General features: G+C 43.4%; 1 protein-coding gene across 2 annotated transcripts; it reads right to left on the bottom strand.

Annotated features, from left to right (window-relative positions):
- Positions 1–31,551: 31,551 nt before the first annotated feature.
- pik3r1 (phosphoinositide-3-kinase regulatory subunit 1) lies at positions 31,552–102,428 on the bottom strand. 2 transcript variants are annotated; one of them, XM_033018576.1, is made up of 16 exons: positions 102,249–102,428; positions 98,938–99,620; positions 63,493–63,585; positions 62,543–62,617; positions 60,415–60,546; positions 59,063–59,264; positions 58,779–58,873; positions 43,826–43,928; positions 41,663–41,761; positions 41,387–41,567; positions 40,531–40,656; positions 40,199–40,341; positions 37,546–37,722; positions 36,664–36,738; positions 36,399–36,569; positions 31,552–34,766 (listed from the first exon to the last, which is right to left on the bottom strand). In XM_033018576.1, the coding sequence occupies exons 2-16, from the start codon at positions 99,275–99,277 to the stop codon at positions 34,577–34,579; spliced, it is 2,202 nt and encodes a 733-aa protein (XP_032874467.1). In that variant the 5' UTR covers positions 99,278–99,620; positions 102,249–102,428; the 3' UTR covers positions 31,552–34,576. The 2 variants fall into 2 exon arrangements, with proteins under 2 accessions (XP_032874467.1, XP_032874468.1); XM_033018577.1 differs by lacking the exons at positions 98,938–99,620; positions 102,249–102,428 and adding an exon at positions 72,676–72,826 and having other exon boundaries at positions 34,255–34,766.
- Positions 102,429–144,179: the final 41,751 nt, after the last annotated feature.

The following is a 144,179-nucleotide window of genomic DNA, read 5'->3' as shown; positions in this document are numbered from 1 at the left end:
GGAAGTATAAATGTGATAAGCTTCAAATTTCCTTCGAATTTCTGAGAAACAATCTTCTCAAATACCAGGAAGCAGTAAAGCCTGCGAGAACACAATACTTTTCCGACCTTATTTCCAAAAACGCTCATAATTCCAAGGTCCTATTTAGTACTATTACCTCTGTCATATGTCCCGCCCCCAGTACCAGCTTAGCTGGGTCCCCTGCCAAGTGCGAAGAATTCTCTACATTTTTCACCAGCAAAGTTGAGAACATTAGAACGAATATTTCCCCTCCCACCCGTGACCTAGCTGTCTCATTGGTCTGTTCTTCTAAATTAGACTGTTTCCAACCCGTTACTCTACCCTCCCATGTAAAGCTGGTCTCCACTATGAAACCTGCTACCCGCCCCCTTGACGCTGTCCCCACTGCCCTTCTGAAGGATGTCATTGCAATAGCCGGTCCCAGCATCCTCTCTATCATCAACAGTTCTCTGGCCACTGGCACTGTTCCAACCCGTTTCAAGCACGCGGTGGTCCAGCCCCTCCTGAAAAAGACGAACCTAGACCCCACCTTGCCTAGTAACTACAGACCTATTTCCAAACTGCCTTTCCTCTCAAAAGTCCTTGAAATGGTCATTCTAGACCAACCAGGTAGATATTTTGAGTCCATCTTCAGTGTAAACCAACATCTGCTGTTCCTTCCTACATACTATACAATACGATACGATACGATACAATAATACTTTATTCATCCCCGGAGGGAATTTGTTCTGCAAACAGTCACAACAGACAACAAGGTATGCAAAAAAAAAATGTAAAAGTGAAAAAAAAGAAATAGACAAGCGACTGTGGGCTGGCTGACATGTGCACAGATCCTTCACTGGAACGAACAAACAAACAAACAAACAGACACAGGATTCTAAACTAGATTGCTCCCCCCTCTCCCCCACACAGTAGGAATGTTACAATACTTACCTTCAGCGGCGCTGCAATTCTGCCACTGGCCGTGTGTGCGGTTTTGCCACATTTGAGGGGGGGGGGGGCTAAAACCCATTATATTTGGTTGGAGTGCAAGCTTTTGTTGAAGAATCGTTCCGACGGGCGTTCTGTGCATTTTTATTTTTTAATCGCCCGACTCGTTCAGCGCTGGAGTCATTTTAAAATCAGCTTCTAAAGCCGTCAACACCGACAACGGGGACAGATTTCATGTAGGTGACAGGTAAAAAAGCTGTTTATTTTTATGTATAAAAGTGGTCCTTAAGATGCCTTTAGTTCGCATTTTAAGTTGCGAAACGGTGATTTAGTCCCCATACCGACCGGCAGTGTTTTTCATGCAGATATGGGGATCTAAATCACTGCAAAACCGCAACGTTCCAAATGGTAGCGTTCCAGAAAAACCCACAGGCAAGTTGATTTAAATGGCCCATAATTTACAGGTATTAAACATTAAATTCCTTCCATTTGGCCTATAAATCCATGACAGTGAGATTAAAAATTATGTTATATTGTGAATTCTTGTGTGAATGTTATTTGGACACAGGCTATTTAAAAATGTTAATCTATTCTTAAGAAATTGATAGATGTTTAGATCTAGTAATTGAATTTTGTAATTAGCTACAATTAGGTAACTAACTAATTATATAATTTAATTTCAAGTCATCTTGGTAAGATTGTTTCATATTTGTTTCAGAATGCTTCAATCTATAATAACTGAAAATTTCTTGTAGTTCTCTTAATTTTTAAGAAAGTTATGGTCATTTGACTGTCCTCAATCACAGCTTTTGTGTTAAGTCAATGGAAAAGCAATAGGGAACAAGATGCTAATTTCCAAGTATGGAAATGGCCATAACCTTTTTAATACTGAAGAAATGAAAGTGAATTAGGTGACAAATTAAACTTCTTTTTATGCTTTGTCTGATGGGATAAATTACAGACTTGATTTTTAAAATCTCAAAATTAAAAATTTGTAATATCGCTACAATACAATAGTCTCCCTTTGTTCTCCCATCGTCCTTCATGGCGGTACCCTATTGTCTTATCCTCCCTAGGCCGGCGTGGCTCCCCCGGGACATATAACACAGTATAGCACAGGAACAGGCCCTTTGACCCACAATCAGCCATGATCACATTGAATGGCGGTGCTGGCTTGAAGGGCCGAATGGCCTTCTCCTGCACCTATTGTCTTTTGATGTCTGCACCGAGCATGATGCCAAGACCAACTCTCATCTGCCTGCACATAATCACTCCATCGCAGCATAACTATTTTTCTTTGTGGTTTAAAAAGAGTCCCTCTGTTCCATTTAACCCATTGAGATATGCGTTGAATTGGCGAGGACTATTGAGTTCACACCTCCATTCCATTGATAGAACATGGAAGATGGAACAGTACAGTAGGGGCGGTCACGGTGGCGCAGCGGTAGAGTTGCTGCCTTGCAGCGAATGCAGCGCCGGAGACCCAGGTTCGATCCCGACCACGGGTGCATGACTGTACGGAGTTTGTACGTTCTCCCCGTGTCCTGCGTGGGTTTTCTCCGAGATCTTTGGTTTCCTCCCACACTCCAAAGACGTGCAGGTTTGTAGGTTAATTGGCTTGGTGTAAATGTAAAAATTGTCCCTAGTGTGTGTAGGATAGTGTTAATGTGCGGGGATCGCTGGTCAGCGTGGACCCGGTGGGCCGAAGGGCCTGTTTCCGCGCTGTGTCTCTAAACTAAACTAAAAAAAAGCATGCAAACAGGCCCTTCAGCCCACAATGTCCATGCCGAAGATGTGACCAAGATAGACTAAATCCCATCTTCCTGTACATGATCTATATCCCCCCATTCCCTGCTTGCACATGTAAAGCTTCTTAAGCACCATTATCGTATCTGTCTCCACCTCCACTGCTCTGTGCATAAAGAATTTGCCCCATACACTTGTCTCCTTTAAACTCAGCCCCTCTTACCTTAAAGCAATTCCCTCTAGTCTTTGACATTTCCACCCTGGGGAAAAAGGTTCTGACTGTCTACCCTATCTGTGCCTCTCATAATTTTACATACTTCTATCAGGCCTCCTCTCAACCTCTGACCTTCCAGAGAAAACAATCCAGTCTGAAGAAAGGTCTCGACCCGAAACATCAACTATTCCTTCTCCCCAGAGATGCTGCCTGCCCCACTGAGTTACTCCAGCATTTTGTGTCTATCTTCGGTGTAAACCAACATCTGCCGTACTTTCCTACACAGTCCAGGACTGGTCAATTCCTTCTATTAGTATCGATTACATGAGGGAGGACAATTGATTCCATACTTTGACTCCATTGATGTCAATACAAAGCAGAAATACTATTGACAAAAATATCAAACATTAATGTTCCCGCCCTCGTGGGACTAAAATGTTATGGAACGAGCTGCCAGAGAGGGTTGTTGAGGCAGGTACATTTAAGAAACATTTAGACAGGTACTTGGATAGGACAGGTTCAGAGGGATGTGGTTCAAATGCAGGCAGGTGGGACATGTAGATGGAACATGTTGGTCGGTGTGGGCAAGTTGGGCCGAAAGGCAACTTTCGTCGCGGAGTGGGCGAGCACTCGCCGGGGGTTGCCGGAGGGGAGCGCTCCGTACGCTGGCCCGCGGCAGCCTGAAGCCGCGGTCTGCGGAGCTCCAGCTGGCGCGGCGTCCGGAGCCTGGGATCCCTCGTTGGGGACCCCGGAGGAGAAGAGCTCCGACCGCCGGCCCGTGGCCAACTTCTGACCAGGGGCGCGACGTGACTTACCATCCGGAGCGGGGTCCCTCGCCTGGGACCTCTGGAGAGGAGCTCCGACCGCTGGCCCTGCGGTCTGCGGTGCTTCTGGCTGCGGTGCGGCGGGGACTTTAGATCTTCGACCGCCGGCCTGTAGCCTACACCATCTTGAAGGCACCGATTCAGGATTTACCTGGACTTACCTTGTCTGCACATCTGGACACCCGCAGCGGCGACTGCGGAGGGTTGAGGTCCCGACCACGGGGGAAAATGGAGGAGGACTGGCCAAATGTTGTACCTTCCACCACAGTGATGAATGCTGTGGTGGATGTTTGTGGTAAATTTTTATTGTGTACTGTGTGTTCTTTTTTTATTGTACCGTTGCTGGCAAATTCATTTCACTTGCACTTTATGTGCATGTGACGAATAATACTTGACTTGACTTGACTTGACTTGAAGGGTCTGTTTCCACGCTGTTTGTCTCAATGACCCTGTGACTCTAACCATGACCTCCCATCCAAACTGAACACAGCGTTGTTTAGTTAAGTTTAGTGATACAGCGCGGAAACAGGCCCTTCGGCCCATTGAGTCCGTGCCGACCAGTGAACCCCATACACTAGCACTGCTCTCCACCCACTAGGTACGTTACAATTTTTACCAAAGCCAATTAACCTACAAACCTGTAAGTCTTTGGAGTGTGGGAGGAAACCGGAGCACCCGAGGAAATCCCATGCAGGTCACGGGGAGAACGTACAAACTCCGTACAGACAGCGCCCATAGTCAGGATCGAACCCGGGTCTCTGGCGCTGTAAGGCAGCAACTCTACCGCTGCGCCCGTTATTGACGTTGGTTATTTGTTTCGGATAAATGTTACAATCAAGTCCGGGAATTCTAGGTTTGAATTGCATTGTTACTGGTTGCAACACTTTGAGAGGAATATTCAATCCACTCTGTCCCTATGTTGCTTGCCAACTATTATCCATTAACCAGCTATTGTGAAATGTCTAATCAAATAATGTCCATTTGCACCGCTTACCTGCGCTCGGCACATGTCATTCCCCAATAACATTAGAGCTGACATCATTGTATTGTGGGACAAAGTGTGGGGAATTTCTCAAGACCTTTGTAACAAGGGCAGTGGTTGTTTGGAAAGCCATTCTGTACAATGCCCTCATAGTCTCCGCCACCTTATCTTTATTATATGTCTGCCCTGTAATCTCTACGTGGTTTCCGAAGGCGTGAGAGGTTATCATTTCAAACAAAAATGTGGAGCAGAACTTGTATTCAGCTCTGAAACAGGCAGGAGTGCAGATTGATGATGGACCCTGCCATACACTGCCCAATACACAGGTTTGTGTAGGAACGAACTGCACATGCTGGTTTAAACCGTAGATAGACACAAAATGCTGGAGAAACTCAGCAGGACAGGCGGCATAAGCTCATAAGTGATAGGAGTAGAATTAGGCCATTCTGCCCATCAAGTCTACTCTGCCATTCAATCATGGCTGATCTACCTTTCCCTCCTAACCCCATTCTCCTGCCTTCTTCCCATAACCTTTGACACCTGAACTAATCAACACTCTGCCTTGAAAATATCCACTAATTTGGCCTCCACAGCCTTCTGTGGCAAAGAATTCCACAGATTCACCACACTCTGACTAAAGAAATTTCTCCTCATCTCCTTCCTAATAAAACGTCCTTTAATTCTGAGGCTACGACCTCTAGTCCTAGACTCTCCCGCTAGTGGAAACATCCTCTCCACATCCACCCTGTCCAGGCCTTTCACTGTTCTGTCTGTTTCAATGAGGTTCCCCCCTCATTCTTCTAAACTCCAGCGAGTACAGGCTCAGTTTCGACAAACGCTTATCATAGGTTAACCTACTCATTCCTGGGATCATTCTTGTAAACCTCCTCTGGACCCTCTCCAGAGCCAGCACATCCTTCCTCAGATATGGTGCCCAAAATTGCTCACAATATTCCAAATGCGGCCTGACCAGCGCCTTATAGAGCCTCAACATTACATCCCTGTTTTTGTATTCAAGCCCTCTTGAAATAAATACTAGCATTGAGTTTGCTTTCTTTACTACCGATTCGACTTGCAGATTAACTTTTTGGGAATCCTGCACCAGCACTCCCAAGTCCCCTCGTCCAAATCATTAATATACAACGTGAAGAGCAGCGACCCCAACACCGACCCTTGGGTGAGTGGGCAGATGCATGGCAGATGCAGTATAATGTGTATAAATGTGAGGTTATCCACTTTGGTAGCAAAAACAGGAAGGAAGATTATTATCTAAATGGTGTCAGATTAGGAAAAGGTGAAGTACAATGAGCCCTGGGTGTCCTTGTACATCAGTCACTGAAAGTAAGCATACAGGTACAGCAGGCAGTGAAGAAAGCTAATGGCATGTTGGCCTTCATAACAAGATGAGTTGAATATAGGAGCATAGAGGTCCTTCTGCAGTTGTACAGGGCCCTGGTGAGACCACACCTGGAGTATTGTATGCAGTTTTGGTCTCCTAATTTGAGGAAGGACATTCTTGCAATTGAGGGAGTGCAGCGTAGGTTCACAAGGTTAATTCCCGGGATGGTGGTGTTGTCATATGATGAAAGAATGGAGCGACTGGGCTTGTATTCACTGGAATTTAGAAGCATGAGAGGGGATCTTAGGGAAACATATAAAATTATTATGGGATTGGACACGCTAGATGCAGGAAACATGTTCCCGATGTTGAGGGAGTCCAGAACCAGCGGCCACAGTTTAAGAATAAGGGATAGGCCATTTAGAACTGAGATGAGGAAAAACTTTTTCACACAGAGAGTTGTGAATTTGTGGAATTCTCTGCCTCAGAAGGCAGTGGAGGCCAATTCACTGGATGCATTCAAAGGTTTGATAGAGATCTTAGGGTTAGAGGAATCAAGGGGATATGGGGAGAAGGCTGGAACGGGGTACTGATTGGGGATGATCAGCCATGATCACATTGAATGGTGGTGCTGGCTTGAAGGGCCGAATGGCCTACTCCTGCACCTATTGTCTATTGTCTATAATGGACTCTAAAATCTTACCAACCACCGATGTCAGACTAACCACCCTATAGTTCCCACTATTCTGCTTTGCTCCCTTCTTGTGCAGCGGGGTAATATTGGCAACTTTCCAATCATCTGGGACCTCTGGAGAGAAGGAATGGGTGACGTTTCGGGTCAAGACCCTTCTCCACAGGTTTTTCACACAGAAGGTGGTGGGTGTATGGAACGAGCAGCCGGAGGAGGTAGTTGAGGCAGGGACTAACGCAATGTTGGAGAAACAGTTAGACAATTACATGGATAGGACAGGTTTAGAGGGATATGGGCCAAACGCAGGCAGGTGGGACTAGTGTAGCTGGGGCATGTTGGTCGGTGTGGGCAAGGTGGGACGAGGGGCCTGTTTCCACGCTGTATCGCTCTATGACTCTTCTTCAGACATTGAACTTATTTAATGCAAGGTCATTTAACCGTTTGGTCTTGTGATTAGATCGAGCACTGGAAACCCCCAGCAAGAAGTCCATCGTGATGGGAAAATCTCCGGCCATTTATTATCCTGGTAGATTATCTCCTCATCGGTTACAGGATGTAACAAAGATTGCAATCTTTTGTGGATTGTTTAGAAATTGCACGCTGCTAAGTAATCGGAGAAGGAAGGTGCATGCTTCATGGATGGAGGGAGAGGCTGACAGATTTGGCTTAGGCACCATTACCTTTGTGGTTTGCCATCTCCTTCTCAACTATTCCTCCTCAAGACTTGTCCCTCACTTTTGATGACATCATAATTTCCTGCTTTCCTCTATGTATACAACGATGGTGCGGCACGGTGGCGCAGCGGTAGAGTTGCTGCCTCACAGCGCCAGAGACCCGGGTTCGATCCTGACTACGGGTGCCGTCTGGATGGAGTTTGTACCTTCTCCCTATGACCGCATGGGTTTTCTCCAGGTGCTCCGGCTTCCTCCCACACTCCAAAGACGTACAGGTTTGTAGGCTAATTGGCTTCTGTAAAGTGTAAATTGTCCCTCGTGTGTGTAGGATGGTGTTAGTGTAAGGGGTGATCGCTGGGGGGCACGGACTCGGTGGGCTGAAGGGCCTGTTTCTGCCTTGTAACTCTAAAGTCTAAAGTGGTCAAAAAGGCTTTTGGCACATTGGCGTTCATCTGTCAGAGTATTGAGTATAGAGGTTGGGAGGTCATGTTACAGTTGTATAAGACGTTGGTGAGGCCGCATTGAGAGCATTGTGTTCAGTTCTGGGCACCATGTTATAGGAAAGATATTGTCAAGCTTGAAAGGGTTCAGAGAAGATTTACAAGGATGTTGCCAGGACTAGAGTGTGTGAGCTACAGGGAGAGTTTGAGTAGGCTGGGTCTCTATTCCTTGGAGCCTACGAGAATGAAGGGTGATCTTATAGAGGTATATAAGATCATGAGAGGAATAGATCGGGTAGATGCACAGAATCTCTTGCCCAGAGTAGGGGAATCGAGGACCAGAGGATATAGGTTCAAGTTGAAGGGGAAAAGATTTAATAGGAAACTGAGGGGTAACTTTTTCTCACAAAGGGTGGTGGGTGTGTGGAACGAGTTGCCGGAGGAGGTAGTTGAGGCTGGGACTATCATAACGTTTAAGAAACAGTTGGACAGGTACATGGATAGAATAATTTTGGAGGGATATGGACCAAGCGCAGGTAGGTTGGACATGTTAGCCAGTGTGGGCAAGTTGTGCTGAAGGGCCTGTTTCCACACTGTATCACTCTATGACTCAAAGAGGAGATATCTGCTGTTACTGAGGCACATTGCCCATTTATCTGCTGCAATTTCTGCTTGACAACGATGCATAATAATTGTATTACCAGATCACAGACTATCAACAGTTATATCAAGGAAATCAATTCTCAGCCCAGTTGTGGGAGATAATTTACACTGTAAGGCCTTTCCTTGAGAGAAGCACGACAGATAGACACAAAATGCTGGAGTAACTCAGCGGGACAGGCAGCATCTCTGGAGAGAAGGAATGGGTAACGTTTCGGGTCGAGACCCTTCTTCAGACTGGAGTAGGCATTAATAGACTTGGCATTGATGTCACCAATAATCTGTCATGAACCAACCACATTAATGGCTAGGAAGACACACCTACGCCTCTACTACCTCCGCAGACTGAGCAATTCGGCATTCTTAAGGGCCTGTGCCATTTAGGTGATTTTCTAGGCGATTACAGGCGACTAGGCTGTCGCCACATGGTCGCCGGGGTGATGCCTGTACGGTCGTGAGTCGCCCAAAGAGTCGTGGCGTTTTTCTGGTTGCCGTTGGATTTTGCGTCAGTCGGCAACTGTTGGCTAGACAACCATGAGCGTAGCTTGACTTCTCCTGACGTGGGTGCTGTCGCTAGGTGACGTAGGTTGTCGCCGGGTGCTGACTTCGGTGAATTCCATTGGCGACTACCTCCGTCAACCGGCGACAGGTACCGCCGACTGAATTGTCTTACCTTGTCATTGCTTGTCGCGGGTGGAAGTCGGTCGTCGTAGGTGTGGTCGTAGGTGGACGTCCTAATGGGTCGCCGGTTGTCGGTAGCTTGATGTCGACTAGGTGGTAGGTTGTTGTAAACATTGTCGTGGACATTGTCGCAGGGGGTGGGTCCAGTTGCCGGTTTTTCGGGCGACCTGCTACGACTGTGACAGTCGCCGGCAGTCGTCGAAAAAAACGCCTAAGTGGGACAGGCCCAATAGACAATAGGTGCAGGAGTAGGCCATTCAGCCCTTCGAGCCAACACCGCCATTCAATGTGATCATGGCTGATCATCCCCAATCAGTACCCCATTCCTGCCTTCTCCCCATATCCCCTGACTCCACTATTTTTAAGAGCCCTATCTTGCTCTCCGGCCTCCACCACCCTCTGAGGCAGAGAATTCCACAGACTCACAACTCTCTGTGAGAAAAAGTGTTTCCTCATCTCTGTTCTAAATGGCTTACCCCTTATTCTTAAACTGTGGCCCCTGGTTCTGGACTCCCCCAACATCGGGAACATGTTTCCTGCCTCTAGCGCGTCCAAACCCTTAATAATCTTTTACGTTTCAATAAGATACCCTCTCATCCTTTACAAACATACAAACCTCTACAGGTGGACCATAGAAGGCATACTTTCGGGTTGTGCCACAGCTTGGTTTGAGAGTAGCACTGCCCAAGACTGATAGAAATTGTTATAGATGTGTTGTAGATGTGTTGTAGATGTAGCCCAGTCCATCACACAGACCAGACTCCCCACCATTGACTCCGTCCACACTTCATGTTGCCTTGGAAAAGCAGCCAACATAACCAAAGACTTGTTCCACTCCCGTCATTCCTTCTTCTCCCTGCTCCCATCCGGCAGAAGATACAGAAGCTTGAATGCGCGCATCACCAGACTCAGGAACAGCTTCTTCCCCTCTGTTAATGGTCCTTTCGTTAAGCTAGGGTACTGTCCTCTACCCCATTGTGGACATTGGACTTTGTCTCTGGAACTGATGCGCTACAATGCTGAGAACGATATTCTGCCCTCTGTATCTTCCCCTTTGTTCTACCTGTTGTACTTGACTTTGAACTGATTGTATCTATCTATCTATCTATGTAGGATACATCAGATCTGTTCAGATAGCATGTGAAACAACACTTTTCATTGTACCTCAGTACTTGTGAGAATAGTAAACATAAACCAAACTGTGTTAGACAATAGACAATAGGTGCAGGAGTAGGCCATTCAGCCCTTTGAGACAGTTTTGGCCTGGGACCCTTAGTTAGGGCTAGGGTGAGATGTCATTTCGTGTTGGGCCCCTTCATCAGACTGATTGCAGTAAAGGGGGAGAAAGCTGGAGTGGTGTGGGCAAGTGATAGGTGGATACAGGTGAACGGGGGGGGGGGCGGGTGTATTTGACTGGACAATGGGTAGAGATAAAAAGTAGACAAAACGGTGTAAGATAAGGAGAGAAGAGGAGCAAAATGAAGTTAGAGTTGCTGCCTCACAGCGCCAGAGACCCAGGTTCGATCCTGACCACGGGTGCTGTCTGTACGGAGTTTGTTCGTTCTCCCTGTGATCTGCGTGGGTTTTCTCCGGATGCTCCAGGTTTCCTCCCACACTTCCAAGATGTACAGGTTTGTAGGTTAATTGGCTTTGGTAAAATTGCAAAATTGTCCTTAGTGTGAACGCTGGTCAGCATGGGCTCGGTGGGCTGAAGGGCCTTATTCCGTGCTGTATCTCTAAAATCTACAAGTGAAGTTAGGGGAAGGGATAGAGGTGGAAGATAAGGGGTGGGAGGGAGTACGGGGGGAAACGGAATAGGGGGGAAAAGGGAAAAAGGGAGATGAAGGCAAAAGAGGAAGGGTGGGAAGGGGAAAGAAGGAGGAAAGGGAAAGGGGACGGGGAGGAAGGGGAGAGGGGTCGGGGAGAAAGGGGAAAGAGGAAAGGGGATGCGGGATTGTGAGTGCTAATTTCAATGTCCAGATCGGGAACAGGAAAATTAACTTCCAAAGGCAGATCATGGAAAAATATATTGGAAAATCAACTTGAATTCCCACACCTGCACATGGGGAATAAATGCTAATCTGCCCTCAGGTTATCCCATTTTAAGAGAAAGCAACTAGCAATATGATCGTCTGAAGAAGGGCCTCGACCCGAAACGTCACCTATTTCCTTCGCTCCATAGATGCTGCCTCACCCGCTGAGTTTCTCCAGCATTTTTGTCTACCTAGTATTAGGATTCAATTGTTTCCCAGTGGGAACCTGGCAACTTTCAACAAGGGTATAAAGGCTCGTAAAATCCGATTCAAATCCATCAGAAATAATCTGCTTGAATTGAAATTGAATTGAAAGATACAGTGTGGAGATAGGCCATTCTGCCCACCAAGTCCCTGCTGACCCATTTACACCAGTTCTATGTTATCCCACTCCCTACACACACAGAAGCCAATTAATCTACAAACCCGCACGTCTTTGAAGTGCCAGAGGAAACCGGAGCACCTGGAGGAAACCCTACGTGGTCACAGGGAGAACATGCAAACTCCACACAGACAGAGGATGGTGGGTATATGGAATTCATACAGAGAGTGGTGGGTGTATCTAACGAGTAGCCAGAGGAGGTAGTTGAGGTGGGTAGTATCGCAACATTTAAGAACCATTAAGACTGGTACATGGATAGGACAGGTTTAGATGGATATGGGTCAAACGCAGGCAGGTGGGACTAGTGTAGATGGGACATGTTGGTCGGTGTGGGCAAGTTGGGTCGAAGGGCCTGTTTCCACACTGTATCACTCTATGACTGTAGAGATGTTGGCCCGACTCACTGAATTACTCCAGCGCGTTGTGTCTTTCTTTTTGTTAATCAGCATCTGCAGTTCCTGCAGTCTCTATTTCTTTTAGGTGGCATGACTCTATGACCAGAGAGCAGACCTGAACTACGATCAGACTATCGTTGATCGGACTTCACTGGCTTTGCGTTGCACCTTATTCCCTTATCATGGATCTGTACACAGAGAACAAAAACAAAACGCCATTTTACGACATTTCTATTTTTCCTGCACGGACAAGAAATTGTAAATGTTCTACATTAGTTAGCGTCGGCGTGTGGGATCTGGTGTCGGTTCTGAAGGTCACACATTGTGGCATATCTGGTACGTTACTGAATTGGATTTGTGACCTCCTTCCCTGGAAATAAACAGTGAGAAGCGATAAATTGATATTTGCTTTCTTATCTTGACACCCACACAAAATTGCATTGGGTTCCACTTGGTTCCTTCATTTTATCAACATCCTGGTTGTTGTCACCAGTGGCGATGGTTTTTTTTTTTTCTAATGACATGTCCTCCGCGCACTCCTTCAATCCCTCCGGTGAAAGATAAAGACAAACCCGATCTCAGCTGGAAGCTATAAATAGAATCAGAATGACAAATTGTCTACTATCTTCAGTTTCGTGAGAGGGCGAGTCAATAATTTAGTCAATAATGTTGGCTTGTGAAGTTTCCCATCCAAGTCCCTCTGATTATTAGCATTCTCTTTAAAAGGCTTGGTAATCAAATCGGAGTTACGTCATGGCATGCCAGAGGCAAGCTCAGCTGGAAGATGGTGGTGAAAGGATTGGTAAAAACAATGGCAAATCGCATCACAGTTGGTAATTTTGAAATATTAAAAATGAATGATAAACTTTCATCAGAACTGCCAAAAAATTCCATCCCATGAACACGCTCTGCCAGGGGTGGTGGTGGTGGAGGCAGAGGCGTTTGAGTTTGGTTGATTGTCACGTGTACTGAGGTACAGTGAAAAGCTTTTGTTGCGTGCTATCCAGTCAGCGGAAAGACAACACACGATTACAATCGAGCCGTTCACAGTGAACAGATACATGATAAGGGAACAACATTTAGTGCAGGACAAAGCCAGTAAAGGCCGATCAAAGATAGTCCGAGGGTCACCAATGAGGTAGATAGTAGTTCAGCACTGCTCTCTGGTTGTGGTAGGATGGTTCAGTTGCCTGATAACAGCTGAGAAGAAACTGTCCCTGAATCTGGAGGTGTGCGTTTTCACACTTCTATACCTTTTTAGAAACATAGAAACATAGAAAATAGGTGCAGGAGTAGGCCATTCGGCCCTTCGAGCCTGCACCGCCATTCAATATGATCATGGCTGATCATCCAACTTAGTATCCTTTACCTGCCTTCTCTCCATTTAGCCCGATGGGAGAGGGGAGAAGAGTGAGTGGCCAGGGTGAGACTGCTCCCCGTTTATGCTGCTGGCCTTGCCGAGGCAGCGTGAAGTGTAGATGGAGCCAATGGAAGTTTGTGTGATGGTCTGGGCTGCGTCCACAATGCGCTGCTATTGGATGGAGCTGTGGTGATGCATTCTGGTAAAATGCTTTCTGTCGAGGTTGGTGAGAGTTGATAGGGACACAGTGGCATTTAAGTGGCTGTTATATAGGCACATGGATACGCAGGGAATGCTGGAATATGGAGCATGTGCAGTAAGAGGGAATTAGTTTATCTTGAGATTATGTTCGACGCAGACATTGTGGGCCAAAGTGCCTGTCACCATGTTGTACGTTTCTCAGTCTGAGGAAAGGACTCTGTCTGTAACTTTACATGTGGCACAGCGGTAGAGTTTCTGCCTTACAGCGCCAGAGACCCGAGTTCGATACTGACTACTGGTGCCGTCTGTACGGACTTTGTACGTTCTACCTGTGACCACATGGGTCTTCTCCGGGTGCTCCGGTTTCCTCCTACACCTCAAAGACGTGCAGGTTTGCAGGTTAATTGGCTTCGGTAAAATTGTAAATTGTCCCTAGTGTGTAGGATAGTGTGCATACGAGGTGATCACTGGTCAGTGCCGACTCGGTAGGCCGATGGGCCTATTTCCATATTGAATCTCTACAGTAAAGTCTAAGATCACCTATCCACCTGACCCGCTGAGTTACTCTTGCACTCTGTGAAACGTCACCTATCCATGTTCTCCAGAGATGCTGCCTGACCCGCTGAGTTACTCCAGCACTCTGTGAAACGTCACCTATCCATGTTCTCCAGAGATGCTGCCTGACCCGCTGAGTTACTCCAGCACTCAGCAGGCAGTGAAGAAAGCGAATGGTATGTTAGCTTTCATAGCAAAAGGATTTGAGTATAGGAGCAGGGAGGTTCTACTGCAGTTGTACAGGGTCTTGGTGAGACCACACCTGGAGTATTGTGTACAGTTTTGGTCTCCAAATCTGAGGAAGGACATTATTGCCATAGAGGGAGTGCAGAGAAGGTTCACCAGACTGATTCCTGGGATGTCAGGACTTTCATATGAAGAAAGACTGGATAGACTCAGCTTATACTCGCTAGAATTTAGGAGATTGAGGGGGGATCTTATAGAAACTTACAAAATTCTTAAGGGGTTGGACAGGCTAGATGCAGGAAGATTGTTCCCGATGTTGGGGAAGTCCAGGACAAGGGGTCACAGCTTAAGGATAAGGGGGAAATCCTTTAAGACCGAGATGAGAAGAACATTTTTCACACAGAGAGTGGTGAGTCTCTGGAACTCTCTGCCACAGAGGGTAGTTGAGGCCAGTTCATTGGCTATATTTAAGAGGGAGTTGGATGTGGCCCCTGTGGCTAGGGGGATCAGGGGGTACGGAGAGAAGGCAGGTACGGGATACTGAGTTGGATGATCAGCCACGATCATATTGAATGGCGGTGCAGGCTCGAAGGACCGAATGGGCTACTCCTGCACCTATTTTCTATGTATCTATGTATCTATGTATCCTTTTGTGCAAACCAGCATCTGCAGTTCCTTGTTTCTACATTTTGTATTGCTCTATGTTCTATGAAGCTGTTGGTGTCTAGATTGGCAGCTGCTGTGTGTTACAATGCCTCCATATAATGTGAACCACCAGAAAATAAACAAAACATCCAGGTTATTGCAAATTAAAATCTGTGGTTTTTACCTGTGGAGTCAAACATTCAAAAAGGGAATATAACAAAAAATATTCGATGTTTTAGCAGTTTATGTCAAGGAGTCTGTCTCATATCATGAATGCAACGTAATAGCAGGTATCGCTGCATCTTATTGTGCCACCACCATGTGTGACATATTTTCACGTTGGCTCAGCGGTAGAGTTGCTGCCTCACAGCCTCAGAGACCCAGGTTCGATCCTGGGTTCAGACTCTGAAGAAGAGACCCAACGCTAAACGCCACCCATCCTTTTCTCTCCAGAGATGCTGCCTGACCCGCTGAGTTACTCCAGCACTTTGTGTCTATCTTTGATATAAGCCAGCATTTGCACTTCTTTGTATCTACAGGTTTGCAGGTGAATTGGCTTCTGTAAATAGTCCCGTGCGTGGAGGATAGATCTAGCGTACGGGTGATTGTCGGTCGATTGGCTTCTGTAAAATGTTCCAGTTGAGTGTGATAGAATTAGTGTGCGATTGATCGTTGGTCAGCATGGTTTCGATGGGCCGAGGGGCCTGTTTCCAGGCAGTATATCAATAGACAACAGACAATAGACAATAGGTGCAGGAGGAGGCCATTCGGCCCTTTGAGCCAGCACCACCATTCAATGTGATCATGGCTGATCATCCACAATCAGTACCCCTTTCCTGCCTTCTCTCCATATCCCCTGACTCCGCTATCTTTAAGAGCTCTATCTAGCTCTCTCTTGAAAGCATCCAGAGAACCGGCCTCCACTGCCCTCTGAGGCACAGAATTTCACAGACTCATAACTCTCTGTGTGAAAAAGTGTTTCCTCATCTCCGTTCTAAATGGCTTGCCCCTTATTCTTAAACTGTGGAAGGTACACAAAAATGCTGGAGAAACTCAGCGGGTGCAGCAGCATCTATGGAGCGAAGATAATAGGCAACGTTTCAGCCCAAAACCTTTCTTCAGAACCCCTTAAACAGTGGACCCTGGTTCTGGACTCCCTCAACATCAGGAACATGTTTCCTGCCTCTAGTACCTCTGAAACTAAACTAGTGCAAAATGTCCATTTGAAATGCCACATTAGCAACGCCTCAGGCATCAAGTCACACCTCCTTTGTAAAACTGCCAGGTGATGTTGTTAGCTAAAACACAAGGTCCATGCAGGTCGGATGCCAGAGTTACAGGCTATTTTCAACCTCAGAAAATATCTGGCCCGTACGAAGCTTTTGAAAAAGGAGGGTGGCATGACAGGGTTACAAAAATGTTATGTGAAATAATGTGCGTGCAACGCACAGCACGAGCGCGAAGCCCCTCGTGGTCGGGGTCCAGGGCCCGCTTAATTACATTAAATTTATATTAAAACTATGATGCAAAAAGAAAGTCATAAACTAAGGAATTCATATTTTTCAGTCTTGTTATCAAGAAAGCAATTCCAATTGTTTGATATTATTCATATAGAGGAGAAAATAATAGCTCAAAAATCTACCTTAATTTTGTAATCTCACAAAAGATAATCCCCCTTTCCCTCTCCCCCTTCCTCTTTTCTTCCCTCCTCTTCCCCTCTCTCTCTCTCTCTCCCCCTTCCCTCCCTCTCTCCCCCCCCTCTCACATTCAAACAAAGAGTAGGGATTAACGGGACCCTTCCATAATGGCAGGCAGTGACTAGTGGGGCACCACAAGGCTCGGTGCTGGGGCCGCAGCTATTTACAATATACATCAATGATTTGGATGAAGGGATTCAGAGTAACATTAGCAAATTTGCAGATGACACAAAGCTGGCTGGCAGTGTGAACCGTGAGGAGGATGCTATGAGAATGCAGGGTGACTTGGACAGGTTGGGTGAGTGGGCAGATGCATGGCAGATGAAGTTTAATGTGGATAAATGTGAGGTTATCCACTTTGGTAGCAAAAACAGGAAGGCAGATTACTATCTAAATGGCGTCAAGTTGGGAAAAGGGAAAGTACAACGGGATCTGGGGATCCTTGTTCATCAGTCTATGAAAGTAAGCATGCAGGTAGAGCAGGCAGTGAAGAAAGCGAATGGCATGTTGGCCTTCATAACAAGAGGAATTGAGTATAGGAGCAAAGCGGTCCTTCTGCAGTTGTACAGAGCCCTAGTGAGACCACACCTGGAGTACTGTGCCAGTTTTGGTCCCCTAATTTGAGGAAGGACATTCTTGCTATTGAGGGAGTGCAGCGTAGGTTTACAAGGTTAATTCCCAGGATGGCAGGACTGTCATATGCTGAGAGAATGGAGCGGCTGGGCTTGTACACTCTGGATTTTAGAAGATTGAGAGGGGATCTTATTGAAACATATAAGATTGTTAAGGGCTTGGACACGCTAGAGGCAGGAAACATGTTCCCGATGTTGGGGGAGTCCAGAACCAGGGGCCACAGTTTAAGAATAAGGGGTAAGCCATTTAGAACGGAGACGAGGAAACACTTTTTCTCACAGAGAGTTGTGAGTCTGTGGAATTCTCTGCCTCAGAGGGCGGTGGAGGCTGGTTCTCTGGATACTTTCAAGAGAGAGCTAGAAAGGGCTCTTAAAGATAGCGGAGTCAGGGGATATGGGGAGAAGGCAGGAACGGGGTACTGATTGGGGATGATCAGCCATGTTCACAATGAATGGCAGTGCTGGCTCGAAGGGCCGAATGCCCTACTCCTGCACCTATTGTCTATTGTGTAGGAAGGAACTGCAGATGCTGGTTTAAACCAAAGATAGACACAAAAAGCCGGAGTAACTTGGCGGGATCTCTGGAGAGAAGGAATGGGTGACGTTTCAGGTTGAGATCCTTCTTCAGACAAGAAACCTCAGATAAACTAGGTGTCTATCTGAAGTTAGAACTTACTTTGTATGGCTCAACTAATATCCCGCTAACCCTGCTGATGAAATTGGAAGCCAGAATAATGAACTGTTTCTTCTTTCTCACTCAAGTAGATTGAAAGCAGGGTGATAACATATCTGATGGAAAAAACAGTCACAGTAAATGATAAGCTGGTAAAAAAAAAAGTGCTGGAGTAACTCAGCGGGTCAGGCAGCATCTCTGGAGAACATGGATAGGTGGCGTTTTGAGTCAGGACCCTTCTTCAGTCCAACGTGAACCATCACCTATTGAATTGAATGAAATACTTTATTGTCACCTGTGACAAGTCACAGTGAAATTCTTTGCTTAAGAGTAGCAACGTAAAGGGTGTTTACAAAGTATCCCACGCCAACTCCCCCCCCCCCCCCCCTCACGCCTGTCCCCCCACGCCGGGTCCATGTTTGTTCTCCTCCCCCCTCACGGCGGTCCTCCTTTGTTCCTGGCCGTGCGTTCTCTGGCTCTGTTCGAGGCGAGCCCCTGCTGCGGGTTCCGTGGGCCCGGGCTCTGCCTCCTGACGCCTGCACGTTTAGGTCGATATTTAATCCTGATCTTATACCTCACCTCTTCTTTCTTGCACTAACTTCATATCTACTCAAAGTAGATTTCCCTTCTACATTCGACTAGATTTCACTTATTTCCTGAATCCCGACAGTGACTGAGCCTTGACGGTCATCTTGGGTTGAAATATCCAACGATTCAATGTTCTCTGGGGAAGAAATTTCATTCAATCTCTATCCTTGAAATCAAACTCCTCGTATGTTGCAAAACATACTTGGCTAATAATGTATCATTATGTTTATCATCCTGAATGGGCAATACCTTAGTTTGAGTGGGGAGGAACTACAGATGCTGGTTTTTACCGAGAATAGACACAAAATGCTGGAGTAACGAGCCTGTCCCACTTTCACAAACTAATTCACGACCTTTTTTGCTCGTGGACATTTTTCATCGTGCTAGAAAAAACGCCCCGACCTACTTGATGCCACGAGTACCTACGACTAGCATCACGTCCTGCTACGACCTACCTACGATCTTGTGACGACCATGCTGCGAGTACGAGTCAAGGGCAAACTCGGCAGAGGTCGTGGAAGTGGGACAGGCCCTTAACTCAATGGGTTGAGCTACCACCCCTTGTAATAATCAGCATCAATGTTCTCTATATCCCTTTTGCTGCTCTAACTTTAAAGTCCGTTTCATTGCTGACTCTTTCTAGTTCGGATAGAAGTTGACACCCTAGAGCATTGACACTGTCCCTCTCTCCAGCAATGCTACCTGACCAACAATTCCTGCTTTTCTCCTAACTCTAATTATCTGCCGAAGATAGACACAGAATGCTGGAGTAACTCAGCGGGGTCAGGCATCGTCTCTGGAGAAAACTAAACCTAAACCTACATGATCTTGGTGAGACCACACCTGGAGTATTGCGTACAGTTTTGGTCTCCACATCAGAGGAAGGACATTATTGCCATAGAGAAAAGTACAGAGAAAGTTCACCAGACTGATTCCTGGGATGTCAGGACTTTCATGTGAAGAAACACTCGCTAGAATTTAGGAGATTGAGGGGGGGATCTTATAGAAACCTACAAAATTCTTAAGGGGTTGGACAGGCTAGATGCAGGAAGATTGTTCCCGATGTTGGGGAAGTCCAGGACAAGGGGTCACAGCTTAAGGATAAAGGGGAAATCCTTTAGGACCGAGATGAGAAAAACATTTTTTTACACAGAGAGTGGTGAATCTCTGGAACTCTCTGCCACAGAAGGTAGTTGAGACCAGATCATTGGCTATATTTAAGAGGGTGCTAGATGTGGCCCTTGTGGCTAAGGGGATCAGGGGGTATGGAGAGAAGGCAGGTACGGGATACTGAGTTGGATGATCAGCCATGATCATATTGAATGGCGGTGCAGGCTCGAAGGGCCGAATGGCCTACTCCTGCACCTATTTTCTATGTTTCTATGTTTCTATGATCTCCCAGTTGCTAAACACTTTAACTCCCCCTCCCATTCCCACACTGACCTTTCTGTCCTGGGCCTCCTCCACTGTCAGAGTGAGGCCCAGCGCAAATTGGTGGAACAACACCTCATATTTCGCTTGGGCAGTTTACACCCCAGCGGTATGAACATTGACTTTTCTAACATCAAGTAGCCCTTGCTTTCCCTCTCTCTCCATCCCTCTCCCTTCCCAGTTCTCCGACCAGTCTGACTGTCCTCCTGATTAAATTTTACATTGTATGCTTCCTTGTCACCTTCCCCGAGCTAACAATGATCTATACATTTTCCGTGATCTTCATCCCCTTTGATCTCCTGTTTTCACACCTTACCCTTCCATATCTGTCATTTCCCCTCTCCCCTGAATCTCAATCTGGTGAAGGGTCTCGACCCAAAACGTCACCCATTCCTTCTATCCAGAGATGCTGCCTGTCCCGCTGAGTTACTCCAGCATTGTGTGTCTAGTCTTTCAGTCAGTACATTTTTGGACTAAATAACAGTTGAAAGTGGCCATGGGGAACATGTCTGTACAAAACAATGACATAACAAGTGAAACAAAGTCATCCTTTGAAATGAAATGCCCTGTGAAATGTAGTTCTCATTGGCAAACCATTTAAGCCCCTGTCCCACTGTAAGAGTTCTCCCGAGTTTTCCCCTGATTCGAACTCGGAGAATGTCCGTAGCGGGTCCGTAGGAGTTAGTGGATGTCTCGTTGCGGTTCGTACGAGTAAAAAGTAACAATTTTTTTCATCACGAGTATTTTTATTTACTCGTGGACATTTTTCACAGTTGAAAAAACGTCACGTATTTACCGGATTTCCCGAGTACCTACCGTTAGCATTACGAGCCGCTACGTGATGTCCACAAACTACTACGAACCCGCTACGGACATTCTCCGAGTTCAAATCAGGGGAAAACTCGGGAGAACTCTTGAATTATCTCGTACAGTGGGACAGGCCCTTTAGAGTCAGACAGCAAAGAAACATCTTGTCCACAGATGCCCCATCTGACCATGTTCCCCTCTCAACCTCAGATAGATGGACACAAAGTGCTGGAGTTACTCAGCGAATCAGGCAGCATCTCTGGAGAAAATGGGTTCTGACCTATCCTTTGTCTCCAGAGATGTTACCTGACCTGTTGAGTTACTCCAGCACTTTGTATCCATTATCGGTACATACCAGAATCAACAGTTTCTTTCTACACATTCTACACATTCCCTTTAAACCTCTCTCATCCATGTACCTGTCCAATTGTCTTTGTAAATGTTGTCCTTGTATCTGCCTCAACTACCTAGCACGGTGGCACAGCGGTAGAGTTGCTGACTCACAGCGCCAGAGACCCGGGTTCGATCCCGACTACGGGTGCTGACTGTTCAGAGTTTGTACGTACTCCCCGTGACCTGCGAGGGTTTTCTCCGGGTGCTCCGGTTTCTTCCCACACTCCAAAGACGTGCGGGTTTGGAGGTGAATTATCTTTGGTATAATTGTAAATTGTCCTTAGTGTGTGTAGGATAGTGTTAGTGTGCGGTGATCGCAGGTCGGTGTGGACTCGCTGGGCCGAAGGGTCTTTTCCGTGCTGCATCTCTAAACCTCTGGCAGGATACAGGTTTGATACATCCACCTGATACCCGATACCCCTCTGGTTCCTTTTAAATCTTTCCCCTTAAACCTATGTCCTCTGGTTCTCGATTCCCCTACCTAGGGAAAAGGACTCTGAGCATTCACCCTGTCTATTTCCCTTTCATGACACAGAAATGGATTTCAGTCCAAAACGACCTGACATTTTGGAAGGCTATTTGGAACTAGGAATTACAAGTCAGTCGCGAATGACAACAAATACATTGCCTCATTGAAAGATCAGTCTCAACAAAGTAACTCCGATATCTTTTTTCACCACAAACTGCCTGACAGATCGGTTTGTGGTTTAATCAATCAGCAAATCCAATTAAATTCATTAAACACACAGAATCCGCTATTTGATCTTGTGCACAAAATTGTGATTGATTGTGAATGCTGAGTGACGTTGAGTTTTGCTACATGGTTTTGACCAAGCCCAAATATGACTGCACTTTCGAAAGAGATGGGTGACGTTTAGCGTTCCAAAAGCGGAATTCAAAGTAGGTGAGAATGCAACATATAGCTACGTTAAATACAATGTCAGGGTGGCACAGCGGTAGAGTTGCTGCCTTACAGAGCCAGACACCTGGGTTCGATCTCGACTACGGGTGCTGTCTGTACGGAGTTTATACTTTCTCCCTGTGACCGCGTGGCTTTTCTCCGGGTGCTCCGGTTTCCACCCACACTCCAAAGACGTACAGGTTTGTAGGTTCATTGGCTTCTGAAGATTGTAAACTGACCGTAGTGTGCAGGATAGTGCTAGTGATTGCTGGTCGGCATGGACTCGGTGGGCCGAAGGGCCTGTTTCCATGCTGTATCTCTAAAGTCGGCCATCTATTGCAACTCTGTAGATTCAAAATGCTTTGAGTGTCAGAAGTGGCATATAACCTGAGCAAGTTAAAAGCCAGGGTAGTCAAAGGAATTAGTGTAAGTCAGCAGGACAAGCAGCATCTCTGGATAGAAGATGATAATAGATGACGTTTTGGGTTGCAACCCTTCTCCAGACTGAATGTCACCCATTTCTTCTCTCCAGAGATGCTGCCCGTCCCGCTGAGTTACTCCAGCATTTTGTGTCTATCTTCGGTGTAAACCAGCTTCTGCAGTTCCTTCCTACACAAAGGTGCTTTCATTACTCAACTGCAACGCGGGTCCACAGGGATGCTTAAGTCAACACCTTTGCAGTGGCTCCCTGTCCTCTCCCATATCACCCTTCCCAGCATACGCAGAAGGGAGAGGATGTTGAAAGATTGGTGCACCATCGAGGCTAACCCTGACCTTCCCATCCACGCTGACTTGAACAACCTGCCTGAAGTCTGCGCCTGAAGTCCCGCAAACCCTTCTGGTCTTCCATTAAATCCCTGGAAGACTTTGACTCCAAGACTGAGTGGCGCGGAGCCTGGAAAGATGCCAACACCAACAATGGAGAGGTCATCGCAGACCCTACAGTGAAACCACCGGGTTTTGACCTCCGTCGCAGGCAATGGCTAACCCTGAACAGAATCCACACCATCCATGCAAGAACAGCCCATCACTTGCACTAGTGGGGGATGACAGACAGCCCTGCTTGTAACTGCGGACATCCAGACCAGACCAGACCACCCCACACATTGCGAATGACTGCCCACTGAGGCTTTTCCCTGGGGGCATCAAAGCCATCTACCCAGTAACTGATGCTGTCCTGGCCTGGATGTCTACCCTTGATCTACAACTTTAGGCTGTGCACGCCATACGCAAGATTACTGAACACGAGGTTTTGCCACAGGAAACCACAGACACAAGTCTACGCAGTTTAATTTATTGTCACGTGCACCGAGGTGCAGTGAATAGCTTTTGGTGTATAAGGTCATAATTAATAGGAGTAGAATTAAGGGCCGGTCCCACCAGCATGCGACTCCATGCGGCAAGCGCGACCTAACGTGGTCGCTTGAGCCGTACGGCCTCGCGGGGCCGGTCCCACTTCGATCGCCGGAGCCGGCTGGAGTTGTGCGGGGCTGGTCCCGACATCACGCGGGGCTCCGAAAAACTGACCGTGTTCAAACATTCCGCGCGGCAACAGCCTGCCGGCCCGCAGCGACACCGTATGCACCGCCACGACGGGCGTACGGTAGCGTCTCGACGCCGTACGTCACGCGCAAACTTCCCGTGGACTTCGCTCGAACTTCACGTCACTCACTTGACCTCCGCGCGGCCCCCGCTTCCGGTTTGGTCGTGCTTGCCGCATGCAGTCGCTTGCTGGTGGGACCGGCTCTGTACGGGGATCACTCGACCTTCACTCGACCTCCGCGCGACCCCCGCTTCCGGTTTGGCCGCGCTTGCCGCATGCAGGTCGCATGCTCGTGGGACAGGCCCTTGAGTCCATTCGACCCATCAAATCTACTCCGCCATTCAATCATGGCTGATCTATCTCTCCCTCCTAACCCCATTCTCCTGCCTTCTCCCTTTAACCTCCGACAAACCTGTACCAATCAAAACTCTATCTATCTCTGCCTTGAAAATATCCACTGACATGGCCTCTACAACCTTCTGTGGCAAAAATAATCCACAGATAAAGAATTTTCTCCTCATTCTTCCTAAAAGAACATCCTTTAATTCTGAGGTTATGACCTCTAGTCCTAGACTCTCCTACGAGTGGAAACATCCTCTCCACATCCACTCTATCCAAGCCTTTAACTATTCGGTACGTTTCAATGAGGTCCCCCCCCAATTCTTCCAAACTCCAGCGGGTACAGGCCCAGTGCTGACAAACACTCATCATAGGTTAACCTACTAATTCCTGGAATAATTCTTGTAAACCTCCTCTGGACCCTCTCCAGAGCCAACCCATCCTTCCTCAGATATGGTGCCCAAAATTGCTCACAATATTTCAAATGCGGCCTGACCAGCGCCTTGTAGAGCCTCAACATTACATCCCTGTTTTTCCTCATCTTCCTTAGCAGCCTCACGTGTGGCACCTTATCAAAGACTTTCTGAAAATCTAAGTAAACAACATCTACTGACTCTCTCCTGCTATTTACTTCTTCAAAGAATTCCAGCAAATTTGTCAAGCAAGGCCTCTCCTTCACAAAGCCATGATGACGTCAGCCTATTTTATTGTGCTAACCAGTCGGCAGAAAGGCGATACATGATTACAAACGAGCCATTTACAATGTATAGATACTGTACATGATAAGGGAATAAAGTTTAGTGCAAGGTAAAGCCAGCAAAGTCCGATCAAGGATAGTCCGAGGGTCACCAATGAGGTAGATAGTAGTTCAGCACTGCTCTCTGGTTGTGGTAGGATGATTCAGTTGCCTGATAACAGCTGGGAAGAAACTGTCCCTGAATCTGGTATTTGAGAACAGTAACATTTGCAGGTGATCTTTAATGCCGTCAGCAATGATAGCACCCTGGTGCATTTGCCAGTAAACTAATGCATGTAGAATGAGTTCGTGCTGCAAGAATGTTTAAATGTCCAGAGTAATGACTTGATTGTCGATATGGTAACAGATTGTATTCAGTTCAGTCTAGTACCATTGAGAGCACCTCCATCTTGGAGACATTTAGGAAATTCTGATCATAGGCACCTCTGTTTGGAGTTTGCATGTTTTCCCAGTGACTATGTAGGCTTCCTCTTTTGCCTATGCTTGGTTTATTGCCACGTGTGCCGCATGAGGTGCAGCGCAAAGCATTTGGTGCGTGCCAACCAGACAGCGGAAAGACAATACATGATGACAATCAATGGACGGAGCTGCTCCCAAACCACGCTGTGATGCATCCCCGTAAAAAGCGCTCTACGGCGCATCTGTAGAAGTTGTTGAGAGTTGCAGGTCTTTAGTGTCGTTTCCCTTACATTCCCTCAACCCATCCCTTCCCCACCCTATTCATCTGCTAGTTTCACTGTTTGTATCCCTTCATTGTCTCCTCTTCCACAGCCAACAATGGACCATTGTGGGCTCCACCTTTCGATGGTGCCAGCTCTGATTTGTTCTGTACCTTGTTTTCATCTCCCGACTACCTGAAGAAGGATCTTGGCCCAAAACGCCACCTATACCTTTTTTCCCCAGAGACGCTGCCTGTCCCTCTGACTCCAGCATTTAATGTTTATCTTGTTTGACTGTTCCTTTAAATAAGGCGACTGGGGGAAAGTTCAAGATTCAAGATTCAAGAGAGTTCATTGTCATGTGTCCCTGATAGGACAATGAAGTTGCTTGCATCTGTTGAATTAGATCATAGGAGGTGGGTCATATTCAGCCCCTCATGCCTACTTCGTCATTCAGTGATAGCCAGTGCCACCTTCTTCACTGCCCTGTGCTGGGGCCGCAGGCCGCGGATGCCAATAGGATCAACAAACTCATCAGGAAGGCTGGCTCCATCCTGGGGGCAGAGTTGGATTCATGGGAGGTTGGTCTTGGACGGAAGGATCCTCGTCAAACTGCGGAGCATCCTGGACAATACAGCTCACCCCCTCCATGACACACTGGCCAACCTGAGGAGCACCTTCAGCAACACCTCCTGAAGAAGGGTTTTGGCCCAAAACATTGCCTATCTCCTTCACTCCATAGATGCTGCTGCACCCGCTGAGTTTCTCCAGCATTTTGTGTATCTTCAGCAACAGACTGGTTCCACCAAGAAGCAACACAGAACGCCACAGGAGATCCTTCTTCCCTGTGGCTATCAAACTGTACAACTCCCCGATCCCCATCCCCCTCCCCCTCCCCCCAATCTTTGCACGTCCCCAATCCTTTCCACTTATCACTTTAATTTCATGTTTCATGTATTTTGTGTTTTTACGACTGTTGGCAGTTCAATTTCCCTCCTGGGATAAATAAAGTTCTATCGTATTGTATTCAATAAGATTCCGGCTGATCTTTTACTCGAGCTGCTTCTCTGCTCTAAACCCACTACCTCTCACTTCCTCAACATCCAAAAACATATGAAGCACTGGTTTGAGCCTATTCAGTGACTGGGCCTCCACAGCCCTTTGAGGAAGTGCGTGTCAAAGACCACCTCCCCCTCTGGGCGAAGATACATAATTCCATCTTGATTTTGAGTTACATTCTTTGGCCGGGGAAATAAAGGGCCTGTCCCACTTGGGCGACCTAATCCCCAAGTTCTGGCGAGTTTGCCCTCGACTCATACTCGCAGCATGGTCGACACGAGGTCGTAGGAGGTCTTCGTAACTCTCCTTCATGCTCGAGAATGGTCTCTGCGTACTCGAGGCCTCAGCTACGTCGCGGCGTTTTTTCCACAATATGTTAAAAAATGCCCGTGAGTTAAAAAAGGTCGCCATGGAAAAAAAATCTATTCTTTTAGAGGTACGAGATTCTCTGGATGCTTTCAAGAGAGAGCTAGATGGGGCTCTTAAAAATAGCAGAGTCAGGGTATATGGGGAGAAGGCAGAAACGGGATACTGATTGGGGACGATCAGCCATGATCACATTGAATGGCGGAGCTGGCTCAAAGGGCCTGCTCCTGCACCTATTTTCTAATCATAGGTTTAGTCATATTAGGTCAGCATGTTAGACGTAGGTAATCGAGAGTAGTTGAAGATAAGTCTTCATCATAGTCGAAGGAGGTTGTCTTTACTCTACTATTCGGTGTCCAATTTTCCCGAAGTTAGTCGTAGCTGGTCTTCAACATAGGCGAAGGAGGTCTTCAACATGTCATTTTTTCCAAACTCTTCTAAACTCACCAATTAAGTCGCCCAAGTGGGACAGCCCCGTTACCCTCGCATCTATTGTCAAGCTTAGGAAATATTCTGTATATTTCAATGAGATCACATCTTGTGAGACAAGTACCTGGTTATCATATCTTTGTGGGATAATACCTACCATAGGAATAAATCTCTTCAACTGTATCAAACTGTACAACCCCTTCTGTCGTGGGGTAGACTGACTTCCTTTCCACCCTCCCTCTCCCCAATCTTTGCACATCCCCAAACCAGGACTTTCCACTTGTCACTTCAATTTCATCTTTCATGTATCTTGTTATGTTTTGTGACTATTGGCAGACCAATTTCCCTCTTGGGATAAATAAAGTTCTATCTATCGTATCGAACCTGCATTACATGTATGAATTTGAGTTGAGTTTATTGTCAGGTGTACCGAGAAAAGCTTTTGTTGCGTGCTATCCAGCAGAAAGACAATACCCAATTACAATCGAGCCACCCACAGCGCAGATATACGATAATGGGAATAATGTTTAGTGCAAGATAAAGCCAGTAAAGACCGATCAAAAAAAAATAGTTGGAGGGTCTCCAGTGAGGTAGATAGCAACTCAGGACCTCTCTCTAGGTGTTGGTAGGATGGTTCAGTTGCCTGATAACAGCCGGGAAGAAGCTGCCCCTGTATCTGGAGGCATGTGTTTTCACATTTCCATACCTTTTGCCCGATGGGAGAGGGGAGAAAAGGGAGGGGCCGGCGTGCAACTCGTACTTGATTCTGCTGCTGGCCTTGCATGGGGAGGCCATTTTCATTTGCATTTCTCCTTCCATGGGAGATTTTGCAAGGACCTTTTTACAATTACATCTTTTCTCATGCACTTGAATCCTCTTGCTCGAAAGGCCAGAAGCATTTGTATTTCTAATTTCATGCTGTACTTCCATGTCAACATTTTAATTCTTGTGCAGGAAGGCCTATTGTTAGGTGGGGAGGATGTACTAATGACAGGGAGCCGGAGAGCAATAGGAATCACGGAGTGTGAAGCAGGTCACAGAAGGGGGGGGGGGGGGGGGGGTGAGACAGAACACCCAGAGGGAAGAGACGAACTTCTTCAAAGTAGGCATACCTTGAGGAGCTTTGGCAGTGGAGCAGACAAGATGTCGGAAGGAACTGTTACACCAGAGAGGCAAAATGCTGGAGTAACTCAGCGGGACAAGGCAGCATCTCTGGAGAGAAGGAACTGGTGATGCTTGGGGTTGGAATCTTTCTTTCGATTGAAAGGTAGAGAAGACCAGAACAAAACAGGGGACCTCGGGAAGGATGGAGTCCATTTGGCCCATTGTTGGCTGGGGAAAGATGTGCTTCCACAATGGCCCATTGTCACTTGGAGGGGAACAACCCTATTCCTCCGAGCCTTCACAATCCACATATTCCGTTTCCTCATTTCACTTACCCAGTGTAAATTCCCTTGACCACACGTTGACACTCAGTTTGCATCAGAAGCAAAGCCTGGAAGTAGCACAATTCCTCCAAATCATTGATATAGATTGTGAACAGCTAGGTACCCAGCAGCTATCCATACATTAGCTCATCTTCCAGCCTGAAAATGCTCAATTTTTCCTACTGTTTCCTGTCTCTTAACTAATTCTCAGCTTATGCCAATAAATAAATCCACAATCTTAGATTTTACATGTCTCCATATTGAAATACAAATTTAAACTTCCCCCTGCTACTCACTTCAACAATCCAATTGGTTTGCGAAACCTAATTTCCCTTTCATTATCTGCCCATTCCTATTATTTTTCAAGTACCCCGCTATCATTTCATTAATAGTTCAATAGGCATTAAATCATGCAAGGTTAAAAGTGAATACTGGTTGTAATATGAAGCTTCAAGATAGTCTCTCTAGTTTAGTGATACAGCGCAGAAACAGGCCTTTCGGCCCCACTGAGTCCGTGCCGACCAGCAGTCCCCGTACACTAACACTAGCCTACACACACACACAGGACAATTTACAATCTTACCAGGTCAATTAGCCGACAAACCTGCACATCTGAGTGTAGGAGGAAACCCGAGCACCTGGAGAAAACCCACGCCGTTCATGGGGAAAATGTACAAATTCCATGGACAGCACCCGCAGGCAGGATTGAACCTGGGTCTCTGGTGCTGTAAGGCAGCATCTCTACCACTGGCCCACAGTGTCACCGACCAGAACCGCCTGCATCGGGTGACATTGACAGCTGTGTGTAGGAAGTAACTGGGGGCTCATGTTGTCGACCTCCCTGTGGTGAGCCCTGTCGACTGACCTCAGTCAGGCGAACGACAACAGAGACAGCAGCAACGCCATTGCTTGGCGCCAACCAAGCACCCTTTTTAGGGCAGGAATCTACCGATGTCGAACCGTATGGCATTACCCTGCTGCGGACTTCTGCTGCCTCAAACGCAAGACGAAGGAAGAAACTGCAGATGCAGGTTTAAACCAAAGATACACACACACAAAAAGCGAGAGTAACTCAGCGGGACAGGCAGCATCTCTGGAGAGAAGGAACGTGTGATGTTTCGACCCTTCTTCAAACTAGTTAGGGAAAAGATAAATATAGACAATGAAGAGAGATAAAGAACAATGAATGAAAGATATGAAAAAAAAGTGACAACGATAATGGAAACAGACCATCGTTAGCTGTTTGTTGGATGAAAATGAGAAGCTGGTGCGATCTGAAGTTTGAGAAATCACAAATGATACCATAAGCGAAATACGAGATGCTGTTCCTCCAATTTGTGTTTAGCCTCACTCTGACAATGGAGACCTAGGACAGAAAGGTCTGTGTGGGAATGGGAAGGAAAATTAAAGTGCTTCGCAACCGGGAGATTAGGTAGGTTCAGGCAGACTGAGCGAAGGCGAAATGATCGCCAAATGATCGTCCAGTCTTGCCGATGTACAAGAGTCCACAGATACAGTGGATGAGGTTGGAGGTGGTGCAAGTGAACCTCTACCTAACCTGAAAGGACTGTCGAGGTCTTTGGATGGAGGGAGGAGGTATAGGGACAGGTGTTGCATCTTCTGCAGAGGAAGGTACCTGGACAACTAGATAATCTCATCATTTCCGAATGGTAAATCAGGCACTGATGATCAATAAATATTGTAGAATTGTTATGCAAATTTGGGTTAAAAACGTCAGAATTTCGTGAAGATATACCAATGTTGGAAATCTAGGTTGAGGCAAGAACATTTCCTCCCCCCCCCCATTCAGTCATAAGTACCATTAGTTTGGTCTTCTGTACCGTGATAAATTGTACAAACTTCCTACTTGCTTAAGTGCACATTTTAAATTCATTTCTCGCAAAATTGCTTAAATGGCTGCAAATAGTACTTTTACCTAAAGATCTGTGCAGTATTAAGTAATGCATGGAGAGGTACCTGTCAGCCATAATTCAAATGTGGCCTATAATGAAAGAAATGGTAATTTCATGGTTATGTAGTCCCTGAACAATAGGGCCTTCTTATAGAAAAGGGGATTTTTAGCTCTAATGCCATTAATGAATTCATAGGTGTGCAGTTACCAAGGATCTTTGAATTTAACACATTCTCGATGTCAATATCCATGGCAACTACACACCTCCCGTCTTCATGGCTATTCAAAACAGCTCCTTGCAACAAAAATCTACAACCACATTATGTCGTCACGTGAGAAACGGCAGTTAACAGGCCATGGAAGCTATTAAAAATTCTACATATAGCTTCCTCCTCAGCTCCACACAAAGCACTTTTTTCCAAACAAAACTTTATTCCTTATGATAGCCATATACATGAATAATAGCAAATTAAAATGGAAAAAAAAACCCTAGTAAATCTAGAACAAGCATAGCTTTAAGAGGCTGTACTTCAGTGATAGTAGAGACCTCAGGCAATGCCGCCTATTCTGCTACGTTGATTTTTTTTTTTTTTTTTTTTTAATGGAAAAGGCTTTTTAAACAAAGCAATCTTAACTAATGTACAAACATTATTTCAACTAATGGAGGTTAAGTTTTTTTTTAAAAGACTGAAAAGAAATAGCAGCACATCAGGCATCAACTGCAGTCTCATGGTGATGATCCCGCCCAAGGGCCTAGCAGAACTAAAGTCGTATCTGATTTCTCTTTTGGAAAGTAGCTAGTCAAAAATGAAAAAAAAAAAAAAACCTTGGAAAAAACAGAATTCATTCCTCACGAGATTAGCTGAAAGATTCCACCCCTTCCCCACTTTGAATTTACTCTAAATACTCAACGGAATGTAGAATAGTTCTGGGATGGGGGTGATGGACTTTTTCTTTTAAAACGCCCAACGTCAGGACAAAATTCTTCAACTACATTTATTACTTCAAGAAATAAAATGGCTCATGAATAATTACAAGATTAATATCCTTTCAGATCAGTTTTGTTAAGATATGCATCACCATGTGAAAACACAAAGTTCCACAACCAAGGAAGTTTCACAGAAATGCAACACCAAACAAAATGGCACACAATGCAAATTTTTTTTTCTTTTAAAAAAAAAGCTCATCAGCAGTAGTACCATTAAAACAAAGCATTACACACATTTAAAAAGGAGCAAAGCTTCTTCAAAAAACACAGCTACAGCAAAAATACAAAGAACGTACACCGTAGAGACACAGAAAACGAAATGAATTTCCAATACAGAAAGAAAATTCTGTGCGCACAACCAGTTCAACACCCAAACACTTAACAGTTTGATTTAAGTTTTGTAAAGCTCATCGCACGTGGTACCTTTGGAAGAGCTTAAAGCATGCTCATGGAACCATAATTACTTTGTTGCAGACACGGGACCAGGTTGTTTCACACTACCAAAAGCACAAGTATTCTCAGGTTGGAGAATATTCAAAATTTGCAAGAGAGCGAGTGGTGCCCTCAAAAGGGTCATAATGTGAATAATGCCACAGCCTAGCACATCTTTGTAGTCTAATAGTTTAGGTTTAGTATCTTCATCACACATCAGGGAGAAGTAGACAATGCCAACTTTCCCTCACAAGCTAATGAAGATGACTTGAAGAAAGGTCTGAAGGGGCTCAACCCAAAAAGTCACCTACCCAAGTTCTACAGGGTTGCCGCTTGACCCGCTGAGTTACTCCAGCACGTTGCGTCTTAAGATGACTTGCACATTGGATTGCGAAATAAGCAAGCCCTCTGCTACCAAGTTTTTATTTGTAGAAAAATGTTTTGGAAACATTGGTTTACTTGTGGAATTAAATTAATATTAAACTTTACTCGATTGTCTTTTAGCAGGTTTGAACATTATGTTCTGCGACAACTCAAGTTGCATAGTCATCAATGCTTGGCTATGTAATGTGCAGAAATAATCTAAATCTTAAAACTGTACAATAGATCACTTAGCTTGGAGAAAGTTCAGCTGCAAGAAATGTTTCCAATTTTTCCCCCCGACCCCTTCTCTATCATGGCGGCCTCCGTTAATGTCCAATACAAAAATGGTTCACAAGTCTCTAGTGACCAATTGCAAGGTTATAATGACTCAATTATTCTGTAGCTGTATGATCCAGCGTTCTTCGAGAAGGTTTACTTTAAAATGTGGGGGTGAAATTATGAAAAAAGTCCTTAGATGGGAAATTAAAAAATCTGTAGATCTGTTGCACTGACAATTTAGTTCGGAAGGCTAGTTATGCTAGAGGACTACACTATACAGCTGAAAAGTTAAATGCGCTACAAGGGTACTGTGTCTTCCCTGGAGTCTCAAAAGGTGCACCATTATACACTGTTGAAGTTCCAAAACGCTTCTGCTTTTGTGTTGTGTGAAACAAGAAGCTGAATTATAGCAATGCACCGGGCAAGATAAAGTGATTTGATATCAAACATGTTGTTTTCCCACTAACACGACCACTATGGGTTCAGGTACACGGTTACAATTATGCCCATTAGATGGCTAATTTTGTTTTAAAAACAACTGAGGTAATAAGTTAAAAGTGCCAAGGCCCACAACTGCAGGACCATGGTTTAATTGAAGATAAAGGTGAAGCAAGTCAGAAAACAAGGAGTATATTAAGCTTGATTTTAAAAAAGCTTATAGAGTGTAGGGATGGAAAACTGTGGTGACACTAAGAGTTCCAGATTTCAAACCGGAGCAAGAAACTTGTTAACATTAGGTTAGGGCCTTGATGCTTTTGTTGTGGAAAAAGAAAGTTTAGTGTTTTCTGGATATATAAAATATGGCTGCTTGTTAGGCGAAAACAACGTGGTTTAAGCACGGTTAAACCAGTGAAAGACCACCGCTATACACAAAATTTCTGAAATAGGTTTTGAAGTTTGATTCATAAATTTTGTCTTAAAATCGTCAAAATGCTGTTGAGCCAGTGATTTACATAGAATCCATCAGATTCTCCACCCTCTCCTCCCCTCAAATTTTCAACGCTGAATTCACAGGCACCCTTTGTGTTTTGGAAACACCCAACACAACAATGTGAAAACTGACAACACTTTTAGGCAACAAAACAAAGCTTATATCATGGGTACTCTTTTTTTTGTTGAAAATGTGATATTGCTATGCAGGCCTGCATATTCCATATCTGAAAAAGAGCTGTAAAATAGGAAACAATGTAAAAGCTGCTATGATTAGGCTGATAGCATTTTTACTTGATCCAACTATCCCAGAGTGGGGATGATGCATATACATATTATATACATTATACTGTGTGCCACTTTTGTAGACGTTTTTTCCTTCAGTCTTTTTTTTTTTTAAACAGTCTATAAAATAGGCTTGCATGGCCTCAAGTCTAGAAATCCGGCACTTTTGACAGTGTCCCATCCGAGCACCCCCCTCACGTCTGAACAAAAAAAACTTTCCCTTTCTCATGATAAACCTGGTACAAATTTTCCAAGGTGCCAGCTTGCTACATATGAAGTCCTCACTCATTTCTCTAATGAGCCGTTCCATTTTTGATTCATTTCCACGATCTGGACCAAAGAGAAACATTTCACTGGGTTCTTGTTTTTTAATGAACATTGATGTTCTTCCTTCAGTTTAAAAAAAAATTTCCATGGATTTGCAGGATCCAACATTCCAACTGGTAAATCCTTTCGAAGAATGTAAACAAGCACCAATAAAAACCTGCCCCAACATCCCCAAGGAGGAGACAGTTAATAGCAGTGCTCAATTAATATGTGCTTCCCTACAAAAACAAGCACGCTACGAGTTTATATTCAGAGCTCTAACGCGGTTGCTTCTCTCGTCTCTGGAAAGCTCAAGTCAAGTTTGCACACCATCGCCTGAACAGGAATCAAACTGAATCAGGGCAGAGTAGAAGCCATTTCAATGACCAAGTCCAGCAGTCAAAAGCCAAGTCTTCAGCTCTCATCTTCTCTGATTGCCATATACTGGATAAGCTAGTGTGACATTAAGGGAGTCATTGTGCTGTACGAGTGACGTATGCTGATAATGAAGCACCAGTTCTCGAAGGGAGTTGTACAAGTTGTATGGCTCCGCAAATCCATATCCCGTGGGAGTTTTATTTATGACACAATGTTTCACATCGCCTTCCACCCTAAAAGGAGGAAAAGAAAAATTGAAATGAATTGGAAACAGTACATCAATCAATAGAGTTTAAAACCCTTTCGATTATCTTTAGGTAGAAAATATCAACTTATACTTGTTTGGATAATATCACCTATCAAGAATTAAACATAGAATGGTATAGCAGAGGAACAGGTCCTTTGGTCCACCATGTCCATGCTGAACATAATGCCACGTTAAACTAAGTTCATAAGTGAACAGAGCAGGTTTAGGCCATTCGGCCCATCGTCTACTCCGCCATTCAATCATGGCTGATCCCTCTCTTCCCCCTGAAGCCCATTCTTCTGCCTTCTCCCCATAACCCCCGACATCCATGCTAATCAGCAATCTATATCTCTGTCTGCACAGGATCCATATCCATGTACCTCTCTGAAAACCTCTCAAGGGCCACTAACACAACTGCCTCCATCATCTCTGGCAGCATGTTCCAGGTGTGCGCCACCCTAAAAAAAAAAAAAAAAAAAAACTTGCCCCTCACATATCCTTTAAACTTTTCCCCACTCACATTGCAGATATGTCCCCATGTCTTTGATAATTCCATCCTTGGGGGGAAAACTTTCTATGCCTCTTGGAATTTTATATACTTCTATCAGCATTAATGCTTGACACACCAAGTAGTGATATCTTCCAGCAGACACAACAGTAATATTCCAACCAGGTCTCCGATTTTAAACATCACGTTGGACTATCGTTGGATAAACTTGTCTGAAATGCAGATGGCGAGTGCAGCAGAAAAAAAGCTCTTTAACAAGGAACGGGTCAGAAAACAAAACAAGGTGGAAACATAGAAAATAGGTGCAGGAGTAGGCCATTCGGACCTTCAAGCCAGCACTGCCATTTAATATAATCATGGCTGATCATCCAAAATCAGTACCCCGTTCTTGCTTTCTCCCCATACCCCCTGATTCCGTAAGCCCCAAGTGCTATCTAACTCTCCCCATGAATATTCTTGAACGAGAACAGTTAATAAAAGAGAACGAAAATGTGATATAAATTAAGGAATTATTCCAAAGCATTGGCTGAAAAATCACTTTAGCTTGCATCCCCAACATTTTGTAAAAATTGAGGAGCTAATCCATTCACCATATTCAAATCTAGGCTGCCACTTCAGGAGAGTACTTAAATTCTGCTTCACCGCTGGAGGTGATGTACTCCTGATAAAATATTGAACCAAGGCCATATCTGACTGCTGAGAAGTATGGACTACATGCGTTGGCCTCGGATATTCTTCAAGTCAACAACAATACTCATGTATGTAATCCTGCGACTTAGTTGCTATGTGTGTTTCTCCAAGATCTTCAGTCTCCTCCCACATTCCAAACACGTACCCGTTTGTAGGTTAATTGGCTTGGGTTTGTATACATGGTATACGTGTAAGTTGTCCCTAGCTTGTGCAGGATAGAGTTAATGTACAGGGTTTGCTGGTCGGCCCGGACTCGGTGGGCCGAAGGGCCTGTCTCCCCGATGTCTCTAAATTACTTCAAAAGGTTATTAATCATGCAGGAAAATCTCTATAGTGCCCTGACTATGATCTTAAAATAGTTTCGTAGAGGCAAAGGAGTGTTTTATAGAGCATCTGCAAGCAAAGACAGAGATCACGTACACGACTGAACACGCGTAACAGCCTGGCTTGCTGCTCTCCCGGACCAAGAACGTCCCATCCAGTTTTCCTCTTAGAAGGCTCTCCGCCCGAGTCCGGTTAAGACTCCCCACGTTCCAAGACCGATCATCGTGATGAGGTAGATCTTCATCATCCTCCACCATAGAGTATTGGCTAAAATAAATAAAACATTTTCGGTTATCAAAGCATCAAAACCCAGGAAAACAGTATCCATGTAAAAGTAGTTAAAAATTAAAAAGTCACTTACTCTTCAGCGTTCTCGTTCTTAATGCCCAGCCACTCGTTAATCTTCTTTTGTCGAACTCCCTTTTGCGTCAACCACCTTGAACAGAAAAATAAAATTGACAGGAGTGAATATTATTGAGCATACAGATTATAAGATACCCAAGTCACTATTTATAATCCACTTTACCCAATATTGTGCCTTTGCCCAATCTAGTCATAGCTTCCAATGCTTTTGGTATCACAACCAAACCTCTGCCCAGGTGGTCCAGTGCCATATTGAAGAAGTTAATTTTCTGAAGTCTCCCCAGTCAATTAAAATGCACGGCGATTTCTATTTCCAATCCAACTGCAACAATCTCATAAAGATTTCAACCCAATTAACATGTTTCTTATTATGCTGTATTCATATAGCTGCCACACATGTATTCTGAGAATTTCAAAACACCAAACAAAATTACAGCAGAGGATGTTTCCACTAGTGGGTGTCTAGGACCAGGGGCCATAGCCGCCTCAGAATAAAAGGATGCACCTTTGGAAAGGAGATGAGGGGGAATTTCTTTAGTCAGAGGGAGGTGAAGCTGTGGAATTCTTTGCCACAGAAGGCTGTGGAGGCCAAGTCAGAGGATATTTTTTTAGGCAGAGATAGATAGATTCTTGATTTATATGGGTCTCATGGGTTATGGGGAGAAGTCAGGAGAATGGGGTTGAGAGGGAAAGATAGATCAGCAATGATTGAATGGCCCGAGTAGACCCGATGGGCCGAATGGCCTAATTCTGCGCCTATAACTTATGATGGAAATCTGAAATTGCCAGCTGGTCAGGGAGCGTCCACGCCGATATTTGCCTCACGTCCCAAGTATTGCAGGACCTTAAAGTTTGAATGACCTTGAATTATTTTGCTTACGTGAGGTACTGGTCTCTCGTTTTTCTTAGTTGAATGAGGTCAGGTTTGATGCTGTTCATCCGTTTGTCAATCTCCCTATAGTCAGCGGCTTGTTTCTTCAAATCTTCTTCTAACCTCCGCTTGCTGTCGACAATTTCACTGATGCGAGACTTCAGCTTATCATAATTTACCATAATCCTAAAGAAAAGTACATTATGAACATTAACTCTGAACATGATACTTAAAGTAGGAACTCCCAGTTTTAGGTTAAGGGTTAGTTGACTTAAGCAACCACAGAAAATGGGCCCTTTGAACATTTTCAAAAACATGCCTTCTCCAATAGATTAATTACAAATCTGATACTGCTAGTGAGATAAAATTAAACCTGGGGAAAATAGTATAGATGACTTAAGGACATAGGAAAGCAGAGGAACTGGAAAATATTGTAGAATTAAACACAAATATTGTACGATAAAATAAGCAAAAATAAGATAGATAACTCAAGTCAAAACAACATCAAGAAAATGTGGACATTTCCCCCCGAACTTTCACTAAAGAAACTAACAAAAACAATGAAAATCGTAGGAGGGAAGATTACAAGAATAAGAGGAAAGTGACATGAGGAACTGCAGATGCTGGAATCTTGAGTAAAACAGAGTTGGAGCAATAGGGGGAATTTTTTTTTTGAAAAGCCAAACCAGAGGAAAAATGCCCTTGGTTCAAAAGAATTGCACCACTGGATATTCAGGTACAAGCTGGAATATAATTATATTCACATACAATAATTCAATGGGGGAAAAAAATGGACAGGAGTGCAATTCAAATAAAAGGCGGATTCCTAGATTCATTCCCACCACAGACCGTGTCATCATGGCTTTTACAGAAAAAGTAGAAAAGTACTAGAAAAAAAGCACAAGATATCTAGGAGACAGAATGAAAAAAAGATACTTTACTTAGATTCCTAAAACAGTTATTGTTTAGTTTATTATTGTCATGTATACCGAGATACACTGCAAATCTTTGCTGTTGCATGCTATCCAGGCAAGACTACATATGATTACAATCAAGCCGTCATATTTAAAGGGTATATTATTCAATGCAAGATAAAGTCCAATTAAAGGTCAGTTTAAAGGTCTCCAATGAGGTAGATGGCAGGTCAGGGCCGCACTCTAGCGTGAGAGGACCATTCAGTTGCCTGAACTGTCCCCGAGTCTGAAGGTATACGTTTCGAACTTCTGCATCTCTTGCCCGATGGGAGAGGGGAGAAGTGGGAGCGACCGGGGAGACGGGTTGATTATGTGTAACCTTAATTCTAAGAATTACCAGGACAAGTAGATAAGTGCTTACATTAATTAGAAAACTAAACATTCAGAGTACTTTACGAAAGAACTAGGTTTAGTCTGCAGAGATGAGAGAATTTCCTTTTGCCTGCCACTTTAATTTTTCATCTCACCTATCTGCAATCAGTGGCTTCCTGCATTGTTTATAACAAGCTTGAGGAACAACACCTCACCTTACACCTGGATTGGATATTTATAACTTCAGGTAACTGGCCATTTCTGCTGTTAAATAATCCATCTATGCTGTTAAGTGTATTGGCTTAGTTTTTTACAGCCTGACATTCATTACTTAACATGTTATGTTTCTTTATTTGCATTATCTCCTAAATGCCCCAATTAAACCACTGACCAGAAGACCTCCATAACCTATCCCACGCAACCTGGCTGTGCCCCATAGCAGGTTATGTCCTTTGCATTAGCCAACCCTTCCTCCACCAAGTGCAACATGAAACTGACTTTTTCCTCCCTTCCCCAGTCCAATTATTTCTTGGGAAGGATGACATGGGTGTTGGAGTAAAGACGTATGGGAATGCAGCACATAATTTACAAAATGGGCAAGAAAATCATAACGAATGCAAATGTAAATCGATTCCAGAGGAATAGAATCCAATATATGGGAAATGTAAATTTACATACATCATGAGTGCATAACTTTCAGAGTAGCATATGTAACTCTGAACTTTATAAAAGTGCAGTGCAACACTAAATTAAATGCAGAAAAGGTTAACTCGAGAGAGGATAAAACTATCGGAAATGATAAAGCAGATTGACAATTGATTATCTTTCTCTTGGGAGAGGGAAAAATAGATGGAGAGCCAGGATGGTTCTTCAAAATAATAGAGGCTTTATACAACAGACATGCAAAAACCAGTTTCCGATTGTGACCCTGTTTAAGTCTGAGACAAAGATAGCCATCACAAGAATTTTGCTTTTGTTTATGTTTCACTAATGCAGAACTTACTGTTGCATGTGGTGTTTGAAACGGCTATGACTGATGGAAATGGGCTCAATGCAGACGGGAAAAGGGGAACATAAGAAATGTTTGAAAACAAACAATAAGGCTCATTAGGAATATAAATATGGGTGTAGACCAGTTAGATCAGACGGCCCGTTACTGAGATGTAATTTAAAAAAACCCATATAAAACAGCATTGAAGGACTATTCAGACCCAGATCAGTCCTCATCGTTCATGCTCCATTTGAACCTTATCCCATGACATGTATTTTTTTCTCTCTCGGAAGTTTATGTAGTGCAAATACATACTAACTATATCACAACTGGAAATTAAATTAACAATGAAAGACCAAAGCTAGTAAGTTGAGTAGATATGAACCTTTGGATCTCTTTTTCATTTCCTTCTCGCCTGAATTTTTCAATGTACTCCTTGCTGTACCTTTCCTGTGTTTGACACTGTTCCTCGAATATTTTGATTGTTTCATTAAATGCTTCAATTGCTGTCCTTTTCATTTGTATTTCCTAATTGAAAATAAACAAAGTTAAAGAAATTGAACACAAATAATTCCATTTAAAAAATCTAAAATCAATTTTATTAAATGAATGATTAACAATTCAACTCTTTAAAAAAAAAATCTAGTCAACCTCAAACATTTTGTTGCACAAAAAAGTATCAATTTTTATAGACATTCTGTTTGCAGCAAAACTCACTTGAGATGTCCTTGTACATTCTTCATAAAGTCGGTCGTATTCCCTGCTTTTCTCTTGGTATTGAGTATGATACTCATGGAGTTTCTTGCCTACTGCATCAATGTTATCCTCTTTTACCACCTGATCCTGAAGACCACACAAGAATATGGACTGATAAATAACCAGCACCACACAACAGCAATGGACATTATACAAAAATCTCTGACGAATCAAATCATGCTGGTCGATATCAGAAGAGATATTATTCTCTTTTCTCATCCACTTAAATGGAAGTCGAAGACTTCCGTGCAAGTCCCAAAGCTCCCCGACAGATTCAGAACATCAAATCTGTCATTTTCCTCTGGCAGCTGTGAGTCCAAAGGCAAACTTAATCCAGAATTAAGGACAATGAACCACAGCTGTTAGAAGCCAGCAATGCAGGTGGGGGGGTTTTGCCAGCTGTTTTTATGGAGGGTTTCAGGTATTAGGGATATCAATTGCCATTGGAGACGCCACTGCTAGTGAGATCACACTGCTGGATACGCTGGGCCAGAAAGGGGGGCCTTCTATATCTGTGTATTGTGGTGATCATGGATGGTGATAGGATGGTAGACAGTGGAATGTGTCAGCATGATCTGGTTCAATATCATTAAGTTTCCTTCTAATTATGTAATTATGTGTAGGAAGGAACTGCAGATGCTAGTTTATACCGAAGAGACACAAAATGCTGGAGTAACTCAGCAGAACAGGCAGCATCACAGGAGAAAAGGAGTAGGTGACGTTTCGGGACGGAAATCTTCTCCAGACAGTTCAAGTTATAATAGGCTTGCTTTACATTTAAAGAAAGTATAAAGGACCACTTGCAAACAAATCATACCTGTTGGAACTTGGACACAGGATACAACAGTTTAACATCTAGCTTTGGGTTGTATTGTGCCAAAGATTCATGGCGATAGTGATTTATAAGCTCCACCACCGAATTGAAAGTCAATGGGTCAGAAAAACCATATTTGCCATCTCGATGAAAAATTTTGATTAATTTATTGTTGCCGCCTTTCCTGTAAAGAAATCGCATTTTCCAGTTTAAGTTTGGCAAGACCGTATTTCATGACTCAGCACAAAAGAAAAAGTTCAGAATATTGGGAAAATTCACCTCAAGGTAAGAGTGTAGTCACCATGCATTTTCGTAGATGCATCTCGGACCAAGAAGGTACCGTCAGCGGTATCGCGCAGTTTTTCATTGACTTCCTCCCTGAAACCAAAATGAATGTTCCGTTATACCAGTACTCTGTGGCAGAATGCAGCTTAAGGATTAAGCAGAGAGAAAAATAAATAAATAAATTTAGCATTTAGGTGCAACTTAGATAAATACTGCTATAGAATACAGAGATACTGTTTTGGGAATGTTAACTTCATTTTAGCAGATACTCTTCCTTTGGGAACAAGTTTGAATCCAATTTACATTCGAAAAATGTGTGCACGTTATATATAGTGCCCTCCATAATGTTTGGGACAAAGAACCATCATTTATTTATTTGCCTCTGTACTCCACAATTTGAGGTTTGTAATAGAATAAGTCACATGTGGTTTAAGTGCACATTGTCAGATTTTATTAAAGGGTATTTTTAATACATTTTGGTTTCATCTTATGTTTAAGCACATGTAAAGAAATCGCATGTGTTTATCCATTTCAGGGCACCATAATGTTTGGGACACGTGGCTTCACATGTGTTTGTAATTGCTCAGGTGTGTTTAAATGCTTCCTTACTGCATGTATAAGAGAGCTCTCAGCACCTAGTCTTTCCATCACCTTTGGAAACTTTCATTGCTATTTATCAACATGAGGACCAAAGTTGTGTCAATTAAAGTCAAAGCAGCCATTATGAGTCCGAGAAACAAGAATAAAATTGTTATAGACATCAGCCAAACCTTAGGCTTACCAAAATCAACTGTTTGCAACATCATTAAAAAGAGAGCACTGGTGAGCATACTAATCGCAAAGGGACTGGCAGGCCAAGGAAGACATCAACAGCTGATGACAGAAGAATTTTCTTTATAATAAAGAAAAATCCCCAAACACCTGTCCGACAGATCAGAAACAGTCTTCAGGAGTGGATTTGTCAATGACCACTGTCCACAGAAGACTTCATGAACAGAAGTACAGAGGCTACACTGCAAGATGCAAACCACTGGTTAGCCGCAAAAATAGGTTGGCCAGGTTAGTTTGCCAAGAAGTACTTAAAAGAGCAACGACAGTTCTGGAAAAGGTCTTGTGGACAGATGAAACGAAGATTAACATATCAGTGATGGCAAGAGCAAAGTATGGAGGAGAGAAGGAACTACCCAAGATCCAAAGCATACCACCTCATCTGTGAAAGAGTGGTGGGGATGTTATGGCCTGGGCATGTATGGCTGCTGAAGGTACTGGCTTACTTATCTTCATTGATGATACAACTGCTGATGGTAGTAGCATAATGAATTCTGAAGTGCATAGACACATCCTATCTGCTCAAGTTCAAACAAATGCCTCAAAACTCATTGGCCGGCGGTTCATTCAACAGCAAGACAATGATCCCAAACATACTGCTAAAGCAACAAAGGAGTTTTTCAAAGCTAAAAAATGGTCAATTCTTGAGTGGCCGTCAATCATGACTTGCATACTTCAAGCCATCATTGCATGCAAAGGATATGCAACAAAATACTAAACATAACTACTTTCATTTACATGAAATTGCGGTGTCCCAAACATTATGGTGTCCTGAAATGTGGGGACGGGACGGACTATCTATAAACACTGCTGTAATTTCTACATGGTTAAATCAAAATTTATATAAATGGCCTTTATTAAAATCTGACAATGTGCACCTTAACCACATGTGCTTTTTTCGATTAAATATCTCAAATTGTGTACAGAGGCAAATAAATAGATGATGGGTCTTTGTTGCAAACATTGTGGAGGGCGCTGTAGCTGCAAGCCACCCAGCCAAATACCTTTACGAGGTTTGCATAGTCCAGTTATGTTCTAACCTGCATGCAGCAGGAAAAATATATTATAATCAAGGCCAACTTTGACTCGGTGAATGTTTCTTCTCCAATTTAATTAATATCCTTAATGCTACCGCTGTTGACAAGCACACACGGACTCCACTTTAGCTATTCAAATAACAAAGATAGTTTTTGAGGGTTCGGTGTTTATATTTAATCGCATTTCCTGCTCGTGTCTATATCTGGCTGATCATTTTAGCTCCATCTTAAGGCTGAACTATAGTACTTACTGTTTTCTTTTAATACTTGGAACTTCTAAGCTCAGACTTACCTGGAAATGTCTCCCCAGTACCATTCAGCATCTTGTAGAGACATGGTGCTATTTATTCCGTTATTGGTTACAGGTGTTACTTTTGGTGGTTTCGGAGGCAAAGCTGTGTGAATTAAAAATAAAAACTTAGGAACATTTCCAAAATACTTGTTTTAAAAAAAAATCATGTCTAATATATCAGATTTGTTTTAGATAAACATGCCAGTCGAATGAATAATAGGTTTTCAAAAGTTTCCACAAACAAAGAGAACACATTTTAATAGTACTCAAATGTTTAATTACTAACGCTGTGCGTTAAATGCGACTGTATTAAACTTTTAGTGCATTGCAGTTGGCTGTGGTTAAAATGGATGCTGCTTAGCCTCACAAGAATGAATCATTTTGTATTAACAGCATCCTTCAGCAACACACAAGAAATCAACTGTTATTTAATTAAGGAAGTCGATTTAGTGTATGAAGGAGAATGCAGTGGTTGAATACACCAAGTATCACATTCTAGGGAAATGTATCATAAGGAAATAGATAATTCCACAATATGGGCAATTACCCAACTGCAATAAGAATGAACACATCCCTCCAATTCAGCTTTCTCTCCAGAAATTCTGCATATAGGCAAGGACAGACCAAAAGATGCTTGATGCCTTTAACTGATAATCAGCAGGGCAGATTTGGAACTTGATTGCGAGTCTAGTTCTATACTGAAATACAGTGGCTTATTTGCTATAGGATAATTCTACAATACTAAATTTGAAAGCAATTTAAAAAAATATGCACCAAATTAGATCTTACTTTTGAAACAAATAACAAATTATGAGCACACCTGAATTTAAGGAGCTTCCCAGAGCTAAAACCTGTTCAAATAATCACCAATAATATTATGTAGCATCAGGAAATGTCCAATGATGTATTCAGTACCCTACCAGACGTGAGCACACCTGTCAGATTAAATCTGACATTACAGCACTTTTTGCGTAACAATTTTCAAATATTCTCCTACTCATTTTTAAGTTTCAAAAAAAAAAAATCCAAATATTTTTCCCGGTCCACTTTAAGTACTTCATCTGTTTGACTGGTGGAGGAGGAAATGGCCATGGAAGAGTTAAGATACTGCACTGAAACCCTGCTCAGAGCTCTTTAAATGAACCATACAGAAACAAATTCTACAGCCAATAAAAACAATACTGCAGAATTTTTTTCAGCTCCAGTGGACATTAAATCGTCAAAGATTAGTCATTAATATAGGGACACTGAACACAGTCAGGCTCTTTATAGGTTTTGAGCTGCACATTAAATATGCCATTGGAAAGAATATGAACCAGCCACTATCATATAACGCTGGTATCTAAAATGCAAATTAAAAACCTACGACATGCCAGCCAATTTAATTTACAAAAAAAAATACTAACTTGCAATTGTTCATAGACCCACTGTATTTTCCCCACACATTTCAATACAATTTAACATAACAGATTACTGACTAAAACCTGCAGATTTAACTCCCCGTTATTCCAAATTTGTATAGGATACAAATTGGACTAAAGATTAAGTGAAACTATATATACAAAACAAAATAGTTAAAATTAAGATCAGAAAAATCAGCACTGATATTAGGTCAACTTTAGAGTTTGAAGTGAAGCTGCATTTCATCAATTTGTCTGCATAAAAATATACATTTTTTTTCAGTTTTTACTGCAAAAGCAATCCTGGAATGCGCAACTTTCCTCTCAAAATTCAGCCCTTGTATCATGAAACTAGAATTTAACATTGCACATCATTTTAATGTCAATGAATCCTGCACGGGTCTCAATAAACCATCGCTGTGATGCTCATCACATACAAGTTCAATTTGTCTGTGCAGATTCAGAGGCATCCGTAAAGTCATTCTTAGCTAATTACTTATCTTGAAATCATTTGTTTGTCTAAATGCACTCCTTTTACATCACTAGTTAGATCTGAGAAAAATTTACCGTGATGCATCTTGCTAAACATCAGCTTATTTACGAACCGCACAGCAAGGGTAAAACAATATTTTGGGGGAATTTCCTTTTATCATTCAACATTCTTAAAAAGGATAAATATACTCTTATCAGTTGCTAACTAGTGTTACAAGCAATAACTAAAGAATCCCCGACAGCTCTGAAGTTAATGAGTCCGGTACAAAGTGATGATGGGGGAGGGTTTTGGGGAGGAGGGGAGTAATGGGGGTCGTGGGAAATCTTCCTCATTCACAATAAACATGACATGCCTTTTCTGAAACATTACAAACACTGTACAATCGGCATTGCTCACTTGTTACCAAGAATAACATCCCAGTTTCTAACATTGAAAAATTGTACACACATACATTAAAACCAGTGCTGGTTTGATTTTATTGCAGCATTACCTGGTGGATCCATTTCTATGTAAAACATCAAATCTGTGGCACAGTGAAGTTCTGTTCTATGGTAGTCTAATTCTAGTTCTTCCATATTCCGAACAGTATTGCACAATAAGATTCAAACACTGCTGCTCAGGGTCAGTCATAAGAACAAATGCAGTCTTTTTATAATGGTGTCTTGGAATTCATTTTAAAACCTATGAAGGGCTGCACTGTAACCTCTTACATCATACTGCACAGCCAATCCAATCCAGATAATGTCACCAGACCACTCCTGCTCATTTCCTATATGCAGTGGCTTTCAGTATCATTTTATATTTCAATTCCAAAATTAAGTACATGGAAAAATTACATTAGAACAGAAATAGATAACAGAAAAAATTAACCCATGGAATTTTCAGCTTCATATCCAAGGGTTCCAGCTTGGCACATCCCACTTTTGGCAAGCTGACAAAACCCTAACTGCAGCACGTAGGCTTCTCACAGCATTTGGCAACAGACACAGCTAGTTCATTCCAAGAAGTGTTAACATTGAGAAGGATTTACACTATTTTAAAACCTATTGCAAACCTGAAATAGCAAGTCTAAGGTGAACAAATAACAGCACATTTCAAAATAGCTACAAGCCATTAAAAAGGTAATACATAAAATCCAGTTAAATTATCGGTCTGAAGTTTTTAAATATACATCAACTGACATGAAAAAAATGACACAGGCAAGGAGGTAATAGTGCAAAGTCCAACAGGAAGAACACGCACATATACACCAGAGGACAAAGCACTGCCCAAGTGGGTTTACCTATACAGAGCTTTGCTCTTGAAATACCTCAGCACTTGAGTTGAAGCATCCCACTTTCTCTTAATTCTACAAGATCAAAGTAGGACTAAATCAAAAGGGAGGCACAATGAGACATTCCTCTATTCTACTCAAAAGCTGACTTTGAGACTTCACTGCAAAGTTGCCACTTGGCAATCAAAAATCACAACGGGATTAACAGCCAAAAAAAATCAACCCGATACACTTAAAAACCTATTCAAGATCCCTGCAAAACTGTTGTAGCTTTTAATGAGCCATTTATGGTACAGCACTTTACCGATTTACAAGTCTGATGAACTTTCTATTTGTCTATCTGCTGGAGAAAGTTTGCAATAGGGTTTTCATACAAAATCCAACACTGAAGTGCTTCTATTAAACCGGTAATGGGACCACCTTTTTTCTTTAAACAATTAACATTAAAAAACTATGATACTGTGGAAATACACTCCGATTAAGTATATGCACAAAGGTAAAATTACTTTGACAGGTGGTGGTTAAAACATTTTTTTTGAAATAATAATTAGTTATGAAACCAGAACACGAACATTTTAAACCTCCAGGCCTTTACTGAAAGAGCCTAGCCCTGGTTGCATACACTTGTACAATCAGGTTAATGCACAACTCAAACCAATCTATCTTACTGCGCACCATATGCTAAGCCAGCATAGGTAGAACAGGCAGGTGATTTTCCACTGCCTCCACTTGGTCTGACTGATTGCTATGGCAGGTAATAGGTACAATGCATTTGCTGGACTCAGGAAGGAGAGGATAAATAAATAAAAATCGTGCTGCAAAACTTAAGAAATAAAATTAGATTAAAAAGAATGCACATGGATAAGATTACATTTTGCAGTGTATTATCACCATTTGTGGTTTGTTTTTGATTAAAAAAAAAAAATTTTAATACAACATTCTGGACAAATGTAGAAAAACTTAAAGCCAACCACCTTTTGCCTTTCCCAAATGCATGTTTAGAGTTGCAGAAACAGCTCGCCGTCTGTTAAAAACAACGTGTCTGTCCTCAAAAATGCATGCAACTTGTCTATGAACTTTTTGCAATGAGGGTGCAGGTACCTCTGCAGAGCACAAAGTTAATAATTAAAAAATGAACCCAAGTTCTGTACTTCCAGCACTGCCAGTGGTCTGCATTTAACTAACGATAAAGATCTCTCATTAAACATTAACCTAAGCAAGCTCAAATATTTGCTGAGTTTGGGATTTGTATCTGGTATGAATACATGAAGGGGGAGGAGGGGTATTCTTGGTGGGAAGGAGGAAGAGAAGGCTGCGTTAGAAATGTGAATAAGCTCTCACAAACAAAAGTACAAGTTTCTCCAATACAGAAAATACCAGACCCCAATTCAGAAACACTGCAAACTTTCTTAAATAGTCCCTGCAGAAAAGCAAACTATCTCAAGCAGCTACATGCAAGAAGCAAGCTAAGCTTGTTCAGCAAAAATACAACCAAAGCCTTCCTCAAGCTTTCTTTTGCAAGCAATCCAACTTGGAATCAGACTGAATCCCCTCAGGTCAGGCTACAGGTGCAGAACAAAAATTACTGCATTAGTTTAGACAGCTCATATTTCAGCCCTCAGTGCATTTCAATGGAAATGCCCACGTGGCAGGCAACTCAGTACAGATTTTAAGAATACTCGCGATAAAGATTTCAAACTGTTCCAAGGAAGTTAATCATCAACACTAGCATAAATTTAGCTTAAATTGCAAATATATGTCCTACAAAACTTCTCAATTCACCCCCCAAAACAAATTATTAGTCATAGAGTCAGAGTCATACAGCTTAGAAATAGGTCCTTCGGCCCAACTTACCCACGCCGAGCAACACGTCCCATCTACACTAGTCTCACCTGCCTCAGTTTGGCCCAGATCCATCTAAACCTGTCCTATCCATGTACCTGTCCAAATGCTTCTTAAACGTTGCGATAGTCCCTGCCTCACCTACCTCCTCCCGCAGCTTGTTCCATACACCCACCACCCTTTGTGTGAATAATTACCACTCGGGTTCCTATTAAATCCACCCCCCCCCCTTACCATAAACCTATGGTTCTCAATTCCATAATTCTGGGCAAAAGGCTCTGTGTTTATGCAATCTATCTCTCTCACGATTTTGTACACCTCTAAGACCACCCCTCATCCTCCGGCGCTCCAAGGAATAAAGTTCTAGCCTGCTCAACTTCTCCCTATAGCTAAAGCCCTCAATTCCTGTCAACTTACTTGTAAATCTTCTCTGCATTTTTTACAACTTGACAAGACCTTTCCTATAACACTGCGACCAAAACTGAACACAACACTCTAAATGTGGCCTCAATGTCTTATCTAACTGCAGCATAACCTCCCAACTTCTATAATCAATACTCTGACTGACAAAGGCCAATGTGCCAAAAGCCTTTTTCAATATCCTATCTACCTGCGACTCGACCTTCAATGAACTATGTACCTGTACTCCTAGATCCCTCCGCTGTGCAACACTCCCCAGAGCTCTACCATTCACTGTGTAGGTCCTGCCCTCATTAGGCTTCCCAATACACAACCCCTCACATTTCTATGCATCCTGCCACAATGGGGATGGTCAAACCAACAAAAACAGTAAACAGAAGATATTTGTATCGTCAGCAATGCTTTGGCCTATCATAACAGCAAATGGCAGCACTACCAATTCCAAGTACGGAGTGAATGATTTATAAGTATTCCCGAGGTCGCAAGTTTTCAATCAATTTAATTTTCTAGTTTAGTTTAAATACAGCATGGAAACAAGCTGATCAGTCCACTGACTCATTTCCCCATCGATCACCCGTTCACACTAGTTCTGCGTTATCCCATTTTCTCATCCATTCCGACACACTACGGGCAATTTTACAGAGGTCAATTATCCTACAAACCCATGCATCTTTGGGATGTGGGAGGAAGCCGGAGCACCTGGAGGAAACCCACACGGTCTCAGGGAGATGGTGCAAACTTCATACAGACAGTCTCTGAGATCAGGATTGAACCCAGGTCTCTGGAGCTGAGAGGCAGGAGCTCTATCAGATGTGTCACTGTTCTGCCCTTTATGATATTAACAAACAGCTGAGTGAATATAGTACACGAGGGGTTCCAAAAATACTTGAGTAAATGTTCAAGAATCATCTGCACTTCTAGTCAAGACATTAGATTCAAGCACAACACAGTAAATTGGTTAGGATGTGTCTTGTCCACACTCAAAACCAAATCAGACCATTTGATGCCATCTGCAAAATATTAGAATGGATTGCAAACAGAGGAATGTATCGCGCATGTCTAGTTTCCAAGAAAATGCTCACTTGTTTTTCATCAGGTCATTGGGTTCAGAACTCAATTCAGCTTTGGATACAAAAAAAGCGAATCCATTCCAAGGGCAGATTGAAGGTGTCCATCTTAAATGTCAAATTAGCATTTCACCAAATGTGATATTAAAGAGCTCAGTTGAAACTAAAGTCGATGAGAAGCTGGGGTAAACTCCATTAGATGGCAACACGTCTTGAAAAAAGTAAGGTAGACACAAAATGCTGGAGTAACTCAGCGGATGAGGCAGCATCTTGGGAGAGAAGGAATTGGCGACGTTTCGGGTCGAGACCTTTCTTCAGACTGACGTCAGGGGAGAGGGCAGGACACAGAAAGAATGTAGGCGGAGACAGTAAGACTAGTGGGAGAACTGGGAAAGGGGAGGGGATGGAGAGAGAAAGCCGGGGCTACCTGAAGTTAGAGAAGTCAATGTTACCTGAAGTTAGAGAAGTAGGATGGTTACTGTAAAGAAATCATAAGTTCGGAGCTTCCAGGCTTATGTAGTAACATTCCTTCAGTGTGAGAAATATCATGTTCAGTGCATGTTGCACTTTATTCCATTACATTCACAGCTCATTAGATAAAGAAAAGCCATGCTCACACATCATAATAATAATAATAATACATTTTATTTATGGGCGCCTTTCAAGAGTCTCAAGGACACCAGGATCAAAGTACCATTTAAGACATGCTAAGTGTGACCTCCACATAACACCACATCCTACATTGACAGCTTTGACCAAGTCTCAAACTGCCTCCCAATGAAACGAGGCACTGGTTTAGCACAAAGGGTACCAGAATACGAGATTGACCCAATATATTGGCTTACCGATAGCTACCGAACACCATGGCCCCATAGCAGAAGCATCCACGTCGCGGGGCTGGAAACTGGAAGTATTCTGAGCTAATTCTGCTACCACAATCATCTATTGCGACAAGTGATGGTTTCCACTGATTGTCGCCAGAAGCTTCCATCCTTTTCAGATCGGATGATGGCAGCGAGGTTAACATTTGTAACAAGATGGAAACGAAAAGACCAAACACCAAGCACTAAAAAAAGCGCCTGACCATTGGTCATCCAAACAGATTCAACCTAACAATTTAATTCATTCATGGGATATGGGTAAACCCAGAATGGTTTCCCCCAATTTTGTTAGCCCTTGCTGTCTCCTCCCCCTCCTCAGCCCTCAGGCTCCACCTCCTCCTTTTTCCTTTCTTCTCCCCGCCACCCATCAGTCTGAAGAAGGGTTTCGGCCCGAAACGTTGCCTATTTCTTTCACTCCATCGATGCTGCTGCACCCGCTGAGTTTCTCCAGCATTTCTGTGTACCTCCCATCATTTATTTATTTGCCTCTGTACTCCACAATTTGAGATTTGTAACAGAAATAAAAAAAAATCGTATTTGGTTAAAGTGTGCATTGTCAGATTTTATTTCATTGTATTTTTATACATTTTGGTTTCACCATGTAGAAATTACAGCCATGTTTATATATAGTCCCCCATTTCAGGGCACCATAATGCTTGGGACACATGGCTTCACAGGTGCGTTCAATTGCCTCCTTAATGCAGGTATAAGAGAGCTTTCAGCACCTAGTCTTTCCTCCAGTTTCCATCACGTTTGGAAACTTTTATTGCTGTTTATTAACATGAGGACCAAAGTTGTGTCAATGAAAGTCAAAGAAGCCATTATGAGACTGAGAAACAAGAATAAAACTGTTAGAGACATCAGCCAAACCTTAGGCTTACCAAAATCAACTGTTTGGAACATCATTAAGAAGAAAGAGAGCACTGGTGAGCTTACTAATCGCAAAGGGACTGGCAGGCCAAGGAAGACCTCCACAGCTGATGACAGAAGAATTCTCTCTATAATAAAGAAAAATCCCCAAACACCTGTCCGACAGATCAGAAACACTCTTCAGGAGTCAGGTGTTGATTTGTCAATGTCCACGGAAGACTTCATGAACAGAAATACAGAGGCTACACTGCAAGATGCAAACCACAGGTTAGCTGCATAAATAGAATGGCCGGGTTACAGTTTGCCAAGAAGTACTTAAAAGAGCAACCACAGTTCTGGAAAAAGGCCTGTGGACAGATGAAACAAAGATTAATTTTTGTCAGTGATGGCAAGAGAAAAGTATGAAGGAGAGAAGGAACTGCCCAAGATCCAAAGCATACCACCTCATCTGTGAAACATGGTGGTGGGGGTGTTATGGCCTGGGCATGTATGGCTGCTTAAGGCACTGGCTTACTTATCTTCATTGATGATACAACTGCTGATGGTAGTAGCATAATGAATTCTGAAGTGTATAGACACATCCTATCTGCCCAAGTTCAAACAAATGCCTCAAAACTCATTGGCCGGCAGTTAATTCTTCAGCAAGACAATGATCCCAATCATACCGATAAAGCAACAAAGGAGTTTTTCAAAATGAAAAAATGGTAAATTGAGTGGCCGTCAATCACCCGATCTGAACCTAATTGAGCATGCATTTTATATGCTGAGGAGAAAACTGAAGGGCACTAGCCCCCAAAATAAGCATAAGCTAATGATGGCTGCAATACAGGCCTGGCAGAGCATCACCAGAGAAGACACCCAGCAACTGGTGATGCCCACGATTCGAAGACTTCAGCCGTCTTGCATGCAACAAAATACTAAACATGACTATTTCATTCACATTACATTGCTGTGTCCCAAACATTATGGTGCCCTGAAATTGGGGGACTATGTATATAAACACTGCTGTAATTTCTACATGGTGAAACCAAAATGCATAAAAATGGTCTTTATTAAAATCTGACAATGTGCACTTTAACCACATGTGATGTTTTCTATTACAAATCTCAAATTGTGGAGCACACAGTTAAATAAATAAATGATGGGTCATTGTCCCAAACATTATGGAGGGCACTGTATATATGTATGTGTGCATGCTTATGGGTATGTGTGCATGCTTATGGGTATGTGTACACGCTTATGGGTATACACACACACATAACTTTTTTCTCTCTCGTTTATCATATTGTTTACAGTGTACCATGTTTACATATTCTGTTGTGCTGCAGCAAGTAAGAATTTCATTGTTCTATCTGGGACACATGACATTAAACACTCTTGACTCTTGGATGAGCATGAACTCAGAACTAGATTTCAATTTGTCAGTTCAGTGTGGGGTATTAGTAATAGTAAATGGTACTGAATCTGTAATTAACAAAAGCAGTATGCATCTGTAAAGTTTACATTTGAAGACTACACAATACATAATTTGTGCTGCCACATTGCAGATGGCTGCAAAGATCATTGCAGATGGCTGCAAAGCAAAAGTCTGAGGAAAGGTTCCAACCCAAAACGTCACCTATTCTTTTCTCCAGAGATGTCGCCTGACCTGCTGAGTTACTCCAACATTTTGCGCCAAAGAATTATACAATCCAGTTGAGCTAATTGAGAATCACTGCTGAGTCCTTTAGTGTGAGGGGTGGACATTTTAAGTGGTTTGTAACTCCAAAAGCTCACCTACCTTGCATAGTATTGTGTTATATTACTCACTACCAAAGTTTTCTACAAGTACGAATCCCAAACATTCATGCTCACAAACGCAGCAATGTTGCAAGCCTTGCATTTATTGTGCCACCTCTTCATGACAACAGAACTCAAACACTGCACACACCTATTCCCCCAGGGATAAGGTGATATAACCAAACTTAACCGCAATCAACCCCAAACAGCCATTCATGGGCATGGATGCATCCCTAAATTACCTGCATGGGAGTTAGTTGGCCATCATTGGACCATGGCTAGCACAAGGACTGGAAATATCAAAGACCCAACCAAAACCCCCTTCCTCTCTCAAGTACATTTACAATAATAAAATTGTAGATAGACTGCAATAACACATTCCTTCCCTCCTCCCAACCTTTTATTCACTACAACTTCTACCCCTTTGCCCAAAAAGCACATGCTCTAGCAATGCATCAAGAAAATGTGACCAGGCCAGAATGTTACTGAGCTTCATTTGTTCATCCACAAGCTCAGTAATCAACATTGCCATTCCTGTAGTTGTACACAAGGGATTTACAAGGGATTGAGACATTTGGCCTTGGCGGTTCATTGTAGGGGGAGCAGTGATAAAGATGTACAAATGCGAGGCCAAGATTGCACACTACCCTTAGTAGGCTCTGACGAGGCCTTCAATGAAATTCAAAGCGAAGAAAGGCTTATTGGTTTACACAATGAACACGCGTTCCATTGCAATGTCGACAAGAAATCCCATGTGCAAGGTCATGGAGTACAGAGAGGTTCAGCACAGATTTGGCTCAGACCTTAACACGGGGCTTGGAGCCCAACATATGGTACCTCACCGCTTTATAACTGAATCAAACTTGCAGTGCCTCATGTAAGCAAACATAGGAGACACATTCAAACTCATTGCCATCATATTAGGACGATCAGTATGCAAAATACCTTGCAATGTCTCAAAGCAAACCAGCCTTCCCAGAATAAATGCAGCTGCCTAGTTTATACAGAGTACAAACCAACCACATTTTTTCAGGATAGCATTGCAACTTCATCTGTATGGCACATGGGCATGGTAGAGTCCATAACCAGGACCTTGGACCTGCCTGGAGATCATGCCAAACTCACCAGTGGTCTTCATAAAAAGCCAATCACTATCAAGCAATGGTGCACTGCAGGCAGGAAGGAACACATGATTCTTTTGTATTGAACACTATCAATAAATTTACAAATTTGGTTTGCGTAATTACATTAGTGGCAACTCATCGTTGCATAGGTGCCGAGCAGGCAACATGATTAGTAATGACAGAAAGGAAGGCAAGGCGTGGGATATTGAACGGGGACTTGAAATCCCCAAAACTGAAACTGCATAGACGTACGGGAAGGGAGTTGTCTAGGTTGCACTTCCTCGTTCTACTTCTCAGAAGATCAAGGCGTACCTAACTTCCTCACAGCAACAAGGCAGTTGAGCATACAAACCTTGATAACTACTTTAATGTTGGAAAGACCCTTCTTTCACAGCAGTGCTGCATCACAGTGAGAAGCAACAGGGCTTTCACTATGCGAGTTGTCCAGCTACATCTGTACCGAGCATCAGAAACATATGCAGCCATTGGATAACAATTGTTGCTCTTTATTTTGTTATGGTGATCATGGCATGAAGGCATGATGACTGAAGCCATGACAAAGGTGTGCTGCCCACTTTGCATGATTCACTTTTGATGAACTACACCAGCTGAACACAAGAGTTTGATCGCTTTTGGTCTGGCATAAGGCAGGTCATTCACTCATCCCATTGGGAAGACTGCTACTCTTGCAAACCCTTGTTGTTTTTCTTCTCTAACTGTCCTGCAAGGCTCTGGCAGGACAGAAGATAACAGAGCTAGCTCTTGTTGAATAGAACATCTGTGACATCCTTCATGTAGAAGCATATGACAAAATACAGGTATTTCCAAGTCCAGTCTGGAAGTAGCCAGATACAAAACGTTCAAATTAGTCAACGAGAGACAACAATATCCCTATTGAAAACATATTTCACATTTCTCTTCAGAATTTCAATGAGTATTTCTCCTTGAACACCTAATACAGACGTACATGTTCTTCCAGTAATGCTTTGTTGGAAAGAAGCTAACAATGGAATCAAGTTTGGGAACACTGCGCAGCTATATTATTGCTTGCATACAACAGAAAATTGAACCACCCCTCAAAACCACAAAATACTTGCAGCAATATAACAATGGGTGAAATAAATCAACTAAGCTGTAAATAATTCATGAACTTTTAAATAACACCAAGGTGGGGCCATGTAGACGGGAGTCCTTTTGGCTCTGAATGGATATTCAATAACGTGCAATAGTGCATGTTCACTGTACACAAATTCAAAATGGCAGCCTTGGCATCAAGTCAGCATAGGACACTAATGGGCATAATGATCTGCTCAGTCAGCACACTCCCCTCAGATGCCTCAATCCAACACCCTCAGAAGGCGCAGTCCAGAGCAACTCATGTGTCAATGCTACCAAAGTGGACCTCCAGGTAACCATGTCCACTTATACTCCCATGGCTATCAATTATTCAGCACACCATTACTAAAAAATGCTACTGCATTTTTGAAAATTTGCAAATATGCATTCATACGCAACAATAAAACTGTGCGGTGGAAGATTTGTGACATGGGCACAATTTAGAGCGAGAGAGAGAGAGAGGGAGAGATGCTGTGAAGATTTTTTTAGATTTATTATCACTTAAAATTTCCTTGGGCTTGGAAAATGCAGTTTGTCAGTAACACATAGCACCCCTCCCTTCCCCACAAATAAAATGTAGAAATATAAATGACATATGGAGCCAAAAGGTAGAAGATTAGAGTGAAAGAAGCCAAACACATGCAAATGGAACCAACTTAGATAGTCATACAGCATGGTACAGCATGCCTTAGGTCTCTAACAAAAGCTGAAGATATAATTATGTTCAAAATGATGAGGAAATTTCAAGTATTCTTTTTACTTAACTCTTAAGAAAATTTGTCGCCATGGCAATCAAGAGTTAAAATCTTCTATCCCTACACGCGAGTTCAGTAGGCCATCACTGACCAAATAGAAGTTGGTCGATTCATTACAGAACAGTTGTCAAACTGTGGACTTCCTGCTTTGCTTCGTTCAGACAAACTAACCTCGGTTATACAAGAAACAACCATCTGCAAAATGCCGTTATTGGTACAATTCAGAAACCCACTCACAGGAGGATTTTCAAACTAAAGTTGATAATGAACAAATAACGTGGTGTTAATGATCAAAGGTTTTGATAAATATTTGTCTTGAGAAAGACCGAAAGAAACAAAGTTGAGTGAAATATTCCAAAGCAGACAAGGCTGCTTTAGCATGGCTGCCCGAGGAGTGATTAAAATTGTTTCATTAAGACCAGTGGTATGCTATCAACAGATGATTCAGAGGCATTCCAAATTAAAGACAGGATAATTGCAGTTGGTTGAGTTGCCTACAACACAGAAATGTTAATGCGGATATTGACGAATCCAACAGACTCAAATAATATCAGGTTAATTGTAATTTAAATACACTAATCATTATTGAGAATACATATGGGCCTTCAATACTCAGCCACGTAGATTTCTAGGCCTAACAAGGAAGCAAAACTAGATTGTGGATACAACGGCAGATTCTGGTTCATAAAAAAGACAGGGCTGGACGAACTCAACGGGTCAGACAGCATCTCTAGGGAACACAGATAGATGACATTTCTGGTCTGGACCCTTCGTCAGATTCACGTGGAACAAAATTCATAGCTGTCATCAACTCCCACCACAACAAAAGCTTTTCACTGCACCTCAGTATACGTGACAATAAACTAAACTGATTAAAAATAATTAAAGATGAAACCTAAAGTCTCAATCATGCTAGTGGGCTCTAATTTAATCTCCGAGGTCAATGGGCTTCCTCTTCACCCCACCAAAAATGAAATTCAGGCAAGGAAAACAATGGTGCAACCATTAGGAATAGTCCATGTAGCATATCCGAAGTTCTAGTTGAGCAACTGGTCTATTAAAACACCTCCGATAATCAGTGGAAGAACATTAAAACATTTCTCCCTCTTACTCAGATGACAAATAATGAAATATGCAGAGAATGCAATGCAAAATTAGAGATTTCGCATCTATGAAATAAAAAGAAAATCCAAGAATATCCTATATTCCACAGATCCCATTTAGTTCTGAAAAACTACACAGAATGTTTTATTTTTAAAGATTAATATGCTAGCTCAAATGACGAGAACAGAACCAGACCAGGTCCTTCATCCCATAATGTACGCCAAAAATGTACAGTTAAATTAATCTCCTCTGCCTGCACATGATCCATATCCCTTCATTCCTTGCATATCATGTGCATATCTAAAAGCCTTTTAAACACGACTATTGTATCGGCCTCCGCCACCACCCCTGGCAGTACATGCTAGGCACACTGCTCTAAAAACTCGACATTCTTGCTAACAAGTTTCCCAACCATTAAAAAAAACCTGAAAAACTTTCAAAATGAAAGCAACTAAATTGCGTAGTTCTTTACCACAACCATCAATGTTATGCACGGTTCTGTCTGGATAACACAAAAGTATCCAATACCTAGGTCAATTATTTAATACAGGAGCTTCAAATCTAAAACTTCTACCATAAGATGAACTTTGAGAAAAAGCTATACCAAGCCATCTTTGTAAATGAGTGCAAGCATAAACGAAAAGATACCTTACTGGAACAAATGGTTTAATACAAGAATATTTACTTTTTAAACAATCTAATTTTGTTCTGAGCTGAAGTATAAAACCATGTTAGTTCTTTATACAAAACAAAAGCGATCCTTCTGGAGTCATACCACCATTGGGGTTTACATACGTTTTGAACATTTAAGCAAGAGACAGAATCTTACCTGGTGCTGGCGCAGGAGCAGTCTGAGTTTCGTGGCATTCACTAGTTATAAGTACTTCTACAATTTTTGTGAGATATTCAGGATTTGTTTCCGAACTAGATAAGCAAAGATATTACATTTAAAATCTCAAATAATGCAAATCTGAAACCAAAACATGTATTAAAAAAATATTACAATGGCAAATTTAATTTTATACTGGTATAACATTAAAATCATACAAGAAGTGTTAATATTTTGATGTTTCTCAAATGTTTCAGAACCAGACTTTCTGGTAGCATACGTACCTTGCCGCCTGTTGTCTAAAAAGCAGAGGACTGAAAATTTCCGCTAAAGTTCTTGCACTCAGGTTGTTCTTTCCAGAGTTTTGACAAAGTTTGCAGAAATGCTTGATCAAATAATGAAGTGTAAGCCAATACTGCTGAGGCACATTCTGGGACCGGATAGCTCTCCTCAGCAACTGTGCACACTCCTCTGTATTGAGTACCTCTGCATTTAAGAAATTTAAATATCATGGCTGTCAACAGCTAGATAAAAGATCTATTAACATGCAGCAATGATGATCAAAATTCACTGTATCCAAAATTTGTTACAATAACATTTAGACTAATCTAGTCTAGAGAGTTAATAATCCACGTCTGGTTTAAAAGAAAACCTTTAAAGCACTGTGGGTAGCTAGTGGAAAACTGCATGCATTGTGATACTGACCACAAATACGCAGTACACGCTGTACTATAGGTCTGCTACTTCTCTGATGCAAATGATTGGACAATTCATAGATCGAGTAGAAGGAGAAACCACATCCTTTCATTGCATTCTGCACCAATATAAAAAGTCTACAGACTTCAGGCTAACCAGTGCTACATACTGAGCAACAGGAGGTCTTCTGCATTTCAATTTTGTTCTATAACCACACCCAAGCTTTATATACCACATAGTACAAACAGTGGTTAGGTCCCTCAGTACTGTGCGTGCCAAATCAAGCTCACGTTAGAGGTTCATACCTACTTCTGCACACAGCTCTTGCTTTAAAACAAACTACTTAAATTTGTGGGCAAACTACAGGCAAAGGATTAACATTTATTCTTGTTTGCAATTGAGAACAGTTCAATGAATGAAACAATTTTTATTCTGACCCTCAATGTCACATCAATTTGACATAAAATGAACGGAACCATTAGTTTTGCACGACGTGCATAAAAATGTGAAGTTTACAATGAAAGTAAATTTAGAAGTAAACCACAGGCTAGGAGCTGAGCAAAACTATGAAGCAGTTGGGGATAAGAGATTGTTAGAAAAATAAACCATTTTGAATTTTTCAACAAGTCCAGTTGAAACTTGGTCTTGCGTTTTACCCGAGAATTTGTTTTTTAAAAATCCAATTATTTTTCAAAAGCACAATTGCCATTAGCTAAAACAATTTAATATGTCCTTCTCTCATTTGCAATTTATAGAATTTTACAATAAACTATTCTCTCCGCCCCCCCCCCCACAAATGCAACCTTGATTCCTGAAAATCTTTCAGAATATCCACGTTTCTTCCAAACCTTCTTCCAAAGTATTTCAATACCAACTAAAGATTTTTATATTCTGAGACTGTTAAGAGGTTTATTACAAATTCAAGATATTTCTTTCTTACCTTGAGCTATATAAACCATATCACTGTGGATCGATGAAGGGATGACAGGACTTGGTAATTCCTGAAGATATAGTTTCAATGCCTCAGTCTGCGACTGCAGATCAAACTGTTCCATGTCCACCGAAGCTGCATCTAGTGTGTTGAGAAATACACGTAACTACATAGAAATATTTTCAAAACAATTTGGCTGTTGTGAGTTTCACTGAACTTTTAACTTTATAGCGAAGGCACAGCAATAAGCGTGCAGAAATCTGTTTACAAAAAGCAGTGTCATTGTTATGAGATATATACCTTCTGATAAGCCTGTGCAGGGCAGATTTTCAGCACAAGAAAAAAAACACAAACTTCCACTAATAGTCATATTAGGAGTCCCCAGTGGTTGGATTGGATGAAGTGAGGGTGTGCATATTGCTAGTCAGTGGGAGCCAAAGTATCTTGCTTTAGCCTAGACCTAGTTACCAACCACAACTAGAACACTAGCATTGAGGGCATTAATATTGCTCCTACGCAGGAGAGACAAAAAGCAGCCATGGGTCAGATGACACTGAAATGTACTTTGTAACACAGGGTCACATAAATAAGTTAAACTCAATGGCCAACCAGTATGCTCATGTTCAATGTAACATAGACCTCAACTTGGATCTCGAAAGGCAGTTGACATATAAATAAAAAATGGTGCTTTATATGTTTTACCTTTCATAGAACACAACACAGTATAACACAAGAACAGGCCTTTCGGCCCACAATGTCCGTGTTAAACATGATGCCAAGTCAATTAGCAACCTGCGCATAACCCATATCCCTCTTATTGACTATCCAAAAGTCTTTTTTTAAATTAAATTACACTAATGTACCTGCTTCAAACAACACCCCCGACAACATGTTCTAGGCACTAGCCACCCTCTAAAAACATCTCCTCTAAACTTTTCCCCTCTCACCATAACGATATGGCCTCTAGTATTTGATTTTTCATCCCGGGGAAAAGAGTGACTTTCTACGCTATCTATGACTTCATACTTTAATACACTTCTATCAGGTCTCCCTGCAAACTGCGGGGTACCAGAAAAAAAACATTTCAAATCCGTCCAACTTCTACTGGAGGCTAATACCCTCCACTCCAGGCATCAATCTGGTAAACCTCCTCTGAATCCTTTCTAAAGCCTCCATATCATAAAAACATAGAAAATAAGTGCAGGAGTAGGCCATTCGGCCCTTCGAGCCTGCACTGCCATTCAATATGATCATGGCTGATCATCCAACTCAGTGTCCCATACCTGCCTTCTCTCCATACCCCCTGATCCCTTTAGCCACAAGGGCCACATCTAACTCCTTCTTAAATATAGCCAATGAACTGGCCTCAACTACCTTCTGTGGCAGAGTCTCCTTCCTGTAATGGGATGACCAGAACTGCACGCATTACTTCAAATGCAGCCCAACGAAAGTTCTAAAAAGCGGCATTATGACTTCCTGATTCTTACGCAATGCTCTGACCCATTAAAAAACAAGCATTCCACATGCCTTCTTCAGCATTATTTTTAAAGTGCGCGTATTGTACAAGCTCATTTACAAAGGACTGGGTCAAACTTAATTTAGATGGAAATAAAACTGGCAGTACCAATTTTGATTTCAATGATAAATGGGATAAATGAGTTTTGGATAAATCAGCTGGTATCTTTTGGTCCCCTGGTAATTCATTTCTGTAATGTGATCAACTTGAAACACTGTATTAAACAGCCCCCTAGTGGCAACCCAAAGTACATACAAACAAAAAGTACTTTGGCACCGAAAACTGTCTAGATTAACTGTTTCAGTAACTTCACACCAAGGTTATGCAGAGGCTACCCAAAACAACTTGGATTTTATTTTAAACTGCAGTGAAGGTAAGCAAAAGCTGTGAAATTTAAGAAAGTCAAAATTAGCAATATTCTCCACCACACTTGTCGCACCTTCCAACAAAATGGGAAAAATGCTACTCCTTTATCAATAAAGTGATGGGGAAAGACAGCAATAGTTCACTTAAGTGGCAATACACTTAACCATTTATACATATAAATGTATACATGTGTTCCTTTATATCAAGCATTAAATGTTACAACTTGAAAAGCATCCAAATGAGACAAGTATTTACCATAATCCAACAACTGCTTTAATTCAGCACCACCACATGAACCAGAAGTCCGGTATAAATTGGCACTCTCAAGACCTGGTAAACATAAATCAAATGTTTGCATTGAGTGAGCAGCAAGCTTAGGTTGTACTGGAAAGTTAGGGAACTATAAAGCTAAGTGACCAGTTTAGAAGGGCAGTGACAGTCATAAACCATTCTTTGAGACACTTTTTGACAGCTGGAGTAACTCAGTGGGACATGCAGCGTCACTGGAGAGAAAGAATGGGTGACGTTTCGTGTCGAGACAAGAGTCAGGGGAGAGGGAGAACACAGATATAGATGGGTAATGCGTGAAAACGACAGATCAAAGCAGAGGGTGATCAAGGAAACGTAGAACGGTTCACTGTTGGCTATGGGGAAGGTGACAAGGAGGCATACAGAAAAATTAATGATGATGAAACTAGTTGGAGAACTAGGGTGGAGGGGGGACGGGGAGAGAGGGAAAGTGGGAGCCCCTCCAGTAAGAGAAATCTATATTCATATATTCTATATTCAAACAATTATTTAACAGCATTACCAGTAAATAGTGAATTTCAGATGCAGACTTGTCCTTTATTTCCATGAGCCACACTCTCATCAAACTATAGCGTATTCCTGAAGCTAGTAACTCATGGATTTAAAATACTAACATTAAAAGATCATTTTCCATTTGATAATGATCTGCAGATCAGCTAAAATTGCAGCACTACAAATAATGTTAACTAAAAACATTTGAGCAAAAATCATGCACCATTAAAATTTGAAATATTAGTTGACTCGAAATCACAATTTTATTTTGCTGGCAACATTGTCATGTAAAGTAGTTATAAGACGCCATGACCATAACTCCAGCCATCTTTTAAACAAATCATATTTGTTTTAATTCAAAATATTATTTCTGAAACTCAAATTATGAACTCTGTTCATCTTACCCGCCCTTTCGATGGCCTCCACTAACTTCAGAAGGACTGCCGGAGCAAGACTTGGGGGAGAGAACTGCTCCATTAAATCTGGTATAATTGGACCTGCAGATGAAAAAAAATATCATTATAATCATTCAATAGTCTAATAATAATTTGCATGAATATTTATATTTAAATTTTAAATAAATGCATCGACAGTCTCAGTATTGCACATTTCTATATTACTAAAACTCTCATATTGTTTGTTTGTCTGCTCGGTTTGTATATGCACAAAAACGGTATACGACAGCGCTACAATTTTTGGCCCGCTTTACTCACCATTGTCCTATGATGTAAATGAAACAAGTTTCGTTCAGATTGATGGTATATTTTACAAGTTATTGACGTTTAAAACTTCTCAAATAACAGCGCCCCCAGTTGCCACCTTTACTTGACAGGCGTCACGAAGGACACTCGCCTCAAAGGACACCCCACAGATCCTCAGAGCGGCCTTAGCACAAATTCAGACCGACGGCTCCATGGGTAAGTTTCCTTCTATTTAAATGTCTGCCCACCCGGGCACTGGGCTGGAGTTGGAGCCGGTGCGGGGACCGGGGGTGGGAAAAGGCCGCGCCGGGTACCCTCAGCCTCTCCCTCCCCTTGCTCCAGGACGCTCTCCTCCTCCCGGACAGCGCCCGCCTCAAGCCCTCCCCCGGCTCCAGGATGCTTTCCGTGATGGCGAGGCGCAGTTGGAGGGGAGGGGGGGTTGCGTTACTCGCGTCACAACGGGAACTCCTCAGCCGCACCTGTGCAGTTGGGGGCTATGGGCGAGTGCTGGAATATTGCGTTGGGGGAACGGGCTCACACTTGGTCTAGTTCCCTCTATCACTGTGGCACTCATACAGTTTATACTTTCATTGTGCAAAGAAGAATGCTGGAGGAACTCAGTGGCCCAGACAGCATCTGTGGAGGACAAGATGAGAGTTCAGGGCCCTTCTCCAGATTTTCATTGCAATTCCCCAAACATCGTGAGCAGTTTTATGGCTTAGCGTTTAACTTTGCACAGCTTGAAGTGATTTATTACAACATATTTCAAACACCCAAAGAGCTGCCGTGTTTTGTTTAAATAATTCCCAGGTTGCAATTTTACAGGATACGATGAAAACTAAATCTCTGGGCATCAGTTTTGAGTACAAAATATTACTGGAAGTTAGAAAGACCTGTAACGGCTCAACCAACATTAGGTTTGAACACGCTTTTATCTAGTTCCAGTCCTGCTCTAAGTTATGTACATGTTTAAATTGCTAACTAGAGAAACTTGGATTGGGTCTGAAATACAATGAGGTTGTAAAACATTTTTAAAAGCAGTGCAGCATTGTAGTCACCAGATGAGGGCACTGTTGTTGTATTTCTGCACCCTGAAGGATACGTTTTCATGGCATTAAAAGTGGAAAATAGTTTGCATTGAGGCTTATTTATTTCAATTCATTTTCAGAATTCTAAAACAAATGTAATTAAGTCAGTATTAAGAGCAGAATTCAGACTTCTACCCCCTTTGAATAAAAAAAACATTAAGGAATGTAGCCAACTGTGTCGACCTTCAGTGAACTAATTCCTTCAGATTTGTAAATAAGTGACATGATATATTGCTTTTCTTTAGATAAACTAATGCATAAGTATTCAAGGATGGAAATTTGTTGCCTGTTCAATACAATTTTTTGTATCTGCATAGAAAGTGTCTCCCTCAAAAGATCAAAACAAATTTGAAGATGTGGCCCATATTTCACTGAATTGAGTATTGAAGAATCACGAAGTTCAGTTGTTAACAAAAGTTTAAATTAAAAGCATGCTCAGAGATGAAATTGAAAATCCCAGTAAGAAACCCAATTACAAATACTGAATGTGCAAGGAAAAGTGGGATTATGGACCATGTGGTGCAGAGGGGATTAGTTCATCTTGGCATTATGTTCGGCGCTGACATTGTTGGCCAAAAGGGTTGTTTCTGTGCGGTTTTTCTATAATCTATGTACAAAAGTATCAGCAGTAACTATTTGAATCATTTTTCTATATGAGACGAAAGTTGAATGATAGGTTTTGTGTGGAAGCAAAGCTCTGAATGTTTAGTTTTAAGTTTAAAGATACAGGGCAGAAAACAAGTCCTTCGGCCCACTGAGACCACGCCAACCAGCAATCCCTGCACACTTACACATTATCACACACACGGGAGAATTTGCAATTATATCAAGCCAATTAACCTACAAACCGGCACGTCTTTGAAGTGTGGGGAAAAAACGGAGATCCCTGAGAAAACACTCGCAGGTCACAGGGAGAACATACAAACTCCGCACAAACAAGCATCCATAGTCATCGTCTCTAGCAACTCAACTGTTGCGCCGCCTCTAGAGCACAATGAGATTTCTACTAAGTTCTGGTAAATGCATGGATTATCTGCTTTATAAATCCTGCAAAAATCTTCCACATACAGTCAGTAATTCTACACAATCAGGAAAGCTATTACTTGCTCCAAGATATGCATGTAGAAAATTGAGAATACAGGCCCTTTTCGGGGATGCTTGGGGTGTATAAAACTACTAATTTTACAGAATGCCTACATACTGCACCTTCCAGCATCATACCTTTATTAGAACCCCCCTTTCTTTATCTCACCTTCCCTTATGAATCGATCATTTACTCCAACTTCTGCAGCAACTTCCACATCCATCTCACTCTGGCTAAACAGGTTTCTCCAAATTCCTCATTGGTCCTTTTCGTGACAATTCTATGTTGATTGCTTATAGTTTTGCTATACCCCACAGGTGGAAACACTATCCACCCAAAATATATAATTATCAGAACACTAAGTTAAACCTTCCAGCTGCTTTTCCAAAGAAACAAAAAACCTTTTTGTACGCAAAACCCCAAAATCTCTGGCATTGTCGTGGTAAATCAATTTTCGCCCTTCAGTGCTACCCTTTTAAATACAAAGATTTGAATTATAACAATACCAAGTGTGGTCTAACCAGTTTGGCAAACTCAAATTTAGAAAAGTACACGATTTGCATTGTTAAAAATGGTTATGCTTCTTATATTTGTACTCCATTCCTTCGTTATTTTACAAATAATTAAAGACGTTTTGCAAAATAAAATCTCACACAAATGTTTCATCAATCAGAAACAACCTGCAGGATGATTATTAATGTAATATATAGCCACACCCTTTTGATTATTTTTAGCAAATTTAGAAATGACAAATTCAAAAATCAAAATTAGTATGACAATAACCAGAGATATCTATGGGAACTCATTTCTACATATCCCAATTGCATTCAGTAATGTATTGGGTGACACCCTGTTTAAGATATTTTGCTAAGTTGGATATATTACATTACCTTTGTCCACGCTGGCACATCATGGAATTCAAATGAGATTGAAGCCCTTTGCAGAACATGCTGCTGTTTATCATTTGCTTTCTTAGACTATTTTTCTCTTAAGTGGATATTCCATTCTGTGCTGTACTAAGGATGAGTTTCAACACTGCTGTTGGCATCCATTTGTTGCAATATTAAACAGGCGTCTCTAGTTAAACATCAGCTGTAATGTATTTTGGGATGTCTGTGGTGAAAAACATGCTGATAACTGCTTGTATAGGCATTACTTTTAGTTCAACCATCTTATTAAATTATCTTATCTTTCCTGCATCATGCAGCATGCTCAGAAACTGATCATTGATTCTATTAAAATTTTCAACATTCGTAGAAAATGGAAGATTTTTTTCCCTTATTATCTTTTAAGACTAGCTTAAGCTTGCAGTATTTAAACTCTGAGTTCAAGCAAATGTCCAATTGAAGATACAGTTGTACCTCAAGATATCTACAAAAACTTTATATTGGAATAATTCTCAAGGGATAGCCTTCAGATCACCACAGGATGTTCCATTTTGTTTACATCAAAATAGATGCATGAATAGATCATTTGGCTCCTTGTGCTTGCTGTCATCTGAGAAGATCATGGAATACAGATATTCTCAATCTTTCCATAGCATCTCAGTCAATTAACAAATTTCTGCACTTGAAACACACTGATTATCTAATGTAACGAATGGCGCCAAATTGGTGCCACGTGACATTTGCCTCTGATCCAAGTTATCATGTCAAATCAATGCAAAGAGGTAGAGCACAACTCTAAAGATAAGCCTTTTTGAAAGATGCTCAGAAGATTGAGCGGCTTGAATATTGTACACTTTCTTTGCTATATTATTGGCAGTGCCGTCTATACAAGCAGTTATCAGGTATCTTTGCCCGATCACCTTTGTAACTTTAGAACTTTGTCAGCATCAACACGTGGCAACACTTGTGTATTGCCTAGGTTGTATGCAAAACAAAGCTTTTCACTGTACCTAGGTACCTATGTAGTAGCCATTTAGCTTAACTTAGTATGTTATAACTGTAACCAGTTACCTTTAAATTTTATCTGCCTGTAATTATGTGGGTGGGATTTATATGTAGTCTGAGGCGTGTTTGCGACTGGGATTCTCGTGCACTCGCTATTAGTTTTTTAGTTTAGTTTGAAGCATGAGGGAGAGGTCACAGCTTTCGACCATGCACGAGTAAGATTAAAATGTACTTATACAAGAAGAAGTTTGGATGAATATCTTACTCTTTTTACCACTACAATAAACAAACTATTAAGAGACTGTTTGGAAGATTTGTCTTTCAACGACATTGAATGTCTCGTGAATGTGTTTCGATTATCTCATGAATCCCTGTCTTCGATCATAGTGACTAAAGGAAAGATTCCTTTGAAAATCTGTCACTATACCCATAGTACATGTGACAATAAAGTATCATTCATTCCTCGAAGGAGAGAAAATGATCACTTTATTCCTGCTTAAAAACTTTTGATTGCGTCTCCCTTTGTCTCTCCCTTTTGTACAATTAGTTCTGCTAAACACACTGGAATGCTTTACTACTAAGATATTACATGAATGCAAGCCGTTTTAGACCAGTTATTGATTTACAGAAAACAAGTGATCAGGTATCAGGTTCACAAGTACCCAATGTCTAAAACTGAAATGCAAGGTTGGTGTAATTATAAATCTAAGACTTAAGAATTCTAATTCCTTATTTGCTTGTTTCCTAGGAAAATAAATAGTTATAATTTAAAACTGATACTTTTCATACTTCTGCTGAGCTTGTATTTGCCTTTATTTACTATGTTACTAGTATTTGATGAAACCATAGGTCACTAAACCATTCTTTATAAAATCACATTGTTCACCAAGATTCGTTGGTTTAACAGAAAACAAAAAATGTAAATACAAATGCTATTTAATAGTAAGGTTTAATAGAAGACCAAAGACAACAGGCTTTGTTTTCTGGCAGCCAATTTAGAATTAATGCCAACAATTGCAACCATGTCAAAACTTTTCCACGCATCAATATACATCTGCTTACAAGAGTCAAATTGCTTAGCAGATGGTGATTCTAACTACAATAACACCAGGATCTTCCAGTTAATTCAGATGCTCTATTCCAGATTTACTTTTTGAACATTGAACTATTTTTTGCAAATGGCAAAGTACTGCACATGTTTGCTCGGTGCATTCAATTCCTCAATTCAAGCACAGGAATTTGAAAGGACTGTTCCGATATTTCTAAAAATTTCAATTTCTTGGATTAAGCAAACACATTTATCAATGTAAACCGAATGTTGGTATTGGATCAACCAGTTACCATGGGAACTAAATGTTAACACAAAAAAAAATCAAAAACTGCTGCAAGGACATTAAAGGGGGAGGGACAAATTAACTGTTGCACCCATTGTGGCAGCCAATGCTCACTGCAAACACACAATAAATCCAATCTAAAAGAAAATCCATGAAAGATGGTAACTTGCAGTACAATGGGTGCCAGAGAAAGCAACCACATTGCAAGGTAGATGGGGAGGGGTTTAAGAGAAAGGAGAACATTGCCAGCTATGATCCATGAAGGTCTTGGCTGTTGATCTGGGTATGTGAAATTAAGTCTTCAAACTTGTGTATAATGTGTAAATAATTGTACTTAATTTTTCCAGTTGATATTTTATTTTAAACTATTCGAATAGTTTTAAATGGCAGTTCAGATCGATGCAATAGATCCTAACATATTATTCAATGGACAGTCCAGGTCTGCTGGTTGCGTTCAATACTGAACACAAATGGCCAAGTCTGCCATTTTCCCCAAACCAGCCACTTTAACATCCATGTCCACAATGCAACTTACCACTGGCAAGCTGCCCAAAAGCTAGTGCCATCCATAATGTTTGGGACAAAAAAAAACACCATTTATTTATTTGCCTCTGTACTCCACAATTTGCTATTTGTAATAGGGAAAAACCCCCCCCGCAAAAAAAAAAAAAAAACACATGTGGCTAAAGTGCACATTGTTAGATTTTGATAAAGGTCATTTTTACACATTTTGGCTTCACCATGTAAAAACGGCAGCTGTGTTTATACAAAGTTTCCCCATTTCAGGGCACCATAATGTTTGGGAACACATGGCTTCACATGTGTTAGTAATTGCACAGGTGTGTTTAATTGCCTCCTTAATGCAGGTATAAAAGAGCTCTCAGCACCTATTCTTTCCCCCAGTCTTTCCATCACCTTTGGAAACTTTTATCGCTGTTTATCAACACGAGAACCAAAGTTGTGCCAATGAAAGTCAAATAAGCCATTATGAGACTGAGAAACAAGAATAAAACTGTTAGAGACATCAGCCAAACCTTAGGCTTACCAAAATCAACTGTTTGGAACATCATTAAGAAGAAAGAGAGCACTGGTGAGCTTACTAATCGCAAAGGGACTGGCAGGCCAAGGAAGACCTCCACAGCTGATGACAGAAGAATTCTCTCTGTAATAAAGAAAAATCCCCAAACACCTGTCTGACAGATCAGAAACACTCTTCAGGAGACAGGTGTGGATTTGTCAATGACCACTGACCTCAGAAGACTTAATGAACAGAAATACGGAGGCTACACTGCAAGATGCAAACCACTGGTTAACCGCAAAAGTAGGATGGCCAGGTTAGTTTGCCAAGAAGTACTTAAAAGAGCAACCACAGTTCTGGAAAAATGTCTTGTGGACAGATGAGACAAAGATTAACTGATATCAATCAAGAGCAAAGTAAGGAGGAGAGAAGGAACTGCCCAAGATCCAAAGCATACCACCTCATCTGTGAAACACAGTGGTGGAGGTGTTACTGCCTGGGCATGTATGGCTGCTGAAGGTACTGGTACAATTATCGTCAATGATGATACAATTGCTGATGGTAGTAGCATAATGAATTCTGAAGTGTATAGACACATCCTATCTGCTCAAGTTCATACAAATGCCTCAAAACCAATAGACCGGCAATTCATTCTACAGCAAGACAATGATTCCAAACATACTGCTAAAGCAACAAAGGAGTTTTACAGTAAAAAAATGGTCAATTCATGAGTGGCTAAGTCAATTTTAAATGTTGTATTTGCTAATTCAAATGTTACTACTTCTGGCAGCTCATTCAATATGTGAAAAAGCTGTCCCTCAGGTTCCTCTTTAATCTTTCCCTTCTCATCTTAAGCCTCTGCCCTCTAGTTTTAGATTTCCATGCCTGGAGGGGGGGGGGGGGGGGGGGGGGGGAGAAATATGGCTGCTCACCTCATCTATGTTTCACCACATGTTTTGGATCTAGATTACACGAATTTAAATCAACAAGTTAAAAGTTATAAGCCACAGTAGCAGTCCGTCTTCTCAACCAAATTTAAATAAAATGTTGCGCTATTGGGCTTTCTAATGACTGGCTAGTCTATTAACAATCTAGTCAGCTGCTCTACCATTCAATTCAGATGTAGATCTATCTCAATTCCATTTTTGTCTCCACAGCCGATTTTTAGTAGGGGAGTTCCAAGATTGAAACCTATAGTGATATATTCCCATACAAGAATGGCGTGCAACTTGAAGGGAAACCTGCAGGTGGAGTCATTCCCCCTGTATTTGCCGGCCTCACCCTTGAAGATTGTACGGGGCTTTTTGGTAGTTATCCTTACTCAAAATCTATGCGTTGTATGTAGCCTAGAACATTTAAATTAATGCAGCATTCACTACTTTGGAGGAAAGTTCCAGATTTCAAATACCCAATGTGAAGAGGTGCTTTCGATTCAACCATAAATTAGCCAAATCCAATTTTACTATGCCCCACATGTAATTATAATATTGCTTGGAACACTGCCTACTAAACACAGCTTGAAATTAATGAATTATGCATGGAGTTTAGTGCTATAGAGGACAAATGAGACTACATTCAAATCTGAATAGAGCCAATGGGTTTTATTTTCTAGTTGCAAAGACTTTCTCGATTGAGATAACATTCTCATTTTCATCGTTTACCTCTACAAATTCTAACTACAAACTTTCCACCCTACTTCAGCCCGAAGGGTGCCGACCCAAAATGTCACCTGTCCATTCCTTCCCCAGACGTTGCTTGACCTGCAAAGTTCTTTCAGCACTTTGTTTTGCACTCAAGATTCCAGCATCTGTAGTTTGTTCTGCCTACAAACCCAAGTCCAATGTCTTGGTTAACAACTTGTAATTCAAAATATCCTTTACTTCTTGCTCCTTTATCAATAGCAAAATTGAGATGTATTCATGTAACTTGAAAAATACAGAGTGATAAATGTAAAAATTCAATGGAGTTAAAGATGAGAGCATGCGAGAACAGATCTGTAGATATTTTGTCCACCAGTTCTACCATGGAAGGCAGACTAGCCATATTTAAGTTAGACAACCTGAATAACCATTAAATTAAAGTAATTTAAATAAAAAGTTTGTAATAGTATTAGTGCACCATTACATGAAAGTTAATCAAAACTAATATCAGCTACTCGGTTTCAAAAATGCAAGCTTCTAATTCCCCCATTGCAACCCTGCCCCCAACTAAAACTCTAACGACCTATTCTTTGAAATGGCTCATAACTTCATTATTTGAAGTAGTAGATGATTTAACCAAAGGCTTGAATGTTATGTTATTCTACTGTGCCAACACAATATTCAAGTCTGGTCGGAAAGGACACTAGGGATTTTTATTACTGACTATTTAACATTATCAAAGACACAAAGAGCCTCAGTTACGTTATCCGTATGCATTATGTACAATTTCAACAGTTAAATCCAAATACAACTTTCAAAAATGTGCTTACGATGAGAAGGTTCCTTTCGCGGAATCAGCAATGTAGCACAAGAATATCGAGAAGCAAGTTTGCACTTTAGAATTCGCGTAACTTTGAAGATTCCTTTACTGCTATTTTTAATCAACTTCTCACTTAACGTAATCATCTTTGTTGATTTCAGACAGATCAGATCATGGACCGGATATTAAACAGCTGTACTCGAAGAAGTTGGTAATCTGGCTAGATGCAGCGCTCACATATGCAGAACCAGCTATCTGCACTTTCAGTTTGCAATGGATTTGATGGCAGTAAGGTCAGACTTCTGATGACACATCACAACTGTCAGATTCCACAGGTTCTATTTTTTAACCAGGCTAAGCAACAACCAATCATGCAAATCCAATCCAAGAAAACCTTCCCATCCACATTACAGTTCTTGGCAACAAACTCTTAATCAGAAACAGGCAACACTGCCTTGCGTGACAACGTACTCAGATATAGCAATGGTGTCCAAGTCATCTAGCATTTCAAAAGGTATGCAGTGGCAACTTCTAGAAATTTTTGTGTACCACATTGTTAATTTACAAATGCTTTTTAGATTACCACAGATACATTTGTTTGTATTAATACAAGTCCTTTGCATTGTTTACTAATGACATTCCAATATGATTAATTAGTCAAGATTTTAGTTGCCATAAAACTATCAAGAAATTTCTGTAGCACTTAACCAAGGCAATTTATCTATCAAGCTGTGATTCCTCATGTTTACAATTTCTTCTTTCCCCACTATCGGAGAAAAAGTGGAGCCTTTATTTCAAACTTTATCAACTTCAACCAGGAAGCACCATAAACCATTATTCAAGCTGATTTATCTGGTTCAGGTTTAAGTAGAATTTTCATTTCCAGGTTGTGATTCCAGCTTAGAGTGTAAATATTCATTTGTAATCAACATTCTATTATATACCCAATTCGATTAAATTGGAAAAGGAATAGTTTGATAGAATCTCAAAGGACCTGACATGAAACGCCGTGTATTTCCCTCCACAAATGCTGTCTGACCCGCTCAGTTCCTCCAGCCGTTTCTGATCAAGGCAGGCATCCGAATGTTGTATTATACACCGAGAAACCAACATGAACATCGTACACAAAATTGGCCTGGCATTTATAATGTCATAATTTTTACTGAGGCTGGAACTTAATCTGTACCTTAATATAAGCTTACATGAAGCATATTAAGTTTTTAATTTTTATTCACACGTTACATTCTTCATTTTTGGGAGCAAAGAACACATTGAACAACACAACAAGGCTGATAGAAGTTGGCCCTTCATATTAACGCTCACCTTAACAGGTACTGCCTCCATTTGTTTATTTTAAAATATAAAGCAAAATAGATATAGATAAAATCTTATTTTTATATCCCCTCCTATAATGTTGAAGCACAAGATTTTATGGAACTTCATGGGTTAATAAGCTGCCTACCAAGTACATTTTGAGCTCCCAGTAATCCATCCAATTCCGACAAATATATTCTAAGAAAAGTATGCTATAAATAACAACAGATGGTTTTTGTAAGGTCTATTGATAATTATCGCAGCTCCATATCACAGGCCAAAGATTCATCAGCATGATAAATTAGTCTGTGCTCTAAAGCCAGGTCATATTGTAGCTTCTTAAGCATTAAAAAGGTTCCACACACCCTAGCCATGGACTATTTTAGCGAAAACTAGACACTACAGTTTACATGGATTAATATGACTATCACCAATTTTCTATACCTGGGTAAGACAGAGGTTTCTACAAACATATCAAAGTCCAATTCATGCATGTGCTGTGCAGAGTTCAAGACTTCAGATGTAACCATTTAAAATTTTGATCATATAAAATTGCAGAAAATTAACAGTGTCTGCTTGTATTTGCTCTCTAAACAATCTTCCTCTCAACTCACTTTGCTGGACTCCAACATTCACTTACATACACCCAGTTCTCCCTCATCTACACAAGAAATCATGAAATGATGTAAAGGATTCCCATCGCTTTCCATCTTAAAACGTTGTTTGTCCAATGTACACAGAATAAGCTGATGATGTTCTGCTTCCAAACAACAAGATACAAACCTCAAATCAGTCACAATTGGGACTCGGTTGATGTTGGACTAGCAGAATTTCCATACTACCTGATGTTATTCTTGTAAAGGGGCTGTCCCACTGTGGCGACCTAATTGGCGAGTTTAGGAGAGTTTGAAAAAAATGTAATGTTGAAGACCTCCTTCGACTATGTTGAAGACCAGCTTCGACTAGCTTTGGGAAAATTGGACACCGAAATGTGTTGAGTGAAGACGATCTCCTTCGACTGTGTTGAAGACTATCTACGACTACCCTCAATTACCTACGAATAATATGCTGACCTACTTCGCCTAAACTTACGAGTAAAAAAAGTATCAATTTTATCCATGGCGACCTTTTTTTACTCGCAGGCATTTTTCAACATATATTCAACATACGCGACCTAGCTGAGGCCTCGAGTACGTGGAGACTACTCTTGAGCATGAAGGAGTTACAAAGACCTCCTAGGCCCTCGTGTCGACCATGCTGCGAGTGAGTACGAGTCGAGGGCAAACTCGTCTGAACTCGCGGATTAGGTCGCCGGAGTGAGACAGCCCTTTAATGCTCTAATGCAGGTATAACTCATTTTCTTTAAATGTTGCACAGTAGAATAATTTCTCCAGGAACTCCAGCAAGCTGGTGGAGAGCAGGGTGAAAGATGCCTGGCGAACAAGATGCCAAATCATCAAGATTTCAGTTCAGCTGCATCGTGGATTATTAGTTTGACTGTATTACAAAGTATTTCCTCAATAAATGCTAAATTTGTCCATGTGCCCTTAGCAGGTTATATTTGCGCCAACATTCAAGATCTTTCTTCAAGTTTTCTGTTGAAATTGTAATAATACAATACAATTCAATTTATTGTCATTTGGACCCCTTGAGGTCCAAACGAAATGCCGTTTCTGCAGCCATACATTACAAACAAATAGACCCAAGACACAACATAATTTACATAAACATCCATCACATTGCTGTGATGGAAGGCCAAAAAAACTTCTCTCTCCACTGCACTCTCCCCCCCGATGTCAGAGTCAAAGTCAAAGCCCCCGGCGGGCGATGGCGATTGTCCCGTGGCCATTAAAGCCACGCCGGGTGAAGCAAGGTCGCACACCGGGTCTTGGTGTTAGAGCCCCGGCGTGCGCTCGCAGAGACCCGCCGCCATTCCAAGCCGCGCGGGGCGGTGCTGTAAGGCCCCGCTCCAGGAGCTCTTCAACCCCGCAACTCGGGCGGGAGAAGTCGCCGCTGCGGAAGCCCCGAAAAGCGGTCTCCCTCCAGGGACCCGCGGGCTCCCGGTGCCGCCCGCCAAACCCGCAGTTGCAGCCACCGAAGCTCCGGAGGTCGGGTCGCAGCAGCGTCCACCACAGCTCCACCCGCTCTGGACTCGGCCAGCTCCGCGACGGTGAGGTGAGTAGTCGGCACCAGAGCCCCCGGTCTTCCTGTTGGAGGCCGCTCCTCGTTGCAGCCCCAACGACAACGGAGACCCGACAAAGAAAAGGTCGGGTCTCCCGTGCAGGGAGAGATTTAAAAGTTACCCCCAACCCCCCCACACACATACCCCAACAAAATTAACAAAAACTACATAAAAACAAAAGACATAAAATAATAAAAACGCAGACGGACTGCAGAGGCCGCTGCTGACGAGAGTCGCGCCACTACCGGATAAGGAGACCGCTCACCGATTACCCGCAACATCTCTTCAGAATAGGAACTGAGCAACGAGACATAGGCTCCTCAGCAAAATAACTACTTTGTGGAGATAAATTAACAAATGAGGTGCTAGTCACCAAGTTCCACACCAAAGGATGACCATATTTAAGTGTATGAAGTTAGGTCACTGCCGTTTGAGGAGTCAAGGACTGAATGACTAAAGATGGGAAGACCAGTATGAATGTTTTTAATTCATCCAAACAGTCTCAACTTCGAATTTGAATAATTTAAGGAACCATCACTTCACTTTTGTTTGTATAGGAAGGAACTGCAGATGCTGGTTTAAACTGAAGATAGACACAATATGCTGGAGTAACTCAGCAGGACAAGCAGCATCTCTGGAGAGAAGGAATGGGTGATGTTTCAGGTCGAGACATTCCTTCTCTCCAGTGGTGCTGCCTGTTATTCCAGCATTTTGTGTCTATCAGCACTTCTGTTTTCAAGATAACTACATACAATGGATTTCAAATCGATTCTAGTTATTTTTAAATAATCTAGCAAATACTTTCCTTGTAAAGACACACTGGGTTAGAAAACCTCCCTTGGCAAAAATATAATCTGGCCACTAGGAGACACCATACACAATAAAACCTGCAGAGTTGACTTCCAAAATACCAAATGCTTGCATAAAGGGAAGAAAAGCGGCATGTAGCAGAACCGTTAAAAAAGTACTTGAAATACTCAAGATGTCTGCCGGCAGTCAAAAAGAAAACCACCCGATATCCACAGTATCACCAATCCGTTTCTTTCCAGGCCTTTTAAAGTATTTCTATTTTGTTAACTCGTAACGGACAGATAATGTAATGCACCAAAGCAAACATCGAATATACAATATAATGAAATGTGGAATATTCAAATATATGCAACTCCAATCTGTGTTCAGTCTATGGAAGCTCACTGATTTAATTTATTCAAAGCAAAAGTCAATAGATTTGTAGATATTAAAGGAAGTATGGCAAAGGGAGAATGTGCAGGAAATTGACGCCGAGATAGATGATCAAGCATGACCTCAACGAATGGCAGGCAAGTTTCTTAAGTTTAGGAAGGAACTGCAGATGTTGGTTTACACCAACATCAAAGCTGGAGCAACTCAGTGAGCCAGGAAGCATCTTTGGAGAAAAGGAATAGGTGACATTTCAGGTGGAGACCCTTCTGTGCTCTTATGGTACATTTTAGACATGAGCTTTGGAACAAATCAGTGATGATGAATTACGTCTTTTTGCATTTTTAGCACCTAAACATCAACCTGATATTCTATGAAAACAATTGCAACCACCTTCACCTCCACTCCAACAATAACATGCTAACTTGTAAATGGATGTAATGCACAACCCTTTAAGCTTCAAAGCAACCTCAGAATCTGCATTCAAGTTTTCCAATAAAAAGTATTCTCAGATGCCTCTCTGTACACACCTAGCCTAAAACGACAACTATCAGCTCAGGTAACGAAAACATTTTCACAAAGTTATATTATAATTATAACATTTTTCTAAATATGCCAGTAATTATAATTGGCTTGCAGAAATATCTAAACCAAAATATTTCATAAGCTCCTTTTTCAACCGTGAAGTGCATCGGAATATTTTAGCTGTCATTAGAATTTAAAAGTGGAATATGATTAAAATGCATTAGGTGAACCACAACCACCCCTTCAACCCACAATTACCAATTTTACAGATCCATTCATAAATGCTAATGCTGGAGTAACTCAGCAGGACAGGCAGCATCTCTGGATAGAAGGAATGGGTGACGTTTCAGGTCGAGACCCTTCTTCAGACTTCAGGTGCTGTCTGCCCCGCTGAATTCAGCATTTTGTGTCTATCTTCTGTGTAAACCAACATCTGCAGTTCCGTCCTACACCATAGACAAGCCGTGATAGTCATATCAAGACTGACTTATTTGAGGGCAGCAATTAAAAATGCTCGTGTAATTGTTTCTGAAGGATTAACTTTCGATTCCATAAAGTCCGGATTCTGGAGAATGGATTTGCTGTCACATGTACACATAAAACTACATTCAGAAATATTAACATATTTCTATTTTACCATCATAAACTGTTTAAGTTTCCAATACTTCCTTTTTATAGTCAAGCAGAACTATATGACGTCAGACCTCCACACATCATATCCAAGCATCTTAGAACTCTACTTAAATAGCATCATGTCAATACGGTCAACAAACTGACTGCAAGTTTAAGGTGAGTGATAAATCATCTTCTTGCTCCCAATTGGTAATAACCTTACACGTGAAATCTGCATCATGTGTTTGAATAATGAAAAAAACAGGGACAATTTCAAAAGATCGTGTTGATTTTTAATTTCACAAATCCCAGTCTCAACTGAATATTTTTGTTAGAACTCATGCTGCATTAAGGCAGAATTAGACATGGATTTCCCATGCATTTAGACCATAAAACATAAGAGCAGAGTTAGACCATTTGGCCCAATGTGTCTACTCCTCCATTTGATGATGGCTGATTTATTTTTCCCTCAACCCCATTGTCCTGTGTTCTCCCTGTAACATTTGATTGTAAAATGAACAGATCATCAAACTGTGGGATAATGGATGAGACAACAAATTGTAGAATGACTGACTAAAGAAAAAACAATGGGGGGTTGTTTCTCGATAGAAGAGCTGAGATAGCCTAGCCTGAATGGACAAATTTTATAAACATTTTGGATACAAACAGGGCTTCTACGCTGTGTTGCTAAAGGTATAAAAATCAAATGAACCTGTGTATATGGTACATATAATGTGGTTTCTGATTAAATACAACAGTGTTTGCTTTATAAATATCTGCAAGGTCGCAGTGTAGACAGTTACCTGGTGTATGAATAAAAGGTATTCCAAGATAATTATGGAAAAGGATGTCCATTCTGCCAATTCCAAGGGAGAGGTCTAATCTTGTTTTAGAGCAATTTGATACCTGAAGCAACTAAAACTATACTTAGAGACACAAAATGCTGGAGTAACTCAATGGGTCAGACAGCATCTTGGGAGAAAAGAAATAGGTGACGTTTCGGATCGAAACACTTCTACACACAATACTTTGTATTTTGTTCTATCACTGCTTGTTGCACCACAATAAGGTATAAGAATCAAATGAACCTGTGGATCAAGATTCAAGAATTCTCTCAAAGACTTCACTTTTGATCCCTTTCTTTAAAGTTGAACAACACTTGTATTAAGTTTATCACTCTCTTCAACCATTCCTTCCACATTCACAATCCTCATCTATCTCACTGGGATCAAAAAATATTGCTTGATTTTAAAAAGATTTATAGAATTAAGACAGACACAAAATGCTGGAGTAACTCAGCGGGACAGGCAGCACCCCTGGAAAGAAGGAATGGGTGACGACGTCTTGGGTCGAGACCCTTCTGCAGACTCAACATGGGATCTAATCAACTCGAGCTTAAAAAGCTAATTTGTGTGGCATTCTATTAGTCAAATAAAGAAAGACAATGTAGAAAAAAGCATATAGATACAATCCATCTATTATTTCATTTCTAAACTTTGGGATTGTGATCTCTTAAATTGTCACCGAACAGCTGTGATCAATTTTAGAAATGGCGTTCCTTTGAAGGAACTGAGCCCATGAAGGTGTAAGAGGCTTTAACTGCATGGGAGTCCGCAACATATGACACAGAAAAGGCTAATGTAGATGATGCGCAGTTAATTTCTTTAAAATTCAATCTACCGAATACAAAATAGTAAAAAAGTATCAGTAAGTAGCAAATTATTCACAAGAACATAAATATTTCATCTTATAAATCATCTTATTTGGATGAGATTCTCAAATCAAGAATAACCTCCTTTCACTCGAGTTTTCAGTCATGGAATAAGTAACTTTCCACATAGTTGGTTAAAAGTATTTTGGGAGCAAGAAGCAACTGGTCTACCCAGTGAAAAGATCTACCCAGATCTCCCAAAAGAGTTGGAAAATATATTTAGGGTAAGTCGATTTACCATGCAAGCTTCGATCCCTGATGAGAGTAACAGCAAAGAATAATTTCTAAAGAAACTGTGCATACCAAGCAAAATTGGGGATTATACAACGGGGAACTAGATCAGCTAGTACTTTATAAAACAGACCAGATCCAAGGGGTGAAGGGAGTATAAATAGCCAAATTTATGTTCTTAACAGTCAAATTATAATTCACAGCAATTTTATCCAGAAAGATATTCATGCTGGGAACAAAGGTACATTACCAAGTATTCAAGAAAACAAAAGATCACACACAAAAGTCTACATATTTGATGTCAGATTAATTATGGTGGTGGGATAAGCTCCAGCAGTCTCCAAAGTTGCTCTACCCATGTTATGCATGGCTTTCTCAAGCAAAAATGTAGAATTTTCTATGGTTCACATGGCCCTTTTTGCCTGCCATGTAGTTAATCTGCCAGCAGACAAACTGTGCTTCCACAACTAGCTTTGCCAACTTAAACAAAAGGCTCCTTGAGCAATCAAGTAATGAAATGCACATGTACACATTTGCACGCACATACTGAGAAGAGAGGAAAAAAAAAAGGCTTAAAGTTCCCAAATTAATTAGAAATCCTTACGGTATAATTAAAGAGGGGGGTAAAAAAAAAAATCAAGTCCGCACATCCAACTTTCCGTGAAGTACACTTTAAAAATACATTTCATTTGTTCACAGCAAGGTTTGAGTGCAAAAAAAACTGTGGTATCTCTAATAGATTACAGTAATCTGCAATCTAGGATCGATAAATACCATGGCACAGGATAAATTAATTGCATTTTCAGTTAAATTAACTCTATGGCAACAAAATAAGAACTGAACTTTGATGTTATGCAGTCCTTAAACCAAAGAACACTAGACAATCAGTAAGTATATAGACAAAATGCCAGAGTAACTCAGGCAGCATCTCTGGAGAGAAGGAATGGGTGACGTTTTTGGGTCGAGGCCCTTCTTGAGGAAGGAAAAATTATCTCGACCCGAAACGTCACCCATTCCTTCTCTCCAGAGATGCTGCCTGTCCCGTTGAGTTACACAGGCATTTTGTGTCTATCTTCAGCTTAAACAAGCATCTGCAGTTCCTTCATACACACTGGGCAATCAGTAGCTTGGTTCCCAAAGAATGCTTAATTACGACTGTCAATTAATCAGTACCCTATGCACAATTAACAGTTGCAAATTAATTCACATTAACATTTTAATTGTGCATGCTTAGAAAAACCTTTGAACCAGAATTAAGAGAATTGAAATAAAACAAGGTGAAATATGCAGATCATGCATTATCCGTGGAGAAATAAAATCTTAAGATCAATGACTTGAGAACCTCAGGAAACTCCAAACAGCATCTGCGTTTCAAAATTATTATTTCTCGTACATTGCTTTATTTCAATCTTCAAGTTTTCCTTTTAAAATAAATTGACGGTGAATACTTTATATTGTGAAAAAAATGTACTTCGCACATAATGTATCACTGTTTCTCAATCGCTGCTGGGTCTCAATCTCTGTCCCTACTCCCTGTGGGAGTATCTTCCCCAGGGTAACTGCTTTTAAAATATATAGCTTAGCTCCAGTTTCAAAGGCAATTGGGGGCAGCAACAATGCTGCCTTGTCACCAACAGTAGTAGGCCCCTCTCAGTCATGACTGACCATGGGTGATGCATCCTGGTCGGATGCAAGCCTGGGCGATGTCATATGGAGCACGTCCCCTCTCTCCACGTCGCTGATCGATCCAAAGGAACAGAAGGGTTGTTACAGTTTGGCACCAGCGCCGTCGCAGGAGCTGCCAGAGCGAGGTTGTAGACAATGACGAACTGCCTTAGGGGCTCCGCCTCCAGATTTTCTTGAGGTTTACTCCTGGAGCCTTTTCCATGACTGGATATGGCCACAAGGCAGTGGAGGTTTTAAATCAGAGTTTTCCCTCTCCTAGATGGACTGCCTTCCCAGGCTGACGAGCCCCATCTGCCCGAGACTCATAGGGGCGGGAGCGTCTAGCTTCCCGTGCAGATCTACAGCACCTGCCCACTCACCAACACAAATACTACACAAAAAAATTATATGTGCCATATGTCTCACTTTGGACCACTGGGCCATGCATCATCAGGCAATAGATCCATATCGATCTGTCAAGTTGTGCATTAATGACTACAGAACTCTTCCCAAGGCAAGCCATGAACCATCACTCCCAGTTACATCACACCAGCCCAACTCATGGTGCTGGAAGATGATCGATCATTCCTTCTCTCCAGAGATGCTGCATGTCCCACTGAGTTACTCCAGCCTTTTGTGTCTGTCTTCCACCAACCTTGTTGCAGATTCCCAACCATGACACTACACACCACTGCAGCATGAATCCACACGACACATACTACCACATTATGAGACCATGAGTTCGACATTTCCCTCCCTCACTGTAATAGTGCTCCAGTTTTCCGTGCCCTGGCATTATGTGTTATTTAGTTTCCATTGTACACTGTTATCAGCCGAATAAAGTTAAAATTTCAGGTGAAAAAAAAGTTATTAATCTGCAAGGGCAACACAGTATCCACCCATCTTTCACCAGTACTTGAATGCAAGACATCTTATGCCTGCCGGTAAAATCATGCTTATAGAATTTAATTAGATTTCATCATGGAACATATACAAAATCCAAAGACAGGAGATGAAGGGCTATAAAAAATCTGGTTTTGGCATCCTCCAAGTTATATTAGACTGTTTATTAGTTTTGTTTCACTACATTTAAAAAGCATAGCAATTTTGTTCAGAATCAAAATGATATGGAACAATGATTTAAAGTTAACACTCCCCAACAAACCAATGTCAACACGAGAATGTTTACAAAAAGTACATTTGCACAAAAATTGGAACAACTTCAGTCCATTTGCATTTAATCTGCTTCTACGGGGAAGTATGGTACAAAGGGTCAAAAGGCCATATTCCAAAAGCTGGCAAAAGACCATGAGTTTTATACCATGTACACTGCAAATATGGAGGTCAAATCCTTTCGAGTTAGCTAGATTTCCATGGGTTTATGAAAGTACGTTGACCAAAAAAAAAATCTGATTAAAACACCCCAAATACTGACCCCATCATGAAAATGCCATTTTGAAACACAACTGCAAAAATCATATCACAAATTCCTTGCAAAGGGAATGAGCAGCAGCACTTTATTTAATGGTGCCAATGTCAGGTCCTATGAAGAAATTAAAAACTGATAGGTACCCAAGAAACTCTATTTTTCCATTAATTTTTATGTTCCAAATCAAAATAAACTAAAGTCTTAAGCCATCCAACTGAAAGATTTAAGACTGGCAAGATAGGCAAAAAGACAGACATTAGACACTTTAAAGCTTTTCATGTTTACACTATTTAATCACTCGTTGCTGAAGTACTGAAGTTTACATTTTTGAAAAATTGGCAGATTCTGGAAGGTAGCATGTTAATTAAATGTTTTTATACATTAAACTGCAAACTAGATCGAGAATAGATGGGCAACTTTTGCAGAAATGGGAGGTTGGCAGATGGAACGAGCTCCCAGAGGAAGTAGTTGAGTCGGGTACAATGAATATTTAGACACGTACACGGATAAGAAATATGGGCTGTATGTAGGTAAATGGGAACCATCTTGGATTCAACATTGTGGCCAGCATGGAGGAGTAGGGACAAAGGGCACATTTATGTGCTATATGACTATTATCAGTAGAAACTAACGTTCTTTCTCAAAATGTGCCGAATGTATCTCTTGAGCTTCCTTTACACTTTCATACAGAAATCTGTAACTCAATGAGTTGACTTCGCATCATACATTTCTGGTAAAATTCCACTGGTCTTTCCCTGCAATTTTTCATGCTTGAGATATTTAAACAGCATTGAAAACAAACACATGTGCCTGCTCCTGAAATATTTTTCTCAACAATATTTTTTATAAAATATGGTACAGTAGCTTTGTATAGAAAAGGTTTGACTAGAATCTAATAGCCCAACTATTATTTTGGACTGTTCACTACAGGTGGGAGAGTTAAAGTAACAAAATAGACCAGAAATAAAATTAACTATCACAAATACCCTTCTGGGCAGAGAATAGAGCTTTTCCTCATCTTCAGAAACATTCCAGCAAGTCATTTCCACACACTCTTCATTGTTTCTCTCAAAGTTTGGAGTGGAGAACTGAATTAATACTGCAGCAGAACTAGGTTTTATGTAGGTTTGGCAGCAATTTGTCAAGTATGCATTAACAGAACTCTGATTTTTTCAGCTGTGCTTAAGAAATATAATCCAGTCTGGAAGAACATCAAGTATTACTTTTTTTCCCCTCAATCTTTTCTTGGACTGGCTCTATCACACCCTAAGGAACGGCAGCTCAGAAATGAGATAAGCAGTTTACATTTTACCTTAAAATCATAGTTTGACCTGATTTAGTGGATACAAATTCAGATTCTTCATTCAACACAAAGTCTTATTTTGTGCAACAACTTAATGTGAACAAGTCTAGTAGAAATTTAACAGAGCAGAATGAAAACTGATATCGCTGCACATCTTTAGAGATATCCAAAATATGCTCACCATGGAAACCATGCCAAATGAGCCAATTTGCAATTGAAACTTTCCATTTTCTTAACTCCAGCAAAAGCAAAATACTTAATCTGTTAGAATACAACATTGTGAATGCCTTAAATCACCCGTCTTCTGAAATGACCTCAACAGCTTGCTTTTTGGATACCTTAGCTTCAAGAACCAAGAACATTAATGCAGTGGAGACTTCCAAATTATGAGAATATCAGAACAAACAGGAGCAGAGCACCAAATTTGTTTAAGACGGAACTGCAGATGCTGGAAAATCGAAGGTAGACAAAAATGCTGGAGAAACTCAGCGGGTGAGGCGGCATCTATGCAGCGAAGGAAATAGGCAACGTTTCGAGTCGTGACCCTTCTTCAGTCTGAAGAAGGGTCTCAACCCGAAACGTTGCCTATTTCCTTTGCTCCATAGATGCTGCCTCGCCCTCTGAGTTTCTCCAACATTTTTGTCTACCAAATTTGTTGATGTTTTGTTTAAACAATATGGACATTGCCAGCTAGACCAAGATGTAATGCCCATCTTGGTGTTCCGAGCTGAAGGTATTCCCACTGTGCTGTTGTGAAGGGAGCTCCTGGATTAGGCCCAGCAATGATAAGGGAGCTAGCAATATATTTCCAAGAATAAGCCGTGGACGATGACCCTGTAGGTCTATTGCCCTTGTTCTTTTTGTGCTTATCAGAGATTAGGGGAAGAAAGGTTCTTTTGCAGCCACTGAGCATTTTGTCTGTTGAAAGCATAGCATGCCAGTGCACCAGATGGGGAGTGAACAGATGTTCAATTACCCTCAATTGGTGCTTTGTAGGGGAGATGGCGGTGATGTTGGGTTCAATTACTACAGATTCTTTGCCCTGATGGGTCAAAATACTTGTGTTGTGTTTGCATTCTTAGAGACAAGTGAGAAGTGTACCTTGTTTGAGGAGTCATGTGGAAAATTGATTACAAATTGGTCAGGAAGCCTGGCTTCTGACTTTCTCTCATAGCTGCAAAACATGCATTTCAATTGATTTATATGCGATGATAATCCCAGTATGTTGACATTCTTAGCGATTAAAAATGTCTTGGGAAGGTGTCTAGATTCCCATTATATCAGGGACACAGATTGCGAGCAACATGGAGCAATAATCCGATGGGTTTATACTGACGTATATAAGAATTGAAATACAGATAACTCTCATTATAACAGACCATGGGGGTGGGGATAAAAATGGTGCCTGTCATTGCTGCTATTACTGAAAAAGCAGCCAACTAACATACTAAACCTCTTCCTGAAAGGTTTAGACTTCTGTTGGAGCACTGGCAACTTCACCATGAGAACCATGGTAATTTCAAAATTGCCATAGTTCATAAGGAATAGGAGTAGAAATAGGCTATTCGGCCCATCAAGTTTACTTTAATCATGGCAGATCTATCTCTCCCTCCTAACCCCATTCTCCTGCCTTCTTGTACAGGGCCCCAGTGGGACCACACCTTCTTGTATAGGTTTCTCGTGAGACCACACCTGGAGTATTGTGAACAGTTTGTCTCCAAATTTGAAGAAGGACATTCTTGCTATTGAGGCAGGGCTGTCATATGCTGAGAGAATGGAGTGGCTGGGCTCGTATACTCTGGAATTTAGAGGAATGAGAGGTGATCTTATTGAAACATAAGATTAAGGGTTTGGACACGCTAGAGGCAGGAAACATGTTCCCGTTGTTGGGGGAATCAAGAATCAGGGGCCACAGTTTAAGAATAAGGGGCAAGCCATTTAGAACGGAGATGAAGAAACACTGTTTCACACAGGTACACAAAAAAGCTGGAGAAACTCAGCGTTTCGGGCCGAAACCCTTCTTCAGACTGATCTGGGGTGGGGGGGGGCAGGGACAAGAAAGGAAAAAGGAGGAGGAGCCCGAAGGCTGGGGGATGGGAGGAGACAGCAGGGGGACTGAGGAAGGGGAGGAGATAGCAAGGACTAACAAAATTGGGAGAATTCGATGTTCATGCCCCCAGGATGCAGTCTCCCCAAGCGGAATATGAGGTGCTGTTCCTCCAATTTCCGGTGCTGCTCGCTGTGGCCATGGAGGAGACCCAGGACAGAGAGGTCGGAGACGGAGTGGGAGGGGGAGTTGAAGTGCTGAGCCACCGGGAGGTCAGCTTGGTTATTGCGGACCGAGCGGAGGTGTTCGGCGAAACGATCGCCCAACCTCCGCTTGGTCTCACCGATATAGATCTGCTGACATCTAGAGCAGCGGATGCAATAGATGAGGTTAGAGGAGATGCAGGTAAACCTCTGTCGCACCTGGAACGACTGCTTGGGTCCTTGAACGGTCGAGGGGGGAGGTAAAGGGACAAGTGTTGCATCTCTTGCGGTTGCAAGTGAAACTGTTTCACACAGAGTTGTGAGTCTGTGGAATTCTCTGCCTCAGAGGACGGTTCTCTGGATACTTTCAAGAGAGAGCTAGATAGGGCTCTTAAAGATAGCGGAGACAGGGGATATGGGGAGAAGGCAGGAACAGGGTACTGATTGTGGATGATCAGCCATGATCGCATTGAATGGTGGTGCTGGCTCAAAGGGCCGAATGGCCTACTCCTGGCACCTATTGTCCATTGCCTATTCTTCCCATAATCTCTGACATCTGTACTAATCAAGAATCTATCTATCTCTGCCTTAAAAATATCCACTGACTTGGCCTCCACAGCCTGTGGCAAAGAATTCCACAGATTCACCACCATCAGACTAAAGACATTTCTCATCTCCTCCCACATCGACTCTGTCCAAGCCTTTACTATTCTGTATGTTTCAATGAGGCCCCTCCTCATTCTTCTAAACTCCAGCAAGTACAGGCCCAGTGCAGACAAAAGCTCATCATTGGTTAATCCACTCACAGGGTAACCTACTCATCATAGTTACCCATCACTAGCCTCAAACTACAACATTCCCATATGCCCGGCTAGTTTGCCTGTTGCATTTTGGATTTCTATGCCACGGACGTATATACCACATTAACGTTCTTGCGTATGCCACTTGTAGATGTCTTCAAGATTTTTATCTTGCGCAATTCTCATGCTTCCTTCTACTAGAGGAAGTTTAAGATGTAGAACCTACACTGAACTTTAATAAAAATGAGACAGACATCTAGCGACAGTAAACAGATCGAGACGATATCATTCCACCCGTCCAGCAGTCACTCCGTGAACAAATTCAGTCCTTTGTTCCCAATATAAACAATGGCTTGGTTACAACACATGTTGTCCACTATAACCAAAACCTCTCAAAGGGGTCTGTATAACAAGGGTAGACTGTATCCAAGTTCATCATTCTACATTTTCTGCTAAATTATTTATCTTCTGTTGCTTCCCCTGGAGCTTGCGGCATATTCACTTTCATCTGCTAATATGCCAATTCCCATTATCACTTGACTACACCAATGAGGTGATATACAATATTCAATTAACCTACCTCACACTGTTCGGATGTGGGATGAAACCAAAGCAGCAGGAAGAAACTTATACACTCACAAAGTCAAGGTACAAACTCCACACTGACAGCATAAAAAGGTCAGGCTCAAAACAATTCCTGGAGCTGCAAGGCAACAGTATTAAGTGTTGCATCATTACACCAGTGTTGCAATTGCAGAGCAATTTGGCAGGGAACAGTGATATATCTGGATGCAAACATTCAGCCTGCTCTTCCATTCAATATAACCATAGTTGAGCTGCATTTCATCCACTTTCCAATCCAATCCTCATCCATTATACCAAATAGGCCACCACTTTCATCCTTGAATCCACTCATGAGAAAAGCACTCCAAATTGAGAAGATACCGAAAGATAATTTGCAATTTTTAAGAAATAGTGGTTGATAAATTGTTAAAGGTTCCCATCACCCACTAAAACATTTCATATATATGAAAATATTGCAAAAACCACACTTCCCAAAGGGCCCAATATGTCACGGATGCAAACCTTGCAAAGTAACAAAGAACACCATTCACTTTAGAGCATTTCTGAAGTGGAGCTCAAGACATACAACTACTTTCCAACTTGTGACACTTCACACAGAACAAACAAAATAGACTAAACCATTACATTTAAACCTTAGCACTAACCTATGGCATTTATAGATGTGTACGCATGGAAAATGCCAATGAAGAGGCTTTCCTTTTACAGTAATTCCAGGCCAATACAAAGCAAACACCTTACTATCTAGTGCAGGGCACTCATTCTCTATTGGTAAACCAGTAACCATCAGTAATATGATGCATATGTTAAACAAGATAAAAATAGATTAGTAGTTTAAATCCATCCATTTTCATGTGACGAGTTGCTCCAATTTCAGATTAAGATTTGTATTTTAATTTTATTTTAAGTGTTGCAACAGCCTTTCCAAAAACTAAACTCAAAACACAACGGAATAAAGAGGCAACCAAGATTAATGATTTGGAGGTAGAATGATGAATAAACAAAACTTGACGTTCTCAAACGCTGCATCAGGAGAAAACATGGACTGAAAACAGGGCCAGATGCATTCAAACCACTTCACAGAAATATCTTAATTGTAATCAGCAAAAGGATTCTTGACATTAGACAAAACATGATTAATTTTTGTATTTAAGTGTGTTTGCAGCAGTTATTCTCACCAACCTCTTTTGAAGATACAGTTTGATATCTTTCTTTGTCAGCGGAACAAAATCCTTACCACATTTTAGCCAAATAGTTCTTCAATGGTATACCATTGTAACAAAATAACAACTCGTCGGCTGGAACTATTCTTATAAATAGGCCTGCAATGGGTTTAAACACTAGAATTATTATTACTTAAAAAAAAAAATTATAGGTTGTTCCTGGGTTCTGACGCCTGAATTATCGATATCCTAGATACATGAATGAACATTTGGAAAACTGGTGGGACAATTTTGCCAGAATGGGGTATCGACCTGCCTTTCTACCACCTCCCCCCCACCGTCCCAAGACTCAAAACAAACTAGGATCTAGATCGAACCAAGGAGAGCTGGGAGTGCCGAGTACATGCACTCAGCCACTCTTCCTGCACCTGTTCTCCCATCAAAGCCGTTTCTATTCTCCTCTCCCAATAGATATCTTTATTCATTTCAGGATACGAACAGTTCCCGGGAATAGAACCCTGTCATACCCTAGGGACTGTATGTACTATATTGCAATCCAAAATATTAGATACGCAATTTCAGACAAAAACACAAAATTAATTCAGTTAAGATTGGAAATCTAAAAAAAGTAGCAATTCATCTATTGGAAAGCTGGAAGAATCAAAGCAATCTGCCAGAATGCAATGATTTTAAAGCCAAATTTAAATTCAACCTGTATTCCACAGATGATGATTAATCGTCCTTTTCCTGAAGAGACACACACAAAGCCTTCACTTCAGTGAAAATAATTTATAGCAACACGGAAATATTTTTCCACCCTTGGCCAGATTCCATGACTCATTACTGCACATATAGAAACCCAGATGAATTACAAATGTATGAACTAGGAGTAAGGCACTCTTTCAAAGTGTTGAGCACTGTGCAACTTGTTCATAAAAAGGGAGCATTTTTCTCCTGTTTCAAAAACGTGGGTTCTAGTAGCTTAATTGGCTACTGTAAAGCATCCATAATTTGTGGGCAAATCGTTGAGTCTGGGGAGAGTTGATGGGAATATGGAGAGAATAGAAAATTGTGATTGTACATTGATTACTGCAAATGGATGCTAAATAGTGCAGCATAATCCTGGCGGGTCAAATCCCAGGTTTGTGCTGTATCTCTCTCCGACTGACTGTTTTTATGGCTGAAGTGGATAAAGAAATGAAAAACCAAACTGGAATGTGAAAATGAGGTTACAATCACATCTTTTTGAATGAAGACAATTTGAGAGGCCATTTGTGCTCTTAATTCTAGTATTTTTCAAAACTAGGGCGCCTTTATCTGATTACTAGTCCCCCCCCGCCCCCAACACTGTAATGCCTTTAGCTGTAGCATCTAACATTTTCTCTATGGCAGATATTAAATTAACTGACCTTTCCCTCCTTTTTGAACAACATACAACATTTAAGCAACATTTGGTCTGGAAATGGAAAGGAAAGGTTGAGAGGGATATGGGCCAAATATGGGCAAAAGGGACCAGCGTTGATGGACATTTTGGTCGGCAAGGCCAATTTGGGCCATTTGCATGAACAAATGGAATCTTCAACAAATCTAAGAAATAGAGAAAATTTAAAACCAATTTATGTTAAGAGCCCATGATGAATACCATGAGCATCTGGGGAATTTAAGAGATGAATAATAGGTTGCGAGCACAGCCACCGACATCCAAGGTCATGAAAATATTTTTTCTTGATCAAACAACTTAATAAAGTTGATCTTTATTTCACTGTCCTTTACATTATAACCATTTGTGACACATGCTCCTTTTCATACTAATAATGTAAAAATCTATTTGCACCACTTGGAAAAGATGTGGATTGAATACAGGCCTATATACATGCGTGCCCTCCACAACATTACCTCCCAAGCCAATGTCACTTTTCTGCTCGAGGCTGTGAGAAACTATTTGCCCTGTTTATCGAGACTAGTATTTTGCCAAGTCCAAAAGATTTCAATTCCCAACACAGTCAAATTCTAACATAAATAGCCTGCAGCTCCTATTTCTACTCATTTTAAAGATCCAGACAAGAATGCATAAGAATATTTTACCTATGCAGAATCAAACTATTAACAGATCATATCTCTTAATATAGATCAAAGTGTTTTTTATTTAAAAAGGCAGTTAAGCCTCTGAACAGCCCCTACATTATTTAGTCAAATTCATAAACCATTAAAACAGCATATCAAACACGATATATAACGGCACTTGTTTGCAATGCCATTGTTTGTTTCTGGAGCAATGTTGTAATCATTGTACTCTTTCCTTTATTTCCACATTTTAAAATATAGAATAGCATACAGAAAACATGATTTTAAACAAAAGCATTTGATAATTTGAAACTAATAATTCAGATGTATTAGTGAGAATTATCCATTTAGTTAAGAGACACATCATGGAAACAGGCCTTTGTCAATATACAAACAGTGTAAGCTACCCGAAGTTGTTGAATTAAATAAAGTGCCGGTACAGTGTAGATGGACAAGATCTTCTTCAAGCTTACATTGAACCTCATTACTGCAGCGCAAACACCACAGGCATGTGGGTCAGAATGGGACTGCGTTGGCAAAACAAACGCAACTAGAAGCTCGGTGACTGAACACAAGGTTGTTACATGTAGGCTAAGCAACCAATGATGCCCATTAGGCAGCACCTTGCAATTCTCCCATTGCAATGTCTAATTGTTTCTAAAATTATTCCATGCCCTTCAGCTACACAAGTATCTAGCATCAGTCACACAAGTTCATAAGCTATCAGTGAAAAAAACATTCTGAAACTTAGGTAGCTATGATTTGGACCAGTGCAAAGGTATCTTTGGTTAAAATAAAAGTTGCAGCTTTTTTTCTGCTTAATTTTCAATGTGGTTCTATAACCGACCCAAATCGCATTTAACCACATGATACAAATGGTGCACCCAAATTAATCAATCACATCATATCAAATTTACATTATGGAAACACTTTATAGCAGAACGAGTAGAAACAAGGAACTGTAGATGCTGGCTTTATATCAAAGATAGACATAATGCTGGAGTAACTCAGCAGCATCTCTAGAGATAAAGGATGGGTGACATTTCGGGTCAGGCAGCCTGAAGAAGGGCCCTGTCCCGTAACTCATTCATCCTTTTTCTCCAGAGATGTTGTCTGACCCGCTGAATTACTCTAACACTTTGGCTCTATTATATGTAATGCTTTGAGGTAATTCAGCAACAAACAGACCAATAAGGTGGTGGAATATGATTTGAAAAGTGTTATAAAACAAGCAGAGTTCCAGAAAAACTCAATTTCAGAGGGTTGAATGTTGGAAAATAGCTACAAATTAAAGTCAAATCCAAATGTGCCAAAGAAGGGTAATGATAGAGAGAAAAGAAAAGTTGATGTCACGCTAGACTTCACAGATGGACAAACCAGTCGATATAAAAAAGGGATCAAGCATTTAAGAGCAAGGTGTATAAACTCAATAGAAATGCAACGGAAACAAAATATGCAAACACATTGACTCTAACCATTCACAAAACCCCACTGCCCAGAGGTTATGTGGTTATGGAGTTAAAATGACTTGGAATTGTTCTCATCTCATCCATTTGTAAAACAGAGCAGCCCGACACATTACAAATAATAGGGTTCTGGAGATGGAACCTGAAGCCCCAGACTACCCAATGGACTGTACATTGGCAGTGTGTGCTGGCACAAGATAGTTTCCACCATTTCTAAACACCTCTGATAATCACATTGAGAGTCATGTGACATGCAGTTAAATCGATTAAAGCATTAACATTAATCAAAGTAAAACAGTGAAGAAAACAAACCACTTGTCTTCATTTATCTCAATGATAAAGTTATAATGATTTATTACTTGCAAACAGGGCCTTTGAACAGTTTATGACAAACATAAAATCTAATGTCCAGGTAGTTCTAACCAGTTTTAGGCTTATCTCACTGTACGTACAGCCTTTATACCACTGACACTTGAAACAACCCAGGTCACCAGGATGTATCTCCAATTGAACAATTAGAACATCATGAGGATTTTTAATGAAGGTTACCCACAGCCCCCCCATACACAATCTCAAACCTGAAGCCAACCATTCCCACAGCATCCAAGTGTTTTCAAATGCCAAATAAGGGTTGTTACATTCTGTTAATTGGCAAAACACTGGAGTCGCTACAAGAGTAAGGAAGAGTAACATTGTAAAGTGTATTCATTAATTAGCCTTGTAAATATGCATGTTACCAAATACAAAGACAAGTCAATACTACAGAGCTCTAACATGTGATATGCAAAGCAAACATCAGAGTGCCAAAGATCTGAACAGAATACAGCAGAAACTTCTCATTGCTGATATGTGGAGATACAGGAACTCAATATGTGCATTCATTAAAATGATAAATTGTTTCCACAGTAAGGAAGATTGGTAACCCGATGTTGCAACTTTAAAATAACTGACATAAAGAGGAGAAGTGGGATGGAACTTGGTCCTAAATCTATCTAGGGCAAAATCTATAACACTACTTGAAGGAAAATGAAGTGGTGATAACATTTAAAAAAATAATGTTTTAATGGATCACGCAAATTAAATGCATTCTAAAGAGAGTATTTTTGGAAAATGCTGGAATGTAAGACTGAAGTTGTTTCAAGCATATACCTAACCACATGGTTTATTTCTTTGCTGTAAAGACCAATTAAACAATTATACAATTTGAATAGTTTATTGCTAATTTTATGGCTTTACGATATACTATAGTTATTGTTTCCAAAAAAGAACATAACGAAATGTCAGTCCAAATTCATCGGCTTTAAATTTCGGTCAAGACCAACTATTGTCTATAATAATTGGGAAAAAACAACTTACACATGTTTCTATAACTTTAGCCATCCACATGTCATGCCAATGCTCATGAAAGTGCACTAACATTTAATGCATTTGAACAAATGCTTGCAACTTAATTGTTTGCAACAAATAATTTAAACTTAAATAATATTCATCCAATAGGAATCATTTTGAAGCAAATGTTCAAACTTGTTCAAGAAATGCTTATTAGGTGTTGATGGGACTTTCATTGTTGATTTTAACAAATACTTCCGTTTTATTTAAATTATGGTGGCATAGAATGAATGCTTGCCAGTATTGAAGTATTTTTATATAATACTTTTAATGTAAAAATTATAATTTTCCTTGGGTGGTCTCATCTAAAATTTATGATCATTCTCATAATCTTCTGGATCTTCTCAAATGCCAGCACATCCTTCTTCAGATATGGGGCCTAAAACGGTTCACAATCTTCAAATGTGGTATGAGCAGTGCCTTATAAAGCCTTAGCAGTACATTCCTGTTTTTATATCCTAATTTATATTAATTTTGGATAAGAGGCTGCAAATTTGTGTTGATAAATGCAAAACAGTAGATTGGAGAGGTCCAATCCAGGAAATGTTCACATTGTTCTGATGCTGTGGTATACAACAATGTTTTTTGTGAGACAAGCCAGATTTGCAATTAAAACCACCTTCAACAGACATGAAAACCGCATTTCATTTTGACCAAGCCATTCAAAAAACACAAAACCCAAGTTTCTATTTTTAAAAAAGCTAGCGATTCACACCTTCCTCTTAGAAAGCCAACAATTCCCACCACCTTAAGTCAGGAAGCCAAATGCATTTCCGTTCTCTGCAACTTTAATAACCATTGTGCTTCTATTTCATATAAATGTGCCCATCTGTAACAAAAGCAACATTAAGGAAGGAGGAGATGGCAGGGATAGCAATTCATAAGAATTTCACTACCCACTAAAGCACATACCATTTTTAAGTGCTCTTTGAAATTGCAGTTGGTGCAAACAAAAAACCCCGCAAAAAAACATGCATCCCCCATATTCTTGCATCTAAAGCTGGATGCAATTCTGGGTGTAGATTCAAATTCAGAGGGTCAGTCTGGACCAAACATAGTCCTTGGGTCCCTCGTCACCGAATCCATTGTGCAGCATCATGAGAACCACAGGCGCAGATCCCGAGGTGAGTAGTTCAATTTCAGGTCCCCAGCCAGCTTCCACAATGCTTCTCTAAATCCTTTGTGATTCTGCTGGAAGGGGCCATAGGTCACACCTTTCATAGAAATGGAAACTCCTGGGAAGGACTGTTGATCCTCTGACTTGAATAGTAAGTAGCCAGATTGGACAGATAGCCCTTGAGGGGGCAACTAGCGATGGTGGGCCAGACAGTACCATTCAGCACAAGACATTTTGCTCATTGAGCATTCAGGCCAACTGGGAGTGCAACAGCCATTTAAGATTGGAATTCCACCAAAAGTCAGAATGTTCATATCCAGAAGTAATTTACAGTAACTTACTGAGATCCAATATTTCAATTTTAAGCAAAGTTATTTAATATGCAGCACATGGATCAAGTCAGTGCTAACCACAATCTCAGTGCTAACCATGATGCCAATACAAACTTCACATAGTCCATATCCCTCCATTACCTGCCTGTCTAAATTTCAATGAAATGTTCTATTTGCTTCCACCTGTTGTGTGCTCCAGGCACCTACAACTTTCTATATAGGATACTTGCCTTGTAAATCCCCTGCAAACTCCCTCCCCTCCATAAAGCCACCCCTCTATTATTTGACAAGGGAAGGGTATTATGTGAGATGCAAGGATATCACCTCCATTTGCAAACTATACCAGAAGGTATACAAGGTATAAAATGGGAAAAAGAATGGTGGGTGAGGGAGGGGTGAGAGTAGGTGGACAAATTAAAAAAACAAGAGAAATACACTTTGGAAGCAGAGATTTTGGTTGAGACTCTAAATTACTTTGAATGGGTTTAGAAATGAGTGCTACTAAACTGCAAGAACAGACTCAAAAGGGCTCCATTGTTCCACTGTAATACGTTTATGATCCAAGCACCAAAATGAATACAAGTAAAGGCTTTTCACCCAGGAAACATAATTCTCTAACAGCAATTAAACCAATTGCTATTGAGGCATTTAGAAGAAAATCTAAAGTAGATGAAAATATAAGCAATGTCCAAAAATGTTTGAGCAGTTCAAAAATGTTTTCTACAGTTCACAGCGTGAAACAGCTGCCAATTTGCATGCAGCAAGCTGACACAAGCAAAACAGATAAAATCAATGTCACAATATTAGATCAAGAGAAATACTGGCAAGAATTCCAAACAATAACTGCTGCATGCTTCATTTTAAACATGTAGAACATTTACATCTATCTTGGGGGGGGGGGGAATAATGCCAAGATAAAAGACAATGGGGCAACAAAAGTGGAGTGGGAGAGTATTATGCAAGGATGATAACAGGAATGAGTTGAACTGTTGTATTTGCTTGGAATAACATATCAACTGAACTAGAATTAAAATTGTAATCATTCCCAAATACCGAAAATTAGCAAATCTTTTGCCCGACAGAAATGTTCTGCAAGTGATCTTATAATACGGCAAAAACAGTGTGCTCAAATAGTCCCATTACAATAACTTGGTATTGGATGAAGAATGAGACAAGGAAATAATAGAATGGATCTTGGACTGCAGACCTGCAAGAATCTGACATTTCACGCAAGTCCCTGCAACCTCCGAACTCCTGGATGAAAATGGAAAACTGATCTTGACTTACTGATCAAGCACAGACTGCAAGTACCCAAAACCCCTCAACTGAGTCCATCAATGCCTCTACTTAGAAGATTGAGAAGATCTGGTATGTCAACTAATACTCTTGAACCTCAACAGGTGTACAGTAGAATGTATCACGGCCTGGTTTGGCAACTCATATGCCCAGAAACAAAGATTGGGAAAAGTGCTAAACACTGCCCAGTCCATCAGGGATACTGACTTCCCCACTATTGAAGGGAACTACAGGGCTCACTGCTTCAAAAAGACAGTCTGCAGAGACCCACACCACACTGGCCACATTCATTTTGCTTAAACAAGGTTTGGCGATAACCATGCAATATTAACTCCACATTAACTCAACAAATGAAGCAGTCAATACCCTGCATACAGCATGATTTGAACAACACTTGGGCATGGCTGGGAAGTAACATTCATATCACCAAAACGGCAGATAATGATCTCTAACAATGATCCCGGTGGTTCAATGGCAACACCATCACCAAATACCCCCATTAATATCATATAGGTTGCAACTGATCAGAAGCTCAACCAGACCAGGCCCAAAAAATCTGTGGGTTAAGTAAGCAAGAAAGAGGCTGGATATCCTACATTCTAGACATGGAAAACCCTTTCCACCAACTATGAGGCCCAAGACTGGATGTGTGCAACTACAACATGAAGCTTGACAGCATTCAGATCAAAGCAGACTGCTTGACTAGTAGGCTGCCCATCATCTACATCAGGGGTCAGCAACCTATGGCCCCCGGGCCGAATGCGGCCCGTAACCCGAAATCATCTGGCCTGCATGCGGAATTTCCCCCCGTAATCATCCGCCCCGCCGAGCGCCCGAACCACACCCTGCGCAAAGCCGCCGGCAGGGCTGCGCACCTTCGGTGAACACGTTTAAGAAAGAACTGCTGATGCTGGAAAATCGAAGGTAGGCAAAAATGCTGGAGAAACTCAGCCGAGTCTGAAGAAGGGTCTCAACCCAAAACATCAAGTTCAAATTTATTCACCTAATCCTTTTCTCTGCATGCCCGACCGCTTAGTTACTCCAACAATTTGCGTCTATCCAGGTGTTTGAAGAGTTGCGTTAGTTCTAGAGGTCGCAAATCGTTCTGTACTCTGGGAGAACTCAGTTCACCCAATCCTTCCTCAAACAAAACTTGTCAAACCCAAAACCAGTGAATCTAGCTCACTGCACACCCTCCGTCGTAAATATATATTTTAGAAAAATAGATGAAATGTACACATTACCCTTCAAAAGCATCAAATAATCAACTGAACACAGAGGTCTGCTGTATCAATCTAATTCTACTCCAGCAGAATTCATAACCTTGAGATATGAGCAAAGTAAATTTACATGGGCAATTTTCCAATCAGTTCACCGTACTCCCTACTAATCCTCTTAAAAAGCAGAAATGCATTCCAGACTTTAAGTATAATTCAGCTAATAGAATTTGTAAACTATATAATGTCTTCAATTTGCTATTAGATTAATACAATAAATTAATTTTGGAATAGTTGTGATCCTTCCCCCTCCCCCCCCAAAGAGTTCCCTAACTGTTACAACTCCAATCGCTGCTTCTTTATGCCAGGCGACTTCGACTGCACCACCTCCCCACCCAACCAATCATCGTCAGCCTTGTATCCAAGTATCACGGAAATGACTGACCTTGCTGATCCGCATCCTCGGGTCTCAATGGATTTGGAGCCACTGGCAACGGCCTGGGAGGACGTGGCTTGGGCGTTGGCGGAGAAATCTTCCTGCGACCATAAAATTCTACATATGTTCCTGGAAAATCTCCCCTTTCCTGGGTGGTTTCATTTATGCCGGTGAGCCAGCCAATGTCCTCGGGTCTCGCCTCATCTCCCTCACCAAAGCCCAAGGCTAACAGAGCACTTTTAGTGACAATCAGTATATCACCACTATGCAAATCAATGTCTTCTTCTCGTTCTTTTTTGTATTCATACAGAGCTCTATATTGATATCCATCTGCACTCATTTTGTCCATTGTTATTATTGCAAAACACAAAAAGTTTTGGCTTATGTACACAACAAGTGATAAAACTCAAATTATAAATGAGGTTTCCCCCCCCCAAAGTCGATTCACCCAGTAAAGTATTCACCAAAAGTGCCTTGCTTAATCAAAAAAAGGTCTCAAACTACTCTACCATTTCCATCAAAAATTTGCAATTCGGTTCTTCTAAAGAAACTATTCTTCTCAATGGCATCAGCAGATTCTTGAAAAATTCATGAGGTGAATTATTTGAAGTATCTTTTTTTAAGTGCTCCATCCACTGTATTCAGTCAACATTAAGTTGCATCCACTGCTCTGCTCTCTGACTGGTTCTGACCTACAAGGGGAAAAGGAACGTTTTATTTGTTAATAGAAGGTATTTACCATCTCATTTCTTATACAATAGCCAAGTCATAACAACTCGCGTACGATTCATATGAAGATAGCCCAACCAAATGCAGAATTTGTATATATGTACTTGAATACATACTGCAATAAAAAGGAAGGAGTTATAATTTACAACCTAATAAACTAGTTTAATTCAAGATCAAATGTTATGTTCATATCTTTTGAGGGCGGTCAGTTATTAATAAGGGGACAGAATAACAAATATTAGCACTGAAGCAAGAACTAGATGAAGGCGTTAGAAATTTATTGGCTTCACAGCCTTAATGAGTTGGAAATCATTCTATTTTCTAATTTTGAAACATTTTGTGTAAGCCTTGGTGTAATGGGATAGTATTTCAACTGCAAATTCACTTGCTGTGCCAGACAGAAATTTGATGCTACCTATAAAAGAAAACTAAAAAAACACTGAAAGCCTGTGTCATTGTATTTGATCATCCATGAAAGGAACAAAGAATAAGTTCAGTGTGAAAAACAACTCAATCATGATAATCCATTACTTAAACTGAAGACAAAAATGTAACCCAATACAAATCCATAATTATCACCTCGCAATAATCTAAAAATCGGATAACTAAGATTACAAATGCCTCAATAATTCATCAAAATAATTTTCATTTACTATTAATTCATGGTGCAAATGTCATATATCTTGAATCTCTTAGGAACTTTTTAAAAAATCGTCCTAAAAAGAATAGAGAAAGGCTGAAATGAAACAGAAAATGTTTTTAAAAACTCCTATAAGGCAGCGTCTGTGCAGAGAAACAGAATTAATATTTTAGCCAGACAGCCTTTCGTCTGACTATTTCCACTACTTCAGTTTTTATTTCAGATTTTCACCATCTGCGGTTCGTTTTTGCTTTGAGGGAAAACTGCAGATTGGAAATGGAAGTCTCCCTGGGCTTAATAGCATGTGGATTTGATTACTCGGTGAAGCTCAAAAATTCAATGCACTGCACTTTTTGGGGGGGTGGGGGGGCGGCAAGAAAGTTTTCTTATAGATGTGCAAGATCAAGGGAAGCCAGTAACAACTTTTACAGATTTGATTTTTTTTTTCGTCCGACTAGCTGGCGTAGCAGCAATGGAGACTCGTGCAATCAGGAGATCGGTTAATATTTAAGGTAGAACGGCGAGAGCTCTTAATTTTTTTTGAAATAAACTTTTATTTCACATCTTTGCACCCCAAGCACGGCAATATTGCAAAAATACAACGCACTCGGTCTACATTTTACTGCATTCCCCTTTTCTTATGGGCAAATACGGCGGTTAAAGAAAAAGCAAAGGGCGCCTTATGGTCGCTAGCATACAGTAGTAACACGACGCTCCGCAGAACAATCCATATGGACCGTATTAATGTAGATACGTGGTCGGCGTAATCTTGCAGAACGAGGCTTTAGTTTAATTTGTTGCAATTATTTTCCAAAACAAAAACTTAAATTATGGGAAACTTAAATAGAATATCAACTACAGAGTGCTGATGAGCAAGATTTTATCCTGCAATCTCAGGGGGTGGGGGGGGAAGTTAAATAAGAGATGAATAGTTTATGAACAGAATAACGAGAGGCGAATGTTCCGACACGATTACAGCGCTCGAATTCCCTATTTAGGGAAGGTGAACGACCCCCCCCCCCCCCCCTCCCCCTCCCTCTGCAGAAGTCGTTAGTCTTTTCCTGCGGTGTCTTCCTTTCCAAAAAAAACCTCTCCTCTCACCCCTTCTCCCTCTATAACTACTCACCCTCCTTCCCCCCTCCCCATACCACTCACCCTCCTTCCCCCCCTCCCCGTACCACTCACCCCTCAATCCAGCTTCCAGCCCCCCCCCTCCCCAAGCAACCCCCAAACTCTCACCTCCTTCAACCCCCATTCCCTTATACTCTCCCCAATCCTCACTTCCCCTCAGTCCCCCCCACAAAGCCTCGACCCCTTTGATTCTCACCCGTCTTTCACCCCTCTCCTATCACAGGACTCGCTCAATCCTCACTCCACTTTCAGCCCCGCAACCCCCAACCTGCAAACCCCTTCACCAGTCTCACCCTCCCCGGGCCTCAATCCGTCACTAGTCTCACCCCTTACCCCCTCCGCAGCCGCTCAGCCGCCAACCATTCCCTCACCCATTCTTCACCAGTCTAACCCTTACACCCCCCCCCCTCACCCACCGACCCACAACCTGCAACCGCCAACCATTCCCTCGCCCATTCTTCACCAGTCTAACCCTTACACCCCCCCTCACCCACCCACCGACCCACAACCGCCAACCATTCCCTCAACCCTTCACCAGTCTAACCCTCACCCCCCCCCACAACCGCCAAATATTCCCTCACCCCTTCACCAGTCTAACCCTTAACCCTTAAACCCCCTCACCCACAACCGCCAACCATTCCTTCACCCCCCCCCCCGCGGGCCATGACACCGGGCCGAGCCCGCCAGCTGCCCGGGAGCTGGGGTAGCAGCAGCGGACGCCGCCGCCGCCGCCGTCGTCGCGGGCGGGGGGTTTCGTCGCGGTGGCTCCCTTTCTCCACTTCTCCCTCCAAGCACAGACGCGGTGGCGGCGCTGTCTTACCCGAGGGTTGAGGCCTGGTGGTTGCGGCGGCGCTGGGAGCCGAGCCGGGCTGGGTCGGGTCTGGTCTGCGCCGGCGGCGGCGGCGGGCAAGAGGAAGGAAGGAAGGGAGGGAGGCCTGGAGCTGCTCGCTCGCCAGTCCAGTCCAGTCCGCACCGCTCCTCCTCCTCCCCGCGCGCCAGTATTGTTCCCCTCCGGCCCGCCCCTTCTGCCCACCCCCGACCCTCCCATTGGTCGCACCCGCTGCCGATCAACGAGCCTATCCCGCCCCTTCCTCATTCCTCATCTCCCATTGGTCGCCGTTCTTGTCCGTCAGTGAGATTACCCCGCCCCGCGCCGCGCCCATTGGTCCCTCGCCGTGACAGTCACCGGCGTTGTCCCGCCCCTTCCGCTGCTCTCCGCGCCCATTGGACCGCGACCCTGTCAATCACCGAGCTCCTCCCGTCTCTTTCGCTCAACCCAGCGCCCATTGGCTAACGCCCATGTCAATCATTAACCTCGACCCGCCCCCTCCACTTTTCTTCATCTCCCATTGGCCTGGTGGCTGGTTAGCAGGGGTGAGGAGTCACGAGTGAAGAGTCAAGAGACAAGACTCAAGGTGGAAGAGTCACAAGTCAAGAGGGAAGAGCCACGCGTCAAGAGGGAAGACTCAAGAGTGAATTGTACCCTTCCTCACTAAGTCACCCAGCCTAACCTGTGACTAACCAATGTGTGACGACGCCACACATGAGGAACTCCGGTCCATCTTTCCCCAAGGTCTGAGTGATTTCCTGGGACTGTTCTTTTCCTCATTGTCTCCTAACAGCTGAGGCGCACACCCTCTCTGCTCTCTACCGGCCCTCCCTCAAGCGACTGTGTACCCATTCAAATTATCTCTTGGTTTTCCACATGCTCATTTTCACCCAGAGAGTTGTGAATCTGTGGAATTCTCTGTCTCCGAAGGCAGTGGAGGACGATTCTCTGCATGCTTTCAAGAGAGAGTTAGAGAGAGATCTTAAACATAGGGATATGGGGGGGGGCACTGATTGTGGATGATCAGCCATGATCACAGTGAATGGCGGTGCTGGCTCGAAGCGCCGAATGGCCTACTCCTGCACCTGTTGTCTATTGCGAAGTCACGAGTGAAGTGACAAGATTCAAAAATCAAGAATCAAGAGGGAACAAAGGACAAAGGACATTTATTGCCACATGTCAATAGTGAATAGTGTCAAGGGTCACGTGTCAAGAGTGAATAGTGAAGAGTCAAGGGTCAAGAGTCATGAGTGAAGTCACGACTCAGTGTTTTATATCATGTCCCAGATAGAACAATGAAATTCTCACTTGCAGCAGCACAACAGAATATGTAAAGTATGGATAGAACTTAGGTTTAATTATGCTGATAGACACAAAATGCTGGAGTAACTCAGCGGGACAGGCAGCATCTCTGGAGAGAAGTAATGCGTGACGTTTCGGTTGGAGAACCTTCTTCAGAATTTAATTATGCTGCTTCCTCAACTTCAGTCGGAGTCGCCAACCCCTCTCGTGCTGCTACAGAAGGCCAATTGCAATTATTGGTTTGGTGGTGGAGATCTCCCAATCCTTTTGTTGGTCATGTTCTTTCCCAAACATATTCAAGGCATACAAGTTTGCAAGTTATAGGACCAGAATTAGGCCATTCGGCCCATCAGATCTACTCAGCCATTCAAATCATAACTAATCTATCTTTTCCTCTCAACCCCGTTTTTCTGCCTTGTCCTGATAACCTCTGACACCCATACTAATCAAGACAATTTTTTCAACTTACCGAAGCCAATTAACCTACAAACCTACACGTCTTTAGAGTGTGAGAGGAAACCGGAGCTCCCGGATAAAACATACCCAGTGTACGAGGTGATCGCTGATTAGCCTGGATTTGGTGGGCCAAACGGCCTCTTCCACGCTGTATCATAAGTCCCAGATGCAGAATTAGCAATTTGGCTCATCAAGTCTACTCCGCAATTTAATCATGGATCCTCTCCAACACCAGCACATCCTTCCTCAGATATGGGGCTGTCCCTGCCTGCTTCAAAGTCTCCACTATTGTCCCTGTACCCAAAAAGGCAAGGATTACTGGTCTTAAGGACTACAGGCCTGTCGCACTGACCACTGTAGTCATGAAGACCCTTGAAAGGCTTGTGCTGGCCAAGCTGAAAAATATCACAAACGGGACCCTCTGCAGTTTGCACATCGGGCCAATAGATCTGTGGATGACGCAGTCAACCTGGGCCTGCACTTCATCCTCCAGCACCTAAATCGCCAAGGGACCTATGCGAGGATTTTTTTTGTTGATTTTAGTTCTGCATTCGACACCATTGTGCCAGAGCTACCACACACCAAACTTTCCGCATTGACTGTGCTTGAACCCTTCTGTCGGTGGATCACCAGCTTCCTGACAGAATGGAAGCAGCATATGAGGCTGGGAAAACATATCTCGGACCCGCAGACCCTCAGCATTGGAGCACCGCAAGACTGTGTACTCTCCCCTCTCCTCTACTCTCTCTACACCAATGACTGCACCTCCACTGACCCCTCTGTCAAGCTTCTCAAATTTGTGGACAACACAACCCTGATTGGACTGATCCAGGGTGGGGAGGAATCTGCCTACAGACAGGAAGTGACACAGCTGACGTCCTGGTGTCATTGCAACAACCTGGAGCTCAATGCTCTTAATACAGTGGAATTGATTGTAGACTTTAGGAGAGCTCCCCCTCCCCTCACCCCACTCACCATCAACAATTCCACAGTCACATCTGTGGTGTGGAGTCTTTTAAGTTTCTGGGAACCATCATCTCCAAGGACCTTAAATGGGGGGCTACCATCGACTCCACAGTCAAAAAGGCCCAACAGAGGATGTACTTCCTGCGGCAGCTGAGGAAGCACAATCTGCCACAGGCAATGATGGTCCAATTCTACACAGCCATCGTAGAGTCTGTCCTCACCTTCTCCATCATGGTCTGGTTTGGCTCAGCCACCAAGCACGACATCCGGAGGCTGCAGCGAATTGTCCGATAAGCTGAGAAGGTTATTGGCTGCAACCTTCCCTCCATTGACAGTTGTACACTGCAATGGCCAGGAAGCGAGCGGGCAAGATCATCTCTGACCCCTCTCACCCTGGCCACAAACTTTTGGAATTACTTCCCTCTGGAAGGCGACTTCGGACTGTCATAGTTGCCACAGCCCGACATAAAAACAGCTTTTTTCCACGAATAGTTGCTCTACTCAAAAACAAAAATCTGTAGCTTCCTTTTGTTCTGGTATTTTTATTTAATTCACATGTTTAATCAATAATGTTTTATTATTAATGTTTAATGTTTTATGTGTCATCTGTCACTGTATGTCATGTTGTCCTGCGGGCGGAGGACAAAGGCAAATTCTTTGTATGTGAATACTTCATTCATTCATTCAATCATTCATTAATCTAAAGTATCTGTGGACAGTTTGATTGTAATCCTGTATGGTCATTTCGCATTGAATCAGAACATACAAAACAACAGAAATAGTAAGATTAAACGAGAACTTACCAGTTTGAAGTTTGATCTGTATTTTATGAGGAGTTACGATGAGGGACTACGTGAAGAGCCCGCTCAGCACACATGCGCGGCATACTTCAAAGCAGCGGTGTGGAATCACAGATAGACACAGTTATTGAAGTAAACATAGTAAGGACAAGGAGACATCAGTTTATCAGTTTGACCCATAATATTGAGGGTGGGAGCGGAGGGCACGTAATCCCTCATCGTAACTCCTCATAAAATACAGATCAAACTTCAAACTGGTAAGTTCTCGTTTAATCTTACTATTTTACTTCGGAGTCACGTGAGTGATTCCGTGAAGACTTCAAAGCTCTGTGACTTCAAACCGTGTAACAGTTATTACTTCACTCACTGCCGAAGTCCTTGACGGAGGAAGTGTGTTATCGTAATCAACCAATGAAATCTGTTTGTAGAAAAAAAACACAAAGGTATTTGTTAACAATAACAACAAGAATTAAACTGCTCCCCTGGGCTTAAATTAAATATTTGCAGTCTGTAAAAACTTTTCTGCAAATAAAATAGGTTTTGATAACGGCTTATTATAAGATTTCTGAACGGTCTTTCCCCCGACCATCCTGCTGTAGCCAGGATGTGGTCCATAGGCACGTCCATTCTTTTAGCTGTCGACGTGGATGCTGCCCTGGTGGAATGAGATTTGTACATGTTAGTGTTTATCCCAGCAGCTTTTAGCACCTGCTTGAGCCATCTCGCAATGGTTTGGCTCGTTACCGGACCATAAGGTTTTTTATGACTTACCCACAAGGCTTTTCATCTCCCTCGAATATTTTTGGTTGTGTCTATGTAGGATAGTAGGTGGGTCATGGCACATAACCGTGGTTCTGGCGGGTAAGCCCGGAATTCCACGACTGGATTAGGTGTTCCTGGTCTGCTCTGTTCGATCATTCCCTGGATAACGACAGAGATCTGGTCTGGAGCTGTGAGCATGCTGTCCGGTCGCAATAGGTGTAGTGACTGGACCCTCTGTGCAGATACAAGTGCCATCAACATGAGTGTTTTGAGCATAGATAGTTCCAGGTTGAGGGATCTGGCTGGTGGCCATCCCCTGAGGTATGTCAGGACCACACTGACATATATGGGTGTACCTTGGTCTAGGGGGGTTCGAGTTGTAAATACCCTTCATTAGTTTGACCACCAGCGGGTGGGACCCCATGGCCTGTTGTCCTGGAGCTGGTTTTAAATAGACAGGCAGGGCACTTCTAGCTGTGTTGATGGCTCTGTAGCTGAGTCCTTCATCGTGGTGAAGGTTCACCAGGAATTCCAGTACATTGGTAACTGTAGCGGTTGAGTAAGTGGTCCCTGTATCCAAGCAGTACTTCTCCCATTTTTTGATGCTGGACAAGTGCTGTTTTTTAGTGGATGTTCGGAGGGGTGCTGACATGGTGTCGACGGTTTGTTCTGATAATCCCAGTCCCAGAAGTGGTTTGTGCAGAATCTGCAACCCAGGAGTTTGATTTTTTCCCATGGCACGGGTGGCTTTTGCCCGACACTGGGTGTTAATAACTCTGGGTCACTGGGGAATACAACCACGTCATGGAGTATTGGGAATCATGGCTGCGTAGGCTAGTCGGGTACTATCAAAATACCTGAAGCAGAGTCCATTTGTATTGTGCGTAGTCCCCGACTGATGAGGCAGAAGGAAGGAAATGCATAGAAGAAGAATTTCCCCAATCCAGCGCGAACGCATCTACCGCTGCTGCATCAGGGTCTGGTTCCCAAGCGACATACAAAGGTACCTGGTGATTTAGCCTTGATGCAAATAAATCGATATCTGGCGTGCCATATTGCTTGATAATTTTTGCAACATTTTTTGGTGTTTTAACATCCATTCGATGTTGTCATTAAATTTAAGTGACCTGGTGTCTGCCACTGTATTTAGCTTACCTGGCAGGTAAGTTGCTGATCGTCAAATATGTCTTTGGACGCACCATTGACAAATTGTGTTGACCAACTTGTCGCATGATACCGATTTTATGCCGTCCATATGGTTAATGTAGGCCACCACCGTAGTATTTATCTATTTGTAACCGTACATGCAAGTGATGCATATTTGTGCATATGCTTTAAACCATAAAAGTCACCCATCTCTAGATAATTAATGCCCAGTGTAAGTGGTAATGATGACTCTGGGTTAGTCCATCTATTACCTGTGCTGGATATAGAGTTAGGTGCTCCCCAGCCTTGAGCACTGGCATCTGTTTGGATAACTAACATAGGGTTAGTGATAATAATAGGGCTGTAAACTATGCCAAACGTTTTTTGCCCACCACTGTAGTTCTGATATTGCTTCAGTGGGTAACTTCATGACACGATCATAATGACCTGTATGTCGTTTTTGGTGCCTGTACCTTTGTTCTTTGTACGTTTTGACAGTGCAAAGGTCCGAATTATGTAGCCGGAAATGCTGCTACCATTTTCCCAATTACACTGTTACTTGTCGAGTAGTTTGTAGTTCGTTGACCATTAAATTGTTGCATGATTGTACCAATTCAACTATTTTGTCTCTTGGCAATGTTACAGTCACGTAGACTGAATTAATTGTGAAGCCCAAGTAGTCCATGATTGTGGATGGCTTCAACTTAGATTTATCTGGATGTAAGACAATCCCAGGGTTTCGAATAACTGTTTGGTAGCTGATACAGCTAACATAGTCAATTCCATGGTCTTGCCTACCATTTAAGATATCAAGATATGCCATGATAATATGTTTATGTCTTCTGAATATTGCCAGAGCTGGTTTTAGTATCTTGGTGAACAATCTTGGGCTGATGTTAACCCATTGGGTAACGCTTTAAACTGCTATAGCTGCCTCATCCAGGTGAATTTCAGGTATCTGCGATGATCCTTGTGAATGGTACTGAATAGTAAACATCTTTAAGATCAATGCTTGCCATGAAGTATCCTTTGGAAATTAGTTGTTTGGCAGTAACCATTTTGAAATGTATATACTTAACAAACATATTTAGTGAAGTTAAGTCAATGATGATGCGACATCCGCCATCTTTTTTGGGTTTAGTGAATATATTTGATACGAATTCCAAGGGTTCAGGTTTGCCCATGATACCCTTTGTAATTAGTCTCACCAGTTCAGCTTGTCCCTCTCGTTTCTTTAACGGAGAGGGGAAAATACCCTCTGGGGTGAATGTTGAACTGGTGGCAATTTTTCTAGTATGAATTGTATTTTGTATCCACTAATGCCATTAAGTATATACTGATCACTCGTGATAGACTCCCGTGCTTCTTTAAACAGGTGTAATCTCCCCCCTGTTAGTATTACTCTATACGCTGGTAGGAACCAGACCCACCTACCTCCATGGTTATGGGTATTCTTCTGTTTCCTGCCGGTCCAACGAGTCTTGCACGTTGTCTGACGTGGCGGTGACGTTGGGGGGTGGCGCATTTTCCATGGGGTCCACTCTGGGCCCTGGTCTAAAGAAGACTTTCGGGGATAGAATGCGGACCCCGAGCTTTCATCAGTCCCATATGGTAGACGTCGACTGATGGACGCGATGGGGTGCTGCTGCTTAGGAATTATTGTTTTTGGTTTGCTCGTCCCGGCCCTGCCCTCATGAGACCGAAAGTTTTTTAAAACCTCTTCCATACCCTTCATATGCTTTGTGAGGTTTTTGCCAAAGAGCAGTGGGTCTGGCTCAGTGGCTTGGGGTATGCACAACCCCGCAAATGTAGGATTCTATGGCAGGTCTTATGATTTGTTTACGAAGGTTGTGGTCATCTCCGTATTTGTCCACGGAACGAGGAAACGATGTGATGGCTGACGTCAGGCTTTTAACGGCCTCCTGCAAGTGGGGTTACCACGTAGCGGTCCACCACACCTAGCAGCTCTTCCTGTTCCTGCACCCCTTGCATACTCCCGAGATCTTCAGCCATCGTCCCCTCTTCTTGACCAGCCCAGTCCTGGTCACCAAAGCTACCTTCGGGTAAGGAGGAAGCAATGGACAGTGCACAAGACACTGGGGGGAGTGCCTGAACTCCCACTGCGAGAGCGCCCCTCACGAAGCGCGTCCCACTGGAGCTCCTGCTCCAGGAGCCGCTCCAGCGGCTCAGGCGGCTGTCTCTCCCCCGTGCGACAAGTCGGAAGCCACCGGCCGGACGCCTCTTCCGTGGCTTTACTTCCAGCCCGCTGCTCAGGCGCTAGCGGGCTGGGCTCGGCACGGTGTTGGGGAATAGCGGAGCGCCCGGTAAGCGGTCCTACCGCCTTGTTGCTGCCCCCCCCCCAGATGGAACGCTCCTCCGTGGAGTCGAGCGGGGGACAGGTCTTTTCAGGCGGCTTTCTTCTCTGCCTGAAAGCAGAAGGCTCCCTGTGAAAGAAAAACCCGACCTCAGAGCTTACCTGACGGTCCGTTCTTTCACCTGTAGCGGGAGCGCCTCCCGATGCGGCCGCTGTTGCACTGCTGGCGTAATGCCGCGCATGCGTGCTGAGCGGGCTCTTCACGGAATCACTCACGTGACTCCGAAGTAAAATATGCCATTCATTGTGTCAAGCCTGCTCCACCATTCAACAACATCATAGTTGATCTTCCAACTCAACACCATTCAACAATTTAAAATAGGAGCATCAAAAAACAAGTGCTTCCTCAAAATATCACCCGTCCTTTCCCTCCACAGATGCAGCCTGACCCACTGAGTGCCTCCAGTGGTTGTTTTTTTGGGCCATGTGCCAGTCTTTTGTATCTTACATTCCATACTCGGCTTCTACTCGCTGGAATTTAGAAGATTGAGGGGAGATCTTATAGAAACTTCTTAAGGGGTTGGACGGGCTAGATGCAGGAAGATTGTTCCCGATGTTGGGGGAAATCCAGAACAAGGGGTCACAGTTTAAGGATAAGGGGGAAATCTTTTAGGACCGAGATGAGAAAAAAAATTTTCACACAGAGAGTGGTGAATCTCTGGAATTCTCTGCCACAGAAGGTAGTTGAGGCCAGTTCATTGGCTATATTTAAGAGGGAGTTAGATGTGGCCCTTGTGGCTAAAGGGATCAGGGGGTATGGAGAGAAGGCAGGTACATGATACTGAGTTGGATGATCAGCCATGATCATATTGAATGGCGGTGCTGGCTCGAAGGGCCGAATGGCTTACTCCTGCACCTAGTTTCTATGTTTCTATATTTCCATATGTAAGGCCTTTGAGGTTACATTTTAGTTTAGTTTGGAGATGCAGCGCGGAAACAGGCCCTTCGGCCCACTGTGTCCATGCAGACTCGTGATCCCCGCACACTAACACCATCCTACACACACGAGGGCTAATTTACTATTTTACCAAAGCAAATTAAATGACAAACCTGTACGTTTTTGGAGTCTGAGAGAAAACTGGAGCACCCGGAGAAAACCCACGCAGGTCACGGGGAGAACGTTCAAACCCCGTACAGACAGCACCCGTGGTCATAGTCATAGAGTAATACAGTGTGGAAACAGGCCCTTAGGCCAAACTCGCCCACACCGGCCAACAATGTCCCATCTACCCTAGTCCCACTTGCCTGTGCTTGGTCCATATCCCTCCAAACCTGTCCTATCTATGTACTTGTCCAACTGTTTCTTAAACAATGCAATAGTCCCAGCCTCAATTACCTCCTCTGGCAGCTTGTTCCACACACTCACCACCCTCTGTTTGAAAAAGTTACCCCTCGGATTCCTATTAAATCTTTTCCCCTTCACCTTGAACCTATGTCCTCTGGTCCTCGATTCCCCTACTCTGGGTAAAAGACTCTGTGCATCTACCCGATCTATTCCTCTCATGATTTTGTACACCTCTATAAGATCTCCCCTCATCCTCCTACGCTCCATGGAATAGATACCCAGCCTACTCAACCTCTCCTTATAACTCACAACCTCTAGTCCTGGCAACATCCTCGAACCCGGGTCTCTGGCGCTGTGAGGCAGCAACTCTACTGCTGCGCCACCGTGCCGTCCGAGTGAGTTCTTCCAGTGGTTTTTTTTGGGTACAAAGTCCAGCATGTGCCAGTCTTTTGCATGTTACATTTCATATGCAATAACTTTCAAGTTACATTTCAGATGTCTTACATTTCAAATATAAGGAATCAGCTGACCAGCTCTGATGAAAGGTCTTTAAAATGTAATGTGAACTCTGTTTATTTCCGTCCATTAATGCTTCCTGGTTTAGGACTGTAAGAATTAGGTTCAGGGTCTAAGATTGTAAGAGCTTCAATTGAGTTTGAGTTTAGTTTATTGTCACGTGTACTGAGGTACAGTGAACCTTCTGAACCTTCTGAATTTTGTAATCGGCAGGGCAGTACTCTGCATATCGCCAACTTGGACAATTTAACTTTTTTTTTAATCAAGCCAATTAACCTACAAACCTGTACGTCTTTGGAGTGTGGGAGGAAACCGAAGATCTCGGAGAAAACCCACGCAGATCACGGGGAGAACGTACAAACTCCATACAGACAGCATTTTGCTGTAAGGCAGCAACTCTACCGCTGTGCCACCGTGACTGCCCAGTGAACAGTTTCTTGTACAGTTTTTTGATTAGACAATAGGTGCAGGAGTAGGCCATTTGACCCTTCGAGTCGGCACAGCCATTTAATATGATCATGGCTGATCATCCACAATCAATACCCCGTTCCTGCCTTCTCGCCATATCTCCTGACTGCTATCTTTAAGAGCTCTATCTAACTCTCTCTTGAAAGCATTCAGAGAACCAGCCTCCTCCGCCCTCTGAGGCAGAGAATTCCACAGACTCACAACTCTCTTTTTTTCCCCCCTCATCTCCGTTCTAAATGGCTTACCCCTTATTCTTAAACTGGGGCCCCTGGTTCTGGACTCCGCCAACATTGCGAACATGTTTCCTGCCTCTAGCGTGTCCAAACCCTTAATAATCTTATATGTTTCAATAAGAGTCCCTCTCATCCTAAATTCCAGAATATACACGCCCAGCCACTCATTCTATCTACATATGACAGTCCCGTCATCCCGGGAATTAACCTCGTGAACCCACGCTGCACTCCCTCAATAGCAAGAATGTTCTTCCTCAAATTTGGAGACCAAAACTGGACACAATACTACAGGTGTGGTCTCATTGGAGCCCTGTACAACTGCAGAAGGACCCCTTTGCTCCTATACTCAACTCTTCTTTTTATGAAGGCCAACATGCCATTCGCTTTCTTCACTGCCTGCTGTACCTGCATGCTTACTTTCAGTGACTGATGAACAAGGACCCCCAAATCTCGTTGTACTTTTCCCCATTCAGATAATAATCTGCCTTCCAGTTTTTGCCATCAAAGTGGATAACCTCACATTTATCCATATTAAACTGCATCTGCCCACTCACCCAACCTGTCCAAGTCACCCTGCATCCTCATAGCATCCTCCTCACAGTTCACACTGCCACCCAGCTTTGTGTCATCTGCAAATTTGCTAATGTTACTTTGAATCCCCTCATCTAAATCATTAACGTATATTGTAAATAGCTGGGGTCCCAGCACCGAGCCTTGCGGTACCCCACTAGTCACTGCCATTCTGAAAGGTAACCGTTTATCCCTACTCTTTGTACGGGATTAGTATGGGTGTCAGGGGTTATGGGGGGAAGGCAGGAGAATGGGGTTAGGAGGGAGTGATAGATGAGCCATGATTGAATGGTGGAATAGACTTGATGGGCTGAATGGCTTAGTTCTGCTCCTATCACTTATGAACTTATAAAAAAGTTTTGTTGCGTGCTAACTAGTCAATGGAAAGACTATACATGATTACAATCGAGCCATCCTTAGTGTACGGTTACATGATAAAGGGAATAATGCTTGGTGCAAGTAAAGTCCAAGGCATGGTCCAAGATAAAGTCCAATGACAAGGCAAAAGGAAAAGTCTAGTAAGGGTGAATGAGACATGAGAATTTATGGTGGGCAGGAAATGACAGAGGGTTTAAAACAACCGCATTGTGCTTGACAGGAAATGACTTAAAAACCTCCCAGGAATACTGGGGAACCAAGGTTAATGCCATTGATGGCTAGGAAGGTAGTGGATAGGTTTAGCTTTGTTATTGTCACCTACACCAAAGTACAGTGAAAAGCTTTGTTTTGGAATGTCACCCATCAAATCAGATAATACAATACATAAATTAAATTGTCAAACAGTTGCTGCCATACAGTGCTTGCAGCGCCGGAGACCCGGGTTTGATCACGACTACGGGTGCTGTCTGTACGGAGTTTGTACATTCACCCCATGACCCCGTGGGTTTACTCCGAAATCCTCGGTTTCCTCCTGCACTCCAAAGACGTACATGTATGTACTGTAGGTTAATTGGCTTGGTGTATGTGTAATTTGTCCCTAGTATGTGTAGGATAGTGTTAATGTGCGGGGATCGCAGCTCGGTGCGGACTCGGTGGGCCGAAGGGCCTGTTTCCGCATTATATCTCTAAACTAAACTAAACTAAAGTCAAGTACAATAGGTAGAGCAAAGTGAAAGATAGAGTGCAGAATATAGTTTACAATTCGTAACATTATAGTTTAGTGTAGAGATACAGCATAGAAACAAGCCCTTCGGCGCACCGAGAATACACCAACCAGCGATCCCCACAAACTAACGCCATCCTACACACAATTTCCGATTTTTACCGAAGCTAATTAACCTACGTAAGTCTTTGGAATGTAAGTCTTTGAAACTGGAGCAACCATGGAAAACCCACAGAGGTCACACAGAGAACGTGCAAACTCCGTACAGACTGCACCGTAGTCAGGATCGAACCCGGGGCTCTGGCGCTGTAAGGCAGCAACTCTACCGCTGCGCCACCGTGCCACCCAGTTATCCTTTCTGGGTGCATACTTGCCTTATCATCCCTGGCCTATGACCAAGGAATTAATATGTTCCCATGGTGTATTTGGAGAGGAATTTCAGAATTTAGGTTTATTATCGTCACGTATACTGAGGTACAGTGAAAAACATTGTTTTGCACGCTATTCAATCAAATCAGATAATACTATGCAGACAAATAATCAGGCCCAATTCAAGTGCCAAGCCAATTAACCTACAAACCTGTGCGTTTTTGGAGTGTGGGAGGAAACAGGAGCAACTGGAGAAACCCCACGCGGTCGTGGGGGAGAACGTACAAACTCCGTACAGACAGCACTCGTAGTCGGGATTGAAGTCGGGTCTCTGGCACTGTAAGGCAACAGCACCACTGTGCCGAAATATCGGGTTGCCGAATGGGCAGCTTTTTTTCAGCTTGTGTTCAGTTTATTGTCACATGTACCGAGGTACGGTGAAAAGCATTTGTTGCCTGCTATCCAATATAATATCATAAAGTTTAGGATTGGTATGGAAATGAAAAGAACACTCTTGGGTGGCATGATTGCACAGCGGTTGAGTTACTGCCTTACACCGCTTACAGCGCTTATAGTGCCAGAGACCCGGGTTCGATCCCAACTACAGGTGCTTGTCTGTACGGAGTTTGTACATTCTCGCTGTGACCCTGTGGGTTTTCTCCGAGATCTTCAGTTTCCTCCCACACTCCAAAGGCGCACAGGTTTGAAGGTTAATTGGCTTGGTAGTAATGTAAATTGTTCCTAGTCCGTGTAGGATAGTGTTAATATGCGGGGATCGCTGGTCAGTGTGGACCCGGTGTGCCGTTGACGTGTTACCGTGCTGTATCTCTAAACTAAACCAAGTCTAAAGTAAAACCCAGTCAATTGGGAAGGGTTGATTTCAATAGATTGAATAGTTCTTGATTAGTACGGGTGTCAGGGGTTACGAGGAGGTCTCCATCTGCTCTCCAACTCTAGACAGGTGCATATGCGTTGCATTATTTATATTCAAACAATTAGTATGGATGTCAGGGGTTATGGGGAGAAGGCAGGAGAATGGGGTGAGAGGGGAGAGATAGATCTGCCATGATTGAATTGCGGAGGAAAGGAGGAAGGAAGGTACAAGTTATTTGCTTTCCATCACAGTGGGGAATGTGAGGTCGCTGAAGAACAAGATGGACGTGCTGCCTGCGCTGGTGAGGGCTCGGAGGGTGTGCCGTGAGTGCAGTGATCTCGGTGTTTGCAGGAACATGGCTCTGTGTGGACATCCCGGAGTCTGCTGCGAGTGCGGACGGCTTTCTGACTGTTTGGGGGGACAGGGACTGCAGAGAGAGTGACAGCAGTCGGTACAACTCTGGTCACATCACGGTGAAGGAGCGTGTGTGTGTGTGGCCCGGGCATTGAACTCATGGCTGTGGGTCTCCACTTATGCTGTGTGCCCTGGGGATTTTCACACGCTGCTGTGGTGGCTGCTTATATACAGTAGTTGTGTATCTTGTTGCTTTTTTTTGTATGACTGTATGGCAAAACAAATGTCACTGTACCTCAGTACACATGACAATAAAGGACCGTAGAACCATTGAACCATTGACTTGATGGGCTGAATGGCCTTATTCTGCTCCTATCACTTGACCTTATGATTGAGAAGAGATCTGGTTCCTGTGCACTGGAAACAAAAACTTGGGCAAAGTTGTACTTGAATGGGAGACCTTTAAAGCTGAGTTGTCTCAGCCACAGTCTCGGTACATTCCGATGAGGGGGAATGCCAGAGAGCTCCCTGATAACTAAAATTTAGGAAGTGAAACAGTGCAGACAAAAAGGTATCAGACAGTATTCGGCCAGTGAGAACTAGACTGATTACAGAAAGGTCAGCAAGGAGGTTAAAAAAGAATTTAAAAATCAGCAGAAGATTAAACATTGAAGGAAATCCAAAGTTACTGTGCAGTCATTAACAGGAGAATGACTGGAAGAGGAGATGTGTGGCTGATTGGAGACAAAGGGTTTATTTATTCTTTAACCAGTAGTTTAGATTCTGGATGGGCTAAACATTGATAAATAAAAGGTGCTATGAAGGTTAGTTGCACTTAAAATGGATGACAACTGGAATGCATGGACAACTGAGCATAATAAGATTGTCGAAGCATGAGTCTGAAGAAGGGTCTCGACCCGAAAGTCACCTATTCCTTTTCTCCGGAGATGCTGTCTGACACGTTGAGTTACTCCAGCTTTTTGTGTCTGTCTTCGGTCAAAACCAGCATCTGCAGTTCCCTCCTACCCATATTTTTTTCAAATGTTTATAGATTTATCTGTGTCTGAGAAATTGAATATTGCACATGTTCACTAAAGAGTTTAAGAGTTTAGAGACACAAAATGGAAACAGGCTCTTTGGCCCATCGAGTCCACACCGACCATCGATTCACACTGGTTCATTGTTATTCCAATTTCTCATCCACTCCCTACACACCAGGGGCAACTTTATAGCAAAAAGGATTTGAGTATAGGAGCAGGGAGGTTCTACTGCAGTTGTACAGGGTCTTGGTGAGACCACACCTGGAGTATTGCATACAGTTTTGGTCTCCTAATCTGAGGAAAGACATTCTTGCCATAGAGGGAGTACAGAGAAGGTTCACCAGACTGATTCCTGGGATGGCAGGACTTTCATATGAAGAAAGACTGGATAGACTCAGCTTGTACTCGCTAGAATTTAGAAGATTGAGGGGGGATCTTATAGAAACATACAAAATTCTTAAGGGGTTGGACAGGCTAGATGCAGGAAGATTGTTCCCGATGTTGGGGAAGTCCAGAACAAGGGGTCACAGTTTAAGGATAAAGGGGAAATCTTGTAGGACTGAGATGAGAAAAACATTTTTTACACAGAGAGTGGTGAATCTGTGGAATTCTCTGCCACAGAATGTAGTTGAGGCCAGTTCATTGGCTATATTTAAGAGGGAGTTAGATGTGGCCCTTGTGGCTAAAGGGATCAGGGGGTATGGAGAGAAAGCAGGTACAGGATACTGAGTTGGATGATCAGCCATGATCATATTGAATGGCGGTGCAGGCTCAAAGGCCCGAATGGCCTACTCCTGCACCTATTTTCTATGTTTCTATGTTTACTGAGTTAATCCACAAACCTGCACATCTTTGGGATGTGGAAGGAAGCCGGAGCACCTGGAAACTCCACACGGGCAGCACCCCAGGTCAGGATCGAACCCGGGTCTCTGGCCCTGTGTGGTGGCAGCTCTACCAGCTGTGCCTTTATGCCGCCCTGGTGATTTGGGGGAAAACCTAAAAACGACACGGTGATAGTTGGTGGTGATAACGAACATTCTAAAAGCAATATCATGGGCAGAACTGCAATCGCTTGGGTTATTGATTAATCCAATGTGTGCATTGATTACCGAAAGCCAGTATACATGGTTACGTGTGTCCTTGATTATGTTGGCTGCTTTCTTGAAGTGTAGATGGAGTCAATGATGGGTCAACAGTTTCCAAATATGCAGATGACATTAACAGGGGTGTAGTGAACGTGAGAAGGATCACAGTAGATCTAAAGAGTTGATGAAATACTTGGTCGGTTGGTAGACAGAAGTTATAACAGGAGCCTCAGCTCCTGCATTTTCTTCACCAGCTTCCCAGATTGTCCTTGAATATATCTGACCAGGCCCAGGAGATTTATCTACCTTTATATGTTTTAAGATATCCAGCACCTGCTCGTCGACTGTAAAACTCTCCCCCTCAAGACATCGGCATCGACTTTCCCAAGTTCTCTAGTCCTCATGTCCTGTATCTATCTTTTTATCAAAGATGGACACAAAGTGTCAAAGTCAAAGTATCCTTTATTGTCATTCAGACCCCTCGGTCTGAACGAAACTTTGTGCCTTGCAGTCATACATATAATAAAAATAACAAAAACACACAATAAACACAAATTTAACATCCACCACAGTGAGTCCACCAGGCACCTCCTCACTGTGATGGAGGGCAAAAGTCTTAAAGTCCTTGTCTCTTCCCTCCTTGTTCTCCCTCTGCGCTGAGGCGATCCAGGCATCCGATGTTGTGACCCCGCCGGGTGATGGTAAGTAAGTCAGTCCCGCGGCTGAATCCGAGCCCCGCGGTTCAAACTCCGTGGCCCGGGGTGGTCGAAGCTGCTGAAGCTGCCGCCCTCCAGTCCAGCGGATGAAGCTATTGTTGCGGGAGCTCCGGAAAAACAGGTCACCAACCTGTGACCTGCGAGCTCCCGACAATGTCGTCCACTGGGCCCGCGGCCGAGCCTCCGAAGTCGGGTCGCCGCCACCGGAACGCCGCCACAGCCCCGAAGTCAGGCCGCCAGCTCCGCCATTAGGCCTCAGTGCAGACGGAGATGGAGACGGGGGGTACGTCAAGAAAAAGTCACATCCCCCCCGAAGGAAGAGACCAAAAACATGTTTCTCCCACCCCTCCCCCCCACAACCTAATAAACTAAAATTAACTAAAACAGGACAACAAAAAAAACAACAAAAAACAGACGGACTGCAGGCGAGCCGCAGCCGCAGCTGCTAAGGCAGCGCCGCCACTGCTGGAGTAACTCAGCGGGTCAGGCAGCATCTCTGGAGACGAAGAATGGGTGACGTTATGGTTGACCATAATGTCACCCATCCTTTTTCTCCCAAGATGCTGCCTGACCCGCTGAGTTACTCCAGCACTTTGTGTCCATCTTCGATACATACCGGCATCAGCAGTTTTTTTCTACATATCTTGTTGTCGATGCTTGTTGTCACTCCATACTTTGGTATTTCTTGTGCCTAATTTGCACTGAAGGCAGATGCATTTGGTTTCATTTACAGTTACAAAACATACGCCACAAACTATGAAGAAAATATTTGTTGATGATTAAAAAATATAATCACATTTTAAAACCACAGGAACATCATAGTTTCTTAATGGGTTTAACAAGTTGCGTGTAAAAGACTGTATTTTGAAAAGGATTTGATCTTGTTGGTATTTTTCACTCCGTTTTTCCCCCCCGTCCCAGCTCTCTGGAATTATATCTTGGAATTTCCATGACCACGACCACAAAAATCTATCTCCGCCAAATGCCATCATAATGCCACTTTTTCTCATTGCAGGAAGTCTCCAGATGAGGATTGTCCATAACCTGAAGTGTCGATCAGTTTTAGTTTAGTTTAGTTTGGAGATACAGCGCAGAAACAGATCCTTCGGCCCATCGAGTCCGTGCCGACCAGCGATCTCCACACACTAACAATATCCTACATGCACACTGGGGACAATTTACAATTTTACCAAAGCCAATTAACCTACAAACCTGCATGTCTTTCGAGTGTGGGAGGAAACCGGAACGCCCGGAGAAAACCCACGCAGGTTACAGTGAGAACGTGCAAACTCCGTACAGACAAACACCCGTAGTCGGGATCGAACCTGGGTCTCTGGTGCTGCAAGGCAGCAACTCTACTGCTACGCCACCATGCAGCTCAATTGTTAGCGTGGTTCGTCGGAACTAAATAAGCAGTGTGAGCGGGAGAGGATGATAGCATCAGCTGTGACGGGAGAGCAGGAAGTGTGGATATCATCTGGCTTCACTGAATTATTTCCTGTGACACTTCCAAACTGATCAGTTACTCTGAGGTACCTTACATGTCAGAGTGAGGCCCAGCGCAAATTGGAGGAACAGCAACTCATATTTTGCTTGGGTAGTTCACACCCCATCGATATGAACATTGACTTCTCCAACTTCAGATAGCCCTTGCTTTCTCCCTCCTTCTCCTCCCCGTTCCCAGTTCTCCCACTAGCCTTACTGTCTCCGTCTACATTCTATCTTTGTCCCGCCCCCTCCCCTGACATCAGTCTGAAGAAGGGTCTCGACCCGAAACGTCGCCCATTCCTTCTCTCCATAGATGCTGCCTCACCCGCTGAGTTACTCCAGCATTTTGTGTCTACCTTAACTAAATATCATCTTGTCACCAATCTACTTTGCTGAAGTCTGAAGAAGGGTCTCGACCCAAAACCTCACCCATTCCATCTTTCCAAAGATGCTGCCTGTCCCACTGAGTTACTCTGAGAGTGTACCTGAATAACCCTTTGAATCAGAAGGTACTGGATTCAAGTCTTGCTCCAGAAATTTCAGTACAAAAATATCTCTGTGAACGTAGCACAGTACAGCTCTGTGTATGCACCGACCAGCGATCACCCAAACACTAGTTCCATCCCAACGCACTAGAGATAATTTACAGAAGCTAATTAACCTACAAACCTGCACGTCTTTGGAATGCGGGAAGAAAGCAGCGCACCTGAGGAAAATGTACGCGGTCACAGGGAGAACGTACAAACTCTGTGCACACACAGCACCCATTGTCAGGATCGAACCCGGTCTCTGGTGCTATAGGGCAGCTACTCTACCGCTGCACCACTGTGCAGAACCTACAGCATTAAGCTGTATCGGAATATCTGCTGAATTACAATCAGGGATCCTCAACAACACTGTGAGTGGGCTTCGACGCTCAGTTGAACCGAGGTAAGGTTGCACGTGGACACTGGTAGGGAGGGTGAAGTGGGTGGTTTTGCTATAACTCATTTTGTGATCGTATTTAACTTGCAAACCTTTTGTGCTGAAATAGGGAGCAGGGAACGTCACCTATTCCTTCACTCCATAGATGCTGCCTCACCCATGGATTCCTCTTTCGTATCTTCCCCTTTGCTCTACCTGTTGTTCCTGTTTGGACGACGGTTCAGTGGTAGAGTTGCTGCCTTACAGAGGCAGAGACCCAGGTTCGATCCTGACTACAGGTGCCGTCTGTACGGAGTTTGTACATTCTCCCTGTGACCGCATGGGCGCTTCCGCTTTCCTCAAACATTCCAAAGACGTGCAGGTTTGCAGGTTAATTGGCTTCAGCAAATCGTAGCGTTTAGGATATAACTAGTGTACACGGGCATCACTGGTCGGCGCGGACTCGGTGGGCTGAAGGACCTGTTTCCACTCTGTATATCGAAACTAGACTAAACTATCTAAGTATGGCCTTTCAAATCTTAAGTTGAGGAGAGAGCACAATCCTTTCCCCACAAATATATGATGGAATTCTCTGTCTCAGAGGGCGCTGGAGGCCGGTTCTCTGGATACTTTCAAGAGGGAGCTAGATAGGGCTCTTAAAGATAGCGGAGTCAGGGGATATGGGGAGAAAGCAGGAACGGGGTACTGATTGGGGATGATCAGCCATGATCACATTGAATGGCGGTGCTGGCTCGAAGGGCCGAATGGCCTACTCCTGCACCTATTGTCTATTGTCTATTGTCTATCTGATCTGTTGGATAACATGCAGTACAAAGCTTTTCGTTGTACCTTTGTAGATTTGACAATAATAATAATAATAAACCTAAAATCAAAATGAAATCCTGTGATATTACCCGAGAAGGTGCCAGTTTGTCTTTGAATCACCAACAAAGGAACAGAAGTGAAAGTCCTGGTATCATTTTCAAGAGCCAAATCAGAGATTACGAAGTAGGACCTCACAGGTCAAGAGTGAACTGTTATATTGTCATATCTCCCAACATAGAACAATTAAATTCTTACTTACGATACAATAAACCTTATTCATACCCGGAGGCAAATTGGTCTGCCGACAGTCACAAGATACGCAAAGACTTGATATTAAAAGTGAAAACAAAAAGAACTAGACAAGCGACTGTTTGCTGGCTGCCGTTTGCACAGCGTCCTTCAGTGGAAGGAACGAACAAACAAACAAACAAGCAAGCGCAGGCTTATCCCCTGTGCAGAGGATTCTCAACGTGCTCCCCCCCTCCCCCACACGGGGTCCCCCTTTGTTCTCCCATCAGCCCTCACGGCGGGTCCCCCCACGCCGGGTCCCCATTGTCTTCCTCTCCCCCCCTCACACTCATCGATCACGAGGCTCCTCCGCTACCGAGGCTCCTGCCGCCGCCAAGGCCCACTTTGCTGCCGAGGCCCATGTTGCTGCCGCCGAGGCTCCCATCACCGTCACCGCTGAGGCTCCTTCAGCCCAGAAAGGCCTCGCTTCCCAACTTGCAGCAGCACAACAGATATTTAAACATACTCCTCTGTAAAACCCATAACAAACAACAAAAAATAGTTACTTATATATATTTTTTAAATCGAACAGACAATTAAATAGAGAATAGTAGTGCAAAGTCAAAAATAATGTCCCCACGTCTATATAGTTCTGAGCCCATTTGGAGGTTGTAGTGTTTAATAGCTTGATGGGTGTAGGGATGAAGCTGTTCCTGAACCTGGACATTACAGTTTATAGGCTCCTGTTCCTTCTTCCTGATGGCAGGGATGAAATGAGAGCATGGTCAGGGTGGTGTGGGTCTCTGATGATGCTGTCTGCCTTTTTGAGGCAGCGACTCTTGTAGATCCCTTTTTCTTCTTCTTTCGTGTGGCGTGCACAGCCTAAAATTGTTGGACAACTTGGTCTACTTGATCTTCCGTTTGTGCACGTCGAGTTGAGTGCATTAGTCGAAACAGGGCGGACCACGTGAAGGTTGCAATCTTCCACCCCGTAGATCCCTTCGATGGTGGGGAAGTCAGTACCGTGATGGACCTGGGCAGTGTTCACCACTTTTTGCAGTCTCCTTCGTTCCTGGGCGTTCGAGATGCCGAACCAGGCCGTGTGATACAACAGGCCAATATGCTCTCTACCCTACACCTATAGATCAAGAGAGTCCACGCCGACCAGCGATCTCCGCACACTAATACAATCCTACGCACAAGGGACAATTTGCAATCTTTACCAAAACATGCAATTGCAATCTTTACCGAAGCCAATTAGCCAACAAACCTGTGCGTCTTTGGAATGTGGGAGGAAACTGGAGCACCTGCGGGAAATCCACACTGCCACGGGGAGAACGTACAAACTCCGTGCAGACTGAAAGATAGAAAGATAGAGAAAATATAGATCCGTCGTCATTGAATGGTGCTGTAGACTCGATTGGCCGAATGGCCTATTTCCGCTCCCATGACATATGAACTTATGAACATGACGGCAAGTTAAATTAATATCCCCTTAAATTAATATCCTGCATGTGATCTACACCTCTCAGTTCCCTGCTTATCCATGTGCCTATGCATCCCGGGGGTCCCACGTCCACTCCATGTTTTGAGAGGTGGGGGACAATCCCCCCCCCCCCATGTTTTGTAATCCGGATTTTGAAATTCGGTGAAAGAAATATTTAAAATCTCCGCTTTCCGCGAGACAGTGGGGATGGGACTGATGATCGAGGACGCCGATTGGACGAGAGAGACGTCGGTCTGCAGGCGATGGGGGGGGGGCGGGATATGATGATTCAGCGCGATGATTGGAGGAGGGAGGTGTCGGTCAGACGCGTAAGTAGGGGGTGGGACTGAGGATAGAGCGCGGTGATTGGAGGAGGGAGACGTCCTGGTGGAGCAAAGTTCATAGAGCGGAGCTTGAATTGGCCCGTTCGTGGGGCCTTTCATCGCCCGGCCCGGTCCGGCGCGGCTTAAAATCGGCCGCGGAATCTTCCACCGCCCCGCGGTCAAATTGCTCCGTCGAGCCGATCGAGGCTCCCGATGTGGAAGCCCGCGCCGGGCGATGAAAGGCCCCACGAACGGGCCAACTCAAGCCCCACGATTCGGGCGGACGAAGCTGCTGTTGCTGGAGTTCGGAGTCGGTCACCAACCAGGTCAGCTCCTGATGTTACCGTCCACAGGGCACGGCCGAAGCCTCCGATGCCTCGCGTGTGTGTGCATGCGCATGGGGGCACCAAAAAATGATGCCCTCCCCATGTTTTGACAGCAGTTTCCGCCCCTGTGCTTACGGATCCATATCCATATCCATATCCAATATCCATTTACCCTTGTAAATGCTACTATCGTATCTGCTTCCATCATCTCCTTCCCCTGGCACTGCGTTCCAGGCACTCGCTGTGTGAAAAAGCAGAGAAAAAAAGGTTAAAAAGGTTCATTATTTTGTGACTACTTACTAAAAATCTTCTGTTCGGCGTGAATATCTAATTTATTTTGGAGAAATCCTTGCCAGTCAGATTGCACTTTGGCCGTTGTGTGTTTGAACGGACGCGATGACAAGGACATTTGGTAGAGACAAATTGTCAGGGCATAACAACAAAATCAATGGGAAATCATTGTTGACCTACTGCTTATTTGCACTGATAAAGATGGCCAATTTGTGAAACAGAGTGCAATAGTAATTGATTAATGAGCTTTCTCTGATGTACAGAGAACAAGTAATGATGATGAATAGAGACGCGAGGAATCTTGGGCAAAGCACAAAGTGCCGGGGTGATTCAGTGGATCAAACATCTCTGGAGAACATGAAGTTTCAGGTCAGGACTTCTTCAAACTGATTGTAAGTGATAGGAGCAGAGAAGTAGGCCATTCGGCCCATCAAGTCTACTCCGCCATTCAATCATGGCTGATCTATCTTTCCCTCTCATCTCCGTTCTCCTGCCTTCTCCTGACACCCGCACTAATCAAGAATTCTATCATATTTTTCGTATGTTGATAGAATGGTACGGCTGGGCTTGTACACTCTGGAGTTTAGAAGGACGAGAGGGAAACTTATTGAAACATATAAGATTATTAAAGGTTTGGACACCCACCTCCAGTTTAAATTCCATTTGGAATATTTTGGAGGACCAAGAAACCAAGAACCAAGGACAGGCTAGAGGCAGGAAACATGTTCCCGATGTTGGGGGAGTCCAGAACCAGGGGCCACAGTTTAAGAATAAGGGGTAAGCCATTTAGAACGGAGATGAGGAAACACATTTTCTCACAGAGAGTTGTGAGTCTGTGGAATTCTCTGCATCAATGGGCGGTGGAGGCTGGTTCTCTGGATACTTTCAAGAGAGAGCTAGACAGAGCACTTAAAGATAGCGGAGTCAGGGGATATGGGGAGAAGGCAGGAACGGGGTACTGATTGTGGATGTTCAGCCATGATCACATTGAATGGCGGCGCTGGCTCGAGGGGCCGAATGGCCTACTCCTGCACCTATTGTCTATTGTCTATAATCTGTCAATCTGCATCTTAAAAATACTCAATAGTAGGTGGGAGGAAGCAGGAAAAGAGGTAGGGGTGGGACAAACCCCTTTCTTTCAAAAACCCTGGAGCGTATCGTTGCGTCGCAACTTCATTCCCACCTCCTCGCGTATAACCTACTTGAACCCCTCCAATCTGGCTTTCGCCCCCTCCATAGCACAGAAACTGCTCTCCTCAAAGTCCTCAATGACCTCCTCACCTCTGCTGACACTGGTTCCCTCAACATCCTCATCCTCCTCGACCTGAGCGCAGCCTTCGATACAGTGAACCATAACATCCTGCTCACCAGACTCAAAGACCTCGGCATTGAAGGCTCTGCACTCAGCTGGCTCCGTTCCTACCTTTCCAACAGATCCCACTTCATCTCTCTCCATAACCACACCTCTGCTACAGCCACAGTCACTCAAGGCGTTCCCCAAGGCTCCGTACTCGGCCCCCTCCTCTTCATCATCTACATCCTCCCCCTTGGTCAGATACTCCACCACTTCAACCTGGACTTCCACTGTTACGCCGATGACACCCAGATCTACCTCAGCACCAAATCCCCCCACAACCCCCCCCTCTCCCATATCAACTCCTGTTTGTCAGCTATAAAAACCTGGATGCAACATAACTTCCTCAAACTCAACAGCGATAAGACAGAATTCCTCCTCATAGGCTCCAAATCCACACTCAGCAAAATCAATAACCCCACTCTCACCATCGACGGCACCACTGTCTCCCCATCTCCCCAGGCCCGCAACCTTGGCGTGATCTTTGATTCCACCCTCTCCCTTGAGCCTCACATCCGCCATGTCATTAAAACCTCCTTCTTTCATCTCCGCAACATCGCCAAACTCAGACCCTCTCTCACACTTCCCGCTGCTGAAATACTCATCCATGCCTTCATCTCCTCCCGACTGGACTATTGCAACTCACTTCTCCTTGGCATCAGCTCCACCTACAACAACCGACTCCAACTGGTCCAGAACGCAGCCGCCCGACTCATCACCCACACCAAATCCTGGCATCACATCACTCCAGTCCTCAAATAACTTCACTGGCTTCCCATCTATCACCGGATCACCTACAAAATCCTGGTCCTCACCTACAAAGCCCTCCACCATCTGGCCCCCCCATATCTCACTGACCTCCTCTCCCCCTACCAACCCTCACGGTCCCTCAGGTCCACATCAGCCGGTCTCCTCTCCATCCACAAGTCCAACCTCCGCAGTTTTGGGGACAGAGCCTTCTCCAGGGCAGCTCCCAGGCTCTGGAACTCCCTCCCCCAACTGATCCGCAATTCCGTGTCCCTCACCATCTTCCAGTCCCGCCTCAAGACCCATCTCTTCACCTCTGCCTATCCTTAGCCCCACGTCCCCCTCCCTTTTCATCTGTGCATTAATTGCCTCATATTGTGTTTTGAATTGAATTCTGTCTTTAATTTGTGTACTAGTCATGTCTCTACTATTTATTTCATTCCCCTTACATGTTTTTCCTCTACCTGCTAAATTTTTGTAAGGTGTCCTTGAGACTCTTGAAAGGCGCCCATAAATAAAATTTATTATTATTATTAAGTGATAGGTGGATACAGATGAGGGGCATTGAATGGGTAGATAATTGGATGAAGGCTAGAGATGAAAGGGACAAAATAAGGTGTCAGATAAGGAAAGGGGATGAATGTTCAAAGACTTCTGAGAAGGTGCAGAAGACCAACTTACCAAAATTAGTTGAGGGATGTGGGAAGATAGACAGTCTGTCTGTCCTTTTTTTACTTTGTGTTTAATATTATGTGTGAAAAGTATGTGTTTTAGTGTTCTTTAGCTTGTTTTATGCTTGCTTTATGTGAGGGGTTGGGGGGAGGAGGTAGGGGGAGACTTAATCTCTTACTTCGACGGAGATGCGATTATTTTTTCCCGTATCGTATCTCCGTCCGCACTGCGGCCTAACATCGAGGAGTTTGGTGGAGACCGTCTTCGAGAAGCTCCACCGCGGAGGCCTGCAGGACTTTAGCATCACGTAGCCCGCGATCCCTTTGCCAGGGATCCACCTTGGAGCTCCAACCGTGGGTGCTTGTGGACTTTAACATCACGGAGCCCGAGGTCTCTAGTCAGAGACCGTCTTCGTAAACTCCAAGACACCGGATGTTTCGACCGCCCCGACGCAGGAGTTTCGGTCGCCCCGACGCAGGAGTTTCGACCGCCCCGACACAGGAGTTTCGATCGCCCCGACGCAGGAGTTTCGATCGCCCCGACGCAGGAGTTTCGATCGCCCCGACGCGGGTGTTTCGATCGCCCCGACGCAGGAGTTTCGATCTCCCCGACGCGGGTGTTTCGATTGCCCCGACACAGGAGTTTCGATTGCCCCGACGCGGGAGTTTCGATTGCCCCGACACAGGAGTTTCGATTGCCCCGACGCGGGAGTTTCGATTGCCCCGACGCAGAAGTTTCGATTGCCCCGACATGGCAGTTTCGATTGCCCCGACGCGGGAGTTTCGATCGCCCCGACGCAGGAGTTTCGATCGCCCCGACGCAGCAGTTTCGATTGGCCCGACGCAGGAGTTTCGATCGCCCCGACGGATGGTTCGACTGCCCAGACTGTGGGAGAATAAAGAGGAAGAAGTTGAGACTTTATTGCCTTCCATCACAGTGAGGAATGTGGGGAATCTGCCGTGGTGGATGTTTATGTTAACTTTTATGTTGTTGTGTGTCTTGTTGCTTTTTTTAATCGTATGGCTGTTTGGTAAATCGCATTTAACTGTACTTTAATTGGTACACGTGACAATAAAAGACCTTTGACCTTTGAAACCTCTGAAGTGCTGGAGTAACTCAACGGGTCATGCAGCACCTCTGGAGAAAAAGAATTGGTGACGTTTCAGGTCGGAACCCTTCTTAAAACTGATGAAACCTATCCTAAGCAAACCTATTATTTTTCTCCAGAGATGCTGCCTGACCCGCTGAGTAACTCCAGCATTTTGTGTCTTTCTTTGGTATAAACCAGCACCTGCAGTTCCTTCCCACACAAGTGGGAATTCAGCAAAATATTACATGCTGGAGGGTCAGGCAACGTCTGTGGAAGGAATGAACAAACAGTGTTTTGGGTTGGGATCCTTCTCCAGAATCTGTGGGACTTTAGTTTTAGTTTTTAGTTTTTAGTTTTAGAGATACAGCGCGGAAACAGGCCCTTCGGCCCACCGAGTCCGCGCCGACCAGCGATACCCGCATATTAACACTACCCTACACACACTAGGGACAATTTTTATATTTACCAAGCCAATTAACCTACAAACCGGTACGTCTTTGGAAGGAAAGCGAACGTCTCGGAGAAAACCCACGCAGGTCACGGGGAGAACGTACAAACTCCGTACAGACAAGCACCTGTAGTCGGGATCGAACCCGGGTCTCCGGCACTGCAATCGCTGCAAGGCAGTGACTCTACCGCTGCGCCACCTTGTTGCCCCTGTGGATAGAGGCTGGGATTGTGTACCTTGAGGAGATCTGATGGAGGAATGTAAAATGAGTACAAGTGTAGACAGAGTAAGTTGCGAGGAACTAGTCACTTTGAGAGTGGAGTCAAGAAGGTAAGGACTTAGAATGTAAGTGATTGTAGCATGCAACCGAAAAGCTCTTCACTGTACCTCGGTACCATGACAACAATAATAAACTGAACTCAAACTAAACTAAAAGTAACATGAGGGATTCTTTCACACATAGAACATAGAACAAGGAATAGTACAGCACAAGAACAGGCCCTTCAGCCCACAATGTCCGTGCCGAACATGATGCCAAGACCATCTCCTATCTGCCGGCACATAACCCTTATCCTTCCATTCCCTGCATGTCCATATGCTTATTCAAAAGTCTTTTCAATGGCACTAGCGTAACCTTTTCAACCACCACAAGGAGTGGGTAGAGGATGAAATGCAATGGCAGGAGTAGTGTAGAAGGCAGATTCAAATAGTCGTGATTAAAAAGGTAGACACAAAATGCTGGAGTAACTCAGCGGGTCAGGCAGCAACTCAGGAGAGAAGGAATGGGTGAGGTTTCCTTCTTCAGACCAATGTCAGGGGAGTGGGCCGGGCCAGGGATAGAATGTAGTCGGAGACAGTAAGACCTGTGGGAGACCTGGGAAGGGGGAAGGGATGGAGAGAGAAGGAAAGCAAGGGGTGCATGAAGTTAGAGAAGTCAATGTTCATACTGCTGGGGTGTAAGCTACCCAAGTGAAATATGAGGTGCTGTCTTGTCAGAGTAAGGCCCAGCACAAATTGGAGGAAGAGCACCTCATATTTCGCTGGGGTAGCTTACACCCAAGTAGCCCTTGCTTTCCCTCTCTCTCTCCATCCCCCCCCTCCCCTTCCCAGTTCTCCCACCAGTCTTACTGCTTACGACTACATTTTATCTCTGTCCCGCCCACTCCCCTGTCACCAGTCTGAAGAAATACTCGACCCAAAACGTCACCCATTCCTTCCCTCCAGAGATGCTGCCTGTCCCGCTGAGTTACTCCAGCATTTTGTGTCTTCGATTTGAACCAGCATCTGCAGTTCTTTCCTACATAGAACACTAGTGATTCAAAAAGTGTTGGATTTTATCTGAAAGAATGGATTTGTGGGGTCAAAAGGAGGTGAATTGTTCTTCTGTGATTTTCTAATTCTAGTTCAAGTTCAAGTTCAAGTTAGTTTATTGTCATGTGTCCCTGTATAGGACAATGAAATTCTTGCTTTGCTTAAGCACACAGAAAATAGTAGGCATTTACTACAAAATAGATAAATGTGTCCATATACCATGATATAAATATATACACACATGAATAAATAAACTGATAGTGCAAATAACAGAAAGTGGTTGGTAATAATCAGAGTTTTGTCCGAGCCAGGTTTAATAGCCTGATGGCTGAGGGGAAGTAACTATTCCTGAACCTGGTTGTTGCAGTCTTCAGGCTCCTGTACCTTCTACCTGAAGGTAGCAGGGAGATGAGTGTGTGGCCAGGATGGTGTGGGTCTTTCATGATACTGCCAGCCTTTTTGAGGCAGCGACTGCGATAGATCCCCTCGATGGAAGGAAGGTCAGAGCCGATGATGGACTGGGCAGTGTTTACTACTTTTTGTAGTCTTTTCCTTTCCAGGGCGCTCAAATTGCCGAACCAAGCCACGATGCAACCGGTCAGCATGCTCTCGACTGTGCACCTGTAGAAGTTAGAGAGAGTCTTCCTTGACAATCCGACTCTCCGTAATCTTCTCAGGAAGTAGAGGCGCTGATGTGCTTTTTTGATGATTGCATTAGTGTTCTCGGACCAGGAAAGATCTTCAGAGATGTGCACGCCCAGGAATTTGAAGCTCTTGACCCTTTCAACCATCGACCCGTTGATATAAATGGGGCTGTGGGTCCCCCTCCTACTCCTTCCAAAGTCCACAATCAGTTCCTTGGTTTTGCTGGTGTTGAGGGCCAGGTTATTGCGCTGGCACCATATGGACAGTTGCTCGATCTCTCTTCTGTACTCTGACTCATCCCCATCAGTGATACGCCCCACAATAGTGGTGTCGTCAGCGAACTTGATGATGGAGTTCGCACTGTGGTTCGCTACGCAGTCATGGGTATAGAGTGAGTACAGCAGGGGGCTGAGCACGCAGCCTTGAGGTGCTCCCGTGCTGATTGTTATTGAGGCTGACACATTTCCACCAATACGAACAGACTGTGGTCTGTGGACGAGGAAGTCGAGGATCCAGTTGCAGAGGGATGCGCAGAGACCCAGTTCTGCGAGTTTGGTAACCAGTTTGGAGGGGATGATTGTGTTAAATGCCGAGCTGTAATCAATGAATAACAGCCTGACATATGAGTTTTTGTTGTCCAAGTGGTCCAGTGCGGAGTGGAGGGCCAGCGAGATCGCATCCACCGTTGATCTGTTGTGGCGGTACGCGAACTGCAGTGGGTCCAGGTTTTTGTCGATGTAGGAGTTGATTTGCTCCATGATCAACCTCTCAAAGCACTTCATCACCACCGGCGTTAGTGCCACTGGTCGATAGTCATTGAGGCATGTCACCTTACTCTTCTTGGGCACCGGTATAATTGATGCCCTTTTAAAGCAGGTGGGGACCTCAGACCTCAGAAGTGAGAGATTGAAAATGTCCGTAAAATGTCTGTCTCTCTATCCCAGGAAAGGACAGCATCTTTCTCTTCAATGGATGGAACTGCAGATGCCGGTTTACACCAAGATAGATACAAAAAGCTGGAGCAACTCAGCGGGTCAGGCAGCATCTCTGGAGGAAAGGAATAGGTGACGTTTCAGGTCGAGACCCTTCTTCAGATGGCCTGAAGCTTTTTTGTTGCCTGCTAACCAGTCAGCGGAAAGACTATACAGCAGCTCCCCGACCTGCGATGGGGTTACGTTCCGATACACCCATCGTAAATCGGACATATCGTAAGTCGAAAACGCATTTAATACAATTTGGTCACGTGACCGGAAGTGACGGGCGGCTCGCGGCCGTTGCCCAGCGTCTGCGCCATCGGAAAGTCGAGATATCGTAAGTCGAAGCATCGTAAATCGGGGAACATCTGTATACATGATTATGATCAAGCCGTCCACAGTATACAGATGCAGGATAAGTTCAAGTTCAAGTTCAAGTGAGTTTATTGTCATGTGTCCCTGATAGGACAATGAAATTCTTGCTTTGCTTCAGCACAACAGAACATAGTAGGCATTTACTACAAAACAGATCAGTGTGTCCATATACCATTATATAAATATAAACACACATGAATAAATAAAGTGATAAAGTGCAAATAACAGATAATGTTCAGAGTTTTGTCCGAGCCAGGTGTAATAGTCTGATGGCTTTGGGGAAGTAGCTATTCCTGAACCTGGTTGTTGCAGTCTTCAGGCTCCTGTACCTTCTACCTGAAGGTAGCAGGGAGATGAGTGTGTGGCCAGGATGGTGTGGGTCCTTGATGATGCTGGCAGCCTTTTTGAGGCAGCGACTGCGATAAATCCCCTCGATGGAAGGGAAGGTCAGAGCCGATGATGGACTGGGCAGTGTTTACTACTTTTTGTAGTGTTCATTATTCGGCCCACCCAGTCCGCAACGACCAGTGATCCCCGCAGGTTAAGGCTATCCTGCACACTAGGGATAATTTACATTCATACCAAGCCAATTAACCTACAAACCTGTACATCGAAGGAAACCGAAGATCTCGGAGAAAACCCACGCAGGTCACGGGGAGAGCATACAAACTCCGCACAGACAGCACCCGTAGTCAGGATCGAAGCAGGGTCTCCGGCGCTGTAAGGCAGCAACTCTACCGCTGCGCCACTGTTTCCTATTCCTTCTCTCCAGAGATGCTGCTTGACCCGCTGAGTTACTCCAGCATTTTGTGTCTGCCTTTCACTTCAATTACACCTTGTATCCTTCTCACGATGGCACTTTGAGGTGTATATCTATGAAATATAAACATGTTAATTTTTGATTGGGCTCTTGAGAGACTTGTGAGGAAGCGAAATACTTGAGTGAAAAGTTTGCGAATCTGTTGCTAATGAGCCGCTAGAATATTGAAATTTGTCATAACATCCAATTACATGTTCCAGATTGCAATATTTCGTTTGCAGTTTCATTTTGAGCCATTTTAAATTGCCAATGACCAATAGTGAAAACGGTAGATGGGTCATTCTGAAACATAGCCATGAGGGTAGAGAGACCATTGTGTCTTTAAAGCACTGAACTCGACCGGTCGTCCGTCCTCTTCACCATCAAGCCTGACTTCTTCAAGGTGCTGGGGGGGGGGATCTGGTTCAGGGGGGCTGAGGCGTGTGACAAGAATTGGCTGGAGCGGACAGCCAAGGTGGGGAAGAATCTGGAGCTGTATACCGGGGTCATCGTGTGAGATGCTCTCGGGGCAAGTGTGGCCTGTCCCCCCCTCCCTCCTACGTCCAGTTCATCTGAGGGTCGAGGATGGACCGGGTGGGACGGGCCACAATGCACAAGTCAGCAGACAATGGGGGTAAAAGCGTGCCCAACTGAACTAAACTACTAAACTAAACTCTAAGGTAAACCAAACGACACTGAACTACACACTAAACTAATCACTGGACTAAATATGTTACACTCATTTTAGTAAAGCATTTGACAAGGTTCCACATGGTAGGGTGCTCTGGAAGGTTAAGGGACTGTCCCACTAGGCCGTCATTTACCCAACCTGGTAGCGTGTTGGTAGCGCGGGTCGGGCGCATGGAGTGGCGTGGAGTTGCGTGCGGTATCCCGCAGCGCTCCGGGATTTCATTCTGTACTAAATCTTCGTGCGCCACCGGCCTGTCGTGTAAATGACGGCCAAGTGGGACACCCTGGCACGGCGCAACGTCTCACCTCCAACAGCAGCAGAAGCAGGCAAGCGATCGCCGAGCTCGGCCTGGGGCTCACGGCCGTTGCGGATACGGATCCGCCCCCACTCCTACTCCCAGAGCGAGGCCAAGACAATCGGAGATAGACACAAAATGCAGGAGTAACTCAGCGGGACCGGCAGCATCTCTGGAGAGAAGGAATGGGAGACCCTTCTTTCAGACTGAAGACCCGAAACATCATCCATTCCTTTTCTCCAGAGATGCTGCCAGATTTTGGCCGGGAGCTCCGGTTTCCTCTCGCTCTCCAAAGGTGTACAGGTTGACAAAAATGCTGGGGAAACTCAGCGGGTGAGGCAGCATCTATGGAGCGAAGGAATAGGTGACGTTTCGGGACGATTCATCACCTACTCCTTCGCTCCATAGATGCCACCTCACCCGCTGAGTTTCTCCAGCATATTTGTCTACCTTCGATTTTTCCAGCATCTGCAGTTCTTTCTTAAACAGGTTTACAGGTTAGTTGGCTTGGTATAAAATGAAATATTGTCCCTAGTGTGTGTAGGGTAGTGTAAGTGTGTGGGGATCGCTGGTCGGTGCGGACAAAGCCTGTTTCCGCGCTGTATCTCTAAACTAAACTAAACTAAACTTTTGATCTCCTATCTACTGCCGGCACGGGTGAGGCCTCCGCTCCCAGGATCAGTGACTTTGTATCCTCCTGGTCACCACTGTCTCTCCCTATGTCATTGAACCTTTTGTCAATTCCTTTTCCTTATTGCTGGAAGCCAGGCCGTCTCGGGAGTCCAGGGATCAGCTAAAAATGATGATAAAATGCATGAAATTTGGCATTAGTCCGTCTGCCAAATTCTTGAGTCAATTTGGCTATACTCCCTTCCCAGTGAATATCAGGGCCTTGAGCCTCCCAAGAATATGCCTTTGCCTCTTACTAAACTCGCTGAAGCTCATGTTCATAAGTTCATAAGTTATAGGAGCAGAATTGGGGAAAGATTTACTAGGAAGCTGAGGGGCGATCTTTTTCTCAGAAAGGGCGGTGGGTGTATGAAACAAGCTGCCAGGGGAGGTAGCTGAGGCAGGGACTATTGCAACGTTTAAGACAGGTTTAGCGGAAAATGGGCCAAAAGCAAGTTGGACCGAAGAGCCTGCTTCCACATTGCATGACCCTATGGCTCTGTCTACTCCGCCATTCAGTCAGGGCTGATCGATCTCTCCCTCGCAACCCCATTAGAAACATAGAAACATAGAAAATAGGTGCAGGAGGAGGCCATTCGGCCCTTCGGGCCGGCACCGCCATTCATTGTGATCATGGCTGATCGTCCCCAACCAATAACCCGTGCCTGCCTTCTCCCCGTATCCCCTGACACCCGTACTAATCAGGAATCTGTCAATCTCCGCCTTAAATCCATTGACTTGGCCTCCACAGCCTGTTGTGGCAATGAATTCCACAGATTCACCACCCTCTGACTAAAGAAATCCCTCCTCATCTCCTTCCCCAAGGAACGTCCTTTAATTCTGAGGCCATGACCTCTGGTCCTAGACTCTCCCACTAGTGGAAACATCCTCTCCACATCCACTCTATCCAGGTTAGTGCTACTCAAATTTCACTTGAACTTGACTGCTATTGTTGAATGGACGGCCTTTGGCTCTCATGATATAGTAGGTGTGTGCAGACCACATCTGCCTCATATAATTAACTTTTGTGCAATTAAAAACGTGAAGAGACCCTATTTGTATGTTTAAGAAAGAACTGCAAATGCTGGAAAAATCAAAGGTAGACAAAAATGCTGGAGGAACTCAGCGGATGAGGCAGCATCTATGGAGAGAAGGAATAGGCGACGTTTCGGGTCGTGACCTGAAACGTCGCCTATTCCTTCTCTCTATAGATGCTGCCTCACCCGCTGAGTTTCTCCAGCATTTCTCTCTACCTTCTATTTGTATGCTTAATTAAAGCTTAAATATGAAAAAAAAAGAAGTGGTCTATTAATATACCATTAAAACCCTTCGGCTCAACTTGCCCACACCGACTAACATGCCCCATCTACACTCGTCCCACCCGCCTACATTTGTCCCACATAAATCTAAATCTGTCCATATACCGGTTCAAATGTTTCTTAAATGTTGGGAGAATACCTGCCTTAACTACTTCCTCTGGCAGCTCGATTCATATACGTAGCACCTTTTCTGTAAAAATAGTTGCCCCTTAGGTTCCTATTAAATTTCCCACTTCACCTTAAACCAATGTCCTCTGGTTATCGATTCCCCTCCTGTGGGTAAAAGACTGTGCATTTACCCGATCTATTTCTCTCATGATCTTATACACCTCCATAAAAGCACCTCTCATCCTCCTGCACTCCGATAAATAGAGTTCGAGCATTGACATGTCACAATAACATTCTTTGTTTTATACACCATTTTTAAAGTATGCCACGAGTCGCCACGTATAGGGTGCTGACAAAACTACACAGTGTTCAAAGTAGTCCCAATGGTCCCTCTTTGTGCTCAGCGCCCCCCACCCCCCCCCCTATGCTGGATCCTTCTTTGTTCTCTCGTAGTTGCGAATTGTCAAAAGGACTCTGTTGAAAGTTGGTTTAGTTTAGAGATACAGCACGGAAACAGGCCCTTCGGCCCACTGAGTCCGCGGCGAACAGCCATCTCCGCACATTAACACTATCCCACTCAAACGAGGGACAATTTACACATACACCAAACCAATTAACCTACAAACCTCTACGTCTTTGCAGTGTGTGAGGAGACTGAAAATCTCGGAGAAAACCCATGCAGGTCACGGGGAGAACGTGCACACTCCGTACACACTCAGCACCCGTAGTCAGCATCGAACCTGGGTTTCTGGTGTTGCAAGCGCTGTGAGGCAGCAACTCTACCGCTGCGCCACCATGACGACCTTTGATGCAGAAATTGTGACGAAGATGGCAGGGGCCAAATAGGAATAAAATACACACACACACACACACGCACACACACACACACACACGCGCGCGCACACACACACACAAACACACACACAAACACATACACACACACACACACACACACACACACACACACACACACACACACACACACACACACACACACATACACACACACACACACACACACACACACACACACGCATGCACGCACGCACGCACGCACGCACGCACGCACGCACGCACACACACACATACACACAAACACACACACATACACACACACACACATACACACACACACACACACACACACACACACACACACACACACACACACACACACACACACACACACACACACACACACACACACACACACACACACATATCTTTGGGAAGCAAGATAGAAGGTCTGTGTGGATCAGCGATGATCCTGATGAATTGCTAATCAGGCTCGGAGGGTCAAATGGCTTATTCCTCCTACCTCTTCCTTCCGTCTTTAATGCCTGATTCTTTTTTGTATCCAAAAATCTATCAGCCTAGGGCTGACTTAGCACCCCCAGTGCTCTGGGCTCGGTCAATTCCAGAGATTGACTATTCCCGAGAGCAAAGACATTTCTTCTCATCTCAGTCCTGAATGAAAATAAATCTCTCTCTGGATCCGTGCCTTAACAGAACTTGGAATAACAAGGTAATATGTGTCTCTTCCTCTCAGCTGTATGACCCCGGTTTAAAAATTGTTATTTCAAAGCTCCTGCTGCAATGTTTCTGTTTTGGCCACTGTCCATTCATAAGTTTGAATCTAGATCGACACAAAACGCTGGAGTAACTCAGCAGGACCTGCTGACCTGTTGTGTTACAAACCTGTAGGAAAGAACTGCAGATGCTGGTTTAAATCAAAGGTAGACACAAAATGCTGGAGTAACTCAGCGGGTTAGGCAACATCTCTGGAGAGAAGGAATGGGTGACGTTTCAGTTCGAGACCCTTCTTCAGACTGAGAGTCAGTCAGGGGAGTGGGAAATGAAAGATACAGACGGTGATGTAGAGAGATATAGAACAAAACGAATGAAAGATATGCAAAAAAGTTACAATGATAAAGGAGACAGGCCAACGAGAGTTCTGCGACACCCCCTCTCATTACACTGCCTCTGTAATTCTATCTCTTGTTATTATCTGAATGGCGTCAGATTAGGAAAAGGGGAAGTGCACCAAGACCTGGGTGTCCTTGTACACAAGTCACTGAAAGTAAACATGCAGGTACAGCAAGCAGTGAAGAAAGCCTTCATAACTAGAGGAGTTGAGTATAGGAGCAAAGAGATCCTTCTGCAATTGTACAGGGACCTGGTGAGACTACACCTGGAGTATTGTGTGCAATTTGGTCTCTAATTTGAGGAAGGACATTCTTGCTATTGAGGGAGTGCAGCGTAGGTTCACAAGGTTAATTCTCCGATGGCGGGACTGCCATATGATGAAAGAATGGAGCGGCTGGGCTTGCATACTCTGGAATTTGGAAGGATGAGAGGATATCTTATAGAAACATATAAAATTCTTAGGGGATTGGACGATAGATGCAGGAAGCATGTTCCCGATGTTGGGGGAAGTCCAGAACCAGGGGCCACAGTTTAATAATAAGGGGTAGGCCATTTAGAACTGAGAAGAGGAAAAACCTTTTCACCCAGAGAGTTGTAAATTTGTGGAATTCTCTTCCTCAGAAGGCAGTGGAGGCCGATTCACTGGATGCATTCAAAAGAGAGTTAGCTACAGCTCTTCGGGCTAGAGGAATCAAGGGATATGGGGAGAAGGCAGGAACGGGGTACTGATGGTGGATGATCAGCCATGATCATATTGAATGGCGGTGCTGGCTCGAAGGGCCGAATGGCCTACTCCTGCATCTATTTTCTATGTTTCTATGTTTCCCTTTCCCCTGACTCTCAGTCTGAAGGAGGGTGTCGACACGAAATGTCGCCCATTCCTTCTCTCCAGAGACGATGCCTGTCCCGCTGAGTTACTCCAGCAATTTGTGTCTATCTTTGGTGCAACCCAGCATTTGCAGTCCCTTCCTGCTCATAGGTTTGACTTTCCAGTCTTCACGGCCATTGCACCACATCAGAGGTCAAATCTGGGGTGTGTTGTGATGTGGCACCAACTCATTTACTGTTAGCCAACTCATTTACTGTGGCACAGTGGTAGAGTCGCTGCCTTCGAGCGCCAGAGACCTGGATTCAATCCTGACTGCGGGTGCTGTCTACACAGAGTTTGTACTGTTTCCCCTGACCTGCGTGGGTTTTCTCCGGGTGCTCCGGTTTCCTCCCACGCTCCAAAGACGCACGGGTTTGCAGGCTAATTGGCTTCGGTAAAATTGTAAGTTGCCCCTAGTGTGTGTAGGATACTGTTCGTGGGCGGGTGTCGCTGGTCGGCGCATACTCTGTGGGACACGGGACCTGTTTTCCCCGTTGGATCTCTAAAACTAAAATTAAAACGAAAGAAAAGAGGCAAAGGACAAGTAAAAACAGGCCCTTTAGCCGACCGAGCCCGCACTAGCACTACCCTACGCACTAGGGACAATTTACAATTTTATCAAAGCCGATTGACCTACAAACCTGTCCGTCTTTGGAATGTGGGAGTAAAGCGGAGCATCCGGAGAAAACCCACGCGGTCACATGGAGAACGTACAAACTCCGTACGGACAGCAGCGCAGGCAGGATCGAACCCGGGTCTCTGGCGCTGTAAGGCGGCATCTCTACCGCTGCGCCACCTTAAATTCATAAGTCCACTATGTTCGTCCATAAGTTTGACTCTCCCGTCTTCATGGTAATTGTACCACAGCAGAGGCCAACTCTGGGGTATGGTGTGGTGTGTTAGCGACTAATTCACTGTCAAATGCTTTGCTGCAGAAGCAGAAACAGAAGCAGATGAGAATTAAAGTAGCTGCACCCTGCAGAACAATCTGAAGCTGTATAAGTACGGTGTGGACTTTATGGTAATATGTACTATTTAATGCTGATAAGCAGATTAAAGAAGATATCCACTCCCAGACTAATGTTGCCAGCTCTTTCAGTCAGTTCCATTGTGTATCCCCCAGCACTACATTCCTGAGGTAGACAGCCTAGTCTCACTTTAGTTTAGTGTAGTTTAGTTTAGAAATGCAGCGTGGAAACGGGCCCTTTGGCCCACTGAGTCCGCACCGACCGGTGATCTGTATACTAGTCCTATCCTGCACACTGGGGCCAATTTACAGATCTTTGGAATGTGGGGGGAAGCCGGAGCACCCAGAGAAAACCCACACGGTCAAAGGGAGAACATGCTAACTCCATATAGAGAGCAGCCGTAAGGGCCATGTCCCACGAGCATGCGACTCCATGCGGCAAGCGCGACCTAAGCGACTCAATGCGGCAAGAGCTACCTAACGTGGTCGCTTGAGCCGTACGGCCTCGCGGGGCCGGTCCCACTTCGATCGCCGGAGCCGTATGGAGTTTTGCGGAGCTGGGCCCGACATCGCGCGGGGCACCGAAAAACTGACCGCAGCCGCCTCGACGCCGTACGTCACGCGTGAACTTCCCGCGGACTTCGCTCGCACTTCGTGTCACTCACTCACTCGACCTCCGCGCGGTCCCCGCTCCTGGTTAGGTCGCGCTTGCCGCATGGAGTCGCATGCTCGTGGGACAGGCCCTGTAGACAGGATCGAACCCGGGTCTCCGGCGCTGAGAGGCAGCAACTGAGAGGCTGCACCGCCCCTGCTGCACACCGGGCCGTCCGTAGCGGCGACTGCGGGCGGTTCATGGCCCCGACCACGGGTGAACAAAGGAGGAAGATTGACTGAACGTTCTTGCCTTCCTTCACAGTGAAGAATGTTGATTCCACTGTGGTGGATGTTTATGTTAAATTCTATCGTGTATTGTGTTCTCTTTGATTGTGTGGCTGCATGGTAACTCAAATCTCACTGTACCCTCACTGTACCTTAATTGGTTTACGTGACAAATAAATGTGAACTTGAACTTGCCCTAAACTTTCTCTATCCTTGTATTCGTCCAAGTGTCTAGATGTTGTCAGAGTACCTGCCTCAACTACCTCCTCAGGCAGCTCGTTCCATATACCCCCCACCCTCTGAGAGAAACGGTTGCCCCTCAGATATCAATTAAACCTTGCCCATCCCCCTTAAACCTATGTCCTCTTGTTTTTTTATTCCCCTACACTGGGTAAAAGACACTGTACATTCACTTTGTTACCTGATTTTGTAAGATATAGACCACTATTCATTAAGTAGAAACAGGGAACTGCAGATGCTGGTTTACCAAGGAAAGACACTAAATGTTGAAGTAACTCAGCGGGTCAGGCAGCATCTCCGGAGAACATGGATAGGTGACGTTTCACAGAGTGCTGGAGTAACTCAGCGGGTCAGACACCATCTCTGGTGAACATGGATAGGTGACGTTTCACAGAATGCTGAACTCAGCGGGTCAGGCAGCATCTCTGGAGAACATGGATAGGTGACGTTTCATAGAGTGCTGGAGTAACTCAGCGGGTCAGGCAGCATCTCTGGAGAACATGGAAGGTGACATTTCACAATGTGCTGGAGTAACTCAGCGGGTCAGACACCATCTCTGGTGAACACGGATAGGTGACGTTTCGGGTCCCTTCGGGACTTTCCTACAGACCTCTCCAGAGATGCTGCCTGACCCGCTGAGTTACTCCGGCACTTTGTGACTTTTCCAACTATTCGCTAAGTTCTGTGCTGTGAACAAGCTTTGAAAACACAGGAATAACTACAAATGATTATTTCCCAATGTCACAATCGGTATAATTCAAGAAGAGACAGCCACATAGAGCGTCTATTAGTGCGGGGGAGCGGGGTAAAGTATGTGAGGACCTTCTGCAAATTGTATCCATTGGCAACACTTCAGAATACCATTATAGAAAGAAAAGACACTGAAGGAATGCCAGGTTGTCCATTAACTTAAATATGTAACTGTTTTCTCAGAATTTGAGAATGTATTTACTTGTGAATGATTTTTCTTCATCTAGCTCCAGTTGATTTGAATTGATCTTGAACGATTGAACCAAATTGCCTATCCAACTATGAACCCAACACAGCCAGGCCCTTCCTCATTCTGCACAGGGTTATATTACTGCTTGGAATGCTAACGCCCAGAACAATGCTTTTACTGAGCTTAGCCCCAGAGTATTCGGCCAAAGAACGGAGAAAATTAATTTAGCTTAGTTGTAGTTGAGGCACAGCGCGGAGACGGGCCCTTTGGTTTCTCCGAGTCCGCGCCGGCCAGCGATCACCCCGCACACTAATGCCCCCTGTCCCACTTAGGAAACCTGAACGGAAACCTCTGGAGACTTTGCGCCCCACCCAAGGTTTCCGTGCGGTTCCTGGAGGTTGCAGGTGGTTGCCGGAGGTTGCAGGTAGTGAAAGCAGGCAGGGAGACTGACAAAAACCTCCGGGAACCTCCGGGAACCTTGGGCTGGGCGCAAAGTCTCCAGAGGTTTCCGTTCAGGTTTCCTAAGTGGAACAGGGGCAATAACATTATCCTACGCACTTGGGACAATTTAGAATTTTTACCGAAGCAAATCATCCGACTAACCTCACACGTCTTTGGGGTGTGGGAGGAAACCGGAGCACCCGGAGAAATCCCACGCGGTCACAGGGAGAAGGTACAAACTCCGTACAGACAGCACCCGTAGTCAGGATCGAACCCGGGTCTCTGACGCTGTGAGGCAGCAACTCTACCGCTGCGCCACTGTGCCGGCCTTACGTTTATATACGTGTAGTGCTGCCACAAGTAAGAATGACATTGTTCCATTTCGGGACATAATAAAACACTCTTGACTCCTCAAAACTAATTTTCAAAGGTGCTGGAGTGACTTTGTGACCCGCTGAGGTAGACAAAAGTGCTGGAGAAACTCAGCGGGTGCAGCAGCATCTATGGAGCACTACTTCAGCATTTTGTGAGTATGTTTTTTCTTCAGCTGAAGTCTGATTGGAAAATTAGCCAAGAGTGAGGTGTTGATTAGTGAATGTATAGTGTCGACACTCTGTGTGGCCCATTGTCTAGGTGGAACCCATGGAGATGGCTGTGGGAAAATCCCATTCAAATATGGAGAAGGATCGCACCCTGAAACGTCACCTATCCATGTTCTCCAGAGATGCTGCCTGACCCGCTGAGTTACTCCAGCACTCTGTGAAACGTCACCTATCCATGTTCTCCAGAGATTGCTGCCTGACCCGCTGAGTTACTCCAGCACTCTGTGAAACGTCACCTATCCATGTTCTCAAGTCAAGTCAAGTTTATTCCTCACATACACATACGAGATGTGCAGTGAAATGAAAAGTGGCAATGCTCGCGGACTTTGTGCAAAAAGACAAACAAACAAAAAACCAAACAAACTGCAAACAGAATGTAACAGAATCACATATTCTTTTTCATATTAATGTTCTCCAGCAATGCTGCCTGACCCGTTGAGTTACTCCAGCAATCTGTGAAACGTCACCTATCCATATTCTCCAGTAATGCTGCCTGACCCAGTGAGTTACTCCAGTGCTTTGTGTCTTGTTTTGGTAAACCAACATCTGCAGTTCCTCGTTTCTACTACCGGAGTAACTCTACGGGTCAGGCAGCATCCCCGGAGAACATGGATAGGTGACGTTTCGGGTGGGGATACTTCCTCAGACTGTATGTTCTCCAGAGATGCTGCCTGACCCATTGAGTTATCGCAGCAAATCGTGTCTTTTTTTTTGTAAACTGGCATCTGCAGTTCCCTTTGTCCAATTTTCAAAGATCCCTGCTGGAAAGATCAATTGAAAATTATCAGTTGACAATAGAATCGTAAATTTAGATGTTCTCCAGCCTCTCTCAAAGCTGATGTTTACTGTAATCTGTGACACACTCGGTAAGGTGTTGGAAAATTGTTAGTACTTGGTAAGCAATCACTAGTGAAATTGTGTTTTAGCACGGATACATTGATTGATAGATTCTTGATTAGTGCGGGTGTCAGGGGTTGTGGGGGTGAAGGCAGGAGAATGGGGTTGAGAGGGAGAGATAGATCAGGTACAAACGAATGGCGGAGAGGACTTGATGGGCCGAATGGCCCAATTCTGCTCCTGGAACTTATGAATTTATGAAACTATGAAAACATTGAGGAGAGAGAGTATTACAAAATTGGAAGATTATGGTATTAAGTGTGCGGACAAATTTGTTTCAGAATGACCATGCAGTAAGTGAAAGAACATCAGCATTTAGAATTATTTTGTACTTGTATTAATATATTAAGCACCTCAAGATGAAAGGACTGGTCATC

Source organism: Amblyraja radiata, chromosome 3, assembly GCF_010909765.2.
Source record: "Amblyraja radiata isolate CabotCenter1 chromosome 3, sAmbRad1.1.pri, whole genome shotgun sequence".
Classification (NCBI taxonomy): Eukaryota; Metazoa; Chordata; class Chondrichthyes; order Rajiformes; family Rajidae; genus Amblyraja; species Amblyraja radiata.
Note: the sequence above shows the minus strand (reverse complement) of the source record. Positions and strands in the feature narration are given on the sequence as shown.

Bases quoted from the DNA above. Each gene is read 5' to 3' on its own strand.
- pik3r1 (XM_033018576.1), bottom strand. From the start codon at position 99,277: ATGGACAAAATGAGTGCAGATGGATATCAATATAGAGCTCTGTATGAA. The intron at 63,586-98,937 runs GTCAGTCATTTC...TTTCATCTGCAG, and splicing joins CGAGGATGCGGATCAGCAAG to GTCCAATTATACCAGATTTA. The intron at 62,618-63,492 runs GTAAGATGAACA...TATGTTTACCAG, and splicing joins GGAGGCCATCGAAAGGGCGG to GTCTTGAGAGTGCCAATTTA.